Source organism: Parasteatoda tepidariorum, chromosome 5, assembly GCF_982258835.1.
Source record: "Parasteatoda tepidariorum strain Cologne lab strain chromosome 5, Ptep-v5.0, whole genome shotgun sequence".
Taxonomy (NCBI): Eukaryota; Metazoa; Arthropoda; class Arachnida; order Araneae; family Theridiidae; genus Parasteatoda; species Parasteatoda tepidariorum.
In genome coordinates this window covers 4560042-4704220 of record NC_141759.1, presented here as the reverse complement: position 1 = coordinate 4704220, position 144179 = coordinate 4560042, and the positions used below count along the sequence as shown (strand labels likewise).

Sequence of the window (144179 nt, the reverse complement as noted above, 5' to 3'; positions counted from 1 at the left end):
ATTGGTCCTCGTTAAAATGTTATACGTAAGTACTTGACTTCACGCGCATGTCTTCGGTCTATCGAAGCGAAGGGAGCCTCACCTGTGCAGAGTTCAAAATTGTGATGGCATGCCTTCAGATGATTGTCAGGAATGTTTTCCAGACCGTTACCAATAGCCCATTGAGCAGCTTTAGTGCGACGTAAACAACAACAATGAAAAAAAAAAATTTGCGTGGTAGCACTATATCACCAAATTATCTCTAAAGTTATCTGAAATCACGTATTTAATTTGTCACGTCTGTCAAAATGTGTTTCGGTATAAGTAAATAATTTAAAAACAGCGGTAATTAAAATAAAATAAAAATTCTTTTGCAATGAAAGGCAAAATTAATGGGAAAGTGGTACTAATTTGATTAGGAAAAACGCAGAAAATTACTTCAGTGTTATTAACCGCTGTCCCTCTTTTCTTTTTCTCTGGCCTTTTAATTCCTAGTAAGAATATATATATTTTTTTGGTATTCTCTCTTTAAAAATAATAAGTCAAACAGCTGATAAAAAATATTTGTTAGATTACGGAATTATAGATTTTACTGAAATATAAAATTCAAAATAATTAGTTTGGAAAAATCTTTTTTTGATTCATATTCAAAAATGTATTAATGATTTTGTAAATTAAAGAAGTTTCAATTATAAATAACTGCTTCGCTAAGATTTAAATAACTGCATATTAGTTAAATTGTTTGAAAGTGAGCCGCGTTTGAAATATTTGACTTTTTATGCAGAAAAAAACATGGTGTTTCACGTTATATTTCATCTCACCAAATATTATTAAAATTCTTAATTTATTTCTCACTTATCCTGACATGAATAAATACAAAGAAATAATGAAAAAAAATATATTTAATGAAAATTCTGAGTCAAAGTGTTAATGCTGACACTCAGTTCATTTAAGTAATGTAATAGATGCATATTGAAATACTAAAAAGTAAGCCATTATGTTACAAAAAGCAACATTTATGGAGTACAGGTACTTATTCGTTTAGATTAATCGTAAACAAGCGCCATACTATTATTGCCGCCAATGATGCTTAATTAATATAGGTAATTCCTTTTATATAAATTAAAAAAATTACTTATTTACAAAAATTTCAAGTTAATGGTAAATTTCGATATTATGCCTAGTAATGCTGAATACAGTTAATCTCAATTTTAATGGGCTGAACTACAAAAAACAGGTTTTGTTATGTTTTTGCCAGTATATACCGTTCAGTTTTGTCCACGATTTCATTGGGTTTTTCAGTATCGAGTTATTGTTTTTTAATTTTATTAATCCTGTTCGAAGAGTGGATATTCAGCTAGTTGAAAATAAAAAAAAGTTGAATTACAGTTATAAAAATTAGTTCGTTAAAAATAAGTTAACTAACGCTTTTGGTTCCCCAAAACTCTGGTTTTTTTTCTCAGGTCAAGAGCTAGCTCTTGTTCAATACTTATCAATATTTTAGTCAAATGACGTATTTTCAAAATTTTTATTAAATATAGTAGCATTAAATTCTAACTTGAGATTAATTTAAATTGAAATAGTTGCAGTGTTAAAGTAGTAGCACCTTGGATACACATGTACTATAAAATAGTATCTTTCTCTTGATATACATCTTCAAGAAAGAATAAATAAATGAGATATATTTTCCTTTGAATATATTTATTTTTAGTGGTAAGAGTACAGCATATGTAAAAAGTATAAAAAAGGAAGAAAAAAAAATTATTCAAGTTGGATCTGAGAATTTGAAGCACGTATATTTGTTTTTATTCTTACACAATAGACAGAATATGGTAGCTAGCTTGACTCTATGAAGGTGCTTGCAGATGCAATCATATAAGGTCTATGACCACCACTAGTGGTATCATCCTGAGAAAAAAAGCAGCTAAGTCTTTCTTTATAACTATTGCATAGCTGCCAACCTTAGGAATCAAAAATTAGGAACACTATAAGAGACAAAATTATATGCACTAATTACGAGAGTAAGATAAAAATTTAACTATTAAATCATAACATTAATAGACATATATTTAAATATGTAAATTAGTAAAACAAAACTATAAACGCTATCTTTTGTGGGAAACTTATAATATTAATATTTTATAATTAGGAATACCGGTATAATATATTAAAAACAAACATTACCTATTAATATATAATTATTTATCTCCAAATTATAAAACACAGGTAAATAATAATCTACATCATAAACAAATATTTCTGATGCAAGTGTTTAAATACTACAAAAAAAAATGTCCAAAAATAATAATTTAGTAAAATAATCAGCAACAGACAGCTATTGGAATAATATTTTCCAATAAAAAGCTACTAAAAATTACTTTAGCATAATAATCACAGGATGCGTGCTTGTGGCAATCAGAAAAAAGGATTGGTTTAAAATATGAATTTTATGAAAATTCAGATTTTTTATAAAAATATCAGATTTTCAGATTGTATTTAAAAATTAGGAACAAATCCTAAAAAATTCTGAACAGTTGGCAGCTATGCTATTGTCTGCTCAGTCAGCTGTAAAATAAAAGCATTTTTCTAGATAAAAAGTAGAAATCATGTTACCTTAAAATTCTACAGTGGATCAGAATCCAATCAAAGACTTCAGTTATATTATTAACTGACAACCGTGCCGGAAAATAAAGAGCTTAATTATTTTTATGAATTTAAAAAATATACAATTATATTTAATACATATAGCAAAATCAATGACTGAAATGTTATCTTGTTACGGTACAGAGATATTCTTCAAACTAAATGAGAATCTGCATACATCATTGTAGAAACAAGTCCTGGTAAACATATCTCACAGAAAAGCTTTAGGCAGACAATGCTGTGAGACTATTCCCCGGGACAAACATGAATCATCAGTAGAATCCAGGCAAAAGCTAGAAGAGAACAAGTTGCTTCAAATTAATATTGTAATCAAGCTACCTTGTTAAGATTTCAACCAACGGTTCAGTATATAGATAAAAGCACAACTCTTCAAATTGTGAATCTAATAAAGGATTGCATACAGTAGTTTGAATCAATTTGAATTACTGAGTGAAAGAACATTTAGCACAGAAGTATACGTTTTAAGTTATAAGCACAGATTAACAGAAAAAAAATTAATTAATTATTAAACCTGGCATATCCATCTTTTTCCATGCATATGGCATACTTGCGACACTTTCAGAGTGGTCTCACAACTCTTTTGGGCGGAAGCATCACTCAAACTCATACTCGGGGATTTGACACATCTGTCACTTTAAAATCAAGACATAAAAAAGGAGTGTAAATTATTACAACGTTAGGTTTGTTGCTCGATTTTTTCTTTTAAATTCTTTTTGCAGATCCCCAATTTAGTCAGGTTACTTACATCTGAAAGAGAGGGGAAGTGTCTGATTAATATTATTTAATATTTCTATTGCAGCATCAATCAGGGTTTACACATAAAGACTAATGGCTTTAAGAACAAGACAATCACAGGACATTACATCACAGCATTTAATAGTTAGTCACAGGACAGATTTTTTATAATTTCTTTACACAACATAAACGACCCCACAGCCAATTGTTCAGTTGGTGTGTGCACTGTTGAGTAACTGTTTACCCTAGAGACAGCCATGTAGGCTTCTTAAAGGCACGAGTTCATGATGGATCATGGAATGTGCATGTTGTGTTATCCCCACGCTGACTTTTATTGATGAGCCAGTACATGTTGATGTGTTTGTCTATTGTTCAGGTTTGATTGCACTGCTCCCAGTTTTTTAGTATCTAATCATCTAAATTCTGTCAACATCACCAGTTCTTTAATGAATATTATTTTCTAAACCTTTTTCAAGAATAAAAAATAAAATCATAAATTAATTTTCTAAACTTATTAGTATCTAGATCAAACATTAAACTAGTTTTTATTTAGAATGCAATAAATGCCACTGATAAAAACAAAAATAATAAATATTTTTTAAATACTCAAATTAAAAAAATATATATTATTAATTTTATTAATAAAAAGAGGAATATGCTAACTGGAAGGGCACTGTCTTTTTCTTAACCAGGGTTTGATTAAAGACAAATACTGATAAACATTAAAAGATCATTTAATTCATTCTGACTTTAATTATTTTATTAACACTGTAATAATTTATAAACAGTGCTGTACTAACAGTAAACAATCCATACTATAACAATACAGTTGGGGAAAAAAACTCTGGTAAATGCCACTGTTAATAATATACAATTCTCTGAATAATCAAAACAAAAAACATTATAGTAATAATACAGAAAGATACTAACTGAGACACTCGTATTAGCTTCTGTTGAGTCTACATCTCATTTACGCTAACAAAGAATAGAATTAGATTAATCTCAGTGCAATCGGAAATTTTTTATAATCTCTTTTAGTGTTGAACAATATACCCATTGCTATTTTGAAATAGCAATGGGCATTATTCATTAGCGTTATTAGCATTATTCATTTAGTATATTTTACCAAAGGCGTTTAAAGTGGAAGAGAATTTATAATTCAAGGACAATGCTCTAAACAATCTTCCCTCTGTCCTTTAAGGGTAGAACCAGAATCATTGAGAGAGAGAACTAGTCATAAAATATTCTATTGCATCTAAACATTTTTCTGCATTGTGTAAAGTAGCACAGATAAGAATATTAGAAAAAACACTCTCTACTGAATACATTCTGAATATTTTTCTTTACAGTATTATAGTACTAAATCTGTTCAAGTACTGTCAGGGATCTGTCCAGACATTTTGTGAAAGGTCCGTATTTGTAAAATTGAGAAAAAATTACTCGTAATTTGTGAATATAAAATAAACGTTAAGTCACATTCCTTCAACCAGGGTCCTGCTTTTGTGAATTTGTGCAAATAGGGTCTGTTATTGCAAAAAAAAACTTTTTCCAGGAGTTCCCAACATTGTAAAATTAAAATTTAAAAAATAAACAGCAATTGCTGCTACTAAATTAGCGATGCAACATACAAATATTTGGTATTTTGCCTATACTGCTGAACGCAGAATATTCATTTCGGACGAATAAAGGAAGAAGCGTCTGCCGAAGACAAAATTTATTCCGTTTACATCTGACGTTCTCCCCCCCCCTCCTGGGAAGGGTTTATTCGATTAACAAAACAATAATGAAGATAAACGAATTTGTGAAGGGCCTGAGTAAAAGATAAATTATTTTGTGATTAGTTTGTTAACGGACCCAAATTTCTTCTAAACAGACTTCTGACCACTACTCTTTCTTATGTGTATGGGATGAGTTCTGGTTATCTGGCTAAATGTCAAGACAAGATTACAATATTTTCATATAATTAGTATATAAAGTTGTGTATAAATACACTTCCTTTTTTTAGCATTCCTCAAAGATGTTTGCCAGTTGAATATGGCCCTGGCAGTTTAAATGTATGTGATCTTAACCAATACATTCATCCACAGATAAAGCTGATTCACAGAACATTAGCCCAAGTAAAATTCACAAAGTTTTAATTACTTCATTGAATTGCTTTACAGTGACGTTTTCAATATCAACAAAATGTTGATGCATATGCTGATCTTTTAGCAAGAGAAATTTCTAAACTCTTCGTTCGAGAAAAACAACTCAGGAATATTTCTGTATTGTGATCCGCCGCGACAACTACAATCGCCAAGGTGTTCAACAGATTTTAAACTTGCAAATTTAATAACAAACAAATAAAAAAAAATACATGTAGATAGTTGCCCGGGGGTGGTTACGAGTTATACCTTCCCAGTTCTTTTCACTTTTTTTTTAGACTGGCGGCTGGCTGCCCAGAATTATTCTTCCACGGTTCACTAAACAAAATCTCCCCAATAACCCCACTAATTTTATTAACCACAAAAGCCAGTTTTTTAAAGTTGGGCATTGTACCCAATTGCACATCATTAGTTCCTTTATTTTTAAAAAAAGCAAAATAAATTATTTTTTTATAGCACAACCATAAGTAATATTAAAAAATAAATAAATCAGTATCTGAATTAGAATAGTTACACAAGATACAAACAATGCCAACAAATGGTTTAGATACATAATCATTGAATATGTAAATAAATTACATTTTAACTTACCAACATGAATTAAGACAAAAACACTATCGTCCCTTCACAACTGCATACTTAATTTGTCCACAACGATTCCAGGGTGTGCAAACATCGATATCCCATTTTCATTCAGCATTTAAGTAATTAGCTAAATACTTCTCCAGGGAATCACCTAATAAAAAAAAAAAAAAAAAGTATTTTACTAGTTTGTATTTTATGAAGAGAAAGAAGAAATATGAAAGGTTTGCTTTACATTGTCCATTTATACGTAAACTGGCAAAAATCTTAGGATAATGAAAAAAATACAATTATAGATATAGTTTGAGAAGTTAAATAATTGAAAAAATTCAATTTCATATTAATATCCAATAAAGAAAACTTGCTAATCTGAATTTTCTAATTTATTATAGTATTTGTATTATTTATTTTAAATAAAACAAATTATTGAGTACAAATTGATTTGCACATAAATGTAATACACCTACAGAATAAAAATTTTTTTTGAAAGTATGCATGCTCATAATTTATTCAATAGTTAAGACAACCTAAAAGAATAATAATGAATGCAGTAACTGTGAATGAAAATGATACATATTATCTAATTTTGTTCCATTTCTCTCAGAATTTTTTTATAGATTAGTTTACAATAAAATTGAAACAAATTATTTTAGACATGATCAAAAACTCTTCACTATTTTTAAGAAAATTCAATATTAAACTTTCTATATAAAATAAATTTCAATTAGCAATATATTTCCTAGAAAAAAAAGATACCTCTGTATTATGTCACTAAAATAAACATAAATCAAGTAATTTAACTAAATGAAATTTCATTACTAAGCTGCTTCACACATTTTCGACAGATCAAACAAAGGATTTCTAAGGAAGCAGAGAAAAACTTTGATAAATGAATTTTTTTTTTATAACGATTTTCTTAAAATACATAAATTTTACAAACTATTTACTACAAAATCAAAAGCGTGGTATTCACAGATATTTAATAAAATTCATTAATCTTTTTTAAATTTCATGTAATTTTTTTAATATACTGCTATGAAACGTACACTAATATTATAAATCTTTAATTAATAAGAATTACCTGTAATTAAAACTTTCATGATGATAAAATATAAAATCCCGCGCAGTCAAATACAGAAAATGGCTTCCTCTAACAATAGCTTTTGTTTAAACAACGCCAATTGCTTTGGCGAAAAAGTTTGTAGGGTCAATCAATATAGGGTTATAAGAAGATTGATGGATAAAAGCTAGCGTCAAGCTCACTCCGCCCAGTTACCAATTCCTAAATTGACCAAATATCTCGTGCTCGTACTCTCCGCAATACTTGCCTAACATTGCAGTCAGGAATGACTTAAAAATAGGCATCATCAGTAACTTTACTAAATGCCTCCTTCTATGACAATGCAAAAAAAACAAAAAAAAAAACAGATCCAGCAAGCTTTAATTGATAGATGTCAGGAAATATTATAATCCCATCACTGTCTTCTTCCCTTCGATGGAATCTTATAAATAGTCATCCCAACTTTTCAACTCATATATATATCCTTTGAGAAAGGGAAATGATTAATAAGATGATTTCGGGAGTATCTATCCCCCATTACCATAATTAACAGATCATATCCTCAGAAATAATGTTTAAACTTATTACCGCTACCACCTCTGCCATTCTCTCACCATAATCTGCAATTACTGTCATATTCCAGTCGCCCAAGGGCATCGCCACATGAAAGAAATTTTAATGTACATTACTAAATTTTTGTTTATTATTCTGCTCTGTTTATGAAACAGGTAATATATTTTATCTTTAATATCTAAAGTGAAAAATGAAAACTATTTTAATATGAATCATAACAAATATTATTGTTAGAGAGAGCATGCTCAACCATATAGTACAAGATTTTTTCCCCAAACATTAACGTAACCAAACTAAAACATTTGAAAATATTTGGATATATGTTTAAAATAAATTAATTCTACTTTTAATAGACAAAATAATTAAAAAATAATGATCATTTGTGAAAATATTAGCAAAATCCTTATATTCGAAGCTCTGCCACCCAGAAGCTCAACCAAATAATGCAATAAGACTTCTTTCACAAATATTATCAAGCGGGTGGGTAACCACTTGGATCAGTCTGCGTAGGGACAGAAGGTGTGCGGTATTGGTCCTCGTTAAACGGTGCTACCGTAAAGCGCTCGACTTCGCGCGCAGGTCATCGGGCTACCGAAGCGGGGGTGCCATCCCCACCGCAGAGGATCAAAATTGTAATGGCATGTCTTCCGATCATCCTCCGGGATGTTTCCCAGACCGTCGCCAATAGCCCATTGTGCAGCTCTTGTGCGACGTAAATTAACAACAACAACAAATATTATCAAAACCTAATTGAAATATTCTAATAAGTTTAGGACATTTAAAAAAAAAGTAAAGTCTACAGTTAATAAACAAAAGAATTAAATAATTATATGTGCTTGTAAAATATTTATTTATTTATTTTTATTTTATTGAAATTACTTACATTTGCTGACTTGTGTGCTCAATATAGGCTTATAAGTCATTATCAAGTAGAAAATACAGATAGAACAATTCAGAGAAAGACATCACAAAGAATACATCCAGGGTTACGGCAGGATTCGAACCCGCTACCTCCACGCTTAACAGAGCGTTTGGACCGGCGATACCGCTCGGCCAGGGAGGCCCCTTGTAAAAATATCAGAAAAATTCATTCACTCAAAGTTGCCACACGGAAGTTTATTTACAAAAACAAAGCAATTTCAACACACTGTAGCAAATTTTTGAACCCTATTTATTATACGGGTATTGTCTACTAAATAAATATCTAAAATAAAAATTCAACAACTGTTCCTTGCATGAAGCACAACAAACATTATCTCTAAGGAGAGAGCACACTCTCACCCCAGCACAAAAGGCTTTTTAAACATTTTCAAAATGTTACTAACATATTTGAATAAGTTTGGAACATACATAAAAATGAATTATTCTACTTTTAATAGATGTAAGAATTAAATGATAATAACGTGTATTCCTAATAATGATAGCAAAATATTTAAGTTTCAACTCTGCTTCCAGAAGTTAATGATCATAAAACAAAGCTATTTCATCACATTGTAAGAATAATTGACAATTATCCTGGGCTAAACAAAAAAATCAGAACTTACTCACCACCCATGAAAATGTAAATTTTTTTCATATATGAAGAATGTCACAATTTAGAAGAAACTTAGTATAAAGATTATTAGAACTCCATTCTACACGAAAATCGAACACCAATACTTCAAAAAGGTTTTAAAAAAATGTAAAATTTGCTAATTTATTTCAAAATTCCATAGACCCTCATTGCAAAGATCGTGACGTCACGCGCCAGTACCCCATTCTCCCTTGAGTTATAGCATTGGCCTCATTAATAGATCTAGAGAGCTTTAAGCTTACGCAAAGCACTCGTCTAATAACCTTTGTTGGCCTGTAAACAAATTTCAGTGAGAAAATTTTAATACTTGTTAATAGGAATACTTGTATTTTATTAGCTCTAAAATTTGTATTTAAAACTGTGTATATTTCTTATAACAGTATAATGTTATGAAAGACATATTTTAAGGCTTAAGTATTTAAGCAAGTTTATATCGAGAAACGTTACAAGTGATTTGTGTTAATAAAGTTGAATAACATCCTTCTTCGGACAATAATAATGTGAATATATATTTTGAAAAAGTCTAATTCATTTTCATAAAAAGTATCTTATTTTAAAGTTCTATCTTTTTCAAATTGAAAGAGAGCCTCATTTATAACTGAGTGAAGAAAAACTAGCAAAATAAGAAAGTAATATCTTCTCCCAAGTAAAAGTGGACAGGATTCTTTCTGCGTATGTAATTTAGTAAAAGGTTATTAAAAATCACTTTTTTTGATTATTCAAGAATTTAAAATATTATAATATATTTATACAGTCTATGTTAAATATTCACAATGAATTTGTCACTATTCCATACAAAATGCATTATCATTTGTCAATAAATAGAAATTCATCAGTTAGCATATAATGAAAAAGGGATATTTTTTTATTGTAATCTGCTGTATCAGCTAAAATCATCAAGGTTCTAAATGGAACATTTTAAAGTACAATTTAAAAAAAAAAATTTGGTTGCATTCCTTCATTTCAGTGATGTTTATTGCTATTATAATTTGCTTTCATATAATTTGCTTAAAAATGATTGTTTCAATTTAGGTTGATTAATTAAACTCTATATCATCATTGTCCAATATTTTTACCATTAAAATCCATCTCCCTTATCCCCAGCATAGAGTATCAAATTTCAAAGAAGGATGGTTTATCATAGGGGTGCACAACCTTTTTGAGTGAAGGGCCACTTGCACAGCAGGTTGGATAACGAAGGGCCGCACATGTATTGAGACATGTTAATGACTAATATAGTAATGTTTATTTAAACATTAGCGTTCTATTTTTTTATCAATAAACTTAGTAATATATTTGTAAAAAATTAAAGGTGTTCCATTTTTAGAATTCATTCAAAAGTAAAAAAACTTATAACATTTTTTTTACAAAAAAAAATTGCTGTTTTTATCATATGAACAATAGATTTATCAAAATAAATAAACATTGAAGAAAAGTTTTTTTTTTATCGTATCATGTAATACGAAAATTCATTTTAGAATTACGAGGCGCATCCAGAAAGTAAGTTTCTCAATTTTTTTTAAAAAAAAAGTACTCATACTTTCAGGAACATATTTATTGGCAACAAGTACAGCAATATTTCAGCTATTTTTCAACATAGCCCCCACCAGAATTGAGACACTTGTCGTATCGTGGGATCAACTTTTGTATCCCTCTGTCGTGGAACTCTGCCGCCTGTAAATGGAACCAGCGTGTGACAGACATCTTCAGCTCTTCGTCGTTGCCGAAAAGCTCACCGGAGGACAGGAATTTCTTGAGGTGCAAGAAAACATGAAAATTGCTGGGAGCAAGATCAGGGCTGTAGGGTGGATGATCAAACAACTCCGAGCCAAATTTCGTCAAAACAGCTGCTGTGTGTCGAGCTGTATGTGAAAGAGCATTGTCATGGAGGAGCACAACACATGCAGTAAGCATTCCACGCCTCTTGTTTTGAATGGCACGTCGCAATTTCTGCAGAGTTTCACAGTAACGGTCAGCGTTTACTGTTTCACAACGTGGTTCCATTCACAGGCGGCAGAGTTTTACGACAGATGTATACAAAAGTTGAACTCATGATACGACAAGTGACTCAATTCTATGTTGCTATTTTGAAAAATAGCTGAAACATTGCTGTACTTGTTGCCAAAAAATATGTTCCTGAAAGTATGAGTTCTTTTTTTAAAAAAAATAGGGAAACTTGCTTTCTGGATACGCCTTGTAAATTCTAATAAATAAAAAAAACTGCTATGCCCACAGAATGAAAGTAGGAAAAAATTTATCACAATTAAGTCATATAAATTCAAATTAAATATTTTAATTGTAGAAAATTTATAGGTTTTAAACAAAAGCCTAAAATAAAAGCAAAACTGTGATAGTATAGGAAAATAAAATTCAATGCTTATTTTGTAATGTACTTTATTATTTCATTTTATTAATTATTAGATTTTTTAATATCGTTAAAAATTTTCTTTTTTTTATCGAAAAAGATCACTTAAGCAACAAAAAATTGAAATCTAAACTACAAACAGTGAGCAGCTTAAAAATTCACGTTTTCCGCCATTTTATGAATTTCTCAAGTTGCAATAACATTACATTTAAATTAGGGATGTAACGAATATTTGGCCCTTCTGTGAAAAATTCAGTTGGTTGAATGATCAGTCAAATGTTCGGCAGAATATTCTTTAGTAATGCATTTTTCTAAGTTTTTTTTATTTTTGAATTTTTATATACTTTTTTTTTAAAATTATAATCATACAAGTCAATTTTGTCATTTTTTCGATACTTTGAGAATTGAGAAGGACTTTTTTCCATTTTTTGCTGTTTTTATTATAACCCAGCACTTTAACAGAACGTCTCATACTATTAATTTATTATCACTCTTTTCCTGTACTGTAATATAAATAACCAGTAACATAGAAAAGTGTGATTTTCAGTATTAAAGTTTTGTTTCTGGAACTAAGAAAAATCTGTTTTTCTTTTTTTTCGGCATTTTTATTATGACTCAGCACTTTTTTTAAAAATAAAGTTACTAACAAAATTAATTTTATAGCAATTTTTTTTCTTCTAAAATTATGGCAAAAAGAAAAATTTAAACTGCGATTTTCAGCATAAGATTTCCATTTAAAAAATTAAGAACGTTTTTTCTAACTTTTTATTTTCTTTAAATAAAAAAAAACTTTTTTTAGACATTTTTATTGTAACGCAGTAATTTTTAATAGCATTTCTGTTGACTGAATTCTTTTATCTTGGCTTCTTCTGGTAATTGGAAAACTGAGAAGTTCAGCTTTAAAATTTTCTTTCAAAAATTAAGATTGATTTTTATGTTCTCTGTTTCGATTTTCGACATTTTCAAAAACGTTCTTGATTGGCCTCATTTTTTAGAGTTAATTTATGAATACGTTTTTCCAGGAAATATTATTCTGAGCATTGAAATTTTAGTTTCAGTGTTGCTATGCTGCTAAAAGATTTTGCTATTTGGCCCCAAGTGTACGGCTTTCAGTCGCTTTTTTTTTCTTCTTTTTTTGCCGAATATTTGGTTTTTGACCAAATCACAATTCATTACCACATTCGACCAAATCATATTCTTTGCGGAAAAAAAAAGAAGGAAAAATAACTAGGATTTACGATAAAACTGCACCGTATCAAAAAGTGATTACTTAATTGCGCGATTAAGAGTCACGTGTCGTAATAACATCATAGTTAAATAACGGGATCGTCAGAATCATGTGGAAAAGTATAGAAATAATTGGGGGGAAAAATTACTTATATTTATGCTGAACTCAGCATGAATAAAGCGTGTCAAATGCACGATTTAAAATTTGCATGTCATAATAGAATAATTGGAATTTTTTATGATACGTGGGAATGCATAGCAATAACTGCCGAAAAAATTGTTAAAAAAGAAAGAATTTAAAAAAAAAAAGATAAAAAATCACTTATATTTAAGATGAAATCGTCACAAATAAAGTGATTATTTAAATGGGCGAACTGAAACTCGCGTCATAATAAAAATTCGGGATTTTCGAAATCACGTAGAAAAGCGGAAATAACTGTTTTAATAAAAAATCATTTATATTTACGATAAAATCGGGTTAAAGAAAGCGCGTTAAACGTACATTTACTAAAAAATCTGTTAAAATTGATTGTGTCAAAACATGATGACTTAAAAGTGCGATTAAAAATTGCCATTTTTTAACAAATTTTTATTGTGTTTAGAAGCTCTCGCGGGCCGCACTTCAGTAGTTGAAGGGCCGCAGGTTGTGCACCCCTAGTTTATCATTTCTTTTTGAACTTTTTTTACCTTTGGAGGTAGACTTAGATAAAATGAAAACCTTCCTGCAAACATAATGTATAAACTTAGTTGACATAATTTACTCCTGTAACTAGTTTTAACCCTTTTTTGCCACCATTATCTGACAAATTTGCTTAAAAATCAATGAATTTTTAAAAAATATTTAAATAAGTTACGTGAAAAAACAAAACAAAAAAAAGCTAAAAATTTAAATCCAAAATGTTATGATGTGCAAAACACTTTTTTAATTAATGAAAAAATACAAATAATTTAAACAAGAAAAAACGTTTGTTGAAAGCATTTCTGCACAAAATGTTATGAAACTTTTAATAACATCTTCTAATTAATCTCAATGTGAGATCTTTATTTATTTAAATTGTGTGAATATGAATCTCTGTGTTTGATTTTTAAAACAAGCTAATGTGAATCTGAACTTTTCATTTTAAAATCGAGTTTATACATACATTGATCTTTGATTTTAACATCATGTGAATATGAATCTTGATGTTTTATTTTAAAATCCCATGAATATAAATTCTAATGTAAATATTTTTTAGGTCACTTGAATATAAATGGTAATAGTGGCTTTTAAATTGTATGAAAATGATATGCGATAATTGATATGAAATTGTGTAAGTACGAAGCAGGAAGCACAGTGGTAAATCATGTATATAAGGATGTGTGATTTAAAATTGTGGGAATGTAAATTTCAATTGAGTTTTTAATGGTAGGAAAAAGGATAAAAACGATTTTTTTTTCCTCAGAAAAAAAAATAACTATGGTACTTGTTAAAATGCGGGAGACCTATATAAAACACTATACAAGTTATCCATGCCAGCCAACGATTTGATTGGAATCCTTCAAGGTTGATTCTACTTTTTCCAACAGTTTCTTTAATTGCTAATGACTGAATTATGAAGAGACTATCAGAAAAAAAGAAGTATAAGATGATAACCTTACTGAATATCTTTCCAATCTTGACTTTGCAGATGGCTTATGTTAAGTGATCAACACCCTTCAAGATATGCAAACAAACACAAACATCATAAGCATAGAGGCAAAGAGAATGAGGCTTATGATCAATCAAAAAAATTCTGAAAATTAATCCTAAACAATTAAATGACATATTCGTAGAAAACGATAAATTAGAGTAAGTAATTAAACAAGTTTTTGATTGGAACCCTCAGAGCAATAGAAAAAGTGGAAGACCTAAAAATATTTGGCTCAGAGCAATTGTAAATGAATTGAAAACAATAGAAAAAATATGAGGAGGCGCAAAATATCTGACCACAAATAGATCGAGATGGACAGCTATGATAGAAGCCCTATGCTCCAATTTGGAGTGAAGAAAAGAATATGTGTGTGTGAACAAGAATCATTAATGTCTATTAAATTGCATTAATACGTTATGCGATTTTTTATATGAAATTTTTGAAATGCGAAACAGGATGCACAATCTTAAATCATATAAATAAGAATCATCAGGTGGAATTTTTAATCATGTAAATTTAATTTTAAATCTCGTTTCCATTGGTGAAAAAATTGTAAGAACATGGCTTCTTTTCTCAGGAAAAAAATTTTTTATTGCTGAAATCTATGAGACCTAAAAACATTTTTCTAATTTTTAGCCCTTGCATTCCAAACCGAAAAAAAAAAATTTTTTTTTTTGAAAATTTTTCAAGCTTTTCACTTGACCAAACTAATAAGTGTTACTTATGAGTATTTTGCTAATATTTTTTTTTTTTAGCTAATATTTTTTGACTGATTAACAAATATAAGGTTAGTTGAAAGTTAGGGAGAACACTGCTGTCTATTTTCCTGTGTTTGAACTGATGTAAAATTACTTTTTCTGGATTGTCAATATTTCAAGGAAATAGCATTAGAATATGCTCTGAATACTGTATTTTTATTATTATTACATTATTGATAGACCAATCTGAAAAGACGTTAAAAGCGAGTAAGAGTCATTCATGCATGAAGTCAAATCTGAATTCCATATAAACTTAAAAGTTATATAGAACCAAAATATATGAATTTTTTTTAAATGTAATTCAAAAAAATTTTTATTTTTTTAAATTTAAGCTATGTTTATTGTATGACTTGTATTCATAGTTTTTGCCTGAAAGCAATAGATGGGAAAGTATAAGGATATTTTTTCTAGCAAGATGGTTTGCTAATCAATGGTTTGCTTAAAAAATAACACTCTTAAATGTATGTTTTTGTGTATATAAAAAAACATATTCGTGTTATAAATCAATGATTTTTCAATCAATCAATAGTTCCTGAATCATAGATTTTTTAAATTTTAAGCAATTTTTTGAAAATTTTATAACTAGGAAACTACTGAACCGATTAGAATTACTTTGTTTAATAGGGTGTAAAAATTTATGTAGAAACTTTGAATTTGCCTCTAAACACTCCTCAGATATTGTCAATGCTTAAAAAAGCCTCATGCTGAAACTATTAAAACCATACTTTTCAGAATTTGTCTACCATATTGAAACAGCCAAAATCATAATTACATTGAGAGAAAAAAAAACATGTTTATTCAGAAGAAGTATGTTTTGTTTCTTTCTTTCTGTTACTTGATAATTATCATTAATAAATTAGCATATATGAGGTTTTCACTTTTGAGACATTGAGGTTGCCTCTTATCAGAGCATTAGAACAAACATTATTAAATGTGATATTTTTATTTTTTGAGCATTGCACCTGTTGACATAATTTAAATTTTAGTTTTAAGAGCAATTATTATTAGGAATTAAAAAAAAATTTCTTTTTCATGTACTAAAATATTCTATACATAATATAATAACACATTTTTTTTCTTTTCAGATGTGCTTTTCTTAAGCTGGATAAAGTGCCCAGTATTTCACGACACTTGATGTTTATCTAAGATAATAGCCAAGAAAAGAGTCTTCTTTAAACTAGTTTCTACTGCCGCTGTGAAAAATTGAAGAAAGGCATTTTTATTTCCTAAAGACAATAACAGTATTACACCGTATTTAAATATGATGTTTGTTTAAATGTTATTCATTCATTCCATTCCATTGTATAACTTAACCCCTTATTTCCGAAGCGTCACGAAAAAACATCTACATGCAAACTCCGGATAGGTGTTGTTTCGTGACTCTCCAGGTGAATAAGGTGGGGAAGGTAGCTTCGCGGTTGTTGGGGTTCATTGGGGGAGGGGAGAAAATAGGATTGTCAGTTAACATCAATTAGTTCCCTCCCTATGCATTGTTGAAAAGTTTTCTCCTAAGGTTGCTATTCTTAACTTTAAAAATTGCAGGCATGGCTCTTAGAGAAAGCGCCAAACACCAAATTTTATCTTCTAATGCAAACTTCAAAAAAAAAAAAAAGGACACTGTTTTAAATCAACAAATGGGCGTATCCTGTGCTATAACGAAATGCTTCACAGCCCTTTTTTATAAAAAATAAATAAATAAATAAATGTTTTTCAGAATTGATGTTAAGGTATTTACAATTATTTAATCAATAAGAATTTATAATTGTGTCAAATTACAATTAAAACTAAAACATAGCGTTTTTTTATTCTTCGCGGGAATTCCTAAGAGCTGCTATACTTTAATAATTCTTTTCTCTTAGCCACAAGAGTTTTTCATAGTGCAACCGTTAAGCAAACTTCGAATAATTATGGAACATATATTAATTTCTTCGGTTTAATAATTTTTCTTTGCATTAACACTATAAACTTCAAAATGAAATTATAATTTTTTTCATATCACATTATGAAATTTTATTTTTGAAGCAGAAAAAAAAGAACCATTTAATCAACGGCTATGTTCATTTGTGGCAAATTGATTTGTTAAAATCGTGCTAAATATAAGTATATATGAATTTAAAATTTTTTCTTTTAACTAACACGTAAAATAAACTGTTGCCATATTGGATTTTCATGTCGAGTTTACTCACAAAATAGCCTAAACTGACGAAACTGTACTTCACTCTAACCACATTAAATATTCGCTATTCATAGGAATAAGAAAGTTGTTTAATTAATTCTGTCAAACATTGATTAACATTTCTTTTACACTTGCTAAAATACATCCGTGGTTAAAAAAAATGAATAAATAAAAGAAAGAAGGAAAAAAAAAAACACTTTTGTAATGGAAAAAAAGCGTTTGTTATTAGCGCATACAGAAATTTGTTTGATATTTCAACTTAATTACCTAATACAATTCTTATTCTCAAGTCTTTGGAGGTTATGATGCTTGAGTAATTACCTTATACTGAATTTTTCTTATTAAAAAGTGGAATCAAATTTTAATTACATAGTTTTTCGCGGAATTTTTTTTCAAAACAATATATCTAGTACACAGAGGAAATGTAGTGTTTTATACGTACATATACGAATTAATGTGCTTTTGAGCAGGTACACAAGGAAACCTCAGGAACACTTACATAAAACTTTCGAATGATAAAGATCAATGCTTTATTGTTAAATAATAATACGCCGCATAAATCGATAAAGGAAAAAAAAAAAAAAGGATTGAAATTGAAAAAGGACTGATTTCTTGTTTTAGTTACTTTTTTAAATTTAAAAATGTATAACAACATTAAAACTTATATTTTTCACTATGATATGCGTCGTTATGTTACTCGATATTGATCGCGAATAAAGAAACTTAGACATTATCTTTTAATATTTTATGATGCATAAAAATATTGAAAATACAATACATTAATGTCTACAAATTTATTTCAATGTAAGAAAAGATACGAATTTATTCTAAGGAATTTTCAGTATTTCTACTTTTTTCAATATCTTTTTCGTTTATTTTTGTTCAGAAAATGTTTAGAAATAGACGACCTAACAAATTTTCGAAAATGTTTGAAAGCCTTTCATTTGTCATACAAAAATCAAGTTTTTATCGATCAAAATACTACTTTAATTTCTCATTGATTCTCAACCTCATTGATATCAAACCGTTTTAATGTTATTCAAAATGCTAATGATTAGTGTTAATATTTTACTAACTTTAAATAATAAATATTTTCTTTTTTTTTTCTTTTTCTTAATTATGCGTAATCATTTTTTTTCTTCATAAAAATCATTCAGTGTTCTATTTCAAATTTATATTACTGTGGTAGTACTCCCTTAGGAATATTTCTTTCTTTTTTTTTTTTCGCGGCAAGGGAAAGACTAATGTTTGTAAGTATTCTGAGTAATGATTTGCACAATACGGTTGTCCACTATTTGCTTTACATAGAAAAATTTCACAAAGCTTTTTGACTCCTCTTCACCACAGGGTATCTAAACTATCCTACTAACCCACAGTTACCAGAGGCAGAAATTCTTTGAATACTTGTCTATTCCTTCTTCATTGTTACTTGTGGAATTACAATAGCTGCGGAAAGGCATTGTAAGGTATTGCACACAGTAAACGTCACCAAAGAAAAATACACAAAATTCAACCACTTCATTTTCTGTTGGTTTTTTTTTTAAATTCAAGAAAAAATTATACTATATTTTTTTTTTCTGGGAGAGAGAAATTAGCGATCATCGTAAAAAATAAGGAAAAAACACGGAACACCTTAAGAAAAAGATATAGATAAAACTGATATTGGAGAAAAAAAAGTTAGAGAAATTCAAACATTGTCACACCAAAAGGTCGGGCAATTTTCATCAGATTTATAAATATAATATTAACTAAGTACTGTTGGTTTTTCTATGGTGATAAAATTAAAGATATCTAGCCTTTTTTCTATTGCACTTTTTCTATTGTATTTAATTAGTTTCTTTTAGTAAATAATGTCTAATAATTCAACTGTTAGTCTCTCTCTCTTTAAACAATAACATGAGTTAATTAAATTTTAATTGTTTTAATTAGGGGAAAATAATATATACTTCAATTTATTAAGTGCAAATTTTTCATGCATTTTCAATTTCATATATACCTTCTCTGATCGACTACGTACCCTAGTTTATGGTGTTTCCCATAGATTTAAGAGAAAAAATAGAAAAAAATTTTATCCACACAAAAACAACAATATAATTAAGTAAGTAAATAATTAAGCAGAGACATATATTGTTACTAATGCAAAGTAGAAACAGAAAATTATAAGAAATAAACTTCCTCTACTTAGTTATTTTTCTCTCTTCTTAAATTTTTTTTTTTCAAAATAAGAAATGTGATTTTTATTAGAAATAATGAAATTTAATGTCTAAAAACTAATACTTAAAAATTAAAAGATTTTAAATATTGTGGGCATTTTTTTTTTTTTTTTTTGCTGGCAGCCAATCTTAAAACAGATTTAACAATATTTAGAATATTTAATAAAGATTTTGAAAACAGAACTTTTAAGGAATTTAAAATACTTGTTCAAAAAAATCTAATTGCGCAGAAATTATAATTTAAAACTTTAAAGATTTCAATGATATAAGAAATTACATTGTATAGATATATTTAAATTTTAAATCACTTCACAAAATCAACCATTTAATAAATGTAAGCATATTCATAAAATAAATTTATTTCAATGGTACCATTCAATTGAAATTAATTCAAAACAATTTATTCAAAATCTGATGATTAATATTGGTAGACATAAGAAAACTCTATCATATTTTATGTAATCAAATCTTTTTTTTTTCTTAAAGAAAATTCTTAAAAAGAAAACAATAGTTGTTTTGCTGTCTTTTTAGCTTTTTTTTCTCCTTTTTAAATTTTCTTTTTTTCTTCTAATAACGCAATTGGAAACAGTTACCTAAGTTTTTTGTTCTGTTTCGATTTTAGCAATTTTAATAAATTTCAAATTTTGTCAATAAAATAATCATTTGAATACAATTTGAAAAAGACTTTAGTTCTAGTCAGTCATAATTTTCCTTTTATTTTCTTTTGAATAACCTCTTTGTCTATGTATGCTTAAATTAAAAAATAAATAAAAATCAACTGTTTCAGAGGAAACGAGGGGGATTAAGTCTAGTAATTTTCGTTATGAATGAATGTGGTCTGCCGTTTTTCTATGTGTTCTAATTTAGGAGAAAGTGCAATAATTTTTCTTCTTATATGAGGAATGGATAAAATTTCTAAAAAATCGTTTCCATTTCAAAAATATTTTGAAAGTTTGATTGTTCTAGACGACGTATAAAAGTATTTACTGTTAGCCTGGAAGGACGAGCGGGGATAATTTTATGACACCATGCATTCTATAAGTTCGTATTCCTGAAAAACTAGGAAAGAAACCTTTTCATCCCTTTCTTATTCGTAGCTTCCTCTATCTATCTTATTCTGTACTTATCTACCTTTTGTGAGTAATTAAAATGATATTTGGGCATTTTCCTTCATCACCAATAGACGTTTTATCATTTCCCCAAATATCTTCCAGTTTGTTCTACCAATCATTTTAATTTTTGGTGGTTGCTGAGTTTAGTGTATTAATTTTTGCTCCCAACTGAATTTTCTTGAATTTGTATACAATGTTCACGAAAAGTTTTGCCGCAATACTTGCAAGAACTGAGCTATCTAATAAAAATCCACAATTTGTACCTAAGACGCTACCTATCTGTGAATGAAAATCAAAAACCTTGCTACGTCATTGATTAGAATCACTAATTACGCGTTCAAATATTAAACGATTTTCGCCTGGAATCAACCAAAGTATAAAATAAAAACTTCTAGAAGTTTTCTAGACTAACGATTTGTGCCTTATTTTTTTCCGCCCCAAAACGTATGATTTCTGTCTGTAACTATTGTCTCTAATATAGCAAAATATAAAAAAAAAACATTATTATATACAAACATGTCTGCATTAAAACAATCATATCGAGTATAATATAATAATTTATATTCAAATTATCAGTGAAGTAAATATTATGCATTAAATTTTATTGCGAAAAAAAAATGGTACACGTTTCAAATAATTTAGCAATAATTATTCAAAGTAAGTCTAAGACTAAAAAGTGATATATTTCTATAAAAAAATTGTAATTTTTTTTTGCAACGTATAAATGAATTTCATTTTGCGTCAATCAAATTTTGAATCGCACAATACTTTGGCTAGAGTTGAATAGAAAATATGGCTTAATTTGATGTTTCTTTGCGGTTGTAGCAAATTTAATCTTGCACTGATTTTTCTGACATTGCATGTATCTCTTCTTATTTTGTTTTAAGAAATTAGAAATGTTTTTACCTCATTAATTAAATTTAAAAAAAAATTATTCAGTGTGTTTATTTATTATTATTATTTTCTTTCAAGATTTAAGTTATTTTAATGCTATTAACCATGCAACATACTACTATTTCTATTTATTAAAATTATTCACGTTAATATTGAAAAAAAAGAACATAAATGAAACATTTTACTTTTAAAAAAACTCAAGTATCAACAGGTTTTATTTAAAATGATAATATAACGGAATGGACATTATCACCTTCCCGCTTCCCGCTCCAATGTGCTGTTTACTTTATTCATTTATTTTATTTTTTAAAAAACTGAGTGTAATAAAAAATACTTTTAAAATTTAGAAAAAGCCTTCCAAAATATTAAAATTAATCAGATAGTATCTTTAATTGTATTAATTTCTTTATCGTTTATACTTTTTTTCTATAGAGAAAATTTAAAAACAACTGAATTACTTTAGTTCTGTTTTGTATAAACTTTTGTTTTTGCAACAATAAACAATGCTTAGCACCTATGTGACTTATTAAAGCATTCTAACGTAAGAAATAAATAAGAAAAAGATAATTAAATAGATAAATTAATAACATTTGTAAAATTACGACAGCAATTATTTTTTTTAAAAATTATCTAGGGCGAAATGTTTCTAAAAATATACGAGCAAGAAGGATTCACATACAGTTTCCGTTTTATTTATTTATTTTTTTTCGGAGAAGGAGGCCAGCACACCTTGATCGAAGAATATAGTGGTGTCAATCGCCATACAAAAGGGAAAGAATTCCCGATGTGTGTTGTGAATGATTGCGCCGGTTGGAAAGGGTACTGAGTTGAGGCGTGTAAGACGAATACCTGCTGCGTAATGAGAATATAATAATATACTATGCAAAACACTTCTTGACATAAGATAGTAAAAGCTAAAATTTATTTTACTTTGGCCATTTTTGCTGAAAAGGATTGCAACCAGCAAGAAACATTTTCTTAGAAAAATAACAGTTGGGCTGCATTTAACCATGAAGAACTAACCACATTCTTTAATTTATTGTTGAACGTTTACGCAAACAAATTCCGATTCGACGTCAAAAGTGGTTATTGGGAGAAAAAAAAGAATCTGTAACTAGACTTGTATTTTAAAACTTAGACTAAATAATATACTTTCAAACTACAAAAGAAAATTCTTTTATTTTTATTAAAAAATGAATTTAAGGAATTCTAACAACTTTGAAATTCTCCATTATCAAATATTAATGTCAACAAATTGCTTAATATTACACTTATACCGTTAAAAGTAAATTATGCCTGATAATTATATACAAATTAGCTAAGATGATAGTATTCTATTTTTTCACAGATTTCTTTTCACTGAAAAAAAAAAGATACTAAACAGACTAATCAATCTTTCTGATTCTTCAATCATAAACTAACCATATATCTATAATAATACACACAAATAAAATGTGATAACTTGTGGCCACCAGATGCGGGAATAGTTTTTGTTATAATTTAATTTAAAGTTAATGAAGCCGATGACACTATCCGAATGTTCTTGCCTACAAGATAGCGAGCACGTTATGTAAAGGCTTAGTTCTTAAAGATGAAAACGCAGGTCTTGATATCATTCAGTTTTATTACTAATTTATTGAACAATATAAGATGTGCTCTGCAATAAAATGCTGCTCTAAATATTATCACTCAAAATTTAATAATTTTGAGTGATGATTCTATTTAATGAAAAGAAATAATACTTTTCTCTTAAGAGGTCCACTTAGAATATGCATATTATTTCATATAACTATTGATTTCCATGAAAAATTCAATACACAGGTGATTCCTCAGAATGAAAATAAATATGTTTCAAAATATTGCTGTCAGAAAGGAAAAGATAATTTGGAATATATGGCCTTCATAGATCAGTAAAGAGAAAGATTGAAACTTATACCTTTAACTATTATGCCTTTCTATTACTCTCTCTGAATCTAATTATGGGGATCAAAAAGTATTACTCAAATAGTATAAAATTTGTTTACACTAGGGGTGCACAACCAGCGGCCCGCGGGCCAAATGCGGCCCTTCGACTACTGAAGTGCGGCCCGCGAAAGCTTCTAAACACATCAAAAAAAATTTAAAAAATGGCAATTTTTAATCGCACTTTTAAGTCATCACGTTTTGACACAATCAATTTTAACAGATTCTTTAGTAATTTTACGTTTAACGCGCTTTCTTTAAGCCGATTTTATAGTAAATATAAATGATTTTTTTTAAACAGTCATTTCCGCTTTTCTACCTGATTTCGAAAATCCCGAATTTTTATTACGACGCGAGTTTCAGATCGCGAATTATTTGTGACGATTTCATCTTAAATCTAAGTGATTTTTTATCTTTTCTTTGCAATTCTTTCTCTTTTTTTCAACAATTTTTTTCGGCAGTTATTGCTATGCGTTCCCACGTATTATAAAAAATTCCAATTATTCTATTACGACATGCAAATTTTAAATCATGCATTTGACACGCTTTATTCGTGCTGAGTTCAGCATAAATATATATTTTCCCACTTATTTCTATGCTTTTTCACATGATTTTGACTATCCCGTTATTTAACTATGATGTTATTACGACACGTGATTGTTAATCGCGCAATTAAATAATCACTTTTTGATACAGTATTTCGGTACAGTTTTATCGTAAATCCTAGTTATTTTTCCTTCGTTTTTATTTCCGCAACGAATATGATTTGGTCGAATGTAATCATGAATTTTTTTTGGTCAAAAACCAAATATTCGGCAAAAAAAAGAAGAAAAAATCAACTGAGCGCAGTACAATTGGGGTCAAACAGCAAAATCTTTTACTGCTACTAAACACTGAAACTAAAATAATAATGCTCAGAATAATATTTCCTGGAAAAACGTATTTATAAATTAACTCTAAAAAGAACGTTTTTGCCAATCAAGCGAAACAGAGAACATAAAAGCCAATCTTAATTTTTGAAAATTTTTTTTAAAGCTGAACATCTTAGTTTTTCACTTACCAGAAAAAGCCAAGAAAAATGAATTAAGTCATCAGAAATGCTATTAAAAATTACTGCGTTATAGTGAAAGCGTATAGAAAAAGTTTTTTTTTATTTAAAGAAAATAAAAAGATAGAAAAAACGTTCTTAATTTTTAAAATGAAAAACTTATGCTGAGAATCTCAATTTAAATTTTTCTCATTGCCATAATTTTGGTAGAAAAAAAATTGCTATAAAATAAACTTTATTAGTAACTTTATTTTTAAAAAAAATGCTGAGTCATAATAAAAATGCCTAAAAAAAGAAAAACAGAAGAAACAAATTTTTCTTAGTTCCTGAAACAAAACTTTAATACTGAGAATAACACTTTTCTATGTTACTGGTTATTTATATTACAGTACAGGGAAAGAGTGATAATAAATTAATACTATGAGACGTTCTGTTATAATAAAACGCTGGGTTATAATAAAAGCAGCAAAAAATGAAAAAAAACCCTTCTCAATTCTCAAAGTATCGAAAAAATTGTCTGATTATAATTTTTTTTAAAAAAAGTAATATTTATAAAAATTCAAAAATAAAAAATACATTTCTAAAAAATATTCTGCCGAATATTTGACTGATCATTCAACCAACTGAATTTTTCACAGAACGGCCAAATACTCGTTACATCCCTCCCTAATTTAAATGTAATGTTATTTCAACTTGAAAAATTCATAAAATGGCGGAAAACGTGAATTTTTAAACTGCTCACTGTTTGTAGCTTAGATTTAAATTTTTTGTTGCTTAAGTGATTTTTTTCGATAAAAAAAAGGAAAATGTTTACGATATAAAAAATCTAATAATTAATAAAATAAAATAACAAAGTACATTACAAAATAAGCATTGAATATTATTTTGAACTATCACAGTTTTGCTTTTATTTTAGGCTTTTGTTTAAAACCTATAAATTTTCTTTAATTAAAATATTTAATTTGGATTTATAATACTTAAATATGACTAAACTTTTTCCTATTTTCATTCTGTGGGCATTGCAGTTTTTTTTTTATTTATTAGAATTTAATTCTAAAATGAATTTTCGTATTGCATGATATGATAAAAAAAAAACATTTCTTTTCTTCAATGTTTATTTATTTTGATAAATCTATTGTTCATATAATAAAAATAGCAAGTTTTTTTTGTAAAAAAAAAGTATAAGGTTTTTTTTTTATTTTTTTTTTTTTTTTAATTTTCGAATGAATTCTAATAATGGAACACTACTAAGTTATTGATATCACTAAGTTTATTGATAAAAAAAATGGAACGCTTATGTTTAAATAAACATTACTACATTTGTCATTAACATGTCTAAATACATGTGCGGCCCTTCGTTAGCCAACCAGCTGTGCAAGTGGCCCTTCACTCAAAAAGGTTGTGCACCCCTAGTTTACACTAAGACAATTTGGTTGAAAATAAGTGAAAAATATTATATTTAGCATTTTAATAGTTTATGGTTATGAAATAGAGCATGAAACAACCGTATCTTTTTCTGAGTTAACTAAAATCTTCCAAACACAGATCACTTCCAAACATTATATATATATATTTTTTTAAAGTTTGCCTTTATTTTCACACACAGTTATTTTGATCTAAAAGAAACAATTTTCTTTAATTTTCAATTTTTACAATTTCCTTAATTTTGAAAATCAATTTCGGATAACTTTTTTGCATGTATGAAAACAAAATTTTTGTTCAAATTATTATATTCATATTTCATATTTTAGTATAAATATAATTCTGATAATCTAACAGAGTTTTTTAGAAACTATCATACTGTTTTTTACAATTAAAAAATACTGAAATAAGTTATAGATGGTAATTTGAGTGCAAGAAAAAGTATATATAAAAGGAACACCGGTGTCTCATCTTCGTCAAACGGTTAAAAAATAAATTCTAGTATTTTTTAGGGACTGTTCAACTGATCATTTCGAGCCATGGGTATTCTCATTTATAAAACTAAGATAGCTAAATCGTTCAGATTCTGCAAAATATTAATCTTTAAACTTTAATCTTTAAGATTGAGCAAAATTTTGTAATTTAATCTTTAAGATTCTGAAAAATTTAATGCAATATACTATTAAAAAACTATTTAATAAAAATCTCCATTTAATAAAAAATAATAGATTATTCAAATTATTTTTAAGTTAAATAAAATTTGAGTAAAGAAGTCTCGAGATTCGATATCGGAAGTGGTAAAACAGAGAAATTTGTGAGGTATGGTATACATATTATTTAAAGCTAAACTAATTATTCAGGAATTATTTGAAATAATGCAATGTAATAAAAAATTTATTAAAGAGCAATTTTTATCTAAACTTTTTACATTTCATGATTTTGTGAAAAAAATCGAGTAAAAAAAAACAATAAAAGAAGGAAGGAAACTTTTACAATTCTAGTTATTCGTCGCCAAAAAAGTGCTGAACTAACGTTTTGGTAAATGGGGTGTTTTAAACTTATCCAACAATTTGTTGCTGCATGCATTTTCCCCCCACTTGACTGAGTTTCAATGAAGAGAAAGGAGAATCATTTACACCCCTTTTACTTATCTCACTGGGTGGGAACCGTGGTCGAGTTCAAGTGAAAAACCTTCCTTCTGAAAACTGCCGTAACAGGGGAACTCAAAATCTACCATATCTAATCTAAAATATCAAACAGTACACTCTTATTAAATATTACAATTACAGTTAATGTAAATGTCTTCAATAGGATAGAGTTAATTGAAGGTAGCAGTCAGTATGAGTTTAAAAGACAGTGACTTGCCTAAAGAATTACTCACAACAACTTGCTCACAGGAATTTAGTCTCACAGATGAGAAACCTCATTCTTTTAGTGCATGTAGCAGGAATTATTCACAGAAGGAAAGTGTAACTGCACACAAACACATCCATACTGGGGCAAAACCATATTCTTGTAGTATATGTAATAAGAGTTTTTCAAATAAGCGTTTACTATCTACGCACATTCGCATTCATACTGGTGAGAAACCTTATTCTTGTGGTGTATGTAATAAGAGTTTTTCAATTAGGTGTAATCTAACTGTACACAGTCGCACTCATACCGGAGAGAAACCTTATTCGTGTAATGTTTGTAATAAGAGTTTTTCACAGAAGGTTAATCTAACTGCACACCAACACATTCATACTGGGGAGAAACCATATTCTTGTAGTATATGTAATAAGAGTTTTTCAAGGAAGGAACATTTATCTAAACACAATCGCATTCATACTGGAGAGAAACCATATTCTTGTTATATATGTAATGATAGTTTTTCACAGAAAGAAAATCTAACTCAACACATTCACTCACATACTGGTGAAAAGCGTTATTCTTGTGATGTATGCAATAAAAGTTTTTCAACAAAGGCGAATTTATCTATGCACGTTCGAACTCATACTGGTGAAAAACCTTATTTTTGTGACATATGTAATAAAACTTTTTTAAGAGGGAGTGCACTGTCTAAGCACAGACTTATTCACACTGGTGAAAAACCTTATTTTTGTAGTGTATGTAATAAGAATTTTTCAACAATCGAGAATTTAAATCAACATGTTCGAACACATAATGGTCAAAAGCTTTACTTTTGTGACGTATGCAATAAAGGTTTTTCAGCAAGGAAAACATTGTCTGTGCATGTACGTGTTCATACAGGTGAGAAACCATATTCTTGTAGTGTGTGTAATAAGAGTTTTTTAACAAACTCAGCTCTAACTTGTCACAGTCGCATTCATACTGGTGAAAAGCCTTATCATTGCAATATATGTAATAAAAGTTTTTCAAGACTGAGTATACTGTCTAGACACAGTCATGTTCATACAGGTGAAAAACCTTATTCTTGTAGTGTATGTAATAAGAGCTTTTCTCAGAAACAGTATTTAAATCAACACGTTAACACACATGCTGATGAAAAACCTTATTCTTGTGGAATGTGCAATAAAAGTTTTTCGTTTAAGAATAACTTGTGTAGGCACATTCGTGTTCATATTGGTGAGAAACTTTTTTCCTGTGTTGTGTGAGATAAGAGATTTTCAAAAGAGGATCATTTAATTCGTCACAGTCGCATTCATGCTAATTAAAAGCCTTATTTTTTCTGACATGTTATGGGGATTTAGCTATCCACAGTTATTTTTATTGTAGTTAGAAATCTAAATTTTGTAGTTTATATGGATGAAAAGTTATGTGAAGAATTTATTAAAACTGTTGAAGAATCTAATTTCTGTAGTTTGCTCAACGAGACATGATTCATATGAGGCTAATGCAGGCCGCACACTGAAGCGACATAGGGAAAGGAATAGATAAGACATTCGCACTTTTGAGCAGGAAAGATGGAGCATACTGTAATCAGGAAGGATAGGTACAGTTTTTGCACCTGCTCTGTGGGAATACCTAGATTCAGCAGAAATTGTTTGGTGTGACTATTGTACATTGAGTAGGCGATATCTTTATGCAATTATTTATCTTTTTTAATCTCTATTTATATTATATCAGGGTGTTCGGAAAGTACTTTTGTTTTTCCAACAGAGGATTTAATTGTATTTTTTCGAACCCAATTTCACACTTAAGCTGCATTATCATTATATGTTTTGAGAGCTGATATAGTAAGGCTTGTGTGTGAAAAAGTTCAAATAATTCTACGCAGCACTTTTTGATGGGTGCTCTTTTAAATATGAAGAGCAATAAGCAGCATTTTTGTCATATTTTCCTTTTTTACTATAGAAAAGGTAAAAATGCTGTTCATTCCAGAAAGAAATTAACCGATGTGTTGACAATACGGCAATGCCAGAACTGGTTTGCAAAATTTCAATCCGGCAATTTTGATGTCGAAGATGCATTGCGTTCTGGAAGGCCGATTGAAGCTGATAGAGACACGATAAGTGCCACTGGCGTCGTAGCCATAGGGTATTAGGAAGCCAGGTATATAATTAGGAAGCCCCAATAATTAGGAAGCCAGGATCCATTATTGTGAGAAAATATTTCTGTTTTGTTGCCATAACTTCTACTTTTTCTCTCTCTTTTTTTTTACATAGTGCAACTTATTACACATATAATTAAAATAAAATTAGTAAAAACTAAATTACAAACAAAAAAATGTACTATATAAAAAAATAAAACAGGTGTTTAGAGAACTGCAAGAAATGTCACTGCCACCCTTTCCTTCAATAAGCAGTAAAACTCTCTTTCCACTATTCCTTTTTTTCACACTGTTAACTGATAAAGATCACACACGTAGTCATTTGATACCTCGAAAATAGCCACCCTAGTTTACACTATGGGGACATGGTATTAGCAGACCCTATGGGCTCGTTTGTCCTCTTTCTTTTTTTTTTTTTTTAATGTCAGATTTCAACTTTGTAGGCTATCTATTCATAAATTGTCTCAAACAGGCAATTACCTAGAACTTCTAGGGGGGGAATTCTTGTTGACATTTTCTATTTATTTTTTGTTGTTGGAGATTTTGTCAAGAAAATTTCTCTGACATGCAATCATTCTAAATCTTCTCTTACATACAAAGCGCTCAGAGTGTTATTCCATCATTATTTTAATTAGCCATTTCCAGCTCAAAATTTTGATAAATAGAAATAATTCTGTTTACTTTTATATTTTGTTTCATTCATTGTTTTAACTTAAATTATGAGTTGTTGTTTTTTTTTTAATAAAGTTTTTGTAATAAAATTTATTGTTGGATAACAAGAAGTCAAAAAATAAATTTTGGGGAGGTAAGCAAATGTTTGTATTAAATCACTTAATACATTTATTATTGTATGTTTATATACTGTTAGAATTGTTTTATGTTTTATAGTTTGTAGATTAAATTTGTTTATACATTATATTAGTTCATGATTTTATTGCTCATTATGCATTAATTTATTTTGAATGCACGGAGTTTGTTCTTATTTTATATTTATGAAATCAATGTAACTTTTAAATGTTTAAAATTATAAAACGAAACTTAAAATTTTTATGACCTTTATAAAACTTTGTTTTCATTCAGAAATTTAATGTCATGTTTATGTTTATAAAGAAATTTACATATAATTTAATAAAAAAATTTAGATAAATATTGGTTATTTATATCCTAATACAAAAAATTAACATAAATTTGCATTTTAATTCATTAAAAGAAAGAAGAAATGTTTTAAATGCAAAAGTTTTATTAAAAAATTCATATGATTTTATTATGCTCAGTAATAAAAAGTAATAAAAAAATATATTTTTTTTTAAGAATGGGGATAATTTGTTAAACTTAATTTATAGCAAATAAGTATAGCAAATGCGTACTTCATGTAATTTTATTTATTTTGTTGTTTTCAAAATAATATGGGATTTTTAAGTAATTATTTTGTGCTAATTAGCATTTTCATAAGTTGTTTTTTTAACAAATATTTTTTTTCTGAATAAAAAGTATTAATTTTTAATACTGAAACTATAAATACTGCTGATAGAGGAAGGAAAATAAGAGTTCTATGTGTTGTCTTTTTTATTTCTTCGTGTACATTTATATGAAGTTTTTATGGTTGCCAAAATGGATCATGCTATCCAAGAAAACCAAAATATCTCCTCTTGTCTGTTTCTTTGCTTGAAAATAATAAAAAGGTAAATACATTAAATAAAATTTTCATAAAAATTATTCCCACCACAATTATTATAATTTATCATTTCTTCAAAATATGAATACCAATTCTGTCAATCAACTGAATAACTTTATTTTTCCTTTTTAAACAACAATTTTGATTTTTAAAACTATATAAGTTGATCCGAAACAGGGTGAGAAAATAGCCTAACTTAAAACTGCTTTAATATTCTTGAATAAAGAAAACGAAGGAAATAAAAATATGACCACCGAAGCCGACGTCTTCAGGGGGTACCGGCCTCGGTAGCCATAAAAACAAAACCATTTCTAATTGAGGGAGAAGCAAATGCTTAAATTAACTCCCTCAGTACCTCGATGATCTTAAATGAGCAGCCCCAGTTAAGCATTCTATTAATTTGTTACGTTTTTCTTTCTCTCGACTTTCTTCATCTGCGCATTGTAATAGAGGGCGTTGTTTTCTTTAGTTTTTAGTTTTTTCTTTTCATTCTGCTTGCTTGTGAAATCGATGTTTGACCTGTGACTATGTGTGTTTTTATTTTTCTGATGATTTTGTTTGAGTTTCTTTTCTTAATTTGATATTTGTATTGCATGTTTTTTTCCTGGACTTCTATACAAAACCATCGGGGTACTGAGGGAGTTAATTTAAGCATTTGCTTCTCCCTCAATTAAAAATCGTTTTGTTTTTATGGCTACCGAGGCCGGTACCCCCTGAAGACGTCGGCTTCGGTGGTCATATTTTTATTTCCTTCGTTTTCTTTATTGTTACTTTTTTCTGAAATTTCTGCTGCTTTTTAGCGCGTTTTTTTTCAAAGAAGTTTTTTCTATTTAGAATTAAAAATATTTGTGTTTTCTTTTAGTATTAATATTCTTGACTTTTTCACCTTTTTTTTTTTTGGCATTTTAGAGTTATATAAATATATTTATTTTAATCATGATAATCTCTACTGTAACCAATGTTTAAGATAATTTATCTAGTATCATTTTTAATGTTGTTTCTTCCATTTCAGAAATACAGATCAATTCAAATTCATAGTAAAAATTTATTATTACTTTTTTTTTTGGTTTGTTTAACAAAACGCTTTATAATCTTTTTCTGATAATTCTTTAAAAAGTCGACTACAATTTAAAAATTCCAAAAAAATTGATCTCATTCGTGATTTTTTGATCACCATAAGATTACATGACATAATATTAAGCATTTTTTATTTCATGTCATTCTCATCAAAAGTTTTAACAGACAACATGTTCTTTTCAAAATAAAATTATATTTTTAAGACACGTACCTATTGGGTTTAAGTAACTTTACTTTTAATTCAGTGTTTTTAAAGAAATTATGCTTGTCTTTCAATTGAGACTTGAAAAAGGGGGCATACGTGTTACATAAAAATTAAATGTAATACCGTCATGTGGGGCTACTTTGTGCAGGATTTCGCAGTTTTTGAACTTTGACATGTAAAAAAAACTATGTTAATTCAAACTTTAGTAAAATCTATCGATATTATTTTCATAACTGGACTCAGACGAGTGAATTTGATCAATATTGGCATTATTTGTATGTAATATTTACAAATAATAAGTCAAAACATACCTTGCACAAAGTAGCCCAAGTGGGGCTACTTTGTGCAAGGTATGTTTTGACATTGCGTTTTTGAACATTGAAATGGATGAAATTTCAAAAATAATAATTATTACATATTCATTAACATTTATAATATTGATAAATTTGAGCATAACATGACAGAACTTGCTCTTCAGTTTCTGTCAAAATCACCTGATGTCCTATAAAATATATCTTTATGTGTTAAATCGTTTGATTAATTCATTAGAAAAATCTTTGTAGAAGAAAAATAATAGTTAACCAGCACGTTTCACGTGTTTCTTGTGAATTTTATTAGAGATAGTATTTCTGTGGATTTTGTACTTCCGAGAAGCTTCTGCAATCGACATACCACCAGCAACTGCTTGCAATCATTGTTGCAGATTTTCTAAAGTGTAATCACTATAGTTTCTAGTTCCAGGTATTTTTTTATAGCGTCTGACAATTTTTCTGTCGAAAAAAAAAAACCGAATGAAACTTTGCACAAATAGCCCCACAGTGCATTTTCTTTCATTTTCCGTTTATTTGTTATTAATTTTCGAATTTTTTTAACGCTAACATGATATAATTGTTTATTACTATATAAATAAAAAAATTTGCACTTACGCCAATTGTTTTATCAACGTCTTTGCATTTCACAGCTAAAGTTTCCACTCACACTTTTCGACGTCCTACGTTCTCGAAAAGTTGTTGACATTGGATGAACAAAAAACACTCTGAGATTGTTTTAAAATTCGAAAAATTTTTTGTAGTAATAGAGGAGACTTTTATCTTCAAATTCCACACATTTTTTACGTGAAAAAAACATAATACTGAATAGCAGCACTTGAAAAGTGCCAAATTCGAATTTGCACAAAGTAGCCCCACATGACGGTACATGATTACTTCATATATTTTTAATACTTTATATGTTTTAATTTTTGCATATTTTTAATTATTTAATATAGGAATGTAACGAATATTCGTCTTAGCCGAATACTGAAGTTATTCGGCTGAATATGAATATTATTAGATATTTGACTTAATTTGTAGTTTGCGATTCCTAATTTGTATATTTTTTTAAACTTAATTCTTAAAAATGATTCTAAAATTATATATAAGGATGTAGATTACGGAACACTCTGCATCAAGATGTTTTAGTTTTCATAATTATATATATATATATATATATATTATTTTTTCTCAAGAAACTTGAAAGATGGTCCACGCCCCCCCCCCCCAATAAATTTTATCTGACGACGCCAATGATAAAGGCATTAGTTGGTGCAAATCGACGAATAACAACACATGATATTGGTTAGAGGTTAAATTAATCAAATTCAACTGCTTATGACCACTAGAAAAGGCCTGGGTTTAAGCTCGATATATGGGTACCCCATGTTCTTACAGAGAGAAAATTTGTGTCGTCGCGTTGACGTCTATGATTCGCTTCTTAAACGTCTTGAAAATGATCCATTTTTGAAGCGCATCATTACTGGGGACGAAAAATAGGTTGTCTACAACAATGTCAAACGCAAGAGATAATGGAGCAAAAAAGATTAACCGGCTCAAAGCATTTTGAACGCCAATATCCATTAAAAAAAAAAGGTGATATACTGTCTGTTTGGTGGGATTTTAAAGGAACAGTTTTTTTTTTCTTTGAGCTTTTACCGGATAACACAACAATTAATTTGGAAGTCTACTGTTGTCAGCTCGACAAACTGAATGATGCACTTCAACAGAAAATGCCTGAATAAATCAACAGAAAATGTATAGTGTTCCACCAAGATATTAAGAGACCTCATACAAGTTTGCTCGCTCGCCAAAAGCTTTTACAGCTTGAATGGGATACACTCCAGATCTGGCGCCTTCAGATTATCAGTTGTTCCGGTCAGTGCAAAATTTTTTGGACTGCGAAACCTTTACTTCAAACGAAGAGGTCAAAAATCACCTGGATCAGTTTTTTGCCAGCAAAGACCAAAACTTTTATGAGTGTGGAATCGATCATGCTACTACCAGAAAGATGGCAAAAGGTGTTATGATTGCAATGGTCAATGCAATCAGAACATCTTTGCCAATAATGCCATGCAATGGCCAATATATGATTTAATAAAATATTTATTCTTTATATGAAAACTGTCTTTCATTCCCCCCCCCCCAACAAAAGAAATACTTTCTGAACAACCCAAAAATATTTTATCTAGTTTTTTTAACTCTTTTTTTTATTCTTAAATAATTTGTATTTTCTCTTATACTTTAACTTTAGTTATATGTTGTCATTTCATGAATTTGTATATATACTTTGAAAATATCTGTATTTTTTATTATTTTATCCTTTACCACATTATTTTGCTTATAGTTATGTCTTTAAATTGCAAATCTATAAAACTAAATAATTTATAATCTACAATAATTGAAATAAAAAGTTATGTATTGAATTAGTATTGAATTGAAAGTAAAGCATAATAGTGTCCTTACTGTTATTGATGCTAATGATGTTTGATTAAATTAGTTATTAGATTATAATTTAATTTAAAAAAATGACTGTGTACTAGAAAGCAAAATTAATGGTGAGAAATACTTATTTTTTTCAGAGAATTTTGAAAATTTGCTGTACATTATTGACTCGAAAAAAGCTTAATTAGTTTTTGTAGTGTTTACAAATCGAAATATTAGTGGAAAAATGGTAATAATATTCTTTTAAACGAAGCATAAAAATAAACTCTTATAGACACTAAATTAATTTAATATTAGTGATAAACAGTTATTAAAAAGAAAAAAAAAAACAACTCTGTACTGTGAATCAAAATTAATTGATAAATGGTACTAAACCCTTTAGAAGAATCTAAAGTATTACTAAATCATATTTGATGCTTGATGTTAATTTTTGTAATAATTACTGATTGGAATTTTAAAAAAAAGCTATGTTAATTACAATATTAATGTATAAATTGTTGGTCTAAGAGAAGATTAAAAAATCGCCACTCTTATTTGACGCCAATGATGCTTTATTAATTTTGGCAATAGGTACCAACTGAAATGAACTATTTACTCTAAATACTATAAAACAAAATAAACAGGAAAATGTCACTTATTCCCTGAGGAGAAATGTAAAAAATTATTGATGCTTTATTAATTTTTGTAAAAGGAACTACTGGTATTATGGTAATTGGTGTAGTTTTAATAAATAATAATTGTAAAAATATAGGTAGGTATAATGTATTAATGTTTGATACCCATTAAAACTGCGTCGATATTGGCTTTAAAATAGGTACTGTAAAAATAGGATTTCATCAGTTCCTCTAAGATATTAGTTCCAGAGAAAATCGCATGATTATGGTACATTTTTATTATCATGCCAAATGATTTTGAATGCAGTTAACCTTTTTTTTCTTCTTTTTGATGGGATGAACTTCTAAAAATGTGTTTTGCTAAATCTAATAATGTGAAGCCACTGGTCCCATGGTAGAATTGTGGGGACATTGTCGCAGAATGTTACAGAGTTTAATTTATTTATTAATTTTAAATTGTGAATATTTACTAAATTCAAAAGAAGTAATAATGAGTGCATTTTTCAGCCTACAAAATGTGAGAATATCGTTTATAATATTAAAATTAAAAAAAATATTGCTTTTGCAATTGAAACCTTTATACATTTTTATTCTATACTTTTTTCTATAAACAAAACGTTTCTCTTATTTTAAATTAGTAATTGTTATAATTAAAGGTATTTTAAAGCAAAATACTACTGCCAGGGAAGTTTGTTGCAGAAAGCCCGAAGATATTCTGCCACAAGAGTCATTGGGAAGGATAAAAGATTATAAATTTTTAAAATAAAATTGATTTCATCCTATTAAATATGCTAGTTTATGTGCTTTAAGATTTGTGCAGGAATTTGTTGTGATGTTCAGTACTCATATACAATAACGATTACTGTCCTCTACTCCGTACAAAGAGCGGGTATTCGGATAATAGTTTTTATAAATGTGTTCGCTCAATTAAGTAATTCTTGAGTTAGTCCTTCTTAAATGTTTTTAATCAACAATAGTTTGCTTTTCTAACACACAAACAACCACTATTTATTTTTAAAATGCTTCTATGCAATTACAAATTATTTCAATATAAATAGCATATTCCCTCTAATTTTATTTTTAATTACTTTCTTTATCATTAAAAATGAACTACTCATTGTTTGTTATTTGGAAATTATTCTGTTCGGATAATATCATTTTATCTACAAACTCTGTTGCTGACTTTTGGTATGCGAATTTTTTCATAATATTATCTACTAGTTTGATTACTTATATTAGGAATATTACAGCTAATTTCAACTATATAGACTTACTTATAAATAATATTAGTATTCTTTTTTTTCTTCATTTAAATAAAATTCTTTATCCCTATGCTTAAAAATCATAAGTGCTTAAAACAAAACTATCAGGGGATGAAACTGACACTATTAAATTAATTTCGTTCAAATTTTTGTATTTTTCAATGTAAAATTACTTACTTTAAAATGATGTATAAAATTGTACACCTTGCAATTCAAAGTTTTGCTGACTATTAGTAAGTAAAAAATAATTAAAATTTACTAGAATTTATATTTTTGCATAGAAAAATAGTATCAATAGTTTTTTTCTTAAAAAATTCTTGAGTTATGACTAAATACTTAAAAAGTAAAATTAACATTAAGGGGTCCAAACGTTGGATATTTTGGGGATCGGAATCCGTATAAAAAAGGTATGTTTTTCAGAAAGAGTACGTTAGTATTCAGAAAGAGTTGTTAAGCTACATATTTCAAATACCTAATTCTTCCGTAATTTTAATAGATTCAATTAAATTATCTTGAAATGAGACTTATCCGAATTCTACAGTTAAAAAATATCATTAACATTTTTGTTTGAGATACCTGAATTTCTAAAGCTGTAAAACTGCAAATTTAAATAATTAGTCAGTTAATATTCAAAATACTCTTATTCAAAACTAAAATTTCATTTTTATTACAAATCGACAAATTATTTTAATTATTCTGCTTCCCCGTTGAAATTCGGAAGTATGGTTCCAAGAAAAAATTATTAATTAGTAAAAAAGTAATATTTACAATAATAGCGACAGGTCTTAAATTATCAGAAATTGTTTTATTCATGATTTAAATTAACTGTATAAAATTAATTTTCTTTTTCAGATAAATGACATTCCACTACTGACATTCCTATTCAATTCTCGTAGTTAAAAGTGTGGCAGGTACCACAGCAACAAACAAAAAAGAAAAAGAAAATATATATATATATATATATATATATATATATATATATATATATATATATATATATATATATATATATATATATATATATATATATATATATATATATATATATATATATATATATATATATATATATATATATATACACATTGCAATGAAGAAAGTATTACCTTTAGAGAAATTCAAATATATAATTCCAATCTTATTAGGAAATTTTAACTTTTCCCATAATTGAACTTACATCTTTCATTCTGGTACCTACAATTGTAGGCCTTTACATAAACTCAATAAGACTATATTTTTAAAGTTTTTGTCAGATTTCATAAAACTATTAGTTTTATAATCATATTCTGACGCTCAGACTTTTGCAAAAAATAGTTATTTTCATCAATGTAATCAACAATCGTTTAATTGCGTAAAATTATAAAATTGGGTGCTAATTTTTTATACCCAATCGAATAAACTAATCACGAGCTGATAGGAGCATTTGTGTAAAGTTATAAACAATTTTATGAGAAGAAAATGTCCAAGAGAGAACAATATGAAATAATGCGCTGAAAAGAATTTGAATAAAATATTTACCATATAACTTATTACACCGAGCAGAATAAAACTAAATGTTAGTTGCTACAATCATTTGTTTAAATATAAAATCGTATCTCATCGGGTGAAATTTAAAAAAAAAAAAAAAAAACGCATATAACTTTCGAACAATAAATGCTTTTATTCAGCATTAAAATTACATAGGAAACAATGCTGACTTATTTCTAAAAAAGTTAAGATTTGCGAGTTTTTTGAGTAGTGAAACATAAGTAGCTGTATAAAAATGTGCGTAACCTTGGAAACAAATTATCATATATACTTGAAATCGGGTATTATTTCATTTTGTTTAATATGTCATAGCAATCTTTTTAGTAAATAATTAACATGGTAAATTGCGAAAAAATAACGGAGTGAAAAATATAGTTCTGTGATCAAAACATAAAGTAAGTTAGTGCAGTTATTAGTTTTCGATTATCAAATATCAGGCAAATTATTGTTATCAACATACCGATACTTAATTGCAAATTATTTTATTTTATATACCAATAACAGCAATCTGAAAAACATTTTTGTCTGTTTTTCATAGCGTGTAACGCGAAATTTGATAATTTTAATTTCAATTTAATCTTGATTATAATTAATTATTTTTACAACTTAATTGTTTATTAACTTAATTATTTATTAACTTAATTATTTTAACTTAATTAATTAAAATTAATTTATTAATTAATTTATCAATTAATTAAAATAATTAATTAATTTAATTATTTTAACTTAATTTTAATTTATTTATAACTTAATTATTTTTATAAACATAATTATTTTTATAACGTAAATATGGTTTTATTCCGATACTAAAATAGCGAGTTACTTTGATTTTCGGTTAAAAGCTACAAAAATTTGAAGAACATCTCGTTATAGTCACAAAGAAGTCTCTCAAAGATGCTGAAAAATGATTCATTATAAAAAAATATTCATTGCGATTACTGAACTTCTAAATGGAATCAAGCCATCTGAAAGATATTTTCGTGGTTTCCCTTCACGTATAAAGCAAAATATTATTGTTTTCTCAAATTTTTATTCAAGCAAGGAAGAAAAATATTTATACCATTATTAACCACTCCAAAAACCAAAGTAAATGCTTTATTATAAAACTGATACGTCCAGAATTTGAAATTATGATGAACTTGCCTGTATATTTTGATTCAATAAACTGATTTATTTTCTGCTTCCCTTCTTACCATTATTTTTATTTTTTTAAGTGAAAAATGATTCTTCAACATTACTGTTAGAAAATTTGACGGTTCATCAGGTTGTCTTTTGTCAACATCTGAATAAAATTCGAGCAAATAGTATTGTATTTGTAATGGCGAAAATATCCAAATGATAAAATAAACATGAACTTTTTTTACAGTGTTAAAATTAAAAAACTTAAGTACTCGGGTTCCTATGATTTTATTATTTTACTAATAACTTATTCTAGTATGTTATATTGAAATATCTGATATATGTTATATTGAAATATCTGATATATGTATTTTGAAATATCTGATATATGTATATTGAAATATCTGATATATCTGGAGAAAAAAAAATTTCTAACCAAATGTTTTTTGAGTCAGGAAGAGACAAAAAATACCTGTTGATTTTTTTGAAATATACTTTCTATCACAAACGCCTTAAAACTTTGTTCTCGATAAAAATAATTTCAGATGATTTTAATCCTTCATCTCTTATTAACCTCGTTAAATCATGCTTTTGATCAAAGTTCAGCAGCGTGTGCGTTCTTTCTCTCCTAAATATTAATTTGATCCCTACACACGTTTTTTATTCCATTACGTATAAGGATTCGTAAAATATATATTAACTGCCCGGATTAGAGAACAACTGAATTATCTTCTTCAAAAATGGCAGTTATTTAATTTAAATTTGATACTTTTGTGTGTGATCATATCTCAGTGTCAACCATATCGGTGTCACGTATCAATGACATCCAATAAAAATCTAACTGTCAAGGAACTTAACTGAGGAGAAGGGATTGACTGAATGCTTAATAAAATAAGAGCTTTCTTTGATGATAGGTTTTTTAAATTAGTGGTGAAATCGTCTAATAATTATTTTTAAAAATCGTTGCAAGAAAGGTTTGCAAGCGTATTTTTTTTCCAGACTCATGCGAGTTAATTCAAATCAAATAAATATACTATATGTACTCTCTTTTTCTTCCGGATTCTAACGAATTAAAGAGTATTCATACTTATCAAGGTATTTTACAACAGAGTGCTAACATAGTACAAAGGTACATATACTTGTATTGATGGAGTAGCGGATTGGGCTACTTTTAAAAGTCCCCGCTACTGAAAATTGAATTTTCGCTACTTGCTACTTTTTGGGCTACTTATTATTTTTCGAATGCTACAAATCTTAAATATGCGCTACTTTTTTTCCTTACTGAAATATATATATATTTTTTAATCTTTTCCCTTCCCATTATAAAATGATTCTGAAAGTTTGCAGCTTCTTTACCATTTTTAAAAAGGACATTTTTGTTGTTGTTGTTGAAAACGTTTTCGCTTCAGTTTTGGATTCTTGATATGTTTTACTGATGGAGTCTATAATCTTTCCATGTTTATGTTTCAAATCGCAGACTCGGGAAATCGCAAAGATATATATGGAAAAATGCACGGAGAAAATGTTTTTTAACTCCAACTATTATTAATCGTTTATCTTCTGGAGAAAAAAAATCACGTTACTCGCTTTGAAACGCAGAAAAATTAAATCCAAAGTCATTTTACCTGATGAATGAAAATAGTTGTTGTGAATGACAATGAGTTTCCAAAAAATATCGTACTGTTAAATGCTTTTTAGTTAATTCATTTCACTTTTGTAAATCACGATCTATTCACAGTTGCACGAAAAATAGGAAAATTTTTATATCTCTCTAGAGCAGAGATGGGCAAACTACGGCCCGCGGGCCAACTGTGGCCCGCCGGAAGGTTTTATCCGGCCCGCCGGATATAATTTTAATTTGCCGATCAGTGGCAATATACATAAACAATATACATCCATTTTCTTGTCAACTATTTAAAATTATTTCTGTTTTTCCTTTTTTAACAAAGTACTGATGACCTTTTTACTTTCTCTATTTTTGTTCTACAAAACATAAATTGATGGAAATAGTTAGCACAGACAGCTTCAATTGGTAAAATGTTGAAAGCAGAAGTTCTTCATAGAATAGTCTTAGATTGGCTCTAACTAGCGTTAGTCTTTCTCGAAGAATCTAATATAGGTAAATTGTACTTCACATTTGGCAGACTACGCATTTTAAGATCCAACGAGCGGACAATCTAACAATCATCTGCAGTTGTTTCTAAATATGCCAAAATTTTACAAATCATTACCAAAAACTAGTTTCCAAAATTTAATATTTCATGCCCAGAAAATCAGCTCTATGTTTGCTTAATCTTATATATGTGAACAAGAGTTTTCAACTTTGAACCTTAGAAAGAATCATTTCAGAAGTGGACTAACAGAAAAGCATTTAGCCTTGTTCCGTAAAATAGGCACATCTCACTTCGAACCTTAATATAAGGAACTTTTAAAAGCGAAATCGCAATTTCATTCGTCTCACAAAATATTTAAATTAAAACTTGAATATCGCTTTTTTTTTTAAAACTTTGAAAGTTTTATTTGTCCCACCAAACTTTTTTTTTCTCGATTTTTGGCCCGCGACCAAAAAAGTTTGCCCATCCCTGCTCTAGAGCTTAGATTTGCCCATTGTAAATGATGAAATTATTTTTTTTTAGAGGAAGCTATAATATGTATTGCTATGGTTACAGTTATTATTTTTCGCCTCATTTTGCCAAATATGCAATAAATAAATGAAACAAATAAAAATTAAGTTTTGGATAGTTATCATCTTTATATATATATATTTCGTCTGTTCGTGTGTATGTCACTGAACTCCTCCTAAACGGCTGGACTGATTTAAATGAAATTTTCTGTGTACCTTCAGAAGGATTCGAGAATGGTTTAGATTCACAATAGAACATTCTGCCACAAACCGTTCCAGCGGTATCAGCGAAAATCGAAATGGAATTTTCTGATTGGTTAAAAGTTAGCCATTGTTTTAAATTTTGCTGTACACGAATCAGTTTTCAAATATCTTGAAGATAACAACAGTGATATTTTCCATCTTATAGCTCTGCAGCGACCTGCGCCAGTGTAGCGATTAACGAACATTTTCTGGGAACCCGCTCTCCCATTTGGCGAGTTCCTCTATTAGTTATGACAACCCAAGCAGAACATTTTTTCTCTCCCTGCAGTACAGTGACTGGTTTTCCTCCAGCGCAGTGCATGTGCAGTGTTTTCTTCTCCTGGCATTTTCGGCCAGGCTTTTTATGTAGCATTTATTTAATCTTCTTATTTTTTATTAAATGTTGTTAATTGTTATTTTATGGCTGGCATTTTAATTTTACAATGTTTTATTTATTAATTAATTTTTTCTTTTTAGCGAAAACGTAAAGTATTTTACTTTAATTTATCTCAGTGCATGTGGCCTAACCACGCGCACTGAACTGGTGACCCGGCTTAACGAACTTAATCTATTTTAATCTCCTAAAATGTGCAAAGACCAGCCATGTAATTTTTTTCTTATAACTGCTATTCAAAATTTTTAATATTTCGCGAATTTATTTTGCTAATTTTTTTTCTCCAATGGGATTTCCACGTGGTTTCAACTCAGCAAAATCAAGGTATGTGATCAAACTTTTTTTAGAACTCTGTGATTGGTCATTTGTTTCTTTAAAATATTCTAAAAGTTATTTAGTTAAATTTTACTATTTTTAAATATTATTTTAAAGTTATTTTCCTCTTATTGCCGTATTACTCACATATTTTATTATTGTATTATTGATAGTGCATTTGTTAGGATTCCCTTATCGTATTTCTTTTAACAAATTTAATCAATATGCCAGAGACCGATAATCAGAACGATAATGCTGTAGCCATAGAATCTCAGGTATCCCACGTGTCAGTGAAACTTCCCCCGCTATGGAAAAACAGAATCAAAATATGGTTCATTCAAGTAGAAAGCAATTTTGAGCTCGCGAAAATAACTAAAGATGTTACAAAGTACAACTACTTAATTGCTGCAATCGACCCAGAAACCTTAGCCGCGGTATCGGATATTTTATTGGAACCTCCTGCCACTGACAAGTACGATACACTTAAAAAACGATTAATCGCAGAATTTTCAGATTCAACGAACGAACAAATCCGTCGGCTTATTTCAGAGATGCATTTAGGAGACGATAAACCTTCCCATCTGCTGCGTAAAATGAGGGAATTAGGCGGGAGATCCATTACTGATGATTTTCTAAAAACTCTTTGGCTCCAGCGACTGCCCTCAGAAATGCAAGCCATTTTGTCAATAAGTTCCGAATCTCTAGACAAGTTGGCGGAGATGGCAGACAAAATTTCGGAAGTAAGAGCCACGCCATCTAACAGTGGTGTGTTCGCGGTGCAGCAAACCCTCAAACAGGACAAATATCACAATATTAATTCCTTTTCCTCATTAAACGAAATTCAGGAGCTTAGAAATGAGATAGCTGCTTTAAGCAAACAGGTTGAAAGAATGTCGCGGGGGGGGGCAAACAAACCCCATTATCGCCGGAGCTCTTCCCGAAACCGTTTTCCCTCCCGCAGCCGATCTACCGAGCGTGAGGGCGAATACTGTTTTTATCACTCGCGATTCGGTAAAAAAGCTCACAAATGTCGTGAACCCTGCTCCTTTCCAAAAGCTACCGGTCAGGAAAACTTGTAATAGCGACTGTCGATCGAAATTTCTCGGCGACAGTCGCACGCTCCTGTCGTTTGCACGTGTATGACAAAAAAACTCATCTAAAATTTTTAATTGACTCGGGTTCCGACGTCTCTTGTATTCCCCCTCCCAAACATCAAAAAAACTTAAAACCTGATCCTCTTCAATTGTTTGCGGCCAATGATACTAAAATTAATACATATGGAGCGAAATTGTTAACTGTAGATTTAGGTCTTAGGCGAAATTTTACTTGGAAATTTTTGATAGCCAACGTACCCATCCCTATAATAGGAGCAGATTTCCTACAAAATTTTGATCTTTTAATAGACCTTAAGAGACAGAAGTTAATAGATAACATCACTAAATTTTCGCTACCGGGAATAGTTTCGAATTCTCAAAATTATTTTTCTGTTAAACTTATCTCCGGTGACTCATTTTATCATGAAATGCTTGCGGAATATCCCGAATTAACGAAATTAACAGCCGGAGTAAAGCCAATAAAACATAGTACAGTACATTTCATTGAAACAACCGGTCCGCCTGTTCACAGCAAACCGCGACGACTAAGTCCTAAAATGTATGAAGCAGTAAAAAAAGAATTTCAGTTCATGATGGATCAAGGCATTTGCCAACCATCAAAATCTCCTTGGTCTTCACCACTTCATGTGGTTTCAAAAAGTTCAGGCAGTATTCGTCCGGTTAGGGACTATCGCAGATTAAATGCTCAAACGGTACCTGACCGTTATCCGATTCCACATATACAAGATTTTTCTAACGCTCTTGACGGTAGCACGATCTTTACAAAACTTGATATAGTTCGTGCCTACTTTAATGTTCCAGTACACCCCGATCATATCCAAAAAACTGCTGTTTGTACACCTTTCGGACTTTTTGAATTTCCTCGTTTAAATTTTGGCCTCTGTGGAGCCGCACAGACTTTCCAGCGATTTATGAACGAAATTGTGGGTGATTTTTCATTTTGTTATGTCTATTTAGACGATATTTTAATTTTTAGCGAAAATAATGAACAGCATAAAAAACATGTAAGAGCAGTATTTGAACAGTTGAATAAGTATGGTTTAACGATACAAACATCTAAATGCGTTTTTGGAGTACCTGAACTCTCATTTTTAGGTCATCTAATTTCAAAAGACGGTACGAAACCATTGCCCGAAAAAGTTGAACCCATAATTAACTATCCATGTCCTAAAACTGTTAGGGATTTAAGACGATTTTTAGGCCTTTTGAATTATTTTAGACGATTTTTACCTCGTATTGCGCATTTTCAAAGCAATCTTAACAATTATTTGAAAGGTTCCAAACGTAACGATAAAAGAGAAATCAACTGGAGCGATGAATCATTAGGGGAATTTGAAAAATGTAAAGAATTGTTAGCAAACGCTACTCTCTTAGCTCATCCTAAAGCGGATGCCGATTTAATATTGCAAGTCGACGCCTCCGATTATGCTATAGGTGGAGTCTTGCTTCAGAATGTTTCAAATAAAATGCAACCACTTTCTTTCTTTTCACGAAAACTTTCACCTACCGAATGCAAATATAGTGCATACGATCGTGAATTACTCGGAGCATACAGCGCGATTAAACACTTCCGACATATGCTGGAGGGTAGAAATTTTTTAATCCTAACGGACCACAAGCCGCTAACGTTTCGTAACTATTGGTCGTATCACGGATTTAGTATTGTGAAAACTGTTTAATAACAATCAAGGCAAAAGCAAATTTTATTCATCTTGCACGCTTTTAATAATTATTTATATTTAGTATGCAATTTTAGCTCAATTTAGTATGCAATTTTTCATTGCTGACAGTTGTCATTTGAAAACTATTAGATTGTTTATTATTACAAAGTTTGTGAATTTACATTCATTTTAATTATTTCATTTAAAAAATAGGAGTAGACTATATTTGAGGGTGCCCCTTGATTCTCACCAAGTTGTGATAGCGGTTGATCTCCAAGCTGGCCGATGTTGAATCCCAATCGTGATTCTGATTCGTTTAAATTTCAGCGTTATTTTTAAATGTTGGATACCGGCTGGTTTGGTTACTTTTGCTTCTGATCGATAGGATCGAAGGTATGTGGGCAGTCATAAAAAAAGGACTTTAGAAAAAAATGTCACCGCCATTCCGATACCACAGACGCAATTTTCAATTCGTATTTCGCCGAATTTATGTGGCGATGGAGGAACACAGATTCTATTCATGATAAATTTAGACAGTATCTAACTGCTATTAGAGAATTCTGTGCACCTAAAACTGAGGAAATTCAAGCTTAATGAATAAGTGAGATGTTTTTTTTTCCTTTTCTTTCTGTGCTTACTCCATTAATTTTTATTTCGATTCAAAATGCATTTTATTGGGTTTTTTAATTTTGCTTACATTGGGTTCATTGCAATTTTATAAAGTTTTGGCCGATGTCTTGCTGAAATTTTCCAATGTATTATTAAAATATCATTATGCTTTGGCAGCCATTCCTGTTACCGCGGTGTTCCGCGCAAACAGGAATGGTGATAAACATAAGTTACCAATTTCGTCAAGGGGCACCCACAAGTATATTTTTACCAAAAATAGATTTTCGTTTTAAATTTTATCATTATTTTATTTCTTATTTAATTTATTTCATTTTTATTGCTTTTTTATTATTTAAAATAAATACGTGAATTTTCGAATTAGCAAATTTGCGACCACTGTCAACTTCTACATTTCTTTTTGTTTGAAAGAGAATATTTGCAAAAATATGCCGCCTAAACGAATCGCTCTTAGTCGATCAACATCTCAAGCACGCAAGAAGAGAACTAACCGTGTTTCAGAAAAATCGGAGCAACGGGAAGAAAGACTTGAAACTAATTGAGAACACAATGCTTTAGCCCGTTCCTTAGAAACGTCTGAGAAACAGGAAAGAAGACTGTTAACAAATCAACTACGCACTACTCAAGCCTGTTCGTCGGAAACATCAGAGCAACGGGATGCAAGAATAAAAATCAATCAAGAACGCACTTCGCTATTCAGACGCTGCCAATACTCTGATTTGAATCTCAGTGCATTTCACTATGATCCGACAACCAACTATAATCTTTCACCCAAGCGTCATCATCGGAAAAATGGATCAATTATGATGTTTTGTAGTGCTCTCAAACTTAAGAATGAAACATCTGGAATTTGCTGTTCTGGAGGCAAAGTGTGACTACCAGATTTAACGTCGCCAGCCGAGCCATTATCAACGTTGTTATCGGGTCAAGCAAATCAATAGAAACTTTTCTTGGCGAATATAGGTCAGTACATTCGTGTTTCCAAATGACTTCATTCGGTGCTGCTACAAGTATCGGTGCGCATATGGACAGCTAGAGTTATTTATTACATTCACATGCAATCCTGCTTGAGCTAAAATTAAAGAACTTTAGTAACTTAGGCAAACATCATCGGATCTTCATGATGCATTATCACACGTGAGTTAAAACAAATATTAAGCTCTAAACTTGGTTTTATTGCGAAAAGTCATGTTTTTGGAGAGACACGGTGTTTGATGCATCCTATTGAACGGCAGAGAAAGAGAATTGCCACATGATTTGGCTTATTGAAAAACTCACACCAGGACAAATTGGTCAGCTCATATCAGCAGAAATATTCATGACGCCATTGATCCAGAATTATTTCAGATCATCATCCAAAATATGTTTCATGGTCGGTGTGCATCACCATACATGTCTGTTTGAAAATGCACTAACGATATCCTAGAGAATTAACTGTTGAGACTATCACTGGTTTTTTCACCATTAAATAAAATTCTCTATTCAAATCATAATCACAAATCTCATTTACACACTTAAATACAAAATTTAAATTCAAACTGAAAGCTTTGCAACGCACGCAGGGTACAGCTAGTATTAAAATAAAATTCGTATTACCAAACGCAAATGATAATCAGAATTGGCATCAAGGAGAACGACATGAAGAAATATTTCATAGAAGTCCAAGGCCCACCCAATGATGACGATGAAACGCAAAAGATGGATTTTGCTTTTAAAACAAAAATATATACTATGAAATTTCAAATAATAATTAACTATAACAATGAAATTATGAATAAAAATGACTAAGTTAATTGAAACATAATGCACTTAGGGATCAGGAAAACTGAATAACAACAATTTTTTTAATACGAAAATGTCAACATTTTAAACCTTTCGAAACATTTATAGTAATTGCAAAATAACTAGGAAAGATAATTACTTTAAATGATAAACACGGTAATGTATATGCTGCGTGTTATAAAAGGAGTTTAGAAAATTATTAAAGCTACTACAGTGAAACTATCGTAAACTGATCAGAAGTGGAACTACAATTTGATGGTTTTATAAGAGAAGTCATCTTATAAAAATGATAATAAATTGTTTTTACCAGTTTTGCACTTGATCATCAAAATCTTAGATAGGTGATTAACTTATAGAGATGGTCAACTTAACAGGTTTCACTGTGCAAGTAAAGTAAGCACAGCAACTAAGGCGAGCTGCGAGAAAAGAAAATATTTACGAGCATTTAGTGCAAATCTATCTTTTTATCATTGTTTTTTTTTAACTTTACAACAGATGTTACGGCTACTATAAATGAAAAAAAAATTAGTTGAAAATATTTGTTGCTTCGTAGATAATTTAAAATACTGTTTCATACGTGGTCCAAATCAAAATATTCATTTGTTCACTAAATTACTATCAAAACTATTCTCAATCGAGTTTGAAACAATTATTGATGCTGTTACAAAGAAAAGCAAAGTCATATTTCTCATCTGCGAGCTGAATGTTTGTACTTTGTATTGTTTCGAACTTCAGAGCAGAAATGATTAAATAAATTATTTTGCTTATCAAAAAAAGATTTTTTGCCTTTTATTTTTAAATACACACAGATGTAGGCCCATGAAGTTGAACTTTTCTGAATTTCTTGTTGGAGATTGGGTCCTAGTTAGGTCTTATTTCTAATTTCCTCGAAACGCGAGATAATTTTTATTAAAAAAAATTAGCTAGTGAGAACATTTTTATGTGCGAGTAATTAAGGTTCTTGAGGTTGGGGAACGAAGCGAGCTGAGGTCGAAACCTCTTAGTATTCTTATGCAGCTCAAAGACCGCACCAACATTAAAATATCGAAGACAGTTCCGACTGATTTTTACACATAAAAAAGCTGGAAAAAAACGAGCTAGTCAATTTTATTATAATTTTAGTGTTTTCTGGCAAACGGCGCTGTTTTACAGAAATATAGCCAAATAAATTAGTGCAGTAAATAAATTTATATATATATATATATATATATGTCGCGCAGTGGACTGATCGTTAAGACACGGTTCTCAGCAGATCACCGAAGTCAAGCATCACTGGCTGCGGTCAGTGTGCGGGTGGGTAACCACTTGGATCAGCCTGCGTAGGGACCGAGGGTGTGCGGTATTGGTCCTCGTTAAACTGTGCTACCGTAAAGTGCTCGACTTCACGCGCAGGTCGTCGGGCTACCGAAGAGGGGGTGCCATCCCCTCCGCAGAGGATCAAAATTGTGATGGCATGTCTTCGGATCATCCTCCGGGATGTTTCCCAGACCGTCGCCAATAGCCCATTGTGCAGCTCTAGTGCGACGTAAATTAACAACAACAACAACAATATATATATATATATATATATATATATATATATATATATATATATATATATATATATATATATATATATGTTTTATTTTTGGGCTACAAAATGTTCGAATCCGCTACTTTTGGAGCTCCCATTCGCTACTTTTTAATCTTAAGTTCTGGCAACACTGATGGGATATACATAAAAATGAATTAATTCACTTTTAATAGATATAAGAATTAAATGATAACGAGTATTCCTAAAAATGACAGCAAAATATTTAAGTTTCAACTCTGCACCCAGAAGTTAATAATCATAAAACAAAGCTATTTCATCACATTGTAAAAAAAATTTACTATTATCCTGACCTATTTATGAATCAGTCATCACTGTCAATCTAATTTATTATGGGCTTAACAAAAAAATCAGAACTTACTCACCACCTATAAAAATGTAAATTTTTTTCAAATATAGAGAATAATCACAATTTAGAAGAAACTTACTATAAAGATTATTAGAACTCTATTCTACACGAAAATCGACCACCAATACTTCAAAAATTTAAAAAAGATGTAAAATGTGCTAATTTATTTCAAAATTCCATAGACTCACATTGCAAAGATCGTGACGTCATGCGTCAATACCCCATTGTCCCCTGAGTTATAGCATTAGCATTATTAATAGAGCTAGAGAGCTTTAAGCTTACGCAAAGCGCTCGTCTAATAACCTTTGTTTACCAAGATATGTAAATAAATTTCAGTGTGAAAAAAAAATATCGTTTATTAGGATATCCTAAAAATATTAGGCTCAGAGCAATTGTAAAGGAATTGAAAACAATAGGAAATATATGGGAGGGGCCAAATATGTGACCACAAAAGAGAAAGATGGGAAGCTATAATAGAAACACTATGCTCCAATTTGGAGTGAAGAGGAATATGTGTGTGTGAACAGGTATCATTAGTGGCTTTTAAATTGCATGAATACAATATGCAATTTTAGATATGAAATCGTGGATATATGAAACAGGTTACACGCTACGGAAATATCCCTTTAAAGGGGCATATAAATAAGAATCATAAGGTGGAATTTTAAATCATGTAAATTTAATTTTAAATTTCGTTTCCATTGGTGAAAAAATGGTAAGAACAAATCTTCTTTTTATCAGGGAGAAAAAAAAATTTCTTGCTAAAATCCATGAGACAATAAGTGTTACTTATGTGTATTTTGCTAACAGTTTTCTTTTTTTTTAGCTAATATTTTTTGACTTATTAACAAATATCCAAGGTTAGTTGAAAGTTGGTTAACTGATGAAAAATTATTTTTTCTGGATTGTCAATATTTCTAGGAAATAGCATTAGAATATGCTCTGAATACTGTATTTTTATTATTACATTATTGATAGACCCAGGGGCGGATCTACTTAAGGGCTTTTTGGGCTGCAGCCCAGGGCCCCGTGGATACAAAGGGCCCCAGTCCTCACTGAAAACAATAGGTGATATTTTGAATTAAAAAAAATATCTAATATTATAAAAAAAAATATTATAAGGTTGGCAACCCTGAGATCAATCAACCCATGCATGTGCGCGTCTATAGAATGGAACGGGGAATTACCCGTCGCTTGTTTTTGGTCAGTCTATTTTTTCGCGTCTATTACGGGGGACTTCCCGGAGCGCTGCTTAACGCCCGACGCAATTTTGTTTTTTTTTCGCACCTCTGTTCTCGTCGTCAGAGGGACGAACTTGTTTAGTTTACTAATAACTAGAGCCCGGATTTTGATGACCTAAAAAATCTCAACTAATGCCCTTAAAAAGTGCAAAAAATGCACTTAAAAAGGGCCAAAAATGCCCATAAAAATGCAAAAATTGCGCAAAAAATGTCTTAAATTAAGCAAAAATATTGAATTAAAAAAATATTTCAATCTTTAAAATTATTATGAGTAATTTAAAAAATATAAAGCAATGCAATACTTCATTAAAGTTTAAAAAAAATGTTTTATATCCTAAAATAACAAAAAAAAGGAAAATATATTGACACCAAAATATTTTTCTTTTGTATAGAAACTTTAATGGATATAACAACTTCCATTTCATAATATTACTAAATATCAGAGTTACATTGGATTATTAAATGTTTCTTGATAATTTGAAGTGTAAGCGAGCGTCTCTTGTCTGAAAGTAAATTTTCATTCCTGCAGAAGCTTCTTTCAACGTCTACTGATGTTATAGGTGCGTACTTGAAAAAGACGGTCTCACTTACTTACAATTCTTCTTCAATTTGAAAAGATTTTGCTTCACCTGTTAATATTCTATAGATTTTCTTCATTGTTTGGAAGCCAGTGTAATAATGAAAATTGATAAAAAATAGTAAAAATTGGAAAAAATTAACAAAAAAACTTTAAAAAATGCATTAAAATGCAAAATACGCCCCAAAATTTAAAGAAAAATGCCCTATAAATCTAAAAAAAAAATGCTCTAAAAGACAAAAAATGTCCAAAAATGCATAAAAATGCAAATGTCATCAAAATCCGGGCCTTACTAATAACTGTCTTGACTACCAGAAACCCTCTGATCCCACTGAAAACTATATTGGTGTTCAGCAAGAGGACGGTAATACCGAGGCAGAAAGAAATTTAGTGAATATTAAGTTTGAGTTTGAGAAATATGTTGACGTGGGCTTGTGGCCAGAATTGCTAAGTAATAATTTTATTAATGACATACTCTCACATGAAATGACTGACTTTTAAAATAAAGATCCGAAAAATATATATTCAGCTTCAATAAAGAAATACAAAGAACAAAACAGAACATTTTTAAATAGGTATTTCATTAAGAAAATGAAAAATGGTCAATCACTGGAAAGATCTTGGTTATGTTATTCAACCAGGGTTGGTACTGTTTTTTGTTTGACTTGCAAACTTTTTTCTAAAATCCCTTCTCAATACACGACCGGATTTTCTGATTGGAAGCACATAGGAATTTGTTTAGAAAATCATGAAAATTCTAATGAACATAAGAAATCAATGTTAGTGTGGTTCACATGTGAAGGCAACAAGTTAATTGTATCATTAAAAGATTTCGTGAACAACATAAGGCACCAATCAGATCGAGAGCAAAAAAATTAAGTACTAGTGTGGGAATAGACTACAATGACATAAACAAGAGACGCATTACTCCAAAATTTTCTGATAAGTCTACAGATAAATTCTCAGTATACGGCGCAGAAAAATTTAAAAGAGACACGCTAAACGTTGCGTTGGATAAGCTGATTATGGATTTAAACAAAAGGAGTCAAGTCTATGAGATGTATAGCAAGAAATTCAAATTTTTATCGGATTTGCAGGACAGAAATATAGAAAACATAGATCTGGAAAGTGTACGTAATATTGTTGATTATTATCCAGATGACGCAGAGGAGCATTTAGTGAATGACTGCATTCAGTTAAAATCTTATTTACTTTATTCACTAGCTGTGGAGCTGAGCGCTCTTTCTCCAGGATGTCTTATATAGAAAACAAATATAGGACAACAATGTCGAACCATCGACTAAATCATTTATCAGTTCCTTCCATAAATTGTGATTTAACGAAGGACTTACAATGTGATGAGCAAATAAAGGAATTAGCAGCACCAAAATGCAGAAAGGTTGCTTTATAATTTATATAACATAACTACACATAACCTGTCAATTTCTTTTGCAATAATATTGTACAGTTGCTGTTTGTATAGACAAATAAATAAATAAAAAAATAAATATAACTATTTTATTGTCCTATTTTTTTCTATATACTTATCTACATCACTATAGAAAACAGTTTTTTTTTACAAAATGGCTATTAGGGCCTCAAAGTAGTTTCAGCCCAGAGCCCCACAAATTCACGATCCGCCCATGGATAGACCAATCTGAAAAGACGTTAAAAGCGAGTAAGAGTCATTCATGCATGAAGTCAAATCTGAATTCCATATAAATTTTAAAAGTTATATAAAACCAAAATAATGTCATTTTTTTTAAATAAAATTTTTTTTTTAAATGTAATTCAAAAAAATGTAAATTTGAGCTATGCTTATTGTATGACTTGTATTCATAGTTTAAACCTGAAAGCAATATATGGGAAGGCATAACGATATTTTTTCTAGCAAGATGGTTTGCTAATTAATGGTTTGATTAAAAAATAACACTCTTAAATGTATGTTTTTCTGTATATAAAAAACAAATTCGTGTTATAAGTCAATGATTTTTCAATCAATCAATAGTTTTTATCAATCATAGATTTTTTAAGTTTGAAGCAATTTTTTAAAAATTTTGTACATAAGAAACTACTGAACTGATTTTGTCCAAATTTTATATTTTGCCATTTAGAATTACTGTGTTTAATAGGGTGTGAAAATTTATGTAAAAACTTTGAATTTGCTTCTAAACATTCCTCAGATATTGTCAATGCTTCAAAATTCCTCATGCTGAAACTATTAAAATCATACTTTTCAGAATTTGTCTACCCTATTTAAACAGTAAAAATCCTAATTACATTGAAAAAACCAAACATGTTTATTCAGAAGAAGTATGTTTTGCTTCTTTCTTTCTGTTATTTGATAATTATCATTAATAAATTAGCATATATGAGGTTTTCACTTTTGAGACATTGAGGTTGCCTCTTATCAGAGCATTAGAACAAACATTATTAAATGTGATATTTTTATTTTTTTGAGCATTGTACCTGTTGACATAATTTAAATTTTAGTTTCATGTGCAATTATTATTAGGAATAAAAAAAAAATCTTTTTCATGTACTAACATATTCTATACATAAAATAACAATTTTTTTTCTTTTCAGATATGCTTTTCTTAAGTTGGATAAAGTGCCCAGTATTTCATGACACTTCATGTTTATCTAAGATAATAGCGAAAAAAAGAGTCTTCTTTAAACTAGTTTCTACTGTCGCTGTGAAAAATTGAAGAAAGGCATTTTCATTTCCTAAAGACAATAATACTATTACATCCTATTTAAATATGATGTTTGTTTAAATGTTATTCATTCATTCCATTGTATAACTTAAGCCTATTGAAAATAAGTTAAATACTTCTGTTGCTCAATTACTGATACTTATAAAATACTGCTAAGAACTAATCTACCATATCTAATCTAAAATATCAAACAGTACACTCTTATTAAACATTACAATTACAGCTAATGTAAATGTCTTCAATAGGATAGAGTTAAGGCAGTCAGTATGAGTTTGAAAGACAGTGACTTGCCTAAAAAATTACTCACAACAACTTGCTCAGAGGAATTTAGTCTCACAGATGAGAAACCTCATTCTTTTAGTGTATGTAGCAGGAATTATTCACAGAAGGAACATCTAACTGCCCACAAACGCATTCATACCGGGGAAAAACCATATTCTTGTAGTATATGTAATAAGAGTTTTTCAAATAAGCGTTTACTATCTTTGCACAGTCGCATTCATACTGGTGAGAAACCTTATTCTTGTGGTGTATGTAATAAGAGTTTTTCAATTAGGTGTAATCTAACTACACACAGCCGCACTCATACCGGAGAGAAACCTTATTCATGTAGTGTTTGTAATAAGAGTTTTTCACAAAAGAGTCATCTAACTGCACACCAACACATTCATACTGGGGAGAAACCATATTTTTGTAGTATATGTAATAAGAGTTTTTCAAAGAAGGAACATCTATCTAGACACAGTCGCATTCATACTGGAGAGAAGCCATATTCTTGTTATATATGTACTGATAGTTTTTCGCAAAAGGAACATCTAAGTCAACACATTCACTCACATACTGGTGAAAAGCCTTATTCTTGTGACATATGCAATAAAAGTTTTTTATTTGGAAGTCAACTTTTAGTGCATAATAGTGTTCATACTGGCAAAAAGCCTTATTCATGTGATGTATGCAATAAAAGTTTTACAACGAAGGCGAATTTAACTATACACGTTCGAACTCATACTGGTGAAAAACCTTATTTTTGTGACATATGTAATAAAAGTTTTATAAGAGGGAGTGGACTGTCTACGCACAGACGTATTCACACTGGTGAAAAACCTTATTTTTGTAGTGTATGTAATAAGAATTTTTCAACAAAGGACAATTTAAACCAACACGTTTCAACACATACTGGTCAAAAGCTTTACTTTTGTGACGTATGCAAGAAAGGTTTTTCAGCAAGGAAAACATTGTCTGTGCATGTACGTGTTCATACAGGTGAGAAACCATATTCTTGTAGTGTGTGTAATAAGAGTTTTTTAACAAACTCAGCTCTAACTTGTCACAGTCGCATTCATACTGGTGAAAAGCCTTATCATTGCAATATATGTAATAAAAGTTTTTCAAGACTGAGTATACTGTCTAGACACAGTCATGTTCATACAGGTGAAAAACCTTATTCTTGTAGTGTATGTAATAAGAGCTTTTCTCAGAAACAGTATTTAAATCAACACGTTAACACACATGCTGATGAAAAACCTTATTCTTGTGGAATGTGCAATAAAAGTTTTTTTCGTTTAAGAATAACTTGTGTAAGCACATTCGTGTTCATATTGGTGAGAAACCTTTTTCCTGTGTTGTGTGAGATAAGAGATTTTCAAAAAAGGATCATTTAATTCGTCACAGTCGCATTCATGCTAATTAAAAACCTTATTTTTTCTGACATGTGTTAAAAAATTATTTGCTGAAAATCATGCTCTCATCAGTTTTGTTCATATTGCTGTGTGTAAAAATTTTTGTCACAAAAGTTTTTTACATTAAGGTGATTTAGCTATCCACTGTTATTTTCATTGTAGTTAGAAATCTAAATTTTGTAATTTATATGGATGAAAAGTTTTGTGAAGAATTTATTAAAATTGTTGAAGAATCTTATTTCTGTAGTTTGCTCAATGAGACATGATTCATATGAGGCTAATGCAGGCCGCACACTGAAGCGACATAGGGAAAGGAATAGATAAGACATTCGCACTTTTGAGCAGGAGAGATGGAACTCACTATACTCAGGAAGGACAGGTACAGTTTTTGCGCTTGCTCTGTGTGAATACCTGGATCCAGCAGAAATTGTTTGGCGTGACTATTGTACATTAAGTAGGCGATATCTTTATGCGGTTATTTATCTTTTATGATCTCTATTTATATTATATTGGGGTGTTCGGAAAGTACTTTCGTTTTTCCAACAGAGGATTTAATTGTATTTTTTCGAACCCAATTTCACACTTAAGCCGCATTATCATTATATGGTTTGAGAGCTGATATAGTAAGGCTTGTGTGTGAAAAAGTTCAAATAATTCTATGCAGTATTTTTTGATAGGTGCCTTTTAAATGTGAAGAGCGATAAGCAGCATTTTTGTCATATTTTACTTCTTTACTACAAAAAAGGTAAAAATGCTGTTCATGCCAGAAAGAAATTAACCGATGTGTATGGTGAAGATGTGTTGACAGAACGGCAATGCCAGAACTGGTTTGCAAAGTTTCAATCTGGCAATTTTGATGTCGAAGATGCAGCACGTTCTGGAATGCCGGTTGAAGCTGATAAAGGCATTAGCTGGTGCAAATAGGCGAATAACAACACATGATATTGGTTAGCAGTTAAATTAATCGAATTCAACTGCTTATGACCACTAGAAAAGGCCTGGGTTTAATCTCGATTCATGGGTACCCCATGTTCTCACAGAGAGAAATTTCTTCCATCGTGTTGACATCTGTGATTCGCTTCTCAAACATATTCAAAATTATTAATTTTTGAAGCGCATCATTACTAGGGAGGAAAGATAGGTTGTCTGTAACAATGTCAAACGCAAGAGATCATGGAGCAATAAAGATGAGCCGGCTCAAAGCATTTTGAAAGCCAATATTCATCAAAAAAAAGGTGATGCTGTCTGCTTGGTGGGATTTTAAAGGAATAGTTTGTTTTTTTTAGCTTTTACCGGATAACACAACAATTAATTCGAAAGTCTACTGTTGTCAGCTCGACAAACTGAGTGATGCCCTTCAACAGAGATGACCTGAATTAATCAACAGAAAATGTATACTGTTCCACCAAGATAATAAGAGGCCTCATACAAGTTAGCTCACTCGCCAAAAGCTTTTACTTCTTGAATGGGATATACTGCGACAACCACCATATTCTCCAGATCTGGTGCCTTCAGATTATTATTTGTTCCGGTCGCTGCAAAATGTTTTGGACTGTAAAGCCTATACTTCAAATAAAGAGGTCAAAAATGACCTGGATCAGTTTTATGCCAGCAAAGATCAAAACTTTTATGAGTCTGTAATCATGCTACTTCCAGAAAGATGGCAAAAGTTGTTGGACCAGAATGGCCAACATATACGATTTAATAAAATATTTATTCATTATATGAAAACTGTCTTTCATTCCCCCCCCCAAAAAAAAAAACGAAATTTCTTTCCGAACAACCCAATAATATTTTATATATTTTTTTATTAATATTTTTTTAAAATATTTTTTTATTCTTAAATAATTTGTATTTTTTTCGTATACTACTTTAACTTTAGTTATATGTTGTCATTTCTTAAATTAGTATATAGGCTTTAAAAATATCTCTATTTTTTATTATTTTATTCTTTACCACATTATTTTGCTTATAGTTATGCCTTTAAAATGTAAATCTATAAAACTAAATTTAAAATCTACAATATTAGAAATAAAAAGTTATGTATTGAATTAGAACTAATTTGTAAAGTAAAGCATAATAGTGTCCTTACTCTTATTGATGCTAATGATGTTTGATTAAATTAGTTATTAGATTATAATTTAATTTTAAAAAAATGACTGTGTTCTGGAAAGCAAAATTAATGGAGAGAAGTACTTATTTTTTTCAGTTAATCTTGAAAATTTGCTGTACATTATAGACTCGAAAAAAGCTTAATTAGTTTTTGTAGTGTTTACAAATCGAAATAAGAAAAATTTCTGAGTCAAAACAAAAGATTTGTGTAAAAATGTTAATTAATAATATTCTTTTAAGAGAAACGTAAAAATAAACTCCTATAGACACTAAATTAATTTAATATTAGTGATAAATAATTATTGAAAAGAAAAAAACAACTTTGTACTATGAATCAAAATTAATTGATAAATGGTACTAAACCCTTTAAAAAAATCTAAAGTATTACTAAGTCATAATTGATGCTTAATTAATTTTTTTAATAATTATTGATTGGAATTTTAAAAAAAATCTATGTTAAATACAACATTAATGTATACCAACAATACAACATAATGTATTGTTGGTCTAAGAGAAGATTAAAAAATCGCCACTCTTATTTGACGCCAATGATGCTTTATTAATTTTGGCAATAGGTACTAACTGAAATGAACTATTTACTCTAAATACTATAAAACAAAATAAACAGGAAAATGTCACTTATTCCCTGAGGAGAAATGTAAAAAATTAACAAATTATTGATGATTTATTAATTTTTGTAAAAGGAACTACTGGTATTATGGTAATTGGTGTAGTTTTAATAAATAATAATTGTAAAAATATAGGTAGGTATAATGTATTAATGTTTGATACCCATTAAAACTGCGTCGATATTGGCTTTAAAATAGGTACTGTAAAAATAGGATTTCATCAGTTCCTCTAAGATATTAGTTCCAGAGAAAATCGCATGATTATGGTACATTTTTATTATCATGCCAAATGCAGTTAATCTTTTTTTTTTTTTTCTTCTTCTTTTTGATGGGATGAATTTCTAAAAATGTGTTTTGCTTAATCTAATAATGTGAAGAAAAAATATTGCTTTTGCAATTAAAACCTTTATACATTTTTATTCTATACTTTTTTCTATAAACAAAACGTTTCTCTTATTTTAAATTAGTAATTGTTATAATTCAAGATACTTTAAAGCAAAATACTACTGCCAGGGAAGTTTGTTGCAGAAAGCCCGAAGAAATTCTGCCACAAGAGTCATTGGGAAGGCTAAAAGATTATAAATTTTTAAAATAAAATCGATTTCATCCTATTAAATATGCTAGTTTATGTGCTTTAAGATTTGTGCAGGAATTTGTTGTGATGTTCAGTACTAATATAGAATAACGATTACTGTCCTCTACTCCGTACAAAGAGCGGGTATTCGGATAATAGTTTTTATAAATGTGTTCGCCAAATAAAGTAATTCTTGAGTTAGTCCTACTTAAATGTTTTTTATCAACAATAGTTTGCTTTTCTAACGCACAAACAACCACTATTTATTTTTAAAATGCTATGCAAATACAAATTATTTCAATATAAGTAGCATATTCCCTCTAATTTTATTTTTAATTACTTTCTTTATCATTAAAAATGAACTACTCATTGTTTGTTATTTGGAAATTATTCTGTTCGGATAATAACATTTTATCTACAAACTCTGTGGCTGACTTTCGGTATGCGATATTTTTCATAATATTATCTACTAGTTTGATTACTTATATTAGGAATATTACAGCTAATTTCTACTATATAGACTTACTTATAAATAATATTAGTATTCTTTTTTTCTTCATTTAGTAAATAAAATTCTTTATCCCTATGCTTAACAATCATAAGTGCTTAACAGTGTAAGGACCAAGTTTGTCCCATGAGCAGTGTGAAAAAAAAACAATCACCCTTAGTAACTTTTGATCTTACATTCTAGTTCTCAATCTTAATGTTTTGAGGGGGTGATCTAAATTATTCAAATTAACTTGTGCAGACTATATTTTAAGTTATAAATCAGACAGGAAAAAATGTTCTCGGGGGGCCAAATACCAAGGTACAAAACTATCAGAGGATAAAACTGACACTATTCAATTAATTTCATTAAAATGTTTGTATTTTTCTATGCAAAATTACTTACATTGAAATGATGTATAAAATTGTACTCCTTGCAATTCAAAGTTTTGCTGAGTATTAGTAAATAAAAAATAATTAAAACTTACTAGAATTTATTATTTTGCATGGATAAACAGTTATCTTTTTCTTCATAAAAAATTCTTGAGTTATGACAAAATACTCAAAAAGTAAAATTAACATTAAGGAGTCCAAACATTGGATATTTTGGGGATCGGAATCCATAAAAAAATATATGTTTTTCAGAAAGAGTTTTACAACTCTTTCTGAAAAACATAAATTTTTTTTCTTCATATTTTGCTATATATTTCAAATACATAATTCTTCTGTAATTTTAATAGATTTAATTAAATTATCTTGAAATGAGACTTATCCGAATTCCACAGTTAAAAAATATCATTAACATTTTTATAAGGTAGATGTCTGAGGTGCCTGAATTTTTATAGCTGTAAAACTGCAAATTTAAATAATTAGTTAGCTAATATTCGAAATACTTTTATTCAAAACTAAAATTTCACTTTTATTACTAACCGACAAAATTATTTTAAGTATTCTGTTTCCCTGTTGAAATTCGGAAGTATAGAACCTAAAAGAAGAAAAAAATATGAATTAGTAAAAAAGTAATAAAAAGTAATAGCGACCGGTTTTAAATTATCAGAAATTGTTTTATTCATGATTTAAATTAATTTTCTTTTTCAGATAAATGACATTCCACTTCTGTCATTCCTATTCGATTCTCGTAGTTAAAAGTGTGGCAGGTACCACAGCAACAAAATAAACTACATTGCAATGAAGAAAGTATTACCTTTACAGAAATTCAAATATATAATTCCAATCTTATTAGGAAATTTTAACTTTTCCCGTAATTGAACCTACATCTTTCATTCAGGTACTTGTGAGTTGGATAATTAGATTTCTGTTCTTTCTTCTTACAAACCTCTACATAAACTCAATAAGACTATATATTTAAAGTTTTTGTCAGTTTCATAAAACTAATAGTTTTATAATCATATTTTGACTCTCAGACTTTTGCAAAAAATAGTTTTCATCAATGTAATCAACAATCGTTTAATTACATAAAATTTTAAAAATGGGTGCAAGTTTTTTTATACCCAATCGAATAAACTAATCACAAGCTGATAGGAGCATTTGTTTAAAGTTATAAACAATTTTATGAGAAGAAAATGTCCAAAAGAGAACAAATAATGCTCTTAAAAGAATTTGAATAAAATATTTACCATATAACTTATGCCGAGCAGAATAAATCTAAATGTTAGTTGCTACTATCATTTGTTTAAATATAAAATCGTATCTCATTTTGTGAAATTAAAAAAAAAAGAAAGCATATAACTTTCAAACAATAAATGCTTTTATTCGATTCAACATTAAAATTACATAAGAAACAATACTGACTTATTTCTAAAAATTAAAGATTTGCTAGTTTTTTGAGTAGTGAACCATAAGTAGCTGCATAAAAATGTGCGTAACCTTGAAACAAATTATATAAACTTGAAATCTGGTATTATTTCATTTTGTTTGATATGTCACGGCAATCTTTTTGGTAAATAAATAACATGGGTAAATTGCGAAAAGATAACGTGGAGTGAAAAGTATCAGTTCTGTGATCAAAACATAAAGTAAGTTAGTGCAGTTATTAGTTTTCGATCAAATATCAGGCAAACTATTGTTATCAACAATTAAATAAATTCAGTAGTTTATTATGGGAGAAAACTATTTGAACAAAGCTTCGTGGAAATTTCATAAAATATTTTTGATAATTAAATGCGAAAAAATTTAAAGAAAAGAAAATATATCGTAGTACATTCTTATTCAACTGAGGAAAGGGAAGTAGGAAGGATAAAAACATGGAATCAGTCTTCTTACCAGATGGCAAGCTCGAGCGTTGCGATCGCAGAAGACTGCAGCGGAATTAAAAAGCTTTACCTATTAATGGAAACATAATGGAGCTTTAAGCTTGTGCCAGCTGCTCGTCGCACTATTCTAAATGAAAACAAATTTCTGTCAGAACTAAAAATACAGTTGAATCATAAGTTTGGATAGAATTTTTAAAAATAGGAATATTTGTATTTTAGTTGCTCTAAAATTAGTATTTGAAACTGACTTTTTATATTTTTTATAAAAGTATAAGGTATTAAAGACATATTTTGATGTTTGAATATCTAAGCAGTTTATAGCGAAAAACATATGCAAGTAAAATTGGTTTGTATTAATAAAGTTGAAAAACATCCTTCTTTGGACAAAAATAATAAGAATATTTTTAGAAAAAGTTTATTTAATTCATTTTCATAAAGAGTATATTATTTTAAGGCTCTATCTTTTTTGAATTGAAAGAGAGCCTTATAACTGAGTGAGGAAAAAGCAAAATAAGCAAGTACCTAATATCTTCTTCAAGTAGGGTGGTTTATCATTTTTTTTTAAAAACTTCTTTTACCTTTGGGAATAAACTTAGATAAAATGAAAACCTTCCTGCGAACACAATGCAAAAACTTAGTTGATATCATTTACTCCTGTAACTAGTTTTAACCCATTATCTGACAAATTAGTTTAAAAATCAATGATTTTTAATAGAAATGTTTAAATGAGTAACATGAAAAAAAAAGCTGAAAATTGAGTTCCAAAAAATTTATGATGTACAGAACACTTTTTAAATAAATGTAAAAATACCTGAAATTTAAACAAGAAAAAAAGGAATGTAGAAAGCATCTATTCACAAAATTTTATTAACCTTTTAATAACTGTCTCGACGCGAGAACTTATTGATTTAACCCTTTTAATATAGCGAAGGATCAGACCGAGTGCGCCCCATTACCTGTATCAGTTATTTCTTTTCCAAGCAATTATTAGATAAAATAGCTTTTATGCCTAAATAGTTGAAAGTCTTGGAGACCATAAATGTCCCTTAACAGTGCACCATCAACAACAATGATTTCACAAGCTTCATTGATGGGACAGTATGTGTTCCACCATAAACCCAAAGCATCTGAAAATCAGGAAAAGGTATGTCCTGGCGGAAATTCTAAAGTCAATAGCTCGTTTTTATTGACATTTTACTTAACATTTTGATGTATATTTTAGACAACGTTTTTTTAATAACATTTGCATGTACATTTGCATTAACATTTTTATTAATATATTTATTTGTAAACCTCTAATGTAGACTTAGCTCTCTCTGCTTTCCTCTAATCTCTAATGAGGACTCAAGAGATTTCACTAATATAAGCGAGCTGTCTCAACTTGTCAAGATAAATTCTCCTTCGACCCTTCATCAGAGGAAGGAAAGAAAATGGGGGAAATATCTGAAAAATTTCGTGTAAGAATGCAAGGGGCAAGTGTTAGAAAGAAATGAATAAATTGACCTAAGAAATGAGAATTATCAACTGAGCAACCTTGAGAGTTGTCGTTCGCTTGATTAGATTGAGTATGATTAAGATTAGAAATTTATGGACTCAGAACGATTGAGACAGCCTTAGAATCAGTTTGGAGGCCCAGCGTTGCATTATTTTCTGTCCTAGATGTTTTTCAGTATCTGGGACATATATTGTCCCAGCCGTAATATCAAACTTTTTTCAGACTGGGATAGCACGCAGGGTTCGCCAAGTGGGCCCACTTTGAAAACCCGCCCGGATTTTATTGGGTGGGCCCACCTTGAAAAAACCCACTTGGTGGGTTTTTTTGAAAAATTGGTTTTTCTATTTTTAATTTGGTTGAAAGAAAAGTATCTCCTAATACAACACATTGTGGGAGTTAACAAATATTTTAGAGATGTTCATCAAATGCATGGATGGGCAAATGAAAAAATGATACTAGGTGGGGTTCATATTGTCACAGAGTAAAAACCTTTGTCAATAATTACCATAAATATCAAGAGATTGCTTTTGAACATCAAAATGAATCTAATAATAATTAGTCATGGACCTTACCAATAAACAATCAATTTGGAAAAACAGATATCAATTGTTTCTGAAACTTTAAAGACGCTTCAGAAACAATTGATGTCTGCCCCCCCCCCCCCGAAAAAAAGCTTCGAACAGAAAACATTGAATTTCAGAAGCTGTTGAAAAATGAATTAGAACCCCATAAACATTTTGTAAAAAGATTCCATCAGGCTGTTCAGCCACCTCATTTATTAGCATATGCATCCTGGATCCCGAGGGAAGGGGGCAATTTTTAGATGATGAACAAGAGCAATTAGCCGAAAATGGTCTTTCTAAGCATCATCCAGAATTTCTGCCAATTCTTTTTTCTTTATACTCAGTAAAAGCATTCTCTGCCTCTATCGAAAGACACTTTCAACTTTCGGTTTGGTGTGGAGTAAACTACGGAATAGTTTAGGAATAGATAAAGCTACAAAACTTGTAAAAGAGTAAAACACCATCTAAGAGAGAAATGTAGACACTTTGAATCTGCTGTATGATAATAAGTAAAAAAAAAGGACCTTTTTTTAAGTTAACTCTTAACATCTGCTGACAATTTTTAAATATTTGAGGAAAGTTTATCACCATTAAAAAACAGTTAAAAATTAAAATGTTACTTTTAGGATTCTTTAAATATTATTTTTAAGATTTCTTTGAATATAATTTATTTTGTTTTTTTTTGATATCATGTTTAAAAAAATGGAAAACAAACAAAAAAAATTTTCATTATATATATATATATATATATATATATATATATATATATATATATATATATATATATATATATATATATATATATATATATATCAGGGTTCTGTCCAGACATTTTGTAAAAGGTCCTGTTTTTGTAAAACTGTGAAAAAACTACTCATAATTTGTGAATATAAAATAAGCGTTAAAAAGTCACATTCTTTCTATCAGCGTCCTGCAGTTGTGAATTTGTGCAAATAGGGTCCTGCTATTGCAAAATTTGCTAAAAACTTTTTCAAGAAGTTTTTAAATTGTAAATAGATAAAAATTTATTTCCAACAATTGCTGCTATTAAATTAGAGATGCAGCATACAATTACTTGGTATTTAGCCTATACTGCTCAACACAGAATATTTATTTCGGACGAATAATGTGTGTTGGAAACAAAATCTCTCACATTTTTAATACATAATATCAATTGACCTACTTTAAATATAGCACAACTTAGTTATATGTCACTTTTAATGTGTTATGCATTATGTAAACTTAAGCAATTCTTAAATTTATAATAGCTTATCATAGTATTATATAATAGTTAATCTTAAAAATTGCCAGGAATTAATTTTTATTTACATAATATTCTATTAATTAATTTCATGAATAAATATAAATTGATCAATTATTTATTAACAGAAAAAGTAGTGTTCTTTTATTTTCTTAGAATACTACATTTGGAATTTAAACTTAAGGAAACTTGGTAAACTTAGCTCGTTTCGAACCATCTTTCTTTTTCTCTCTTTTTTTTTCCGGGAAGGGTTTATTCGATTAATAAAACAATAATGAAGCAATTATGAAACAATAATGAAAATACAATAATTGTACAATAATGAAACAATAATTTGTGAAGGTTCGGATTAAAAGATAAATTATTTTGTGAAGTGTCCGTTAACGGACCCAAATTTCTTCTAAACAGACCCAATATACATACTTATATATGCTTAATAAATATAGTAAATAGATGTGTGGAAAAACAAAAAGATTTTAAACTTGTTCCTTTTATATTACTGTTGCATTTATATTTTATAGTGTTTTTATTTCAGTTAAAAATTGTGAAATGTTATGTATTTAGCAATAACGATTCATATATGTATTAGGGATAGTCCATTATTTAAACTTATTTTAATTTTATTATTTTTATATAAACTTTTTAGATTTCTTTCTATTTTTAAGCTTTTGAGCACTATTTAATAAATAAAAATATTTTCACAGTTAAATTTTTAAAGTATATGAGCACTAAATGAGAAAACCCAATTTGACCCGGTTTTTTTCAATAAAACCCGGGTGGGTTGAGCTTTTTCAAAACCCCGGGTTTTTTTTCAAACCCTGACACCACATGTCTCGTCCGGTGCTAAATGGTTAAATTGTGTGAAGATAAAATCTCAATGTGAGATTTTTAAATCACATGAATCTGAATCTGGACTTTTTATTATAAAATCAATATAATATGTACATCGATTTTAACATCACATGAATACAAATCTTGATGTTTCATTTTAAAATCGTAGGAATATGAATTCTAATGTAACATTTTTTTTAAGTCACTTGAATATAAATCAAAATAGTGACTTTTAAATTGTATGAATATGATATGCGATAATTTATATGAAATCGTGTAAGTACAAAACAGGAACCACAGTGGTAAATCATGTATATAAGGATGTGTTATTTAAAATTGTGGGAATGTAAATTTAAATCGCTTTTTCATTAGTAGGGAAAAGGATAAAAACGAATATTATTTTATCCTCAGGAAGAAAATAAAAAGATTTTACTTGTTAAATCTTTCCTACATAAAACAATATACAAGTTATCCATGCCAGCCAAAGATCAGAACCCTCAAGGTTGATTCCAGTGTTAGACAGAGTTGTATACTTTTCCCAACAGTTTCTTTAATTGCTAATGATTAGATTATGAAGAGAGTATCATTAAAAAAAAGAGGTATAAGATGATAACCTTACTGAATATTTTTCCAATCTTGACTTTGGAGATGACTTATGTTAACTGATCAACACCCTTCAAGACATGCAAGCAAACAAACTTTTTAAGCATAGGGGCATAGAGAATAGGGCTTATGACCAACCAAAAAATTTCTGAAAATTAATCCTAAACAACTAAATAACAATTCTTAGAAAATAATGATAGGAGGAGGTAAGAAGCTTTATGTATCTTAGGGTGACCTGGGGTAATTTCTGATCAAAAAACGCAAACATCTATTTTGTGAAAAAAACTATTCAAAATAGAATTTTAATATTTACTGGAAGTTTGAGGCTATATGAGATGAGTTCAATGCCACCTTCTTTTGTTTGAAAATCTAATTATAATTTAAAAGATTTTAAATTTTTAGTGATCAGGAATTACCCCTGGTCTTGATCATTTCTGGGGTAATTCCTGATCACCAGTTTTTATTGTAAAGGGGCAGTATAAAAATAATTATATAATGGTAATTAACAAATAAGACATCAAGATCAAACAAATAAACCAAAAGATATGTTTAAGCAGCTAATAAAATGATTTATTTAAAAGCAAGAAGAACGATTAACACTTTAAATTTTCAAAAATCTTTGCATCGTGCCATACATTTTAGGCAATCAGCCAACTCATTCTCATGTTCTTCTGAACTATAAGAGAGTTCCCACATGGGTTACTTTTGCTGGATTTTTTAACTTCATTAAGGGAAATTGTAAAGTTAAGTAAGGTATGTCAAGCTGTACTGCTCCGGCAGCAGCTCCCACACTGAAATTTTCATTTTCAATCATTAAAAGAAATTCACAATTTTTTTCTTCTCGAAGCTTAGTATCCTTTTTAGGCTTATAATTTCTCACCATATTTATACTAGGCTATTTTATAAACTTAAAAATTATTCTAACGATGTACACACATAAAATTAAGATAGAAGCAAGGTAATACAAACCAGAAATGGTGCAAATCAGAATACAGTATTGTATACAGTTAAAAACAAATTTTGTGATGACAGTTAAAATATATTTTATGATTGTTCCACTTAATAAATATGAACTGTTATTTAAGAAAAGACAATTAGGTATTTATAAGCTATTTTATATACTATTTATAAGAAGAAATGACAATGATCAGGAATTACCCCAGTGATCAATAATTACCCCAGTGATCAATAATTACCCCATCGGTAGGGGGCAACATTTGATATAGTTTCCTATAATCAGTTATAATGTTTACAGTAGATGTGAAACACTTAAACAAAAGCTTACACTACTTTTATATCAAAGAAAAAGAAAGTGACTTAAAATATTTATTATTAAGAGAAGGAGGGGATCTTTGCAGAAATGTGCACATTTTGAAACCCATCTTTGAAATGGAAAATACAGAAAGCAGTTTAAAAGATACTTATTTTGTTAGATTAAACAAAAAATTATTGTTAAGTAAATGTAGTTATACTTTAGTAAAGTGTACAAGCATTCTTGTCCATGTCTTAAATTTAAAAAAAAAAAAAAAAATTAAAAATAAAACTTAGGTGATCATTATTTGCCCCAGAAACAGAGTGATCGTGAATTACCCCGGGTCACCCTATGTTAGGGGTGCACAACCTTTTTCAGTGAAGGGCCACATGCACAGCAGATTGACCAATGAAGGGCCGCATGCCAAAGTGTTTAGACCGACATATTGAAAGCAATTGTTGGTGGTGATTGTTATATAAACAATTTATATAACACTAAATTCTTTTTGTCAGTTAACCTTGTAATCTCTTTGCAGAAAATACAATACTTTAAAACGTTTAAAATTAGAAAATGCAAAACTGATTACTTAAGAAGGAAAACAGAATTCGAAAATCAGAATCAATTTATCGGAAAAAATTTAGATAAATTGAAATAATTAAAAAACTATGGAAAAATTGAAATTTTTTTTATCACATTACAAAATACAAAAGTCCATTTAAACATAAATTTTGACGTTAATTTTTTTTTCATAGAATTAAATTTCAAATAAATAAATATTCTAGTCATTAATATAAATTCAAATTAAATACTTTGATTTAAAGAAAGTTTATAGGGTTAAAAATTATTAAAACTAAACCCCTTAAGTGGAAAATAAGACTTAGCATTTATTAGGGAATGTACTTTTATCTTTCAGACATTTTTATTTTAAATTAATAATAAGAGGCTAAGAGAGGGAAAAAAAAGAAAGAAGAAAACACATTAAATTTTAAGGAACTATATTCCTTAATAATAAAAAACTATTAAGATACTTGTTTACAACTTTTTATGACGAATATATTTTTAACATGACACTTACTATTTACAATTAATACACAATCAATTAACAATCAATAAAATTTACATTACTTTACGAAACTTATCTTGATTAAATTTTTTATACAGTTAAAATTTAATGATATACAAATCATTTCCCAGCATATAATCTTAAATGATATAAAATGCTCCAAGAAGATAGAAAATGGTTTAAAAAATTTCTTAATGGTTACACTGTAATTTGCAAAATTTTTGAATATTGTGATAATTTTATATACTTGATCATGTGATATTTTTTGAGCCATTAAATGAAAATGTAATGATTGTATTTAAAGACTACTCTGTAATTTTGAACAGGCCAAATTCATTCTGGAAAACAGTCTTTCGACAAAAGCTGTTGTTGTGGACAGTATTAAACTTAGAGCAAATAACATAATCAGTTTTGGAATTTGTCCTAGATGGTGTTCTTCCTTTCTGGGTTTTTAAATCGCGGACATACAAATAGCGATGTGTTATTTTTTAATTGCTTGAATACGAATTGCTATGTGTTATTTTTTAATTGCTTGAATACGAATTGCCATGTGTGATTTTTAAATTGCGTAAATAATAAACTCGATGCTTGTTTTTCAAATCGCGTGAATACGAATCGTGTGGCTTTTAAATTGCGAAAGAACTACTCACAACACTTGATATTAAAAATGCATGAATATGAATCGCGATATATGGTTTTTAAAACGCGTGCGAGAAAAGTAGCAACGGATGATATTTTAAACGCCCGAACACGAATCGCGATACGTGATTTTAAATCCCGTAAATACGAAACGCGATGGATTATTTTTAAATCTCGTTAATGTTAATACGAAATGCAATGCGCAATTTTCAGATAGCGTAAATACAAATTACGATGTATGACTTTTAAATTACATGTGACAACAAAAAGAATAGGTTCGATGTGTGTTGTTAAACTTGCACGAGTTCATGGGACTAAAGAATTATGCCGTTTTTTGAATTATTTATTTATTTATTTATTTATTTATTTTTTTTTTTGCAGAACGGACCGCGTTTAAACACATCTTGGTTTTTTTTCCTGGGAAGGTGTTGATTTGACTAAGATACGTAATTACTTTTTAAGTTACGAAAAAAAATTTAAGCTGAATCGAAATTCACGAGTTGTAATATTGTGTGAAAATATCAGGTATATTCTAAATCACAAATAAAAATGCAGCAATAACGGGAAAGAAGAAAAAACACTTTCGAAAAACCTCTTAAAAAATTCGTGTTAAAATCGGTACAACGCAAATGATAAAATCGGCACAAGCAGAGCACGTAAAAAATAATTATTTTAATGCGCAATTCAAAACTCGCTTGCTGTTAAAGTATTAAAAATATCATAATCTTTTTAAATCACGGGGAAAACGTAATAACTACTAAAACAATAACAAAATACTTTAATATTTTAGATGAAATTGGAGTAAATAAAGTCCATCAAAATTTTACGTAATTTAAATGCGAGATATGAAATTAAAATGTCGCAATAGCGTATAAAAAATATCGGTACTTTCAAAACCTTGTAGAAATGTGTAGCAATAATTTCTAAAATAACGATTGTAAAATAATTTGATTCGCGATAAAATCGTTACAAATAAGCCATGTCAAAAAATGGTTTCTAAATGAGCGATTCTTTACTCGCGATTCGTAATAATATCATGCTAAAATATCGAAGTTTTAAAAACCGGGCGGAAATGTGCAGCAATAACTGTTGAAGAAAGGATCTAAAGTCATTTAGATTTTCCATGAAGTTTGCACAAATAAAGTGCTTCATAACTTTCAAAAATCGCTATTTCAGAAACTACTTGAAAATGGGTAGCAATAACTACCGAAAATTCATTGGAATCGGCACATACGAAAAGCGTCAAAAGTGGTAATTAAAATGCGTAAATCGTAATAATGATGTATTAAATATATTGGGATTTTTAAAACTATGCTGAAATCCGTAGCGTTAACCATCGAAAAACTACATTGAGATTGGTTGCGTCAAAAACTTAAAACTGTAAGTTTAAATTACCGAATTTTTTTTATTATTTTTCAAAAACAAATATTTAATTTTTTTTTTCATTTTGTTCAGATTGCGGCCGCGGGCCGCACATCGAGGGTTGGCGGGCCGCAGGTTGAGCACCCCTACCCTATGTGAAAATTTTACTTTTTTTCTTCTTAAACTTCAACTGTTTAAGAAGAATCTTGTGTTTCAAGTAGTTCCATAAAATTTGTTATGCAGGAATCCTTAGAAAATCGAAATAGAAACAGATTGATCTGAAAATTAATAAACGTAATTAGATAAAGATTGGTCCTGTTCTATGTAAACCTGAAATGTATTTAAAGTAAAACCAATTTTTGATTGGAACCCTCAGGGCAATAGAAAAAGTGCAAGACCTAAAAATATTTGGCTCAATGCAATTGTAAATGAATTGAAAACAATAGGAAAAATATGAGGAGGGGTAAAATATCTGACCACAAATAGAGTGAGATGGAGAGCTATGATAGAAGCCCTATGCTCCAATTCGGAGTGAGGAAAGGAATATGTGTGTGACCAAGAATCATTACTGGCTATTAAATTGGATGAATACATTATGCGATTTTTTATATGAAATTGTTGAAATGCGGATCAGGATGCGCAATGTTAAATCATAATAAATAAGTATCGTAATGTGGAATTTGCTTTTTTTTAAGCTTTTACTCCAATATATAATTTTTTTTTTAAAGCTTTTTTCTTGACCACACTAATAAGTGCTCACTTTTGCTAAGTTTTCCTAAAAAAAAAAAGAAAAATAATTAACCCACAGTTAAATAATACTAAAGAATAAATATTTTCTAATGTTACTTATGTGAATTTTGCTAACAGTTTTTTCTTTTTCATTTAGTTAATATTTTTTGGATAATTAACATCCAGGGTTAGTTGAAAGTTAGTGAGAACACTGTTGTCTATTTTTCTATGTTTGAACAGGTGTAAAATTACTTTTTCTGGACTGTCAATATTTCAAGGAAATAGCATTAGAATATGCTCTGAATACTGTTTTTTTATTATTACATTATTGATGCATGAAGTCAAATCTAAATTCCATATAAATTTTAAAATTTAAATAAAACCAAAATAAATAATATGCAAAAAGGTCCTTTAAAAAAAAAATTTAAGTAAAAAATAAATTTTATTTCTTTAAATTTAAACTATGCTTATGTATGATCCTTCTTCATAGACTTTACCTGAAAGAAATTTATGGGAAGGCACAAGAATATTTTTTCCTAAGAAGATGGTTTGCTTAAAAATAACACTCTCAAATGTATGTTTTTAAGTACGTATATACTAAAAAATATTTGAGTATCAATGCTATTTGTGTATCAAAATCAATGATTTTTCAATCAATCAATAGTTCCTAAAACATAGACTTTTAAAATATTTAAAAAATTTTAATTAAGAAACTACTTAACTGATTTTGCGCAAATTTATATTTTGCCATTTAGAATTACTTAGTGTAATAGGGTGTGAAAATTTATGTATAAACTTTGAATTTGAATTATGTATAAACTTTGAATTATGTATAAACTTTGCTTCTAAACTTCAGAAAATATTGTCAATGCTTAAAAAAATCAAATTACTGCAAAAAGAGCTGAAACTTTTGACCAATCTCATGCTGAAATTATTGGAACCATACTTTTCAGAATTTGCATTGTACCTGTTGACATAGTTTTAATTTTAGTTTTATAAGCAATAAAAAAAAAATTCTTTTTCATGCACTAAAATATTCTATACATAATATAATAATTTTTTTTTCTTCAGATTTGCTTTTCTCAAGTTGGATACAGTATCCAGTACTTCATGACACTTGATGTTTACCTAAGATAATAGCCAAGAAAAGACTGTCTTCTTTAAACTAGTTTCTACTGACACTGTGGAAAATTGAAGAAAGGCATTTTCATTTCCTAAAGACAATAATACTATTACATCCTATTTAAATATGATGTTTAAATGGTATTCATTCATTCCATTGTATAACTTAAACCTATTGAAAATAAGTTAAATACTTCTGTTGCTTAATTACTGCTACTTATTAAATACTGCTTTTAGAACTTTTAATATAATGTGTTGTAATATTCACTTTCATCAGTAACTCAATCAACTGGAAAACATTATTCTTGTAAAATTTTATTGTAACTTTTCTGAACTTCTATCTTGTCAAAGATTGAAATCTGATTTAAAATAGCTCACGTTACACTCTTAAAAACCTTACAATTACAGTTCATGTAAGTGTTTTCAATAAAAAAATTGAGCTACACATAAGTTAAGTGAGGGTAGCAGTCAGTATGAATTTAGAAGACAGAGACTTGTCTAATAGCTTACTCACAACAACTTGCTCACAGGAACTTAGTCTTATAGAAGAGAAATCTCATTCTTTTAGTGTATGTAGTAGGAGTTATGCAGAGAAAGAACATCTGACTAGTTACAGTGACACTGGTGAAAAACCTTATTCTTGTGACATATGCAATAAAAATTTTACAACTTGGAGTGAACTGTCTGCGCACAGACCTGTGCATACTGACGAGAAACATTTCTCCTGTAGTGTGTGTAATAAGAGTTTTTCAAGGAAGACACACTTAACTCGTCATTGTCGCACTCATACTAGTGAAAAACCTTATTCTTGTGACATATGTAGTAAAAGTTTTTCAACAAGGAGTGATCTGTCTGTGCACGGTCGTATTCATACTGGTGAAAGGCCTTATTCCTGTAGTGTGTGTCATAAGAGTTTTCCACAGAAGCAATATTTAACCGTACACAAACGCATTCATACTGGGGAGAGACCATTTCCTTGTAGTATCTGCACTAAGAGCTTTTTACGGAAGGGACATCTAGCATATCACATTCGTACTCATACTGGTGAAAAGCCTTATTCTTGTGACGTATGCAATAAAAGTTTTTCTCAGGGGATTGAACTGTCTTTGCACAGTCGTGTTCATACTGGTGAGAAACCTTATTCTTGTGACATATGTAATAAAAGCTTTTCATATAAGCATTCACTGTCTGCACACATTCGCATTCATACTGGTGAGAAACCATATTCTTGTGGTGTATGTAATAAGAGTTTTTCAATTAAGAGTAATCTGACTATACACAGTCGCACTCATACCGGGGAGAAACCTTATGCATGTAGTTTATGTAATAAGAGTTTTTCACAGAAGATTAGTCTAACTGCACATCAACACATTCATACTGGGGAGAAACCATATTCTTGTAGTATATGTAATAAGAGTTTTTCGAAGAAGGAACATCTATCTAGACACAGCCGCATTCATACTGGAGAGAAACCATATTCTTGTTATATATGTCATGATAGTTTTTCGCAAAAGGAACATCTAAGTCAACACATTCACTCACATACTGGTGAAAAGCCTTATTCTTGTGACATATGCAATAAAAGTTTTTTATTTAGAAGTCAACTGTCTGTGCATAATAGTGTTCATACTAGTGAAAAACCTTATTCTTGCAGTGAATGCAATAAGAGTTTTTCAAGGATGGCGAATTTAACTATACACGTTCGAACTCATACTGGTGAAAAACCTTATTTTTGTGGCATATGTAATAAAAGTTTTTCAACAGGGACTGTATTGTCTAAGCACAGACGTATTCACACTGGTGAAAAACCTTTTTTTTGTAATGTATGTAATAAGAATTTTTCAACAATGGAGAATTTAAATCAACACATTCGAACACACACTGGTCAAAAGCTTTACTTTTGTGATGTATGCAAGAAAGGTTTTTCAACAAGGAAAATATTGTCTGTGCATGGACGTGTTCATACCGGTGAGAAACCATATTCTTGTAGTGTGTGTAATAAGAGTTTTTCAACAAACTCATCTCTAACTTGTCACAGTCGCACTCATACTGGTGAAAAGCCTTATTTTTGTAACTTATGTAGTAGAAGTTTTTCAACAATGAGTGTACTGTTTAGGCACAGTCATGTTCATACAGGTGAAAAACCTTATTCTTGTAGTGTATGTAATAAGAATTTTTCTCAGAAACAGTATTTAACTCAACACGTTTACACACATTCTGATGAAAAACCTTATTCTTGTAGTGTATGCAATAAGAGTTTTTCTCATAAAAGCCTTTTAACTCAGCATGTTTACACACATACTGATGAAAAGCCTTATTCCTGTGAAATGTGCTATAAAAGTTTTTGCTTTAAGAGTAAATTGTGTGAGCACATTCGTGTTCATACTGGTGAGAAACCTTTTTCCTGTGTTGTATGTGATAAGAGATTTTCAAGAAAGGATCATTTAAGTCGCCACAGCCGCATTCACGCTAGTTAAAAACCTCATTTTTCTGACATGTGTTAAAAAATTATTTGCTGAAAATTATGCTCTCATGTTTTGTTCATATTGCTCAGTGTAAAAAGTTTTTTACATAATGGTGATTTAGCTATCCACAGTTATTTTCATTGTAGTGAGGAATCTATATTTTGTAGTTTATATGGATGAAAAGTTTTGTGAAGAATTTAATAAAACTGTTGAAGAATCTAATTTTTGTAGTTTGTTCAATGAGACACGATTCATAAGAGGCTAAGGCAGGCTATACACTGAAGTGGCATACGGTATGGAATTAATATGACAGAAAAGATGGAAAACTCTATACACTGGAAGGACAGCTACAGTTTTCGCGCCTGCACTGTGGGAATATCCAGATTCAGCAGAATTGTTTGACGTTTTATTCAGCTTGCGATATCTTTATAAGATTATTGATCTTTTATGATCTCTATTAATTACTACTGAAAATCTGAAAGTAATAAAGATTAGCAGCTGGAAAAAACTCGCCATGGATTGGAGGCGTTGGCTACGCGTGGTTGAGGCAGCCAAGGCCTGTAGGGGGCTGTCGTGCTGAAGAAGAAGATCTCTATTAATAATATAATATTTTATATGATTCTTTTAATATTTCTTTTTATATTTGAATAATTTGTATTTTTTCTTTTACTTTAGTTTCAGTAATATATTATTAATTTGTATATTTGCTTTAAAAATATCAGTATTTTTTATTATTTTACCTTTTTCCCATTATTTTGCTTATAGTTATGCCTTTAAAACGTAAATCCATGAAACTAAATAGTTTAAAATCTACAATAACTGAACTAAAAAGTTGTGTATTGAATTAGAACTTATTTATATATGTATAATAGTTTCTTTTACTCTTAATGACGCTAATGATGTTTGACTAAATTAGTTATTAGATTATTCTTTAATTTAAAAAATGTCTGTTTGTGTGTGTTCTAGAAAGCGAAATTAATGGAGATAAATACTTATTTTTTTCAGTGAATCTTGAAAAATTGCTATTCATTATTGACTTGAAAGAAACTTAATTAGTTTTGGTAGTGTGTACATGTGGAAATAAAAAAGGATCTGTACCAAAACGAAGGATTAGTGAAGAAATTGTAAGAATTCGTTCAAGATAAGCTTGGAAAATTAAACTATTATAGGCTCTAAATCAATTTAATCTTTGTAATAAATAGTTATTGGAAAAAGAAAAAAAAACTAATATGTACTATGAATAAAAATAAATTGATAAATGAAAATGGTACTAAACCCTTTAAAAGAATTTTAAGTATTACTGACTCATAATTAATGTTTAATTAATTGTTGTTATATTAACTAATTGGAATTTAAAATAAGCTGTGTTGAAAACAATATTAATGGATAAATTGAACTAGTCAGTTAAAGAGAAGCGTAAAAAATTGCCAAACAATCATTTGACGCCAATGATGCTTAATTTTGGTAATTGCTGAATTAATTTTTATAAAAGGAACTACTGGTATTATGGTAATTGGTGCAGTTTTAGTGAGTAGTAATTGTACAAATATAGGTATTATGTATTAATATATTTGATACCGATTAAAACTGCATCAATATTGGGAAGCTTTAAAATAGAAAAAAAAAGAGGATTTCTTCAGCCCTAAGTTAATAAGTAAATTTATATTAATCATGTGACATCACATGATTAATATAAATTTTTGTTATCATGCCAAATGATTCTAAATGCAGTTTTTTTTTTTTTTTGATGGGATGAACATATGTTTTGCTTAATCTATTAGCGTAAAGCCATGGGGAACGATAAAAGATTATAAGTTTTAAAAATACAATCATTTTTATGTTATTAATTCTTCTGGTTTATGCCTTTTAGATTTGTGCAGGATTTTGTAGTGTTAATTACTAATATATTGATCGACAGGTATTTAGCTAGCAGTTTTAATAAATGTGTTCGCTCAGTTAATTAATTCTTGAGTTAGTCATTCTCAAAAGCTTTTAATTAATAATAGTTTGCTTTTCTAACACACAAATAACCATATATGGCAGTACGTTTACTTTCGTTACTGGTACCACCGGTACAAGTAAAAAGTATGTACTTTTACTTGTACTTCGTTACTTTTTAAATTTAGTACTTTTACTTGTACTTTCGTTACTTTTTTAGGGAAAAAGTACTAGTATTTGTAACGGAAATGTCGAATGAAATCGTTACTTTTTTCTAAAACTAGGTAAGCTTTCTGAAAAAATTAAATTTAAAAAAATTTTTAATGTTTTTTTAATTTATAAAATTAATGTGCAATTTATATGCATTCACAGATAACTTCGTGTTTAAATACCTTGACCTCCCGTGAAGCGCTTATTCAGCGTGGCTAAGCACATTCTGAGAAATTCTCACAGCAGACTCAGTGACACTACTTTCGAAATGCAATTATTTTGCAAAATGAATAAAAATATTAATTAGCAAGTAATTTTCATTCATTTTCGAGTTTTATGCATTTATTGAATACATTTTAAATAAGAAATGTTGGATTTTGTAATTACGTTTTTCAATTTTCTTTTTGAACTCACTAATAATACATTTTTGTCTTGATACATTTTTTACTAAATACATTTTTACCTAGTACATTTTTACTAAAATTATGTTTATGTTTGACCTTGTCAAACAATGCCCAGTCAAATCTCTAAGAACTTCAGAACTATTTGTGCTATTGAAAACTATTATAATTACTATTTTAACTCTTAAAAACTCGAAGGTATTAATTTAGCCGCTGATACTAAAATTCGTTTACAAATTTTAATTATTCCGTTAGGCAGAAATGTTTGGAAAATGATTTTCTCGCATGACTTGAGCATTAGCCATTGTTACAAACTGTATAAAACTGTAGAGTTCTGTTTCAACTTATACTGCACATTCAATTATTTTTTACTAACTCAAAGATCACAAAGCTATCTGAAACCCTGTGTTTGCTTTGTTTATGCTTTTAAAACTCTTTTCTATAGAGTAAAACAATTTTAAATCAATGGTAATTTAAATAAATAAAAATAATAAACTAAAAATTAAAAATAATAGATAAAATTTCTTTTTCGTGCAAATCCATAAAAAGTTTGATATTAAAATTATATTTGATTTTAAAATTATATTATAATATTCTTCCGAATTTAAAAATAAATTAGTGTCCATAACTTTCAAAATTAAAAATAATCAAATAAATAACAACAATTTTGCAAAAACATTAAAGAACATAAGAATATTATTCAATAAAATTTTAGGTTACTTTGAATTTTCGATTTCCTAGAAATGTACTTTTAAATCGTTACTTTTTTTGTTTAGTACTTGTACTTTTTACTAGTTACTTTATAAAATAAGAACTTTTTACTCATTACTTTTTTTAAAAATACTTGTACTTTTACTCGTTACTTTTTGCCATATATGCAAATAACTATTATTTATTTTAAAATGCTCCTCCTATGCAAATACAAAATATTTCAATAAAATAGCATATTCCCTTTAATTTTATTTTAAATTACTTTCTTTATCATTTAAAATAAACTACTCATTATTTGTTATTTGGAAATTATTCTGTTCAGATGATAACAACATTTAATCTACAAACTCTGTTGCTGACTTTTGGTATGCAATTTTTTTCATAATAATATCTTCTAGTTTAATTACTTACATTAGAAATATTACAGCTAATATCTACCATATAGACTTATAATATTAGTATTTTTTTTTTCTTTATTTGAATAGAATTCTTTTTCTGTATGTTTAAAAATCAAAAGTGCAATAGTAAGTTATGAACAGTTGTGAAGATCAAGTTTGTCACATAAATAGTGTGGAAAAAAAAGGATCACCCTTAGTAACTTTTGATCTATGATCTTCACATTCTATTTCTCAATCTTAATGTTTTGAAAGGGTAATAAAATTTTTTTCTAATTAATTAGTGCCGACGATATTTTAAATCATGAAATCAGACACCAAAACGCACTTTTTGGGTCTAATCTAGAAATGTGGGGACCAAAGGCACAGAGCTGTCATGGTTCCCTTGGTTGTAACTTCAAACAATTATTTATAAAATTATGATATATTAGTAAATTTGAGACTATTTATTTCAAACTTTGGTAACTTATAATTCTAATAAAAAATTCTTTAAAAAAAATGAAATTATTTGTAAAAAAATTTTTTTTTTGGGGGGGGGGGTGAGAACAAGCTTGACCAAGGCAAATCTAGGGTCTGTAACGAATCAAGCTACAGTTCAGAACCCGTTATCCGGAAATCAGAAAACCGGAACGAAATTCGATAAATTTTCTGGCCATTTCTAAAAAAAAAATTTTTTTCCTCATAAGATTTTACGATTTTTCTTTCTTTTTTTAACGATGTTTACCTTACCATCATTTGGAAATAATCATTAGTGTATTACTTCAGCGTTTTTTCTTATTTTTAAGATTATTTCCAATTTTTTTTTTAAGTTGGGTTTAACAATAAAAAACGGCTTTTTGTAGCGATTCAGAAAACCGGAAAAATCAGTTATCCGGAATAGCGATGGTCCCGACCGTTCCGGATAATCGGTTCCCTACTGTATATTAAGAAACAGTTTTTTGTTTTATATATATAAAAAAAAAAACATTTATTTCATAACAAATACAGTAATGATCATTACTGTATAATGGTAATTTAATGTCGACATTAAATTACCCGTAACAGGTTAGTAATAATCTTTCAATAAAATATAGAAAAACCCGTGATGGGTTAGTATAAACTTCCGATTCAAAAACTATATTCCAAGAAATTAACAACTCTCTGTTGTAGAAATTGTCTCGTGATTTTATTTTTAAAGGCTTTTTCTAGCCCAACAATTTTTAATATTTTTAGACTTTATAACTCCTCTCCCCTTGGAAGAACTTTTCCACAGAAAACAAAGGAAAAGTTATTTATGAATTTATTTGCTTACTTCTTTAAACTTTAGGATGGTTGAAACCAATGCATTATGTTACAATCAAAACATTTCACTTTTTAAACTAAATTTTCTAATTGTCAAATTAAATGCAACATACAATTTTTGCATTTGAACTTAAAATTTCTTAATTATTTTTAGACTCTTGCAGTAAACATTAGTAGACGATGCACTTGTAACTCAACTTACATATCAAATTAAGATATTCAAAATCAAATTAGAATGTAAATAAATACTATAATTTAACTTCACATAAAATAAATATAACTATTTACATGTATACAACAATATCTAAAGACTGAAACTATATATTTAGACTTTATAGGGCCTAGGATAAGTCGGACACTGCGTACATTCTCTGAATAAGAATTTTTTCCCCAACGGATTTAGATTTCTGACCCCCAAAATATGGACCCTATAGTTTGGTCAAGAGTGATTCAAAGTTTGGGCCTCTTGTGCTAATTTTGTGTATTTTGCCATTCGCGATCGCAACACTCGAATACGCCATCTGGGGAGAGACCGGTTTCATGCCTTTAGCGCTTCTCCCTTCCCTCTCCTCCTCTTTTCAGTTGTATAGGAATGTACTACGATATTTTCCCTTTTTATTTAATAAGAATATTTTTTAAAATTTCCATAATACTTTTCTTTAGAACAATGTTTAATGTAGTTTTCAGTTCCATATAGTTTTTCAAGTTAAAAGATTTCAATCTATATGAAAATCAAGAGAGAAACTAACGTACTTCCTTCCTCTATGACTTTCCACACGCTAATGGTTAAAGCATGTAAAGTGTTGCCATAGGAAAAGAGTTCTGCTCTACGCCACCTGCAGCCCATTTCGATCGCCAATATCACGATTATAAAATTTGCTTGTACAAAGATAATTCCATATAAAAATTACATTTTATTAAATATTTATTATTTTGTTTAGCAATTATCAAACAAAATTTGAATTGTTATGCATACATTTTTTACATAATTTTAAAGCAGGTAATTTTACTTCAGCTTGATTTCTCAAAAACTATTCAATTAATTTCGCTCTAATTTCGTATTTTTCAATATGAAATTATTTACTTTAAAATGATGTCTAAAATTGTACACCTTACAGTTTAAAGTTTTGTTGACTATTAGTAAATATAACATAATTAAAATTTACCGAAATTTATTTTTTGCATGGATAAGCATTATCTTTTTTATCTTAAAAAATTCGTGACAAAATATTCAAAAAGTGAAATTAACATTGAGCGGTCCAAACTTGGGATCGCTCTGCTGACCAAACTATGGGGAATCAAGCCCTACAACAGGATAGAGGAGATAAGACATTCGCGATCGCAACACTCGAATACGCCATCTGGGGAGAGACCGGTTTCATGCCTTTAGCCCTTCTCCCTTCCCTCTCCTCCTTTTTTCAGTTGTATAGGAATGTACTACGATATTTTCCCTTTTCTTAATATTTTTCCTTTTTATATAATAAAAATATTTCTTAAAATTTCCATGATACTTTTCTTTAGAGCTATGTTTAATGTAGTTTTCAGTTCCATATAGTTTTTCAAGTTAAAAGATTTTAATCTATATGAAAATCCAGAGAGAAACTAACGCACTTCCTTCCTCTATGACTTTCCACACGCTAATGGGGAAAGCATGTGAAGTGTTGCCATAGGAAAAGAGTTCTGCTCTACGCCACCTGCAGCCCATTTCGATCGCCAATAGGAACAGACTTCTCCCCAGATAGCGTATTCCAATTAGCCTCATTAATGGAAATACAGAGCTATAAGCATACGCAAGGCGCTCGTCGCACTATTTACAATTCAAATGTAAACAAATTCTGCTCTAAACTCATTTTTTTTTGGATAACATTTTTAAAAATGGGAATACTTGTATTTTATTAGCTCTATTATTTGTATTTGAAACTAACTTCGTGTAAAACAAAATTTTTTCATGCTAAAATGTCTATAACAATTTATATCGAAAAGCAATTAAAAGTGTAACAAGTGTGTTATGAAGTTGGAAAACATCCTTATTTGAAAAAATATGATGAGAATATTTATAAAAAATATTTCTTAAGTTGATTTTCGCAAAGAGTATCTTATTTAATAGCTCAATCATCTTTAATTTGAAAATAAAGCCTCATTATTAGGTGAGTGAAGAAAAGGTATAAAGGTATAAGAACAATATCTTCATAGTTTAGATGGACAGGATTCTGCGTAAGTAATTAGAATAATTAAAAAATTTAAACTATTAGTCATTTTTGCAGTATTTGCAAAATATTCACACACTGAGTTTCACTATTAAATTCATAGAAATGTCATTAGTCAATAGGTAGAAATTCATAAGTTGTTATATAATAATGAGTACGCGCAGTATATAATAATGTTGCGCCAAGATGTAAAATTGTGTTTATCTTTTCAAAATTGTGTTTATCTTTTTTCTCTTAAAAAAAAAAGAACTTTTGTAATTTATTACTTTGGTCAAATTCTGTTATATTTCTTTTAGTTTCTCAATATGGAAAACTTCTCTACTGATAATATAAAATTTAAAAAATATGCTGGAAGTATGTAAAATATACCTTTAAAATTACTTTTGCCTTTATTAATATTTTATGTACAATTTTCTACGAAACTGAACTTAGACAATTTAGAACTTCATAATTATGAAATAAGTTACAAACATTTGTAAAAATACTTGTTTTTAAATAGATGTTTAATAAAGCACATGGCTCTAAAGTTTGATAATTTTTGGCTCTTCTGTGCAATTTTTATTTGAACTTCTATTACAAAAGTTGTAAAATTGAAATTTATATTTTTAGTTTAGACATAAATAGTTAAGACAAATATTTATCTGAAGAATTTTAATTTACGGTTCCTAACATAATTATTATTTTTCTAGCCATCTATACATAGTTATAGCTTTTTATAGATTTTGATGAATCATAAGAAGAATAATCAATAAATAATAAAACAAGGCTAATAGACATTACTAATAATTCAATGTTTTCATACAATTTGTCTTACACTGATTATATTAAAACCTCCTATTTCAAACAATCCTACATAGCGGATGCCTCTCATTACGGGCATATGTTAAATTTCCTGTGAATCTTCTATAAATAAACCATTAGCCATTTTCTCTGCAAAACGGACACTCCCGTAACCGGACGCGGACAGTCATTTATGTCCTAAAACGTTATTTTCTATCTCTACAACCGGACAACAATTTTTTTTGAATTTAAAAAAAAAAATAATAAATAAATCTGCTGCATTATATTCTAAGGGAAAAAATATGCAACTTTTCATTATTTTTAAACCATCTATTTTTTTCACCTTATTTACCGCTAAAAATATTAAGCTATTTCACTGCTAAAAAATCTATCATTCTCCTTTCATCTTCCTTTATCTTTGCAAAGAAAGGAGAGAAAAGGCATGAAATATTTCAGACATCTTTTTTCATATGGATGATGTTAGTTATGAGACCCCACGTGCTGATGATACCTTAAATGCTCTCAATTTCCCACAGCTGGGTTAAAAAAGAGAACAGAAATATAGTCATTGAGGTGAGATAAATAAAACATTTGTCTAGACACAACCTGAGCAATTGTAAATATGACAAAACTATAGTGCCTTACATTGCTGCTTTCTTTTTTTTCTTCCATGCAAAGTGGGCGGTTTATTACTATGTTTCCTATCAAGGTTGGAGGGTGATATGGAGTGTAAACCTCATAATCAAGCCATCTCTCTAGTATCAATTTTACCTTGGCCTCAGTTGGGTTCAATGTGGGTCCTATGTTGGAATGTCTAGACTTTTACCACTAAATATACCTACATTTAATATATATCTATTTCTACCGTAACCGGTCAAATGACCGGACTTTGTTTCTTGATTGAATGCATGAAATATGGATGTTAGATGTTAGGAAAGGAAATAGACTAAAAAAGCATTATAATTAAGCAAAATTGTATACTGCCAATTTTTATGTATTACAAACAGAAAGAATAAGAATTTGTAATTCATTTCTCAATGCATTTTTTACATATATAGACAGAGAGTGTCCCCGTGACAGAATCTCAGGGACACAGAACGTTACAGAGCTCTTGCAGAAGGATTTTTCTTTTGAAAAGTTAAAAAAAAAAAATCATATATATTTACTTTCTTTCCTACAGAAGTTTATACATAATATTTGAATCATGTATTTTCGTTATTATTGAAAGTATATTGCAGAGAGATAATAGTGCTAGAGAATTTTGTTGCAGATAGCTCAAAGAAATTCTGCTACATGGCAGGGTGTTTCCATTTTATATTTTCCGCAAACATATTTCTTGTAATTATTCCTATTCTAAAAGTTTTAATTCCTATAATTGCTCTTATAATTAGTCCTATTTCTAAGAACTCTCTCGATTGTTTCAACGTTTTTCCAGGTTGAAACTAAACATATGTTAAAAATGAAATAAAGCTATCAAAATAAAATGTAAGCTGCTTACCAAAACATTTTGTCACTTTTTCTTACACAAAATGCAAATCTAGAGTTTTAGGTTCAAATTTGAATTCACAGTTATTCTGGTTGAACTAACTACGCAATAGTCATTGCAGAAATGTGCAACTCATCGAATGCAATACATTGAATACGCATTACATCGTAATTTCTGATACAATAAACTTATAAAGCAATAAATTGTTCTCCAGGTCAAATGATCAATTGCGGTAGAAGTTTGTTTATGACAAGTATTATTCAAAACAAACAAAATACAAAAAAATAGAATAGTAATTGTATATAATTGTTAGAAAAAGCCATAAGGTCAAATGTGGAAAAGCAATAAGACGATGAGCGCATTTTCGATACAAATGTTCTTAAACAGTCATTTGACTGGTTATGGTACGTTTAGTTTCAATATTGGAGCATTGGCCAAGATAAAATCTACATTAGCTTATTAATTCTTATTAAATATCTGGGGAATCTGATAATATATATAGGACAAATATTGGTTGTAAAGTGGCTGTAAAATATTGGCTGAATAGAAAAATTCTATGTGGGGCCAATATTGGAAAAATAAAGACCCTTACTGATCCAAGATTCATGAATATTGGCCCAATGAGGGCCAAAGTTGTTTTGCTGCTGGGGCTGAGGAAGGACTCAAAGCACCTATCATGACTTACTAAGAAGTCTGTGTAAACAAGAAAAACACTCATTTCTCTGTATCTACATCTAGAATTATATATACATATATGTATATCAAATATTTTCATATATATATAGTTTAAATATCATTGCAAATATGTATTGTAGGTTGTTTAATTTTTTTCTATATCATTGCAGTTATTCTAAAAACAAAACTTCATTATTAGTGTACCCTTCCCATAAACGGACAATTCTCTTTTATCATGTCCCTTTAAATGAGGTTTCACTGTAATTATTATTCATTAATAAACCTTATACTATCATTGTTGGAAAAATTCACCATTAAAATCTATCTCCTTTATTCTTAGCGTAGCAGATCAGATTTTAAAGAAGGATGGTTTACCAATTGTTTCTTAAACCACTTTTACCTTTGGAAGCAAACTTATATAAAATGAAACTTTTTTTGTAAACACAAAATCTCAAAAGAACTTTCTGCGTGTAATTAAGTCTTTCAGCTATTTTGTATTCTTTGTTACCACCATTCTTTGCAAAATTTGTTTGTAAATCAAGGATTTTTTTAAAAATGTTCAATATTTGTAGAATTTTATATTGATTCATACCACTGGTGATGGGTTTGTTAAAAAAATCGAAAAAGCTAATACTATATATTCAAAAAAGTTGTGTGCAAATAATTGAAATAGTTTTTTAATAATTGAAAGCATACCGGAAATTTAAGCAAGAGAAAGGTGTATGTAGAAAGCATTTATCCACAAAATGTCATCAACATTTTAATATATTGATGTGAGATTTCATTAATTTTTTTAAAAATTATCTGAATATGAATCTTAATGAGTGATTTTTAAATCATGCAATTATGAATCTGGAGATTTATTTTTAAAATTGCAAAAATACTAGTCTCTATGTTCAATTTTAAAGGTGTTTAAAATATAAATTCCAATTTATTTATTTTTTACATTGCGCGAGTGCGAATCTCAATGTTTCATTTTAAAATCTCATGAATACAAAACCACGTATTTGATATAAACTCATGTTTGTGAAAATTGCAACACCATGAAAGACTTACGCGAGTGAGCTGAAATTTTCTGGAAATGCAAAGTAGAGCGTGATATGCAAATGATTAGAATTTCAGACCCGTAGCGCATGCGTATGCTGAGCAGCGCCCTCTGAACGGCGGATGGATTCGAATAAATAGACGGCTGTAGCCAAGCGGGTATGGTTATCGGTGGTTATCTGGTAGAGGTAAACGTTAGTTTAGTCATTACTTATGCCTATTCGACGAAAGAGAGCGAGATTTCAACAACTTACGGAGTTTAAACGGAGTAGAATCATCGGCCTTCGTGAGGCTGGATTGTCTTATCGTGCAGTAGCCGCTCGTGTGCAACGTAACAGCAGCACAGTGATGCGTGTTTGAAAGCAGTGGATGGACGAGTGTTGGACAACTCGGAAATCCGGGAGTGGACCCCGAAATGTCACGTCAGCTCACGATGATAAACACCTGTTTGGCGTTGCGGTAACGGACCATACGGCTCTCTCTAGACAACTGGCAGCACGGTGGTCAATAGATACAGGTGTTTAATTGTAGGCTTTATCAATTCGTAGACGTCTGCTGCAGCGTGGACTGCGCGCAAGGACTCCTTTATACAGGATCCCCCTCACGCTAAACCTTCGCCGGCTGCAATGGGCCAACCAGCATAGGGACTGGCGTGCTGATTGACAGCGTGTCGTGTTTTCTGACGAATCTCGCTTCAATTTGTGGTACCATGACGGCCGCATTCGTGTCAGATGCTATGCCGGTGAACGTCATCTTCCAGAGTGCGTTATCGAACGCCACAGTGGACGAACACCCGGAGTTATGGTCTGGGGTGCCATAGCATATCATGGGCGATCTCGATTGCTACGAATTGAGGGTAATCTGAACAGCAACCGGTACATCAGTGAAGTTCTACAGCCCCAAGCGGTTCCCTTCCTTCAAGCCTTGCCAGGTGCTGTATTTCAGCCGGACAATGCCCGCCCTCATATTTCTAGGACTGTTCAATCCTTCCTTGCATCGCGACAGGTACAACTTCTTCTTTGGCCGGCGTATTCCCCAGATATGTCACCGATTGAGCATGTGTGGGATTTCGTTGATCGGCGTCTCGCTCGTGATCAGACGAACTTTGGGTACGCATGCAAACAATATGCACAAAATTCGGATTTCGATCTCTTGTTATTGGAAAATTAAAGAATTTTTTGAATTAAACTATTAGCAGGTCATCAATGCGATAGGTAAATAAATATAATAAAATCTGATTCAGGAATTTATAAGGAACTGTAAAAATATAATATAATTTTAATAATATACTACTATATTAACTAAACATAACTGGACTATAACTTATCACATATCTGATTTTTAATTGACAAGTAGTACTACTAATTTGAAAAGCAAACTCTCTTAAGAATAAATACCCAAATTATTTTAACTAATATGGTATACCCTGGATTTAACGTCGCTAGAACTAGGACTTGAAATTGCCCATGGAAATTAAAATTTAAATATGTACAATATTTATTATATTTTGTTAAAAACCTTTTCGTGAAAAAAAGGCTATTACTGTTAGATTTTTCCCCCCATCACTATTAGATTCCATCATTCCAGCTATTGAAATAGCTTTTGATTCGCAAATTATCAAATCTTAATCACGTTGTGGCCACACTTTAAAGTTAATATCTAGCTGGATTTTCTGTTTTGTTATGCTATCAGGCAGCACTCTTGTAGTCGATAGCGAATTGCAATAAAAGAATTTAGCTGGCAAAAAGAAAGAACAAGAAAAAATATTTTTTTGCCCTTGCTTTCCAAACGGAATTTTTTTTTTTTCACTTGACTATATTAGAAAAATGCAAACTTTTACCGAATTTCCCCCCCTCCCCCCCAAAAGAAAAAAAAAACTCTTTCAACTAGAGTTAAAGAATACTTGAAAAATAAAATATTTTCTATTGTTACCCATATGTATTTGTAATTTGACTTTTTTTTTTCTGCTTCTAAATTTTCCTTTTTTCTTTCTTGGCTTATATTTTTTTGATAGATTAGCCAAGTATCTAGGGTTAGTTGAAAGTCAGTGAGAACATTAAATTTTTTTTTTTTTTTCCTGGGAACCTTTTAAAATTTTTTCCTGGAATGTCGATATTTCAGGGTAATAGTATTAGTAATATAATCGCTATAAGTAGCGTTTTTTCCCCCTTACATTATTGATGTAGGAAATAAAATGGGACCAATCTGAAAAGACGTTAAAAACGAGAAAGAGCTGTTAATGTCTGAGGTTAAGTCTTAATTCTACTATATAAATTTTAAAATTGGTATGACAGTAAAATAAATAATTTGAAAAAGGGGATTTTTTTTTAAAGGAATAAAATTAGTGTAAAAAATAAATTTTATTTGTGTAATAATTTAAGCTACTTTTACGTATGACTCTTATTCATAATAACTTTTGTTCAAATGATCAGTTTTTTTTTATCGTAATGGTTGATTAATTAATTTGTGTTAATTTTTTATTAAGTTTCAGAATCAGACACACAATTATACTTTCCTTGCATAAATATACTTTTTGTTGGACTGCTTCGGAATTTTAATTATCAATGTAAAGGAATAGAACCAAAAGTTTTTAATAGTTTATTATTTAATTTAATAAGGATTAAAAAATTTTTGATTTGCTAGGAATAAATATTTTAAAATCATTTTTAACTATGTAATTTTTAACACTTAAAAAAAAAAAAAATTAAGAACAATCAATCAATTGTTCCTAAAGAAATATTTTTTTTTTTTTTTAATTTATAACTAAAAAACTATTTAACTTATTTTGCACACATTTTATATTTTGTCATTTATAATTAAACAGTTTAATGGTGTGGGAAAATTTGTGTAGAAATTTTGATTTTGCTTCAAAACTTCCATAAATATGGTCAAATATTTAGAAAAAATCAAATTGCCATAAAGGAGTGCAAAAACCAGTGGAGCCATACTTTCTAGAATTCGTCTATCGTATTTAATAGTCAAAATCCTAATTAATTGAGAAAAAGAAACATGTTTATTCGGAAGAAGTATGTTTTGAATGTCTCAATCTGTTGCATACTTATCATTAACAAATTAGCAATATGAAGTTTTCCCTTTTGAGGTTGGCAGTTTATTTGTGAAAAATCAGAGCGTCAGAACAAACATTGAAGATGGTATTTTATTTTGAGAATTTTATTCTATTAAAAATATTCTATTCAATGTATAAAAGCACTCTTTTTTTTTTTCAGATTTGCTTTTCTTATGTTGGATACAGTGCCCAGTATTTCATGACTTTTGATATTTACCGAAGTTAGTAGCCAAGAAAAAACTGTCTGACATCTTAAAACTAGTTTCTACTGCCAAAGTGAAAAATTAAAGAAAAGCGTTTTCATTAGTTAAAGACAATAATAATGTTGCATCATATTTAAATACGATGTTTAAATGTTATTCTTTCGTTCTATTGTATAACTTAAATTTGTTGAAAATAACTTCCATACTTCTGTTGCTCAATTACTGCTACTTATTAAATACTGCTTTTAGAAATTTTAATATAATGTGTTGTAATATTCACTTTCATCACTAACTCAATCAACAGGAAAACGTTGTTCTTGTAAAATTTTGTCGTAGTTTTTCTTAACTTCTATCTTGTCAAAGATAGAAATCTAATCTAAAATAGCCCGTGTTACACTCTTAAAAACCTTACAATTACAGTTCATGTAAGTGTTTTCAATAAAATAATTGAGCTACACATAAGTTAAGTGAGGTAGCAGTCAGTATGAATTTAGAAGACACAGACTTGTCTAATAGCTTACCCACAACAACTTGCTCACAGGAACTTAGTGTTATAGATGAGAAACCTCATTCTTTTAGTGTATGTAGTAAGAGTTATGAAGAGAAAGAGCATCTAACTAGTTACAGTGACACTGGTGAAAAACCTTATTCTTGTGACATATGCAATAAAAATTTTTCAACTGGGAGTGAACTGTCTGCGCACAGACCTGTGCATACTGACGAGAAACATTTCTCCTGTAGTGTGTGTAATAAGAGTTTTTCAAGGAAGACACACTTAACTCGTCATTGTCGCACTCATACTAGTGAAAAACCTTATTCTTGTGACATATGTAGTAAAAGTTTTTCAACAAGAAGTGATCTGTCTGTGCACGGTCGTATTCATACTGGTGAAAGGCCTTATTCCTGTAGTGTGTGTCATAAGAGTTTTCCACAGAAGCAATATTTAACCGTACACAAACGCATTCATACTGGGGAGAGACCATTTCCTTGTAGTATCTGCACTAAGAGCTTTTTACGGAAGGGACATCTAGCATATCACATTCGTACTCATACTGGTGAAAAGCCTTATTCTTGTGACGTATGCAATAAAAGTTTTTCTCAGGGGATTGAACTGTCTTTGCACAGTCGTGTTCATACTGGTGAGAAACCTTATTCTTGTAGTGTATGTAATAGGAGCTTTTCAGCGAAGTCGGCCTTAACTCGACACGTTCGCATACATACTGGAGAAAAGCCTTATTTTTGTGACGTATGCAATAAACGTTTTTCAACCGGGAGTGAACTGACTGTTCACAGTCGTGTTCATACCAAGGAAAAACCTTATTCTTGTAATGTATGTAATAAGACTTTTTCGACGAGCTCGCATTTAACTCAGCACTCTCGGTCACATACTGGTGAAAAGCCTTATTTTTGTGACAAATGCAATAAAAGTTTTGCTCGATGGAGAACATTGTCTGTCCACAGACGTGTTCATACTGGTGAGAAACCATATCCATGTACTGTGTGTAATAAGAGTTTTACAACAAATGCAGTTTTAACTCGCCACAGTCGCATTCATACTGGTGAGAAACCATATTTTTGTGACGTGTGTCATAAAAGTTTTTCACGAGGAAATGAACTGACCTTGCACAATCGTGTTCATACTGGTGAGAATCCCTATTCTTGTAGTGTGTGTAATAGGAGTTTTTCGAGAAAGGATAATTTAAATCGTCATAGTCTCATTCATACTAGTGAAAAACCTCATTCTTCTGACATCTGTTAAAAATGATGCTGCTTTAAGTTTTTTCCATACTGATGAGTGTAATAAAAGTTTTTACATTACGGTGGTTTAGCTGTCATTCTTTTTCTTGCAGTTTATATGCATAAAGAGTTTTGTGACAGACAAATTAAGTGTTAAATATATATTTTCTTAATTACTTCACATATGTTAAAATACAGATGTTTGCTTAGACAAGCAAAAATGACATTTAAAATAATGATCAAAACTCAAATGTAGCGCTTGAGAATGAAAACTTCATAGGCTTCAAAAAATACGAAAATGATAATAAAATTTCACATGTTTTTCGACCTCAAGATTCCCCTAACTTGGAAGTGAGTTTTAAACTCTTGGAACATGACGAGTTTTATTACCATATTCATATTGTTTGAATCCAACAAGTTTTTATGTTATCGCTTCAGTTTCTACTGAGTATCCATTATTATAACCCAATTAACTATATTAAACCAATATAATTCACACGATATAAAAATAAGTTATAACATACGATAATTGCTTTTAGATTGAAAAATCATTGAAATGTATAATTAATCACAGTTTTCTCGAAATTTTATGCGGAACACTGTTAATTTTTTTACTGCTTTTCTGAAAAACATTTATTAAAGGTGTCAAAAAAGTGAGAGTACAATTCAAATTCAGAAGTCGAATGGGACAATGGAAGTTAAATAGTTGCTAGGGAAGTAACCTATTCTTCAAATTGATCATAAAATACTGGAAATGTTATATTTCTATAATATCGTGTTAATATATCATATTTCAATAATATCACATTAATATCTATAAGATCATGTATGTTAACTTAAAAAATATTCGTCTAAAACGGGGGCATGATTGAGGGACCAGAGCCGGATTATACCTTTCGTAGGCCCTAGGCACAGCCATTTTTGGGCCCTCCTTCCCCCACTCCTCCCCTCTTTTCAAAATATATGCTAAATTTTTCTTGCATATTTTTTTTAAACATTTTTATTAATATGGATTTTAATTTACAAATTTGTTTATCGAACTCTATCTGCAATACCTACATACTGCCGATATTGCAGTTGATATCGATAATACCATTATGATTAGTTCGATCGAACATAAATCTGCACAAGAAATGTTGAAGGCTCAAATTAAAGATAAACTTGTGAATACTTTTCCTAACGTTCACATTGCATTAAGAATATATTTCTCGATTCTTGGATCAAATGCAGAAGGAGAAAGATCTTTCTCCAGATTGAAATTGATAAAAAATTATTTGTGTTCAACAATGAATCACGATCGTTTGGCATCGCTCGCACTTATGTCTATTGAATACGACATTTTGCGTAGTTTGGAATTCGACAGCATAATACAAGATTTCGTTGAATCCAAAAATCGCAAAAAAGTAATATATTAGATCATAAGATTATTATATTTTTAATTGTATCTTCATAATTTTGTGCAAAATACACTTGTTGTTTTTAAAGCTAAATTATTTTTGTCAACAAATTTTTTTCTCCCAAGTTTTTCGTTGGCCCCTGAATTTCGTAGACCCTAGGCACGTGCCTAGTGTGCCTATAGTTTAATCCGGCCCTGTGAGGGACGGATGAAAATCTCGTCTTGGTGAGAACTCAAAGAATTGTTATTTCTTATCTCTTTTCAGATTTCTTTTTTAAACCTTTTAAAATAAATGATGGATTTATTTTACAATCGATCAAAATAGAAAAAAAAATACCCTTTTATAATTTATTTACTTAACACGCGACCTCCTCTCATGCTTTCAACTTTTACAGAAAGCGCATCATAAGACTTCAAAGAAGTACAGGGTGAGCCAGTCAAACCTGCATTTTTGAAATGACTGTAAAAAGGATATTTCAAAATTTTATTGTTACTATCTTAATCCACATTAAAAAGCCTTTAAGAAACAACATTCACTGTGTAAAACAGTAAGATGGTGTCCTTCCCGATCGAGACATTCTTGTAGGCGATTTCTGAAACATCACATCACGGAGCTGAGGAATTCTCTCTCTCTCCTCTTGAGCTCCCCAAGCGTTGTTCAAAGACTTAACTCTTTAGGTACACATACAAGAAAAAATCGCACGTTGTGAGGTCGGGCGATTGGGGAGACCAAGAAATTGCTCCATTTTGGGATATCACCCGATATGGATTGTTGTTAATTTACGTCGCACTAGAGCTGCACAATGGGCTATAGGCGACGGTCTGGGAAACACCCCGGAGGATGATCCGAAGACATGCCATCACAATTTTGATCCCCTGCTCTTCGTTCGCTTTCACAGCGAACGAACGTTGTTGTTTAGACCACTGCTCCATGGTTCCAAGAAATCAACAACTCTCTGTTCTAGAAATTGTCTCGTGATTTTATTTTTAAAGGCTTTTTCTAGCCCAACAATTTTTAATATTTTTAGACTTTATAACTCCTCCCCCTTGGAAGAACTTTTCCACAGAAAACAAAGGAAAAGTTATTTATGAATTTATTTTCTTACTTCTTTAAACTTTAGGATGGTTGAAACCTATGCATTATGCTACAATCAAAGCATTTCACTTTTTAAACTAAATTTTCTAATTGTCAAATTAAATACAACATACAATTTTTACATTTGAACTTAAAATTTCTTAATTATTTTTAGACTCTTGCAGTAAACATTAGTAGACGATGCACTTGTAACTCAACTTAGATATCAAATTAAAATATTCAAAATAAAATTAGAATGTAAATAAATACTATAATTTAACTTCACATAAAATAAATATAACTATTTACGTGTATACAACAATATCTAAAGACTGAAACTATATATTTAGACTTTATAGGGCGTAGGATAAGTCGGACACTGCGTACATTCTCTGAATAAAAATTTTTTTCCCAACGGATTTAGATTTCTGACCCCCAAAATATGGACCCTAGAGTTTGGTCAAGAGAGTGATTCAAAGTTTGGGCCTCTTGTGCTAATTTTACATTTTGTGTATTTTGCCATATCTCGAGAAATTTTTAACTGAATAACAAAATTTTTGCACACAATTATAAAATTTGTTTGTACAAAGATAATTCCATGTAAAAATTACATTTTATTAAATATTTAGCAATTATCGAACAAAATTTGAATTGTTATGCATTCATTTTTTACATAATTTTAAAGCAGGTAATTTTACTTCAGCTTGATTTCTCAAAAACTATTCAATTAATTTCACTCTAATTTTGTATTTTTCAATATGAAATTATTTACTTTAAAATGATGTCTAAAATTGTACACCCTTCAGTTTAAGGTGGTCCTAAAGCCGTATACCTGTAATGTTAAAAACCGCCGAACAGTTACACAGATTAAATAGCGTACTAAGGATCTCGAATTTTTTCACGACATTTAAAAATCTTGTTAGCCAGAACCTAAAATGTTTATTTTTGGAAAATTAGGTTGTGAATTATTTTTAAAAGCATATAAAAATTTTGTTACATTTGATTTTGTAGTTCTGGTTCTGGAAATTAGATGGCGCTACAAGGCTACGAGAAATGTGAATTTACCGCTAGTGAGGACAATTTGCGAAAAAAAGCATAAAATACTTATTTATATTCTCATTAATTGCAAATTCTTTTTGTTTTAGGTGTTAATACAGATTGTTAGCTTTATTCCAATAGCAGTTTTAAAACATTTTATTCAGTATTTAATTTGTTTAACTGTTCGGGAGAAAAGTCACTAATTAATAATTTTTCCAGCATCGAAAATCAGAATATTTTGTTTTTTCAGTTGTTTACGAACGCGATTGAAAGAGAGTCATTCAGTATTTAGCGACTAGCATCAGCAATTTTAATGTTTACATTGATATCACGTAGCTTTCATTTATGTTGTTTCTTCACATTTAAATTCGAAATAAACTTGAAAGTTGAACCAAAGAAAAATCGTTGGAAATCTAAATGCAAAGGTGTTAAAACATCGTATTTCTTATGTTAAAACTTAGAGACATAAGAGTAATTTAATCTACATACTCTGTTGAAATTTCTGGCAAATGTCTCAAAATAAAATTATCTGCTAGTTAGTTTTACTAATATTTATACGCTACTAAAATATTTCTATCAAAATCGTTATATTTTCTAAACGAATAAGAGCTCAATATTTTTTTGTTTTCTTTGGAATCGGAAGTTTAAAAAATTGTATTTAATGTTAGTACGTACACAAAAAATCAATTTCAATCTTGCATTATTTGGAAATTATTATTATCAAATAAAATAGATGATCCTGTTAATTAATGACCTATTATTAATAATTTTTTAAAAATATATATATAACGATTAAAGTGTTAAATTCACTTTTTGTGTATTAAGTGTTGATGGCACTGGAATTGGACTATCTGGAATTTCTCAAAAGAATTTTAAAATTTGCAAGCATTTTTTCTTCAAAAGCATCTAATAGAGTTTTGAGAACGGATAATTTAATTAAAAAATATAGCTTTACTTTTGAGTATTTTATTTATTCAAAAAGCAGTATTGTGATGGCAAATTTTGCAATTTGACAAATTTTATAAATATGATCTTTCTTTTTTTTTCTTCTGAAAATAGCATGTTGAACTTTTGCAATTTATTTTAACTGCAACTAATTTTAACTAGAACCTGGTTACAGTGGTTTCACTCTTTTTATTTATTTGTTTATTTTATAACATAATTTAAAGTTTATTATAATAATAAAGAGTTGTTACCTTATGCATACACATACATTTATTAATTTTTTGCCCATTTAAATTTTATTATATTTAAATTATATTATATAGATGAATATTGGAAAAAATTTAAGCAATTTTGCATTAATAAAAAATGCTTAATTTATGATTATCAGAACAAAAACAATCAAACGACAGTATGCCATGCTCCTGTATACATTCCTACTGCACCCTATTAAAAGAAATTTTCTACATAAGCAAGGTATACACACTTCCTTTGAAATAATGGCATTGAGTAGAGTACACACTGTGTGATTTTTGTGCCTTCAGCCCTTGGTTTTTCAAATTAGCCATGTTTATGATTATAAAAAATATTTGAAAGTATTTACATTTTTAAATGTAATATAGAAGATTTTTGTATAAGTATATCCTTTAAAATAAGTGACATTAAAGCAGTAGCATTTAATTGAATGTATTAAAAATTTATGATTATTCTGTTTGCGCTTTTGAAATTCGAATAATACTTTTATTTTCGTCCAACTAAGATTATTAAAACCCTTTTATATAAGATAGGTTAAATTTAATTATGTCAAATTATAATTTGAATACCTTCAGTTTGAAAGCCTTTGTTTTTTATTAATATTAAAACATGCAGTCTATAAATGTTGATTATTGCTTCAATTTTAAAATATCAGTTTTTAAAAGAAACACAATTGTCTAATAATGACTGATGTTTTATAGTTTTGCTAAATGGTAGAATAGAGTTGTATTACCAGTGCTTTTGCAGATGACTTTTTTACCTTTTTTTTCATTCCATCTGATTAAGAAAATGTTTAAAAAAGTTTATCTATTTTCGATAGTTTCGATTATATAACTTCAGTTTTATCCAGGATTGGCATGATTCTTTTTTTTTCTTGAGACATTCATTTGAGAAAAAAGAAAAATTTTAATGCAGAATTTATCCCTATATTCACAGTGTTGTTAAGTTTTTTTAAATTTTGATTTTATCAATATTAAAAGTCGTATCTAAAGTAACAAAAAGGAAAGAAATGTATGTAAATTATTTGATGTCAAAAATTAACTGATAAATGTAAAGATACTAGTATTTGTTAATAAAAGCTCCATGAAACCTTCAAATTGTACCATATATAAATAATAATGTTAAATAATTTGTTGTTTAATAACCATTATACATATTTAGAGTTGTTTATCTGATAGCAAAAACTTTAAAAATTCTGCAGCAGTTCGATCAAAGCCTAAGAGGTTTAAATTAACACTCTTTGCATTAGAATTCTGCAAATATTCTTTACTACTTTTTTCAAAATAATTTTATATAGTGATATGGTTGAATAAAATGACCAATCTAAATCCTGTAAATGTTATTATACAAATAGTGACGAAAGTTAGGTTTTGTGTTCGAACTACGAAATTCTTTTTCAGTCTTCCTGTTTTTATATAATTTAAAATTTTACTTCCTTTGGCAATTTTTTTACGTTTTTATTTAAAAAAAAAAACAGCTTTATTCTTTTAAATGTAACCACTAATTAAGAAATGCAGTCCAGAAATATAGTTGACTTTTTTTTTTTTTTTTTTTTTTTTGTATTAGCTCAATTGACCATCAGAAACATTTTATTAAAATTATTTGCCATGGTAGATTGTTTTTACCTCTTATTCAAAATATTTACCTTATTTTTACCCGAAATGATGAGTTAAATTAAAATGTTTTCCTTAAATTAAAGGAATTGAGACCAAAAATATATGTTATAAAAATGGTTATAAAAATCAATATATTTCAAAAATATGTTATAAATATGGTTATAAAAATCATATTTCTAGTCTCATTTCTTAGGATGTACTTTTTATGTCTTGATCAAAGTTGTAACAATTGAACTGAAATTGTTGAAATTTTTTTTTTTTTTTGATATTTAAATTGAATATTTTTTTTTTTTTTTGTGAAATGATTATTTTTTAGCTTTGATGGATTCCCTCTCCATGAAATCTTCACTATATTAGGAAACTTGTCTCTATTTATATTTTTAACTTAGGTTATGCAATTTGGAACTAAAATTGTAAATTTTATTTTGGTGTGTTTAATAACAGACTTAAATCACAAAATTTATTAAAAACATGTGGTGTAACTACCAATATGATTATTAAACATCGATTCACTACACACAGTCATGAACTTAATACAACTCTCATGGCTAAAGCTCAAAACCTGGTGACCTTAATCCAGCTTTCCTGGTCTTTCACAAATACAGAGGGGATGAATTGTGGCGTAACTACCACTACTATTTCTTAACATCAATTCACTTATATATAAGACATGATAACTTGATTCAATTTTGAGATACCTTTTGATAGATGAAGGTTGACATTGTCTAATGGCTCGTTCACTGCAAAGTCTCTCTTTTCTTTTCTTTATTTATGGGGTACTCAAACCCAGTAAAATTTTAGGATATGGTACAACTCTAATTCAAACATTCGTTACATCAGTAATAATCTTTTATTCCAGCTCAACATCGAAAATAAAAGTGGACCTCAAATTTATATTAATATAGTAATTATTAAGATAAGTTTTGACTTTGATACTTTTTATACAATCCAAAAAGAGTTTTATTTTATTTTTCTTTAAGTAAAGAAAAATTGGTACTTTAAAAAAAATTAGGACACGAAACAAACATATTGTTTTATTGATTTTCCAAATAATTTATTCCGTATTCGAATTCGACGACATTTGCTGATCACCTAATTATTTATTTGGTTCACATAATTGTGAGTAGTGACTTGTTGCGAAATGAATCGTTTAAAATAAATTGAAGTTTAAAAAAAAAGAGAAGATTTGTTAGTTTCACAAATTGATAATTTTTTCATATTTTAATATCTTTAATTTAATAATTTTTTAAGTTACTTTAATAGTGATGCTTTCTGTATTTATCTTTTAAATAATAAGTATAAAAAACGAAATATTCATAATATTGAATAATAGAATATGCTGTTACAAGAAATAATAAGCAGCTTTCGTTAAAAATATGAAATAATATAGTAATGCATTAGCTTAATGTTTTAAAACATTTCTAATTTAATTGCTAATCTCCTAACAAAAAAAGAAAGAAACAGACTGGACATCATTTACCAAGGCCGGATTTACGTATAAGCTGTAGCTTGGGGCCCCGCGATGACAAGGGCCCTCAGAAGCCCAAAATGCTTCTTTTCTGCATTATCGGACATAATAAATATAAATAAATGACTGAATAAAACAAAAAACTTCATTGTCATTAGAATGAAACATATCATCTTTCAAGCAATTTAAGTATTAATAAATTATTTATAAATAAATTTTTTAGTTTAAAAGATAAAAAAGTTTTTTTTTTTTAACCCCTTCATTCGATCATTAGACTATTTAATATCTGTTTCTAAGGATCAGATTTTCCTTTTGTTTTACTTTAAAAGTGTACAAATTATATATTCAATGCTTTCATGTGATATGCAGCAGTTTTAAATAGCACTTAAAAATATCTAAAATGACTGAAATTGTCAATTCAAAAAACAATTACTTTTGAATATGAAATTAAATAACTACACACGTTTGTTTTGCAATCTCATTTTATATAGCATTATTTAGAGGAGACAGTTGCGTGTGGATGTGATGATGACGTAATGAAAGAGGCATACAAAAAAAGCAAATTTCAGTTAAAATCCTCAATATTATATTTTTAAACTCCTCGAAAAATGTAGTAAAAGAGGTATGCAAATTAACTGTCGCAATCATATTAATATTAAGTAAGAACGAAACAGAAATGATAATGTTGAATCACAAATGAGACAGGTGGTATGAAAGACATCGAAACCTATTTGATTGGTAAAACTAGAAGACGTTTCTAAAATTCTGAAATCTATCAGGCTTTAATTTTTTTTCTGTCACAAAATTTATCAGTAATTAAAAATAATACATTTATTCCCAATATTGGTTCTGTTTTTTCGTTGATTAAAATGTTTAACATTAACAGATAGTTGTCTTTTAAAACATTCCATTCCATAATAAAATTCATTCCATATTCTACAATTGTAATTATCTAAAACTAATTGATATAAAGCATTAGTGTGTTTCATTGATATGTTGAATGCTCGTTTTGACTGGATGCTGCTCTTGCACATCCTAGCCACTATACACAAAGAGACGAGCTGATACTTCAAACCCGTATTACATTTATTCTCTCTGATATTTAATAGACCCTTTAATAAATCCTTAAAAATATAAGCCAAAAATTTACATAAATAATGACAATTTTTATTCTTGCACTAAAATTTAACAAATGTACTTGAAACAATTAAAAAGAAAGCAAAAGTAATGAAAAAATATTTTTAATGTAAACATCAATTAAATAATATCAGCTTACGAAATGTTCTTTTTATTTTTACAAACAGTTTTAATATAACGGCCCTCACCTGCTCCAGGGTGTAGGGACTGCTGGATTGGGAATTGACAAGGCTACTGATTTGAATATCAGTAGTCGTAAACTCGAAACTGGGTTGGCTGTGCAATGACTATTATAAAATAAACTAATAAATGTGGGCGGGATAGCCTGGTTGATGGGGCTCTTGACTTGTGTTCGTGAGAATTGGAGTTTGAATCCAGCCGGTAGAAGAATACCCATGTATAAAATGGTGACTGACGCATGTTAAATCTGTTGGGGTCACAAAGTCCTCCAAGTTCTCATAAGAAATACCTCTGGGTACTGATCCAGCAGTTCCCCTGTCTTCTGGCCTCGGTTCAAAATTACAAGGCTACCGAGTTAAACATTGGTAGTCGTGAACAATTGAGAATCGTAAAGAAAAAACAATTGAGAAAAAATTAGCAAAAAATCATTAAAAATTGCAAATAAAATATATTCAAAATGAAATTTAAAAAAACTCTGTTAAATATATAATGGCCCTTCCAGCATGCCAAATTTTTACTCTGCTTAAAATTTGTTTCTGTTGTAACTTTTTTCTATCGTTCAAAAAATATGTGCAATAAAAGAAAGGTTCTACATTATAGTCTCATCACAATTAATATATTTAACAATAAAGTAATATCAAATTTTTAAAAAAATTTAATGTTAATACTCAACAATAAAAAATAATGACAGTTTACTTTAGGTGTACAGAAATAGAATTGAACTTATAAGGGCTCCACCAAGCTTAAATTCGGCCCTGTCATTTACTGATGAGATTTGAGATTAAACCTTACTAAACTGATGCCAAATGTTGATAATTACTTATTAAAGTATCAGGTTCATCCCTCCCTCTAAAAGCATTTATTTATTGCTTAGTTATTTTATATAACAGATAAAATAAATTTTAATTTGACTCGTTTTAATTTGAATTTAATTAATAAATGTATAAAATTAACATGTGTTTTTTCTTAAGTTTTTCACACTACACTTCTCTACAGTTAAAAATTTATATCTGTCACAGTAAGTAGCACTATACCAGCTGTCAAAAATACATTTGAAGTTGATGAATTTACAAAAAATTAATATCAGGTAAGCAGGGGTCTACGAGACAAAAAAGTTTGGGAACCAATGATCTAGGAGATAACGCAGCTTGTTTTGTCAATAGAATAATGGTTGCATTTATAGCACTTTGGTTCTCAGAAGGAGTTCAAGATATTTAGTGGTGATTGTTCTATTTGCAGATAAAATGGTAATAAACTCTGCTGTGATCAGGGAACGATTTGTGTTGTCAATTAGCTCAGGAGCTCCGGAAGAGATACGAGTACTGTAGCTAGTCGGAAAGTAGTAAAAATTTCGATCGCAATTTAATTCAGTTATTAATAATAATAAACCTTTTGGTGATAAAAGAAAAGAGTTGTTTTTTTTTTCATTGATAATTAATTCCGTTTTTATACTTAATCGAGATTTTGTACGTTATTGTATTTTTTTATAAAAATTCGATACTTTTTTTTAAACATGAATATTAACTTCAAATCCACAATAAAAATATCTTTTTTACTTAATTTTTAGCAAACATTAGTACATTAGAAAACATCAAAGAACACCCAGAAAGTTTGAATAAAAATATATTTTACAGAATTTAAATGAAAATAACTTGTGAGCTAGAGATTTTCTTAAAAAATTAAACACTAGAATTGGCAAAATTATTTTAGCTCGGAAGCTAAGGATACATAATATGTGATTAGCGTTGAAAACTCTAAAGCAGTGTTTCTTAACCTTTTTGGTATAATAGACCCTTTTTAAAAAATTTTAAGAAGTCACAGACCACCCCCTGTAAAAAAATTATTGCAAAAATCATTAATTATTTTTACTTTACTTTATTTTCAATTGAAATAAAATTCGAAGGCTACTTTGTGTTTTTGAAAATGTTAAATTTTTTTATGGTTTGCGAATGTTCTTTTCCTCACATTATGGAGGATTGCTGGCATATCTAAGAGAAAAGAGCAAAGGGACGGCTCATAAAAAAATGAGGGGTTGATAGAGGATTATAAAAATAACAAATCGGACGTAATCAGGGGGTTGCCCTGCTGCTGCAAACTGAAAGTCGGTTGGTGGAGAATGTTAAAAATATGACAGGGATATTAGAGGGTCCGCACTGAATTTGGGGTATCTCAATCACCTAGTTTCAAATATGTATGTATTTTCATCTTTTAGAAGAAGAAAAAAAGATCAATGTTATTTAAATATTATTGATCCAATCGTCTTAAAAATAGTCGGCGGACCCCCAAAGTATGACGCATGGGCCCCTAAGGAGTCCATGAACCACAGGTTAAGAAACCCTGCTCTAAAGCGTTAGATGAAAAATTAATTTCCATTACAGATTATTTGCAAAAACCGTTTAATTTGGCAGTTTATAAATTAATTTTTGTTAAATTTGCTTTAATTTAATTTTTAAAAATAGTGTGTACACACAGATATATATATAAATATTTGGATTGTAATTTTTACAGCAGCAAATAGCATTATTAAAATTTATAATAAAATAATGCCACGTCAAAAATTTAAATGCATTTTTAGCGTGAATGAAATAAAATTTTATTTATTATCTTTACTTCATGTAGAAATTACGGCTTGAGCAAAATTTGATTTTGTATCTTTTATTCCGAAAAATCTAAATACATAATAAAAGATTTTCTCGGCTGTACGCAAGCTAGTTTCAATGAGTCATATGATTTTGTGAAATTAATAAAATACCAGCGTATGAACTTTTACTAACTGGGCATCCAAGGCCAAATTAAGTTTTTGCTCTACTTATGGTTAAAACTTAAATAAAACGCAATTGTAATTATTTTTTAAATTTTTCTTTGAATAAAATGTTGCAGCTTTACACAGTGATTCTTAAGTAACTTTATCAATTTTAATTCGATTTAGTTTAAAATTTAACAGTGTATATTATACTGATGTAGTTCTTATATTATACTTTGATATTTTTTATTGAACGATATGCGGTTTTCCTAAAGACATTTTCCATTGAATATATTACCAATTTGTAAAAAATAATAATAGAAAATGGTCTTCATGCAAAATAAACATCAATAATAATAAACATCTTGTTCAATTTTTTGGTAAAGAAAATAGAAATTTGAAGAAGTTATGAGGCTTATAGTTAGCAAATTAAACTTTTAAAAAAGAGCATTTTAGTCTATAATTTAATTTTAATCATTTTCAAGATATTGGTGCTCAGGGATAGGAGTCCTATCTTGTTCTCCACTAGTTAGTTACGCCACCGATTAGCATTGGAACTAAAAGACACAGAAACTTTAAGTTATATATCGATTTGAAAAATATTAGAAGTTCTAAATTATAAGGCTTTGCAAAAAATTTTGTACTTGACTTATTAAAACCCTAACACTCAATTATTAAGATAGTTTATTTAATTGTTTTTACAAAAATTATTATATTTTCTATTAAAGTTTTATTGGAAAAAAATTGTGTAAAGAAAGAATCGTTGATTTATTGAAAACTTTCACGCGAATAATCTAAGTTCTAGGTACTTTTAGGTAGCTTTCAACACAGGAACGAAAAGAATATGAGCTTTGCTTGAGGTAAATTTCTTGGTAAGTAGCATCCTCGAGGTCAGAGGAAGTGGGGTGGAATGTCTGTAAAAAAACCTGTTTTTGAACAATAACACTGAGGGAGAAGTGTATTTAAATTCCATTCATAGACGATGTGTAATTATGTCCCTATTCCCTGAAACTAGAAATTATTCTTTCAACCCATTTGCACAATAAATTTAATTTGAAACTAATTATCCTATTTTTGTTTAATTTGAATGTAACGTATGATTTATTTGACAAGTTGTAATAGAGTGTGTTAATAGCGTCCATTGGCTCACAATTAGATGATTAAATAACAAATATATAAGTGGTTGACGCGATTCCTCTAAATTATTCAGAAAACAAAAAAATTATAATTTCTTTAAGTTCTTTTAAGTTTTAGGAGCTCTAGCCGAAGCGATTACATTTCTACTTCCAACCTTAGCCTAATTAATCTATGTTTTCTATATATTTAGTAATAATCAGAACTGTGTTAGATTTTGAACAACTTTTCAATCAAACTAATGAGTTATAAAATTTCTATAAGAGAATCCAAAAAAATAACTTAAAAATTTTAAATAAATAATTTACAACTTGGAAAATAAAGTAAATATCTTAAAAACAAGTAGGCTAAAAATGGGAAAATATATTTAATCAGATCTAAAATAAAAAATGTGGAGCGAATCGTTTTTAAAAATTGTGGGATAAATGTTCGCCGTTAATAGAAATATATTACGAAAGTGGTTTGTTCGAAGTGAGTGACTAACGTCTAAAAGAATAAATTTTTTTCTTTCTTTTTTTTAACTACTTGTACTACATAGTTTATAAAATTAATAAATGAGAAACATAACTTTTCATTTCTTTTATTTTTGTAGAAACTGATATGCACTTAATTCGGTGTCAGTTTTTAAATTGAAAATTTAAGGGTACAATTACGCATTAAAAATTTAAAAAAAAACATAATTTCTATTCAACTTATGTGCACACTAGGTTTAAAAGTACAACTATAAATCAATTTAATTTTTTGATTATAAATCAGTGCATCAATTTTAAGAAAAACCAAAAACCTGTAAAGAAGAACTTTTTTAAAGAACTGATAACGTGTACGCTTTTGCATATTTTATCTGTCAAAAGACTTATATATGGCTTCGCGCAATCGGAATTCCTATCACTTTCCCTGTAGCTAGAGTTCAGAAATTTTATTAGATGATAATACAAGTATTCTTCGTTTTCTGACAGTTACAATCAGAATCCTTCTCTCAGTTGATATTTATGGTAAATCGAAATTTAAGACCACACATTTAAGACAAGCTAAAATGCCCATATTGTATAATTATTTCAAAATGCCTCGAGCACAATTTATCTACATTCTGTTGTTAATTGAAATATAACCTATTTCCTTCATGAACGACCTATCAGATACAAAACTGAAAAAGAAAGAAAATATTCTTTAAAAAAGTTTTTTTTTTAAACCGAAGGAAATAATTCAATTTTTGGTACACAAAAAACAGGGCGTACCACTTTCGTAAATAACTTTGATCTCCACCGAAAATCCCTCAACCTTACTTCTTTCGATAAACTTCATCAAAGAACGTTCCTCGCATTTCTAATAATATATGTGGGAATTAAGTTTCTTATCTTATGAGGGTCAAAAATAGGCATTTATTCTACTTTTATGTCCACAAGAAAATAAAATAGTATGAAATTAGAATGGTTTTTTATGATTAAACAAGGAAAATACTTTTTATTTAAGAAAAATCAGATTTTTTTTCTTTTAAAACAGTTTGATTACTTGAAATCTCTAAAACAGCCTCGTTGATTTGTTAATGACACCGACTGGAAAATATTAGTTTTATTAACCTAACTGATTTTAAGGGTTGAAAAACTTAATGATATTTTGAGACAGTGTCCTCTTACTTTCTATTATTTGAATAAATTTTAAAAATTTTCCTTTTTGAAACTCATATAGAGTTCGATTGTTAACTTATGTATTTTTCATTTTTTTTCTTCTTTTTTTGAAAGCGTGATTATTTTAGATTAAAATATGAAACTCTTTTATAAAAAACCACAGGAAAAAAAGATGTTGAAGTTCACCATTTGTGTACTTTTGTGATCAACAGATAGCCAACTAACTGAAAAATATGATTCTTTTTTTTTCCATATCTTAAAAATTACTTTTTACAGATATGTGTAATGTAATCTTAATTTATTGTGTAATTAAATTTTTTTTTAGAAATTTTTTTTTTCTTCATCAAAATAAAGATGAATTTTATGAAATTTTGTCGATATGACTATGGCTTTAAAATTTTATTTAAATAACCCATATATCTTAGGAAAGGAGAGTGGTTACGGCATGAAACATAATTTTTTATGTAAATTTAATGTTATCTAGCTTAGTTTAAAAAATGCATCATTTGTTATTTATGCATGCAAGCGATTTTTCAAAAATAATCTATTAAGGTATTAGAGCATATATACAATTACAAAAAATAACATTATATTATTCATTTCAACCATTAAATGAACAAACTTGTGTTTTACACATTTATTACAAAAGCACCCAATAGATTTTTTTACATTTAATTACATTTTGTAAGGCTACTTTTTATTATATTCTTAAATTTAATTATATTCTATTAGGTTACTTAGGTGAAAAATTTATATTATTTATTAAATCTGTAACAAAGAAGTTTGATTAAAAAATATAAAAATATGTGTAATTGCCTGAAAAAATTAAAGGGTAATTATTTCTCAAATGCCATACATTTGGTCCTTAAGCCATAAATTTGTTGTCGAACAATGCTTAAAAGTAGTAGAACTAAAACTGCTTAAAAGAACTCTCTGTACATTTAAAAGACACTCTGTACTTAATATATTCCTTTACTTAACATGAGTACAAATACTTTTAAAGTTTATAACAAATGTTCAAAAAATAAATAAAAATTTATTGCATTGCATCATTTGGTTCATAAGATAGTTTTTTTCATTAAAAAGAAAGAAAATATAAGCAATTATCTACACAATCTATTTTAAAGAAATTTATTTTATAATTACGAAAGACTAAAATAATCAGCATATTTTATTTATTATGTGGTGCCCTAACACAAACATTAAGAAAAATATATTAGCATAAAGCTCTTTTTTCGTCAACTTTTATTTGCAAGATGCAATTTTATTTATTGCGCATTGTTGTAGGGAGAGCAAGATTCTGTGCAGATGCATGGTTCAGAGCAGTATTGACCATATGAAGTTTTTACGGTCCTAGGAAAAACCATGTTTTCGTATAGTTTTTTCACTCTATAAAAAAGTAAGATTTCCCATAGTTTTTGTTGTTTTGTAAAATAAATCATTTTCTTATGGTTTTTACCATCTTCAGAACAAAGTCTTATTGTCTATGCCACTTTTGTGAACATCTCCTTGTATGTATTATTGGACACTATAACTTTATTGCAGCTGCACAATATACACAAAAACACTCAAATAGCAGAAAAGCTTTAATAAGCAGAATTTTTTTTAAAAAAACTAAATATCAAAAAATTTTCTTTTCATGAAAGACTGATAAGGACATGCAAAAATATTAAATAATATTACCAATAAATTGAGTAGTTATTTATTCAATAAATGATACGTAGAAAGAAATCATATCTACAATATAGAAATCATATATTCCAATCAGTTATAAATAACAAACCACTACCTGTCAATAAACATGGGTTAACAATATTTACCTAATTTTTATAGGGAAAAAAACAGAGATCTGAAGTAATGTACTACAAGTTGTGAAACTATGTACAATAATTGCTACTTTTCGTGTACTTTGTAGCATAATGTGTTTTCTCAAAAGAGAAAAAAAAGAGTAGTGCAAAAAAAAAAAAACAGTAGTTTGTAGAAATTCCGCAATTATTTTTAACAATTACTTTATAGAATAGAAACGTTTGTTCTAAAGTTAAAAGATCCCTGTGGCTGCAGCTGAGCATATACAAGAGTTATGTATTTATACTAGTCATTATGAATAAGAGATATCAATTTGACCATATATTCATGCCCAGACAATGTCAGCAATCAATTTAAACATATATTCAAGTGTGAATGTTCACTTATGAAAAACATTGAAGTTATTTCAAAGGAAAGAAACATATTTCCGATGTATTTAATTTCTTAAGCACATAAAATTGCAAATATTAGATAACTTCCTCGCATTTTTCAAACTGAATATTTGTTGTCGAATAAAGCATAAAAAATTGTTGTTTTAGGATAATGTTTTAGAATAACAAACTGGTTCATGCAAACATGAATAAATAATTACTAATAATTTATGGTGTTTCAGCTCATATTTTATTAAAAATCATTTTAAACTTAAGTGTAAATTAAATTCTCCAGTTAAATTCATTTCATTTATTAATCTAAGATTATTTGTTTTACGATACTAGAAGTCGTTCTTTACATATTTACATCAATATACATCATTGCGATACATTGATTTATTTACATCTAGAAACTGTTAAAAGGTAGAATAGCTCTTTTTGAAGTAGCCAATCAACTATGAGTTAGAATCATTTTGGGAAAGGCTAAACTAGATCTTAGCCTGAGGCGGGGTGTGATTTTCAGCGCCATCTAGTTTTCAAGTTTGAGGCTAGAATCCACTTTAGGACCGCCTTAAAGTTTTGTTGACTATTAGTAAATATAACATAATTAAAATTTACCGAAATTTATTTTTTGCACGGATAAGCATTATCTTTTTTATCTTAAAAAATTCGTGACAAAATATTCAAAAAGTGAAATTAACATTGAGCGGTCCAAACTTGGGATCGCTCTGCTGACCAAACTATGGGGAATCAAGCCCTACAACAGGAAAGAGGAGATAAGACATAGGAACAGACTTCTCCCCAGATGGCGTATTCCAATTCGCCTCATTAATGGAAATACAGAGCTATAAGCATAAGCAAGGCGCTCGTCGCACTATTTACAATTCAAATGTAAACAAATTCTGCTCTAAACTCATTTTTTTTGGATAAAATTTTAAAAAATGGGAATACTTGTATTTTATTAGCTCTATTATTTGTATTTGAAACTAACTTCGTGTAAAACAAAATTTTTTCATGCTAAAATGTCTATAACTATTTATATCGAAAAGCAATTAAAAGTGGTTTCGCATTTATGAAGTTGGAAAACATCCTTATTTGAACAAATATGATGAGAATATTTATAAAAAATATTTCTTAAGTTGATTTTCGCAAAGAGTATCTTATTTAATAGCTCTATCATCTTTAATTTGAAAATAAAGCCTCATTATTTGCTGAGTGAAGAAAAGGTACGAAATAAAAGAACAATATCTTCATAGTTTAGGTGGACAGGATTCTGCGTAAGTAATTAGGTTAAAAAATTTAAACTATTAGTCATTTTTGCAGTGTTTGCAAAATATTCACACACTGAGTGTCACTATTAAATTCATAGAAATGTCATTAGTCAATAGGTAGAAATTCATAAGTTGTTATATAATAATGAGTATGCGCGTATATAATAATGTTGCGCCAAGATGTAAAATTGTGTTTATCTTTTCAAAATTGTGTTTATCTTTTTTCTCTTAAAAAAAAAAAGAACTTTTGTAATTTATTACTTTGGTCAAATTCTGTGATATTTCTTTTAGTTTCTCAATATGGAAAACTTCTGTACTGATAATATAAAATTTAAAAAATATGCTGGAAGTATGTAAAATATACCTTTAAAATTACTTTTGCCTTTATTAATATTTTATGTACAATTTTCTAGGAAACTGAACTTAGACAATTTAGAACTTCATAATTATGAAATAAGTTACAAACATTTGTAAAAATACTTGTTTTTAAATAGATGTTTAATAAAGCACATGGCTCTAAAGTTTGATAATTTTTGGCTCTTCTGTGCAAATTTTATTTGAACTTTTATTACAAAAGTTGTAAAATTGAAATTTATATTTTTAGTTTAGACATAAATAGTTAAGACAAATATTTATCTGAAGAATTTTAATTTACGGTTCCTAACATAATTATTATTTTTCTAGCCATCTATACATAGTTATAGCTTTTTATAGATTTTGATGAATCATAAGAAGAATAATCAATAAATAATAAAACAAGGCTAATAGACATTACTAATAATTCAATGTTTTCATACAATTTGTCTTACACTGATTATATTAAAACCTCCTATTTCAAACAATCCTACATAGCGGATGCCTCTCATTACGGGCATATGTTAAAGTTCCTGTGAATCTTCTATAAATAAACCATTAGCCATTTTCTCTGCAAAACGGACACTCCTGTAACCGGACGCGGACAGTCATTTATGTCCTAAAACGTAATTTTCTATCTCTACAACCAGACAACAATTTTTTTTGAATTAAAAAAAAAAAAAATAAATAAATCTGCTGCATTATATTCTAAGGGAAAAAATATGCAACTTTTCATTATTTTTAAACCATCTTTTTTTTTTACCTTATTTACCTCTAAAAATATTAAGCTATTTCACTGCTAAAAAATCTATCATTCTCCTTTCATCTTCCTTTATCTTTGCAAAGAAAGGAGAGAAAAGGCATGAAATATCTTTTGACCTTTTCATATGGATGATGTTAGTTATGAGACCCCACGTGCTGATGATACCTTAAATGCTCTCAATTTCCCACAGCTGGGTTAAAAAAGAGAACAGAAATATAGTCATTGAGGTGAGATAAATAAAACATTTGTCTAGACACAACATGAGTAATTGTAAATATGACAAAACTATGGTGCCTTACATTACTGCTTTCTTTTTTTTCTTCCATGCAAAGTGGGCGGTTTATTACTATGTTTCCTATCAAGGTTGCCTGCGTAACGGATATAGTGAACTCCTGGCTATAGTGAACCGAAACTTCGGTCCCTTGAAGGTTCACTATAGCGGGGTTTGACTGTATTTACTTTCTTTTCTACAGAAGCTTATACAGTAGGGAACCGATTATCCGGAACGATCGGGACCATCGTTATTCCGGATAACTGATTTTTCCGGTTTTCTGAATCGCTGCAAAAAGCCGTTTTTTTTATTGTTAAACCCAAATAAATAAATAAAAATTTTGGAAATAATCTTAAAAAGAAGAAAAATCGATGGAGTAATACACTAATGACTATTTCCAAAATGACGGTAAGGTAAACATCTTTAAAAAAAGACAGAAAAATCCTAAAATCTTATAAGGGAAAAAAAAGTTTTTTGAAAATGGCGGGAAAATTTATCGAATTTCGTTCCGGTTTTTTGGTTTTCCGGTTTTCTGATTTCCGGATAACGGGTTCTGTACTGTACATAATATTTGAATCATGTATTTTCATTATTATTAAAAGTATATTGCAGAGAGATAATAGTACTAGAGAATTTTGTTGCAGATAGCTCAAAGAAATTCTGCTACATGGCAGGGTGTTTCCATTTTATATTTTCCGCAAACATATTTCTTGTAATTATTCCTATTCTAAAAGTTTTAGTTTCCTATAATTGCTCTTATAATTAGTCCTATTTCTTCTAAGAACTCTCTTGATTGTTTCAACATTTTTCCAGGTTGAAACTAAACATATGTTAAAAATGAAATAAAGCTATCAAAATAAAATGTAAGCTGCTTACCAAAACATTTTGTCACTTTTTCTTACACAAAATGCAAATCTAGAGTTTTAGGTTCAAATTTGAATTCACAGTTATTCTGGTTGAACTAACTACGCAATAGTCATTGCAGAAATGTGCAACTAATCGAATGCAATACATTAAATACGCATTACATCGTAATTTCTGATACAATAAACTTATAAAGCAATAAATTGTTCTCCAGGTCAACAGGGTTGTAAAAAACCCGGGTTTTTGTAGAAAAACCCAACCCGGGTGGGTTTTATTGGGCTTTTCTGGGTTCTATTGGGCTTTTCTGGGTTTTTCATGTTTTTATGAGAGGGTTTTCAAAAGAGAGGGCGGGATAAGTAACTTATTTTAAAAAAAACTTATTTTAATATTAATAATTAATTTTAATTTATAAATTGACTTCATATAGATAATTAATACAAATAAATTGATGTGAAAGTCTGAAAAAAGTTTCTTCATATATCATGATACAAAATGTTATATGTACTCACATACGTCACACATTTGAAACCTATTTTAACACAGGATTACTTTTTATTTATATTTTAAACTTAAAAAATGTTAGGGGAAATTTTTTTATTTGCATAGAAAGCGAATCAATGGCCATACAGTCAAATCTAGCCAGCAAGGTGACTCTCCAGTCTCCAACACAATTAGTTTCTTCACTGTACGTTAATTTTTTTTTAGGCTAGATTACATATATATTTCAATAGAATAGCTCTTTCATATAACAGGGGATGAAAAAAGAAATCAATCTTAGAAAAACCCAGTAAAACCCACTTTAGGGTGGGTTTTACCGGGTTTTTCAGAGTGGGTTATACCCAGTAAAACCCGGGCGGGTTTTAGTGGGCAGGTGGGTATTTTGCAACCCTGGGTCAAATGATCGATTGTGGTAGAAGTTTGTTTATGACAAGTATTATTCAAAACAAACAAAATACAAAAAAATAAAAAATAGAATAGTAATTGTTAGAAAAAGCCATGAGGTCAAATGTGCAAAAGCAATAAGACAATGAGCGCATTTTTGATACAAATGTTCTTAAACAGTCATTTGACTGGTTATGGTACGTTTAGTTTCAATATTGGAGCATTGGCCAAGATAAAATCTACATTAGCTTATTAATTCTTATTAAATATCTGGGGAATCTGATAATATATATAGGACAGATATTGGCTGTAAAATATTGGGTGAATAGAAAAATTCTATATAGGACCAATATCAGAAAAAATAAAGGCCCTTTGAACCCTTACTGATCCAAGATTCATGAATATTGGCCCAATGAGGACCAAAGTTGTTTTTCTGCTGGGGCTGAGGAAGGACTCAAAGCACCTATTCAGTATCATGACTTACTAAGAAGTCTGTGTAAACAAGAAAAACACTCATTTCTCTGTAGCTACATCTAGAATTATATATAGTACATATATATCAAATGTTTTCATATATATATGGGTCATTCTCACAAAAACAGTCATTTTCATGTCCCCAGTATATTTTATGTTTGTTTTACAGCTTACGAAGAAAAAAAATTCACGGAAAGTGTCCTTCAGAATGCAATCTAACAAAAGAATAAAAATAAAATTATCAATTTTTATTTTTTATATATTTTAGGTAATTAAAATATACCAATGTGTCATTCCCTCACTTGTCCCCACTGCTGATTTAGAAAAAGAAAAAAATTGTTTCTGAAATAAAAACTTTTTTTTTTACAAATTCGTGTTTTTTATTTCAGAATACTAAAATATAGAATTCAGAAAATCAATTTTAAATTTAATTTCTGATAAAAATATTAACACAGAACTATTTAAAACTTTGTCCCTAGTGTTTCGCGTCATTCCCTCACAACAATGTTCTTATCCCCTGCAATCTTCTTAGAATAAAAATATTTTAATAAAAACTTCAGAAGTTAACAACTGGCATCATAGAACAAAATTGCAGTATGTTTCCATCTTCAACTTAAAGAAGCTTTGCTGTGGAATAAACTTGAATGAATCAAACCAGGTAAAATTTTTTACATTCGTCATTCCCTCATGTCATTTTTTAGAGTAAAATAAAATACAACTTCATCGAGAAAGTGGATAATTATATGTTGCTTTCTTGTATGAATATAATTGTAAGCGATTGACTTCAGAAATTAATTAGGCCTAACTGTTATTTTTAAATTTTATTGAATTCGTCATTCCCTCACTAGTGTATAAAGTGAGGGAATGATTCAAGATGAGTATATTTTGTTCAATCGTGCCAGCCAATTTTATTTCCCAAACCTGTAAAAACTAGTATGTTATAATTTTCAAACTTTAGGTAAAAGTAACTTAGATAAAAACATGTATTAAAATAAAATATCATTCCCTCACTATTAGTGTCATTCCCTCACTTTTTAAATAGTGAAAATAATTAATTTACTTATTAATTAATTTGAAAAATAAATTAAAAAATTAATAAATTAATTTATTAAATTAATTAATTTATTTATTAAATTAATTAATTATTAATTATTGTAAAATAATTAATTATAAATTAATTATTTAAAAATTAATTAATTTAAATATTAAGTATAATTTATAGGATATATACTTTCTTTATAATGCCATTACATATTTCTATTAATATAAAAAGTTTCAGAGCTTTTTATTCACTTTACTTTTTTGGGATTTTATGAACTGAAAAATGACAGTTTTCGTAAGAATGACCCATATATAGTTTAAATATCATTGCAAATATGTATTGTAGGTTGTTTAATTTTTTTCTATATCATTGCAGTTATTCTAAAAACAAAACTTCATCATTAGTGTACCCTTCCCATAAACGGACAATTCTCTTTTATCATGTCCCTTTATATGAGGTTTCACTGTAATTATTATTTTTTTATTATTCATTAATAAACCTTATACTATCATTGTCGGAAAAATTCACCATTAAAATCTATCTCCTTTATTCTTAGCGTAGCAGATCAGATTTTAAAGAAGGATGGTTTACCAATTGTTTCTTAAACCACTTTTACCTTTGGAAGCAAACTTATATAAAATGAAACTTTTTTTGTAAACACAAAATCTCAAAAGAACTTTCTGCATGTAATTAAGTCTTTCAGCTATTTTCTATTCTTTGTTACCACCATTCTTTGCAAAATTTGTTTGTAAATCAAGGATTTTTTTAAAAAATGTTCAATATTTGTAGAATTTTATATTGATTCATACCACTGGTGATGGGTTTGTTAAAAAAATCGAAAAAGCTAATAATATATATTAAAAAAAGTTGCGTGCAAATAATTGAAATCGTTTTTTAACAATTGAAAGCATACCGGAAATTTAAGCTAGAGAAAGGTGTATGTAGAAAGCATTTATCCACAAAATGTCATCAACATTTTAATATATTGATGTGAGATTTAATTTTTTTAAAAATTATCTGAATATGAATCTTAATTGTGGGCTTTATCAATTCGTAGACGTCTGCTGCAGCGTGGACTGCGCGCAAGGACTCCTTTATACAGGATCCCCCTCACGCTCAACCTTCGCCGGCTGCAATGGGCCAACCAGCATAGGGACTGGCGTGCTGATTGACAGCGTGTCGTGTTTTCTGACGAATCTCGCTTCAATTTGTGGTACCATGACGGCCGCATTCGTGTCAGATGCTATGCCGGTGAACGTCATCTTCCAGAGTGCGTTATCGAACGCCACAGTGGACGAACACCCGGAGTTATGGTCTGGGGTGCCATAGCATATCATGGGCGATCTCGATTGCTACGAATTGAGGGTAATCTGAACAGCAACCGGTACATCAGTGAAGTTCTACAGCCCCAAGCGGTTCCCTTCCTTCAAGCCTTGCCAGGTGCTGTATTTCAGCCGGACAATGCCCGCCCTCATATTGCTAGGACTGTTCAATCCTTCCTTGCATCGCGACAGGTACAACTTCTTCTTTGGACGGCGTATTCCCCGGATATGTCATCGATTGAGCATGTGTGGGATTTCGTTGATCGCCGTCTCGCTCGTGATCAGACGAACTTTGGGAACGCATGCAAACAATATGCACAAAATTCGGATTTCGATCTCTTGTTATTGGAAAATTAAAGAATTTTTTGAATTAAACTATTAGCAGGTCATCAATGCGATAGGTAAATAAATATAATAAGATCTGATTCAGGAATTTATAAAGAACTGTAAAAATGTAATATAATTTTAATAATATACTACTGTATTAACAAAATGCATACTAAACATAACTGGACTATAACTTATCACATATCTGATTTTTAATTGACAAGTAGTACTACTAATTTGAAAAGCAAACTATCTTAAGAATAAATACCCAAATTATTTTAACTAATATGGTATACCCTGGATTTAACGTCGCTATAACTGGGACTTGAAATTGCCCATGGAAATTAAAATTTAAATATGTACAATATTTATTATATTTTGTTAAAAACCTTTTCGTGAAAAAAAGGCTATTACTGTTAGATTTTTCCCCCCATCACTATTAGATTCCATCATTCCAGCTATTGAAATAGCTTTTGATTCGCAAATTATCAAATCTTAATCACGTTGTGGCCACACTTTAAAGTTAATATCAAGCTGGATTTTCTGTTTTGTTATGCTATCAGGCAGCACTCTTGTAGTCGATAGCGAATTGCAATAAAAGAATTTAGCTGGCAAAAAGAAAGAACAAGAAAAAATATTTTTTTGCCCTTGCTTTCCAAACGGAATTTTTTTTTTTTTTTTCACTTGACTATATTAGAAAAATGCAAAATTTTACCAAATTCCCCCCCCCCCCCCCAAAAAAAAAAAAAACTCTTTCAACTAGAGTTAAAGAATACTTGAAAAATAAAATATTTTCTATTGTTACCCATATGTATTTGTAATTTGACTTTTTTTTTTTAGAACTTGTTCTGCTTCTAAATTTTTCTTTTTACTTTCTTGGCTTATATTTTTTTGATGGATTAGCCAAGTATCTAGGGTTAGTTGAAAGTCAGTGAGAACATTACAGTCTTTCTTTTTGCCTGGGAACCTTTTAAAATTTTTTCCTGGAATGTCGATATTTCAGGGTAATAGTATTTAATCGCTATAAGTAGCGTTTTTTCCCCTTTACATTATTGATGTAGGAAATAAAATGGGACCAATCTGAAAAGACGTTAAAAACGAGAAAGAGCTGTTAATGTCTGAGGTTAAGTCTTAATTCTACTATATAAATTTTAAAATTGGTATGACAGTAAAATAAATAATTTGAAAAAGGGGATTTTTTTTAAAGGAATAAAATTAGTGTAAAAAATAAATTTAATTTGTGTAATAATTTTAGCTACTTTTACGTATGACTCTTATTCGTAATAACTTTTGTTCAAATGATCAGTTTTTTTTTATTTTATCATAATGCTTGATTAATTAATTTGTGTTAATTTTTTATTAAGTTTCAGAATCAGACACACAATTATACTTTCCTTGCATAAATATACTTTTTGTTGGACTGCTTCGGAATTTTAATTATCAATGTAAAGGAATAGAACCAAAAGTTTTTAATAGTTTATTATTTAATTTAATAAGGATTAAAAAAATTTTGATTTGCTAGGAATAAATATTTTAAAATCATTTTTAACTATGTAATTTTTAACACTTAAAAAAAAAAAAAATTAAGAACAATCAATCAATTGTTCCTAAAGAAATATATTTTTTTTTTTTAATTTATAACTAATAAAACTATTTAACTTATTTTGCACACATTTTATATTTTGTCATTTATAATTAAACAGTTTAATGGTGTGGGAAAATTTGTGTAGAAATTTTGATTTTGCTTCAAAACTTCCATAAATATGGTCAAATATTTAGAAAAAATCAAATTGCCATAAAGGAGTGCAAAAACCAGTGGAGCCATACTTTCTAGAATTCGTCTATCGTATTTAATAGTCAAAATCCTAATTAATTGAGAAAAAGAAACATGTTTATTCGGAAGAAGTATGTTTTGAATGTCTCAATCTGTTGCATACTTATCATTAACTAATTAGCAATATGAAGTTTTCCCTTTTGAGGTTGGCAGTTTATTTGTGAAAAATCAGAGCGTCAGAGCAAACATTGAAGATGGTATTTTATTTTGAGAATTTTATTCTATTAAAAATATTCTATTCAATGTATAAAAGCACTCTTTTTTTTTTCAGATTTGCTTTTCTTATGTTGGATACAGTGCCCAGTATTTCATGACTTTTGATATTTACCGAAGTTAGTAGCCAAGAAAAAACTGTCTGACATCTTAAAACTAGTTTCTACTGCCAAAGTGAAAAATTAAAGAAAAGCGTTTTCATTAGTTAAAGACAATAATAATGTTGCATCATATTTAAATATGATGTTTAAATGTTATTCTTTCGTTCTATTGTATAACTTAAATTTGTTGAAAATAACTTCCATACTTCTGTTGCTCAATTACTGCTACTTATTAAATACTGCTTTTAGAAATTTTAATATAATGTGTTGTAATATTCACTTTCATCACTAACTCAATCAACAGGAAAACGTTGTTCTTGTAAAATTTTGTCGTAGTTTTTCTTAACTTCTATCTTGTCAAAGATAGAAATCTAATCTAAAATAGCCCGTGTTACACTCTTAAAAACCTTACAATTACAGTTCATGTAAGTGTTTTCAATAAAATAGTTGAGCTACACATAAGTTAAGTGAGGTAGCAGTCAGTATGAATTTAGAACACAGCGACTTGCCTAATAACTTACCCACAACAACTTGCTCACAGGAACTTAGTCTTATAGATGAGAAACCTCATTCTTTTAGTGTATGTAGTAAGAGTTATGAAGAGGAAGAGCATCTAACTAGTTGCAGTGACACTGGTGAAAAACCTTATTCTTGTGACATATGCAATAAAAGTTTTTCAACTGGGAGTGAACTGTCTGCGCACAGACCTGTGCATACTGACGAGAAACATTTCTCCTGTAGTGTGTGTAATAAGAGTTTTTCAAGGAAGACACACTTAACTCGTCATTGTCGCACTCATACTAGTGAAAAACCTTATTCTTGTGACATATGTTGTAAAAGTTTTTCAACAAGGAGTGATCTGTCTGTGCACGGTCGTATTCATACTGGTGAAAGGCCTTATTCCTGTAGTGTGTGTCATAAGAGTTTTCCACAGAAGCAATATTTAACCGTACACAAACGCATTCATACTGGGGAGAGACCATTTCCTTGTAGTATCTGCACTAAGAGCTTTTTACGGAAGGGACATCTAGCATATCACATTCGTACTCATACTGGTGAAAAGCCTTATTCTTGTGACGTATGCAATAAAAGTTTTTCTCAGGGGATTGAACTGTCTTTGCACAGTCGTGTTCATACTGGTGAGAAACCTTATTCTTGTAGTGTATGTAATAGGAGATTTTCAGCGAAGTCGGCCTTAACTCGACACGTTCGCATACATACTGGAGAAAAGCCTTATTTTTGTGACGTATGCAATAAACGTTTTTCAACCGGGAGTGACCTGACTGTTCACAGTCGTGTTCATACCAAGGAAAAACCTTATTCTTGTAATGTATGTAATAAGACTTTTTCGACGAGCTCGCATTTAACTCAGCACTCTCGGTCACATACTGATGAAAAGCCTTATTTTTGTGACAAATGCAATAAAAGTTTTGCTCGATGGAAAACATTGTCTGTCCACAGACGTGTTCATACTGGTGAGAAACCCTATTCTTGTAGTGTGTGTAATAGGAGTTTTTCGAGAAAGGATAATTTAAATCGTCATAGTCTCATTCATACTAGTGAAAAACCTCATTCTTCTGACATCTGTTAAAAATGATGCTGCTTTAAGTTTTTTCCATACTGATGAGTGTAATAAAAGTTTTTACATTACGGTGGTTTAGCTGTCATTCTTTTTCTTGCAGTTTATATGCATAAAGAGTTTTGTGACAGACAAATTAAGTGTTAAATATATATTTTCTTAATTACTTCACATATGTTAAAATACAGATGTTTGCTTAGACAAGCAAAAATGACATTTAAAATAATGATCAAAACTCAAATATAGCGCTTGAGAATGAAAACTTCATAGGCTTCAAAAAATACGAAAATGATAATAAAATTTCACATGTTTTTCGACCTCAAGATTCCCCTAACTTGGAAGTGAGTTTTAAACTCTTGGAACATGACGAGTTTTATTACCATATTCATATTGTTTGAATCCAACAAGTTTTTATGTTATCGCTTCAGTTTCTACTGAGTATCCATTATTATTACCCAATTAACTATATTAAACCAATATAATTCACACGATATAAAAATAAGTTATAACATACGATAATTGCTTTTAGATTGAAAAATCATTGAAATGTATAATTAATCACAGTTTTCTCGAAATTTTATGCGGAACACTGTTAATTTTTTTACTGCTTTTCTGAAAAACATTTATTAAAGGTGTCAAAAAAGTGAGAGTACAATTCAAATTCAGAAGTCGAATGGGACAATGGAAGTTAAATAGTTGCTAGGGAAGTAACCTATTCTTCAAATTGATCATAAAATACTGGAAATGTTATATTTCTATAAAATCGTGTTAATATATCATATTTCAATAATATCACATTAATATCTATAAGATCATGTATGTTAACTTAAAAAATATTCGTCTAAAACGGGGGCATGATTGAGGGACCAAAGCCGGATTATACCTTTCGTCGGCCCTAGGCACAGCCATTTTTGGGCCCTCCCCTCCTTCCCCACACTCCTCCCCTCTTTTCAAAATATATGCTAAATTTTTCTTGCATATTTTTTTTAAACATTTTTATTAATATGGATTTTAATTTACAAATTTGTTTATCGAACTCTATCTGCAATACCTACATACTGCCGATATTGCAGTTGATATCGATAATACCATTATGATTAGTTCGATCGAACATAAATCTGCACAAGAAATGTTGAAGGCTCAAATTAAAGATAAACTTGTGAATACTTTTCCTAACGTTCACATTGCATTAAGAATATATTTCTCGATTCTTGGATCAAATGCAGAAGGAGAAAGATCTTTCTCCAGATTAAAATTGATAAAAAAAAATTTTGTGTTCAACAATGAATCACGATCGTTTGGCATCGCTCGCACTTATGTCTGTTGAATACGACATTTTGCGTAGTTTGGAATTCGACAGCATAATACAAGATTTCGTTGAATCCAAAAATCGCAAAAAAGTAATATATTAGATCATAAGATTATTATATTTTTAATTGTATCTTCATAATTTTGTGCAAAATACACTTGTTGTTTTTAAAGCTAAATTATTTTTGTCAACAAATTTTTTTCTCCCAAGTTTTTCGTTGGCCCCTGAATTTCGTAGGCCCTAGGCACGTGCCTAATGTGCCTAGTTTAATCCGGCCTTGTGAGGGACGGATGAAAATCTCGTCTTGGTGAGAACTCAAAGAATTGTTATTTCTTATCTCTTTTCAGATTTCTTTTTTAAACTTTTTTAAAATAAATGATGGATTTATTTTACAATCTATCAAAATAGAAAAAAAAATACCCTTTTATAATTTATTTATTTAACACGCGACCTCCTCTCATGCTTTCAACTTTTACAGAAACCGCATCGTAAGTATCTTAAACTTCAAAGAAATACAGGGTGAGCCAGTCAAACCTGCAGAAATGACTGTAAAAAGTAAACGGATGGATATTTCAAAATTTTATTGTTACTATCTTAATCCACATTAAAAAGCATTTAAGAAACAACATTCACTGTTTAAAAATAACGCCAGTAAGATGATGTCCTTCCCGATCGAGACATTCTTGTAGGCGATTTCTGAAACTGCCCATCACATCAAGAAGCATACGCTGAGGAATTCTCTCGATTTCCAAGTCTCCTCTTGAGTTCCCCAAGCGTTGGAGGTCGTTGTTCAAAGACTTTACTCTTTAGGTACACCCACAAGAAAAAATCGCACGTTGTGAGGTCGGGCGATCGGGGAGACCAAGAAATTGCTCCATTTTGGGATATCACCCGATTTAGAAAAACAACGTTCGTTCGCTTTCACAGCGAACGAACGTTGTTGTTTAGACCACTGCTCCATGGCGACTGAAATGCTTAGTTGTAGGGGACACAATGGTAACTCACTCCGCCCACTTTCATGGCTCTCCCGCCCTTTTCAAAAATGCAGGTTTGACTGGCTCACTCTGTATTTAATTTCTTTAAACCAACAATGAGTTATTTCTGTCCTGAAACCATCCGAATGATTAGATCCATTCACAAATACTTTTGACCAAAATTTCTAACTTACTTAAAAGCTTTGTAAAAATGTCTGCTAAGTCATACTTCTAACATGTTGACAGTAAAAAATTTATCGTAATTTCTTACACTTTAATGTGCTTAGTTCGGCTATTTTGAATAGGTGAATGAGAAAAATCAGTAACTGATTGTCACTAAATATAATACACTCACTTTAATTTTAATTCTCCACACTCATTTATTATACGTTTAATCCACATTACCACTTTAGCAGCTTCAGTTAAAGTACTATGATTCCATTATTGATAAGCTAACGCATTTTTGTTTGAAAGTTTTCGAGAATATCGGAATTTTATCTAAAATCAATATACCACCTACTGATATTCTGTCGTCCCTGTTATCAGCGAAATTGGACTCACAGTAACAATATTTAATTCCTCAATATTTGACAATTTTAAAAAAAATTATCTTGAACATAACCTGGCAGTCTTAATAAAGTATTCTAGTATTTTAAACCTGGGATTTTCTGAAATTGTGATAATATATTTATCGCATAACAAATAACCGGTCTTGTGCTATGTAAGACAATCTCTAAAATGTTCCGAAACGGCCATTTCATCCACTTCGCTTTTAGAAGATGGACAATCAGCTGACAGAGGGAATTTAAAGCTAGAAAACATCTGGCAAACTTTTTGGATGTATTAATATCTCACCCTCCTTTTGAACATATTCGACACCTAGCAATTTGCGAGTTTTTTCCGTAACTTTTAGATCAAAATTAGCACTTAAAAGTTTAATAACGCTATTTACATCTTTTGTTTTAGAAAAAAAAATATGTCATCTCCATAAATTATAAGAATTACATCTTTATATAATGTACACTTACACCACTTTAGTCTAACAAATTTTCAAATGTGTTTAATTCAAGAAACCACTCTCGATCTCGTTGTTCATAGCTTTCTTTAAGTAGCAAACAAGGTTTTGCTTTTTTGAATCAACACAGCCCTGGTACATATATACGTCCTCACTCAAATTTGCGTAAAGATCACTCGAGCATACAAACTAAAATTATTCGTATTAAGTGCAAAACTAACCACAGGACTCGTGATAACTTTCACCTCTTATTTATTTAAATTCCTGGGTAACTAAACGCGCATTGTATCTTCAATTTCACTTTAGTTGTATAACTCCAAAGGCTTTACATAAATTCTTTTATTTTTAGGAGTTGGTACTTAAACTTTTCTTTCTCTCATATAGTATTAATCTCATCAACCATGGCTAATTTCCAATTTGTAACTTCATGTGATTTTATACATTCTTTATATTTTTTAGGAATTTTTATTTCAGTATTATTAGTTTCATGTTATGATTCACCTGAAAATATGACACTTTACCGAAACACAAACAAACATTTTCCCCACTAAAATCGAATTATCATACTGTAGGTTGTTACTACTGCAGTAATTTTCAACATCGTTATAGGATCGCAATGACATATTTACGCCTTCAATATTATAATAGATATCAGTTCTTTTATCTGAACGTGGTATAGCTTTTCTAATCCACGAAATGTTTTTACATCGTATTAAATCAGGTTTTACTCCTTTTATACTTGAATTTTATTTTATAACCGTAGTTGAACAGCCGACCCAATTTTTTGTTTTACGACAACTAATTTTCATCTCCGTAGCCTTGTAATTTTGAACCAATCCAGAAAGCAAGAAAACTCCTGGATCAGTACCCCCAGATGTAAGATTTGTTATGGGAACAAGGAGGACTTTGTGACTCGACAGATTTAACGTCCACCGGTCACCATTTACTACACGGGGAGTCTTCGGCCGGCAAGGTCGAATGGTTCGATCGAACCCCGCGACCTCTTGGACATGGGACCAGTTCCCTACCTATTTCGGCCTTTATACATAAATTAGCTATCTTCATCTAAAGCACTTTCGTCCAAATCTGGCTGTGCTGGTTAAAAACTAGCAAAATTACTTTAACTGGGTTTGGTGCCCAACCAGTACGGCTTCCACATCTCTTTCGTCAAAATGAACATTGTTTATTTCCACTCCAAACCTCAAATTCTATTACCCTTTGCATAACCTCCCTTCTTTAGCTCCCATTTCAAAATTTATTTCTCGACTCTTTTGATTGACCTACAAATCCTAAATGACTGAAAGCTCTCAAGTGAGTGACTGATGGTTTTCTACAAAAATCGAACTCGGTTCACCATGTAGAAAAGCGAACGCTCTCTCCCCTGAGCCATCGCGGCTCACGTTGTTCAATAAAAGAAAATTTCTACATTATGTCCTCATCATCATTTATTATGTTTAAGTTTTTATATAAATTCTATTACCCTTTGTATGCATTGCATAACCTAACGTAATCCCTTCTTTAGCTCCCATTTGAAATTTATTTCTCGACTCTTTTGATTGACTTACAAATCCTAAATGACCGAAAGCTTTCAAATGAGTGACTGATGGTTTTCTACCGAAATCGAACTCGGTTCACCATGTAGAAAAGTGAACGCTCTCTCCCCTGAGCCATCGCGGCTCACGTTGTTCAATAAAAGAAAATTTCTACATTATGTCCTCATCATCATTTATTATGTTTAAGTTTTTATATAAATTCTATTACCCTTTGTATACATTGCATAACCTAACGTAATCCCTTCTTTAGCTCCCATTTGAAATTTATTTCTCGACTCTTTTGATTGACCTACAAATCCTAAATGACCGAAAGCTTTCAAATGAGTGACTGATGGTTTTCTACCGAAATCGAACTCGGTTCACCATGTAGAAAAGCGAACGCTCTCTCCCCTGAGCCATCGCGGCTTACGTTGTTCAATAAAAGAAAATTTCTTCATTATGTCCTCATCATCATTTATTATGTTTAAGTTTTTATATAAATTCTATTACCCTTTGTATGCTTTGCGTAACCTAACGTAATCCCTTCTTTAGCTCCCATTTGAAATTTATTTCACGACTCTTTTGATTGACCTACAAATCCTGAATGACCAAAAGCTTTCAAATGAGTGACTGATGGTTTTCTACCGAAATCGAACTCGGTTCACCATGTAGAAAAGCGAACGCTCTCTCCCCTGAGCCATCGCGGCTTACGTTGTTCAATAAAAGAAAATTTCTACATTATGTCCTCATCATCATTTATTATGTTTAAGTTTTTATATAAATTCTATTACCCTTTGTATGCATTGCATAACCTAACGTAATCCCTTATTTAGCTCCCATTTGAAATTTATTTCACGACTCTTTTGATTGACCTACAAATCCTAAATGACCGAAAGCTTTCAAATGAGTGACTGATGGTTTTCTACCGAAATCGAACTCGGTTCACCATGTAGAAAAGCGAACGCTCTCTCCCCTGAGCCATCGCCGCTTACGTTGTTCAATAAAAGAAAATTTCTACATTATGTCCTCATCATCATTTATTATGTTTAAGTTTTTATATAAATTCTATTACCCTTTGTATGCATTGCATAACCGAACGTAATCCCTTCTTTAGCTCCCATTTGAAATTTATTTCTCGACTCTTTTGATTGACCTACAAATCCTAAATGACCGAAAGCTTTCAAATGAGTGACTGATGGTTTTCTACCGAAATCGAACTCGGTTCACCATGTAGAAAAGCAAACGCTCTCTCCCCTGAGCCATCGCGGCTCACGTTGTTCAATAAAAGAAAATTTCTCCATTATGTCCTCATCATCATTTATTATGTTTAAGTTTTTATATAAATTCTATTACCCTTTGTATGCATTGCATAACCTAACGTAATCCCTTCTTTAGCTCCCATTTGAAATTTATTTCACGACTCTTTTGATTGACCTACAAATCCTAAATGACCGAAAGCTTTCAAATGAGTGACTGATGGTTTTCTACCGAAATCGAACTCGGTTCACCATGTAGAAAAGCGAACGCTCTCTCCCCTGAGCCATCGCGGCTTACGTTGTTCAATAAAAGAAAATTTCTGCATTATGTCCTCATCATCATTTATTATGTTTAAGTTTTTATATAAATTCTATTACCCTTTGTATGCATTGCATAACCTAACGTAATCCCTTCTTTAGCTCCCGTTTGAAATTTATTTCTCGACTCTTTTGATTGACCTACAAATCCTAAATGACCGAAAGTGTGTTGTTATGTATTATTTCAGTGCATATTAAATAAATGAGCAGGATCTAGCATCTCGCAAACACATTTAATAACAACTTAACGAGATACACAAACACAAACTGAAACTAAACATAAATGCAAACTGAAACTAAAACTAAACAGTTAATACACAGTTACAGTTAATCTGGCTGATGCCACATCTCCCCCCTTTAAAGATTTAGTCTATTGGGAGCTTTCACAATTCTTCCAGAGCGAGTCACAACAGTTTTTGGAGATACATCCTTCTTCTGAGTTAACACTGTAGGATCTGGATCCGTTATTTCTGGTAAGCTCCTTCTGTTATCCCTTTCTGAAAGAGCTTCCTCTAAATCATCGTTTAGCGGTGGAATCTGTAGTTTAGAGATCCTGGAATCAAATGCTTCCTATTCCGTCGAAGCACTTGTTTGCCTTCTTTAAAAAAGTATGACCTTGGTGATTCAGCTTTTCTCTGTACAGTTCCAACAGCCTTCCTATCAGTTATCCATACCTTGTCACCCGGATGTATTGGTTTCAATTCATGAGCATTGTGCCTCCGATCATAATCCTTTTTCTGTCTTTCTATTCTTTTCTCTTCTTTTTCTTCCAATATCTCCTTCTCTATTAGCTTTGGTTGAAGTAGTGAAATTGCTAAAGGTAAGGTTGATTGTAGTCGACGCCCCATCAACAATTCAGCAGGACTGTAGCCGTTCTTTAAAGGTGTTGTCCGATAACTCAATAAAGCCAAGTAAGGATCTTTAGACTTTTTGAATCTTAATTTAATTATCTTCACTGCTGCTTCAACAAAACCGTTGCTTTGAGGATATCTTGGACTTGAAGTAATGTGCTTAAAACCGTATACTTTTGCAAAGTTTTGAAACTCAGCTGTTCTAGTAACTTCAAACTGTGGTCCATTATCTGATCTTACAACATTTGGAATTCCATGTCTGGCAAAAATCGATTTGCAGTGTAAAATTACTTCTTTTGATGTTAAACTATCCAGTTTTGCCACTTCTGGATAACGTGAGTAAAAATCTGTAACTAATAAAAACCATTCTGCATGTAGTTTAAATAAGTCCATAGCTACAATTTCCCATGGTCTCTGAGGAAAACTAGTTGGTTTCAAAGGTTCAGAACAGTTTTTAGCTTCTTGTATGCATGAAGGACAGTCCCGAACTAATTCCTCTATTTGTTTACTGATGCCAGGCCAGTATACTGCTGAATTCGCTAAAGCTCGACATTTATTAATTCCCATATGCCCTTCATGGATTTTGCCCAATATTTCTTGTCGTAGCCTATTTGGCACGATTATTCGGTTTCCTCTCATTAACAAGTCATTCTGTATGGAGATTTCATATCTTAGAGGCCAAAAGGGTAAACAGGATGGTACTATCTGGTTTTTCTCTGGCCAACCTTGAGAAGCGTAATTGATCAACATATTACATGTTGAGTCAGTCTCTTGTTCTAGTTTTATCTGGGAAAGTCTCTCTGTATACATCGGAACAGATTCTAAAACTTGCTTGATAAAAGCTTCAACTTCCTCTTCCAATTCCAGATTTGGAGTTTCTTGTTGATGTGGTGCTCTAGAAAGTGCATCTGCTACGCAAAGATTTTTCCCAGGAGTGTGGAAAACATCAAAAGAATATCTCATGAGCCTCATTTTGAGACGTTGTAGGCGAGGTGTTAAATCATCCAAAGATTTTCTAGTAAGTATTGGGACAAGAGGTTTATGATCTGTCTCCAAAAGAAACTTTGTTCCCATTAGATAATTGGAAAATTTTTCGCATGCCCATGTAAGTGCAAGGGCTTCTTTTTCTATCTGAGCATAACGTTGTTCAGTAGGAGTTAGAGTTCTGGATGCATAAGCTACCACCTTGATTGTAGAATCATGCTTCTGACACAGTGTGGCTCCTAATCCATAAGAAGAAGCATCGGCTGTAACAATTGATTGTTTGTTTGGATCATAGATGGTAAGTATAGGTTCAGATAACAACATGTCTTTTAACATTTTTAGTGCGGTTTCCTGAGGAGAGTTCCAAACAAATTTATTCTTTGTGGATAACATAGAAATCAAAGGTGCCATAATATCTGAAAATCGTGGAATAAATCTTGCTAAATAATTTGCCATTCCAAGTAGCTGTTTCAGTTCAGTTTTGTTTGTTGGGCTTCTGAAGTTTTGTATGGCTTTTACTTTGTCCTGATCTGGGTGTATTTCTGAGTCATCAATGACATGACCAAGATATTTTATAGATTTAACAGAGAAACAGCATTTTTGTTTATTAAGAGTGATTCCTGTTTCTTTCAGACGGATTAAAGTAGATCATCATGCTCTTTTTGATTTGAACCCCAGACGAGTATATCATCCATGTGACATATACCAGGAAGACCTTCTAAAGCTTGTGACATTCTACGTTTAAAATGTTCTGGAGCAGATGATATTCCGAATGGTAGACGTAAGAAACGAAATCTGCCAAAGGGTGTGATGAATGTTGTGAGATATGAAGATTCTTCATCAAGAGGAATTTGCCAAATCCCAGAATTTGCATCTAATTTCGAAAAGATTTTCGCCCCAGCCAAAAGTGATAAATTGTATTCTGTTGTTGGCAATGGGTGCCATTCTCTTTTGATGCTTCTATTGAGTGTCGTCAAGTCGACACATACTCGCACACTTCCATCTTTTTTTCGTACTACCACTGCAGGAGAACACCAATCAGTAGGTTTTTCTACCTTCTGAATAACATTTAATTCTTGCATTCTCTGTATTTCTAGTTTAGTTTTCTCCAGAAGTGGTATTGGAATTCGACGTGGAGAAGTTAGGGCATATGGTTTAACATCACTATTAAGTTCAACATGATAACTTCCTTTCAGTAAGCCAAGTCCTTGAAATAACGAAGGAAATTCATGAAAAGGATTAAAACTTGTAATGTTGAGCACAGACTAAGATTGGATATTGGGACCAAGTCCAAAAATTTTTATGGCAGGTTTTCCTAATAAACATGTTTGGAGTCCTTCTATAACATAAATTTCTTCTAAGCACTTTTTTCCATTATATTCAACATTTTCAAGCAGTTTTCCCATTAACTTCAAGGGTGTTTTATCGGGGCCAAAAATCACTTTATCTGTACTTTTTAGTTCTGCATGTTTGAGTACTGTAGAGGCAATACTGCTTGGAATAACAGAATAGTCTGCACCACTATCAATTTTAAATTGGATGCATTTTCCTAGTATTTTAACAGAAACAACCCACTCATCTGTGTTTTGTGTACTTCCCAGTAGTCCTACAAAACCAGCATCACAAAGTTCATTGACTCTTTTAATAGTAGATAAACAAACATTACCCAATGTCCTCTTTTCTTGCATTTTCTGCAATTTGAGTCCTTTGCTGGGCAGTTTCTTTTTTCATGTGGCTGTTTACCACACCATTTGCAATTTTTTCGCTGATAATTAGTCTTCGAATCTTGATATTTACTTTTCGAATCATGAAAATTACTTTTGTCTGCATTAGTTGTTTTATTATATTTCTTCTTTTGACTAATAGCATTAACTGTAGAATTTTCAACTAGTAGTGATTGTTGTTTCTTAACTGATTCCGAAAGAGGTACTTTGTCAATTGCAGCTTTCGGGGTAAGTTCAGAATCAAGTTGTAATTTTTCGCTTAAAGTTTGATCTTTAATACCAACAACTATACGGTCACGAAGCAATTCGTCATGTAAATTACCATATTCGCACTTGTCAGCAAGAGCATATAAAGCAGTAATAAAATCATTGACAGACTCACCTTCTTTTTGAATTCGCCGATTGAACTGAGCTCGTTCGAATATTATGTTTCGTTTAACAACAAAGTGAGTGTCGAAACTATTCAAAACCTCTTGGAATTTCTTTTTATCCTCTTCCGATATACTGAGCGAAAGAAATATGTCCTCGGCTTTATCGCCCATGACGTATATGAGAGCATCCACTTGTTCCTCTTCTGTTTTTGCTATTAGTCCAGAAGCAGTTTGGAAACGTAGAAATCTTTGCTTCCATTTAGGCCATTCCGAGGGAATCGAAAAAGGAAATGATTCTGGCGGCATTATATGATATGCAGGAGCTGATGTCATGATGTAATTTCCGAATATCGAAGGAGAGTTAAAACTCTATCCCCTGAGCCATCGTGGCTCACGTTGTTCAGTAAAAGAAAATTTCTACATTATGTCCTCATCATCATTTATTATGTTTAAGTTTTTATATAAATTCTATTACCCTTTGTATGCATTGCATAACCTAACGTAATCCCTTCTTTAGCTCCCATTTGAAATTTATTTCTCGACTCTTTTGATTGACCTACAAATCCTAAATGACCGAAAGCTTTCAAATGAGTGACTGATGGTTTTCTACCAAAATCGAAGTCGGTTCACCATGTGGAAAAGCGAACGTTCTATCCCCTGAGCCATCACGGCTCACGTTGTTCAATAAAAGAAAATTTCTACATTATGTCCTCATCTCTATTTTGCTTCTCTATTATGTTTATGTTTTTATATAAATTAGGAAGCTCACTCCACCTTCATCCACCTCCATGATTGCCTTGCATTTGCAGAAAAATGAATGCGATTATTTGAAGAAGAAAAAAAGAAAGAAGTATACTTAAAAAATTAAAGTTAAGAAAATTGAATGTGTGACACAATAATAAATCATGAATTAGACGTAATTTTGCTTTTTAAAAATATGTAACGATAACCTTATATTAGAAGAAGATTAAATTAATAAAAAATAGTAAATTTATAATATAATGATAACCTTATGTTAAACTGGAAAGGATTTTTACCTCTGCTGACTCTCTAACATTTGTAAAATTTTAGAAATAACTGTAGTGGAAGAAGCAGGTAAGTGACATTTTCAGGGGTATTTATTAATCTGGGAAAATAACGTAACGTGGTCGCATCAATATAGGTACGTTTAAGGAAACAGAATCATATTTGTTTTTACTTGAATTTTAACATAACTAATTCACATGAGTTTTGAGTATGTTTGCATGATTTTTTTTAATCTCAAATTAGGTACATAAAACAAGGCAAGTGATATTATAAAATATTTCGGCTATCATCTTTTTTTCTTCGTGTCCTGACTCACTTACCTGCTACTTCCATTTAGCTTTTCAAATGTTCAGATTTGTTTCTAATTTCTTTCCCGTTTTTTATTTTATTCAATCTAGTCAAATGCGAGCTTTTAAAGTGTAAATCTTGAAAAAGAGAAATTATGTTTTTCAACAGCGGATAAATAATTATTATTTTCAACAAAAAAAGATTTTGGAAAAAATATTAACGAAAAAAGCACTTAAATTTGCAACACTTTTTGAAAAAATTGAAGTTTAGAAAAAAAGTCTTCTGTTTAGTTTATAAATGAAAATGGCTTTTCGTGATGTTAAATTTCAATTCTGTTCTTGCGTTTCAGTGAGTAGTAGAGCAGCAAATATGGTATTTTTATTGCAAGTTTAACAGTTTATATTCTAATCACACTCTTTTTTGTTTCATCAAACCCCTCGTAGATTTTTCTCCCCTTTTTCTGATTTAAATTTCACTAGTGTTTTAAATTTTGGGCAACAAAGCAAAATGTAACATAAGGAAAAAAAACCCGTTAAAAATGCATTAATAGTCAAACTAATCTATACATAATAATAAACGCGGCTGTGTGTGTGTCTGTCTGTAATCATAATATATCGTCCCAGAAGCCTCGCCCAGGCACGAAACTCGGCACATAATTGTGTTTTGACATAATGAAGAAGTTTTTTTTTTTTTTTTTTTTTCTTTTTCAAAAATTTGGATTAGTTTTTCAGTTATCCGTCATTTTGTAAGAAAATCTATGCTTTTTCGTCTTCAAAAAGCCATATTCAAAAAACTATTGAGTACGCCGTCTAGCGGGAGCCTGTAAATATCGGACATTAATTTATCACGTTTTCATTTAGTTCCATCAAAGTCATTGACTGAATCAGACGCCTTTTCTTAGCAGCAAATAAGAAACAAAATTTCCCTAAGGAAAAGGCCGAAGAACTTGAAAAAAATCTCCAGAATATTAGTAAATCTTTCAGGAACAGAACACGCCAAACATTTGAAGAAAAATTCCTCAATAATTTTTAATTTCTATTATCAACAAACTTGCAACTGATGACTTCCGATTTCGGATACTGTTACAGATGTGTGTATTAAGGTAAAATGCATTTCTTCTGTCTTCAATTCATTACGAATTAAAGTGAAGTCAACATTGCTTTCGTCATTCCAGTGAATAAATATGAATTCAGAACATACAGAATTGTAATAGTTATAGCATATTCTTCTTCGTTATAGAATAGTATATATTTCTGTATCCATATAATTCGGAAAACAGCAATAAAAAATTATCCAAGTTACTTGAAATAGTGCCATTTGTGCTGATTCTTAATTAATTTAAATCGTTTTCTTGGTAAGTTTTTTTTAATTTTGAAAGAATAAGTTTAACTAGAATTCAGCTATTCTGTTTTTAGCTACATATTCAAATTCATATCAATTATAAAATTTTGCTGTGTAGTATGTTATCTAAAAGTAATGAAGGTATAAACTATGTATCTATTATTTGAGAATAAAGTTTTCAAACATGGAACTTATCATTTTGGAATTCTCCGGGAATCATAAATCAGGTAAGTGCAATGATTTTTACAATAAAAAATTTGCTTGTAAATATTTTTTTTTCATTTGATGATGGTTCTCTACAGAATGGTTTTTTACGTCTGATTAAGAACTATAAGAATAATAAGAAAAGAAACAATATGAAAGTTTTTATTTCAATGTTAAGAATTCTTAAAATCGTTTTTTTTAATCCTAAGAATTCTTTATTTTCCGTTTTTTAGTTTATAATTTTTTGATAAAAATTGTTCTCAAAATACTTTTGAAAAATTAAATGGTATAACATTATGTGTTTATGTATACTTCTTGTATATTCCAATGTTTAAAATAATATGATTCAGAAAAGTATGGAATAAAAATTCGGTATTTACTACGTATTAACGCAACCGCCGCTACAGATTTGGCGGTTTTTAAGTGCCGCCAATCTACACTTAAAATTTTTGCGACAATTCATAAAATAAAACACTTTATTTAAAATCAAAATAGTTAATCCGATTTCGGTGGAAAATGAGTCGATATAGAGTTTAGCATAGATTCAAAACAATCATATCGCCATATGAACTCTGATGAATAAGATTCCAAATGAAATAACATTTCCAAAACGTACGTTTACCAAGACCAGCGGGTGACCGAGCTCCGCTCGGAGAAAACAGGTATCGAAGCTAACTCGAAGATTTAAATTTTCAATTGTGATTTATCAAAACAATACATCCCATAAGAAAATTTGTGAAACCATTGGTGAAAAGATAACCGGTTTAAGTGCACCATTGTAAACTATCTATCGGTCTATATCTATAAATTATCATCGGGTCTTGGATATTCAAAGCGTGCATATTGGTCGAAGATGTGAAAGATGCTGCTTCAGAAGGCGTCGATGAGAGAGGTATTGTCGAGCATAAAAGACGATGTAAACTCCGCAGGAAGACGCGTCATCTTGGTTGTTGTAAGCTTTGCGAGGTTTCACGATGCATCCTTTCAGCTTTTCATTCATAACAGCGGTATTCAAAACGTGTCGCAGTATTTTTCTCAAAACAGCATCGATGGGCAGCGGGTTGTCGACTGGATCGCAGACTAATAGTTGACGTTCTCCATTGGTGAAAAGATAACCGGTTTAAGTGCACCATTGTAAACTATCTATCGGTCTATATCTATAAATTATCATCGGGTCTTGGATATTCAAAGCGTGCATATTGGTCGAAGATGTGAAAGATGCTGCTTCAGATGGTTCCGACATGTTCAATTGGTCATTGTTCACAACGAATTCGTAAATTTGCTTCCGTTCATCCTCTTCTTGAAAATTCTTGTTCAGGAAAAGGCGTCGATGAGAGAGGTATTGTCGAGCATAAAAGACGATGTAAACTCCGCAGGAAGACGCGTCATCTTGGTTGTTGTAAGCGTTGCGAGGTTTCACGATGCATCCTTTCAGCTTTTCATTCATAACAGCGGTATTCAAAACGTGTCGCAGTATTTTTCTCAAAACAGCATCGATGGGCAGCGGGTTGTCGACTGGATCGCAGACTAATAGTTGACGTTCTCCATTGCTTCGTAAATTCCCAGCATCCAGTGCTCGTCTCTATCCATTTGAGCTCTCTTGTGAATGGGAATGAGTAGCACGTCGAATCCTTGTTAAACGCCGTATAGATAGTTGGAAGCCTTTTTCTGGTCGCTGATATCGTTGAGAAGAGCCATTCCTTCATAAGCGCCATCCGCTGTTGTAACGTAGAAGCGTGCGACAAATTCAGGGTGAAGTACGGCAACTTTGACGGTCGGGTAAGCTTGTTCGGCGTAATGGAGAAGCATTCTGACAATGACGGTATCTTCTAGTTGTCCATTTGCGGGTAGAATTGAGTTGATTGCTTGTTGTTCCAAAATTCCGGCTCCTTGAAGAATTTCATGTAGAGGTGCGTTCTGCATGTTGAAAATGTTGCTTGAAATCTGATGAATGTTGAAATGTCGGACTTTGTTGACGGTGATTTTAACACAAAAGTTAAACTTCTCTCCACTTTGATAAATGTAAACTAATGCGAACCTTACAATTAAATTATTAATTCCTTCGTATATTATTGGTTTAAGTTGTCGAAAATTAATATTTCAATTGTAAGGTTCGCTTTAGCATACATTTATAAGAGTGGAGAAAAGTATCTATAGCCATTATGGCGAACTAATAAAGTTTGAAAATATCCTATCTGTAACTCCGAACTGCTAAACCGTAGCGCTTCAAAACCGGCGCCAATCGATTCCTCGTGGCCAAAAACCCCAGACCCCCAAGTTTACCGGAGTTTATTAATTCTGGGGCGATTTTCGACTTGGCAACCATTCCTCGTATTATAGTATAAGATAAAGTTTTATGTTGTGGGAATTGGTACATTTTCGTTTTTTCGGTAAAATATTTCCCTCCTGAAAAAATAAAATTGCATCTTGTTTTGTTTTTGGCAAATCCCAAAGACGAATATTCGTAGCACTAAAAATGGCGACAAAAAATAATTGTTTTTTTTTTTTTTTGTTTCGTCAGCATTCTTTATTTTACGTTTCTTAGTTTCTAAATAATGATTTTTATTGAAACTTGAAATTTTTTGATAAAAATTGTTGTCAAAAAACGTTGTTTACAAAATTAAATTTCATAAAATTATGAGGCTTATGTATACTTTTTGTTCATTTTAATTTTTGAACTAATATGATTCTTAAAAGTATAGAATGTAAAGTTTCAATGGGCCTTTCATGTTATATCATTAAATTTAGTAATACTATTTCTCGGGCATTAGGTTTTAACTCTTATAAGAATATACATATTTTTTTCTGTTAACCCCTTGCATCCGAAGCGTCATGAAAAGACATTTACAAGCAAACTACGGCAAGTGTCGTTTCGTGACGGTCTTGTTTTTTTGGGGTAGGGAGAGTAGAAAAAGAGATTCTTGGGTGGGGAAAGAAATGGGGGTCAGTTAAGGGGAGGACGAACAAAGAGAAGGGTTGGCAGTTTACCTCAATTACTCAAACTATTATCCTTCCCCTAAGTTTCTTCTGAATGGGTTGCTTTTTGCTTTGAAATTTGGCCTTCAAGAAAAACGCCAATGCTATCATTTTACTTACATAGAAAGCTATTTTGAAAAGCACAACTAAGAAGCTTTTTCTTAAGCAATGTTTTTTTTTCTTAAATAACATTATTAAAAATATATAATCTAAGATTATGATTATTCGATAATAATCTACTTCAAATAATGTTTTATATTTTTTTATCCGCATTTTGTTATCATTAAAAATAAATAAATAAATAAAGTAAAAAAAATGATAATAATATTAAAAAAAAAAAAAAAAATTCAGTGCTTTTATATTGTTTTAGTTACTTAAATTTTTACAGATTTCAATTGTTATAAAACTTTTTATAGTTTTTCGGCAAAGAATATAATAAAGATTCTTTGAATAATAAATTTTTTCTTCATTTTCTTTCCATTTTATCAGATAAGTGATTCTTTAAATTTTTATTAATCGAGGATTTATTCATCAAAATATTAAACAAAAAATCTGATTATAAGAACTTTACACAATTTTATAATTTTCAAGATTTTTTCGTTTAATAGAAATACAAAAATAATGATTAATAGATATGGCGCGAAATATTAATAAAAGTTTCATTTTATTTTACTTCGTATTTATATTATATTTATTTTCTTTCAATGCATGTAATAAATTTATTAATATTATATTTACGGATTTATTAAAAGCAAAAAATTTAAACGGAACAAGGGATGTTATTTTTTAAATTATTTTACCTGCCTTTTTTCAAACGAACCTTCAGCGAAGAATTAATAAGAGTTATTTAAAATCAGAATCAAATAAAAGTTGTTTAAAACCAGAATAGTTAAAATCCACGAATATTTGATACGAAAAAGCTTCTCGACTAATCTTTCTAATCACTATAGAAGGGGGAAAAAACTTGTTCTTTAACTATAAGTTAGATGTTTTTGACATAAAATTTTAAAATTTAAGGCTTGCTAAATCACGGTAAGCATCTCAGGGTACCAGAAAAAGTATAAATAACTTGATATAATCATATAATTACAGACTTAGTCATACAATTTAATATGATTTATTATTTATTATATAATATATTCATATTATTACACAATTAAAAGTTAGCCTTTCGTAAATTTGGTCATTTTATAGATAATTTAATGTGATTTAAAAATTAATCTGGTCTGGATCAGCTTGAATTCCTGATTAGTCAAATTTTAAAAGCTCAGTGGAAATTATTTAGTTCTTGAAAAATATGCATCAATAGTAACAATACCGAATGAACAGGAAGCATAATTTGAATTCAGATTGACCATCATACTATCGCGATTATAAATAGTTTGAAGTACTGTGTGTATACTAAGAACATGGTTGAGATCTAGAAATATTTTGTTACGAGAACAATAACAGTACTATTATTCATGCTACAACAGTACTATTTTTGCACTAAAAGAGAAAACGAAGTAATTTCCATGCTATTCTGTGATTATTATTACTATTTTTGGTAAAAAATTAAATCAAATGCAGATTCATTTGCATCAGTACTATATAAAGAAATATGTTTAAAATTTATTATAAGTGTAATATAAATTGAGCAGATTGATTTTATTGATTGATTTTATAATCCTTAAATTTAGTTTTTAAAAGAAATCAGGACATGGATTGCACAAATTTGTAGTAAATTATTATTTTTTAGTTATTTACTCAATTATTATTTTTCATTATTTGGGAAAAAACATCCTACTGTAGAAACAGCTTAATTTAATTGTGAAAACAACAGTTACAACTCCAATACATATATTAAAAAGGATTTTTTTAAGGGAAAAAGAACTTTTAACAACAAATTACATTAACCACCGAAACTGACTTTAAAGTTAGCAATCAGTGATGTTACAAATGGGTAAATATAGAGCATTTTTGTCATTATCAAATCATAATATTTATAACGATTACGGATTAAATCAAAATGAAAACATAAAACTATGAAAAAAATTGTTTCTGCTTAATTATTTATTCACACAATTCATATTATTAGGTGTAAGTATAATATTTAAAAGGAAAAAACCTGTTTTTTTGTTGTTTTTTTATTTATTTTTTTTTTTTGCTTTTGATTTTAAGAATGAATGGACTTTTATATCGTAAGACCAAGATATAAGGAATAAAAATCAACATGAAAATAAATTCATTAATTTTAGAATTTTCCTAAATATTTTGAAAACAAAACTCGTTAGTTATTTGTTGCATCTTACTTCCCCTGTTTCCGTAAAAATTAAATATTTTTTGCAATTACATTGAATTTGAAAATAAATTAATAAATAGAATTAAAAATAAACCATCTATTGTTCTTGAGTTCTTGTAGTAAGCACTTCAAGAGAATATTACTAGAAAGAAAAAGCATGGCGAATTGAAGAAAGTAACTAATTCCTTGCAATACGAAAGCATTTCCTGTATCATATTATAGAATTCACCGGAATCATTATTTTTAAACAGGCTGTCAACAAGTAAATAAGTATTGTAAAAACTACACAATACACGTTCTTGAAAGGATAATAATATACAACAAAATATAGCTCTTGACACTTATAACCAAGTTATACCATCCACCACTCCCCTTTGTGTGCTATCGGCATCACAGAAAGGGAAATACTTCTGCATTTACAGTGAAATCGTGTGCTAACTCATTAAGTATTTGCGAACATATTACTTTGATTATTACATATTTCATAGGGAAAAAAACGGAATTTTGTTATGTTGAAAGAAAGATTGAAGTTTTTCCCAATTGAAATTCGGGAAAATCTTACTTTTTATAATTATAAAAATAAAATAATTATCAACAGTGAAATCTTAAACATTTGGAATGTATCCACATATAAAAAATAACCACACAAAAAAAGTATTACACCATATTCATCTTAATCATAAAATGATTCTTAAAATATAAGTTGTAAGTTCAGGTAATTTTCATTCGCTTTAAGAAAACTCTTAGGACACAAGGATTTCTATTTTACCCGGACTGTAGAATCTGTAATTAATTAAAAAAATAATTAATCAATATAGACAGGGACGAATCAAGACAAATACGAAAGCACTAAATTTTCTCCGCATCTCAGTAAGTATTTTAAATTTACTGTAGCAATAAATGACATTTCTAATACCGGGGAACTTCATGTAATAAATTTAACCAGCTTTATGTAATAAACTTTTGCTATAATAAAAACGAAATTTCGCTATTATCTAAAAATTGACAATTTTCAGCAAATAAAGCATTTTAATTCTTTTTAGATTTGAAATAAAAAATAAAATGCAATATTTTTAATGATAGTAATATTATTGATCCGAGCTGGTGACTGGAAATCCACCCAGTTTTGGAGGGATGAGTACCAAGTAGCAGCTTGTCTAGGAAGTAAAGGTGGTTTGTGCGCAATAGTGACCATATTGCCGCGATCATGCCATCGCTGACAAAACACAGCTCGTGAGCTTCATTAACAATGTATTTGATTCTAAAATACGTACATTTTTTAAAACTTTATCTGCCTCGATGCCCCATTTTAAGCATAATATTTATAAACATAATGCCAAATTTATGAGCATAATATTTTATTTTTAATATTAACATCGCAAATCTTGGAAAAAATGTTTCCCTATGACTTGGACTTTTAGGCTATTTTACTTTCAAAATTTGTTTTCAGTTTTTTTTTTAAAATTTAAAGTCTAATTATTTTTAAACTATTTTTATTTTCTATGATCATATATATAAAGAGAAGTAACGCCTTATACATGTTTCAATTGTCAAATTTCCACCAGATGTTCAAAACATTTTATATTTCTGGAAAGATGTTAGAAGCTTTCCTTTTCAAAAAATATATAAGTTTGAATAATAAATAAAATAAAATAAAATGAACATGTCTTTTTATGTTTTATATAGAGTAGCCTGTGCCCCCCTTGTGGTCAGACCCTCCACTCCAAACAAATGTTTTCCTAATGGCACTTCTTTTTCTCGTGATGGCATTATAATATAGGGAATTGAATATTAGATTTAATAAACTTATTTCGTATTGTAACAATTTTCAATAAAGCGTCAAAATTTATTGAAGATATTTAGCACCGAAACGGTTTTTTTAAAATTCGTTTCCATCTTTCCTATTCGAAAAAAATTGCTAAAATTCCGATTCTTCTTTTATTCTCCCAATCATCTTTCTATTTTTTTTTATTTATATTTAGATTATTTTAATTTTTTTTACCTATCATATTATCTCTGTTTCAGTAAGAAACTGATAATTCTAAAACTGAGTTGCTCTTAGAGACTATATGACAGGAGAGAGAGAGACAGATGGAAGGAAGAGCCCATTCAACTCTTCTGAGAACAGAAGCAGGGAATATTTAGCGGTTCTCTTTTACCTAAGCTAAACGGTGAATTCCAGCCGTGTTCCTGAAAAGGCAGCACTATAACATGACACCTTTTGTCACACTCTATTGTAGAAAAACACATTGCACATTTCCTTCTTTTCTACATACTTAAAGATTTATTAGAAAATCAACCTAGTAACTAAAGACAGCTTTTTTTGTTAATCAAAATTGAATCTTAGATTATAAATCAACCGCTAATGCAACTTAGCTTTAAATGTAACGACTAAGGCTAAATATTCTGTTTAAGTATTACGTAAGCAAAGTAATTACGAAAGTATTAAGTATTACGAAAGGAAGAAGAAGGAAGTTTGAGATCTCATTTTTCTAACAAAAGAGGTGAGGTCAATGAGCAATGTTTACAAAAAATATTATAGTCACATTATTTTCAACTTTTTTAAAATAAAAAATACATTTTAACAAAAAATTAGGAAAAATTAAATGTCCTAAAAGAAAATACTAGAATTTCCGGAAACAATATTCAAATTTTTTTTTTGTTCTTAAAAACCCAAAAATATGATCTATTATAACATTTCTACATAAGTTAAGTTAATTATTATTATTATGTTAATATATATATATATATATATATATATTCTGTTGTTCGATGCCAACTTATAATGATAGTTAAAATAAAATTTAACACAATCAACAAAGCATACTTACTTATTCCTTTCAAGAGACCAAAAAACTATTTCAACTATATCTAGATTAGCGGTGTATCAATTGCATAATATTAGTTGGGCATATTACTAAATAAAATTAATCGTAATTGGTTCATACTAAAATTAAGTCACCAAAATTATTTAAGCGTCATACGGTTCCCCAAAATAGAAGAACCTTTTCTCCATCCATTGTACTTTTTAATACATAGTTTATTCTTTTTTATTTCAATAAGTATCTATTAATAAAGCTGACTAATTATAACTTTTTAATACATGGTTCATTCTTTTTTATTTCAATATGTATCTATTAATAAAGTTGACTAATTATAACTGGTATCAATAATATTAAGGCGATTTTTTACGTTTCTCCTAAACATACTACGTAGTTCTCTTCATTTATTGTGACTTTCAGAGCATAATCTTTTTTTTTTGTTCCACTTATATTGATTTTAAATTATTTCGTATTATAGAAAAATATTTTAAAAGTATAACTTTGAACAAAATAAGCATGCGATTTCGGAAAACTTACTAATTTCGAGACGCAGTCAACCATAGTTTTGTTCATCATTGGGTTTATCTGACATTAAAAGATAACACTTGAAAATATCGTGCAATAAACTCTTTTTATAATTAAATAGAGCTATGAGCTAGCAAACATTACTGATGTTTTATCTTTAAAATATATATATTATAAAAATACATATATTTAAAATTGTTGAATTATTGTTTAATTTATAGCAAAGGTATCTGTAAAACCAATGAGTAAATTCTATTTTTCAAACTCTTGAACGATGTAATTAAATTTTTTAGAGAATTTTTAAGATGAGTGGTAGATTAGTTTCTTTCATCTTCTGTCCAAATTTTAAAATGCACTAACAGTCCTAATTAATACGGAACACAAACTCTTAAATTGATAGTTATAGGTGTATATAAATATAGATCCATATAAATATAGATACAGAGAAAAATAAAATAAAAAACGCACAAAATAAATATGCTTGAAATGTTTTATATTTCAGTATAAATTACTGTCGAAATTATAAAAAAAAACTTTTTTAACTTCAGTAAGTAAATTTTACTCCTTATAATTATGACAATCTATAAAAATAATTTATTCTAAAGAAATACTTTTAATTATATCAATCCCGCTACATATGAATGACTGATTAATGAACATACAAGAATAATAATTACTATTATAATTTTTATATTTTTATTCAACTGTATAACGTTCAGTAACGTTATTACAAAGTAATTATGATTGCAAATCCTGTCAATTTGAACACTGTTGATTTGAATTAAGAAGCAAGTCGTGAACAATTATATTGCATGCATCTTAATTTTTTTTTCGGTCAGGACACTTAATAAAATAAAAGATATGTTTCCGAAGCCGTTTCTTATTATTGATTTATTTTAAAAGCTAATACTCTTAAATTTACTAAGATATAACTCGGAACCCTTTAGTATTAATTTCTTTATTTAAGAAATAAATTTAAAGATAACACAATCATAATATTAGATTTCATAAACCATGTTACATTAAATAAAATTAATAAATCGCTGTACTTATACAAAAATTAAACGGATGAGATAATTTGAATATTCGGCACTTATCAAAAGAGTCTTCCTCTCTTATTTAAAATTTCGAAAGAATAGAAAAAAAGGAAAAAAGAACGAAATAAATAAAAGAAAGAAAAAAATTAAAGTATAATTTATTACTCCTCTACTTGAAAATCGCCAATAAGGTGCTAAACTTTTATTTTCGGGAAACTTATATTTCATGTAAATGTTCTAATTTGTCAACAATTCCCCTCCTTTGCTGCATGAGTGATTTTGAATACTCAACAGCGAGAAAACGATGACCCCTCCTCAACCCCTCACAGGAAGATAATTTTGGACGAGTTCAATCATAGAAACTGCTTTCAGAAAACTCCCGTAATGAAGGGACACAAATTCTAGGACTCGATCGGAATCAGAGGGTTAATGTACAAATATTTTTCCGATGTGTTTTGGATGTTCCTTCTCTAATAAAAAGAGATACCATTTTGTTTTCGGTTGTACAAGAAAGAAGATCAAGCATTTTTCTTTTTTAAATTTAATAAGCCACATTAAAGAAGGAACGTTGCAATGCTACACGCTACATTAACGCCGTCTCCAGAGTAAATGAATGACTGTTCATATAGAAATCGCAGGTATTAGTCTCATACAACAACGCCCCCTATAGTTCGTTGCGATCGCGAATACCGTGAGAATTATAATTTAACTGGATCAGAATGCACATAGTATGAAGCACCTGGAATGTATATTACCTTTCTGTTAGCAAAACATGATTACTTCTTCTATTAACTGCTTTCCTTATTTTAATTTCTAATAATGACTGTTATTTGTTACTAAATTGAATT

General features: G+C 29.5%; 4 protein-coding genes and 3 long non-coding RNA genes across 8 annotated transcripts; 6 read left to right on the top strand and 1 right to left on the bottom strand.

Annotated features, from left to right (window-relative positions):
- Window positions 1-2585: 2585 nt before the first annotated feature.
- LOC147808505 (uncharacterized) lies at window positions 2586-7396 on the bottom strand. Its single transcript, XR_015433590.1, has 4 exons — window positions 7186-7396; window positions 6114-6258; window positions 3155-3390; window positions 2586-2915 (listed from the first exon to the last, which is right to left on the bottom strand). It is a non-coding gene; the product is annotated as an uncharacterized LOC147808505 (long non-coding RNA).
- Window positions 7397-9557: 2161 nt separating this feature from the next.
- LOC147808504 (uncharacterized) lies at window positions 9558-22238 on the top strand. Its single transcript, XR_015433594.1, has 2 exons — window positions 9558-10001; window positions 16416-22238. It is a non-coding gene; the product is annotated as an uncharacterized LOC147808504 (long non-coding RNA).
- A 4873-nt stretch (window positions 22239-27111) lies between these two features.
- Window positions 27112-30587, top strand: LOC122271941 (uncharacterized). The gene has a single exon (XM_087163179.1). The coding sequence runs from the start codon at window positions 27498-27500 to the stop codon at window positions 28773-28775; it is 1278 nt and encodes a 425-aa protein (XP_087019305.1). The 5' UTR covers window positions 27112-27497; the 3' UTR covers window positions 28776-30587.
- A 13118-nt stretch (window positions 30588-43705) lies between these two features.
- LOC147808503 (uncharacterized) lies at window positions 43706-44560 on the top strand. The gene has a single exon (XM_087162588.1). It carries the CDS (start codon window positions 43706-43708, stop codon window positions 44558-44560), a length of 855 nt encoding a protein of 284 aa, XP_087018714.1.
- Window positions 44561-50738: 6178 nt separating this feature from the next.
- LOC147808501 (uncharacterized) lies at window positions 50739-76501 on the top strand. The gene is made up of 4 exons (XM_087162587.1): window positions 50739-51321; window positions 55011-56800; window positions 57485-57724; window positions 74268-76501. Exons 2-4 carry the CDS (start codon window positions 55408-55410, stop codon window positions 76289-76291), a joined length of 3657 nt encoding a protein of 1218 aa, XP_087018713.1. The 5' UTR covers window positions 50739-51321; window positions 55011-55407; the 3' UTR covers window positions 76292-76501.
- On the top strand, window positions 62383-74070 carry LOC147808502 (uncharacterized). Of its 2 annotated transcripts, none has more exons than XR_015433592.1 (4): window positions 62383-63240; window positions 63821-64038; window positions 73183-73266; window positions 73764-74070. It is a non-coding gene; the product is annotated as an uncharacterized LOC147808502 (long non-coding RNA). The 2 variants fall into 2 exon arrangements; XR_015433593.1 differs by having other exon boundaries at window positions 62384-63169.
- A 6506-nt stretch (window positions 76502-83007) lies between the features above and the next one.
- Window positions 83008-120568, top strand: LOC147808500 (uncharacterized). The gene is made up of 3 exons (XM_087162585.1): window positions 83008-83429; window positions 90635-92433; window positions 119370-120568. The coding sequence occupies exons 2-3, from the start codon at window positions 91162-91164 to the stop codon at window positions 120507-120509; spliced, it is 2412 nt and encodes an 803-aa protein (XP_087018711.1). The 5' UTR covers window positions 83008-83429; window positions 90635-91161; the 3' UTR covers window positions 120510-120568.
- The last annotated feature ends 23611 nt before the right edge of the window (window positions 120569-144179 follow it).

What these genes read in the sequence shown, in the direction of transcription:
- LOC147808501 (XM_087162587.1), top strand. Translation starts at nt 55,408, where the DNA reads ATGAGTTTGAAAGACAGTGACTTGCCTAAAAAATTACTCACAACAACT. An exon ending in TTTTCAAAAAAGGATCATTT is followed by an intron (nt 56,801 to 57,484) that starts AATTCGTCACAG and finishes AATTCTATGCAG; the next exon opens with TATTTTTTGATAGGTGCCTT. An exon ending in GCCGGTTGAAGCTGATAAAG is followed by an intron (nt 57,725 to 74,267) that starts GCATTAGCTGGT and finishes TACACATAAGTT; the next exon opens with AAGTGAGGGTAGCAGTCAGT.
- LOC147808500 (XM_087162585.1), top strand. Translation starts at nt 91,162, where the DNA reads ATGAATTTAGAAGACACAGACTTGTCTAATAGCTTACCCACAACAACT. An exon ending in CTCATTCTTCTGACATCTGT is followed by an intron (nt 92,434 to 119,369) that starts TAAAAATGATGC and finishes TAAAATAGTTGA; the next exon opens with GCTACACATAAGTTAAGTGA.
- LOC147808503 (XM_087162588.1), top strand. Translation starts at nt 43,706, where the DNA reads ATGCCAGAGACCGATAATCAGAACGATAATGCTGTAGCCATAGAATCT.
- LOC122271941 (XM_087163179.1), top strand. Translation starts at nt 27,498, where the DNA reads ATGAGTTTAAAAGACAGTGACTTGCCTAAAGAATTACTCACAACAACT.